Source organism: Amblyomma americanum, chromosome 8 (assembly GCF_052857255.1).
Source record: "Amblyomma americanum isolate KBUSLIRL-KWMA chromosome 8, ASM5285725v1, whole genome shotgun sequence".
Taxonomy (NCBI): domain Eukaryota; kingdom Metazoa; phylum Arthropoda; class Arachnida; order Ixodida; family Ixodidae; genus Amblyomma; species Amblyomma americanum.
This window is the reverse complement of record NC_135504.1, coordinates 58,920,388-59,064,566: the sequence shown is the minus strand read 5'-3', so window position 1 is coordinate 59,064,566 and position 144,179 is coordinate 58,920,388. Positions and strand designations below refer to the sequence as shown.

At 47.1% G+C, this 144,179-nt stretch overlaps 3 protein-coding genes, 1 long non-coding RNA gene and 1 other non-coding gene across 5 annotated transcripts in view; 4 read left to right on the top strand and 1 right to left on the bottom strand.

The window, feature by feature from the left end:
- The first annotated feature begins 12,208 nt into the window (after window positions 1-12,208).
- Window positions 12,209-13,441, top strand: LOC144102415 (uncharacterized). The gene has a single exon (XM_077635695.1). It carries the CDS (start codon window positions 12,209-12,211, stop codon window positions 13,439-13,441), a length of 1,233 nt encoding a protein of 410 aa, XP_077491821.1.
- A 15,912-nt stretch (window positions 13,442-29,353) lies between these two features.
- LOC144100369 (uncharacterized) lies at window positions 29,354-51,517 on the bottom strand. The gene is made up of 4 exons (XM_077633341.1): window positions 51,364-51,517; window positions 37,405-37,700; window positions 33,689-33,811; window positions 29,354-30,442 (listed from the first exon to the last, which is right to left on the bottom strand). The coding sequence occupies exons 1-4, from the start codon at window positions 51,434-51,436 to the stop codon at window positions 30,329-30,331; spliced, it is 606 nt and encodes a 201-aa protein (XP_077489467.1). The 5' UTR covers window positions 51,437-51,517; the 3' UTR covers window positions 29,354-30,328.
- A 2,715-nt stretch (window positions 51,518-54,232) lies between these two features.
- On the top strand, window positions 54,233-105,986 carry LOC144100368 (uncharacterized). Its single transcript, XM_077633340.1, has 6 exons — window positions 54,233-54,403; window positions 71,815-71,930; window positions 77,781-77,901; window positions 94,166-94,377; window positions 103,804-103,954; window positions 105,631-105,986. Exons 1-6 carry the CDS (start codon window positions 54,334-54,336, stop codon window positions 105,876-105,878), a joined length of 918 nt encoding a protein of 305 aa, XP_077489466.1. The 5' UTR covers window positions 54,233-54,333; the 3' UTR covers window positions 105,879-105,986.
- On the top strand, window positions 95,452-95,525 carry TRNAS-CGA (transfer RNA serine (anticodon CGA)). Its single transcript has one exon. It is a non-coding gene; the product is annotated as a tRNA-Ser (tRNA).
- Window positions 105,987-134,474: 28,488 nt separating the features above from the next.
- The window catches only part of LOC144100367 (uncharacterized), a 14,563-nt gene continuing 4,858 nt past the window's right edge, over window positions 134,475-144,179 (top strand). The window contains exons 1-3 of the long non-coding RNA XR_013307631.1: window positions 134,475-134,547; window positions 136,988-137,026; window positions 138,666-138,712. This is a non-coding gene — a long non-coding RNA (uncharacterized LOC144100367). The remainder of the gene's footprint in view (window positions 134,548-136,987; window positions 137,027-138,665; window positions 138,713-144,179) is intronic.

Below are 144,179 nucleotides of genomic sequence, written 5' to 3'. Positions count from 1 at the left end.
TCAGCCTGCGCGCACAGTATACTACTAAAGGCCCGTTCCTTTGGTCAAATTTCACACACAAAATTGTGCCGAAGTTTCAGGTTTCAAGCACGAATGTCCTTGAATCGGAAGTTCGTTCAGATCATGCCAGTATCATCCATACTGTTCTTTAAAGCGCCGAATGGAGTCTTCGCTGGACCACGCAACTTCACGAAGGCCACACTAACCGCTATATTGCCTCATACGTCTCTAGTATTATGCTGCAGTGCCATTTGCCATAACAGTGTACCTTGACAGAATTTGCGAAAAAGTAATTAGCTTTGACTGAGCTATATATATACCACATTCACAATATGGTCTAGTATATAGTAAAGAATTACAAATTAAGAGAAAACGACAAACTGTACACAACACTCCAAACCGCAGCCTCAAATTCCCGCTGAAAAAGAAAATGATTTTTGCAACCAGTTGAATGATATAACTGTCATATTGCACTACATGACGTCACATGCGGATTATACCAAATCAAATCACTCGACTTTTTATTTTGATTGTGATGTTTAATTTGTATGGTTTATTGAGCAGTCAGAGGCAACGCCAAGAATGAAAAACTGTTGTTTCACCGCCCTCACATACGCAACAATTCTGGACAAAAACACTTTTGAGCAGGAAGCCGTTTTTTGATGCAATTTTTTTTCCCATAGTGTAAGATTTCACTGTAACAACCAATACATCCACAGATCACACGACGGAATTCTTGTTTCTTTTTTCTATTAACATTTTTGCTATCGTCAAAAGCGTCCCTCGTTGATTTTCTATGGCAGTCCTAACTGTTCGAGACGACGAATGGAAACACTTTAAAACAAAAATTTTGTGACATATCAGAAAAACGGACCGTTACCTTCAATACTTTCATAAAAGTGTCTTACAATTTTCCAATTTAAAAAAAAATTTGTCCGAGAATGTTGGGTATGTAGCGCTGCCCTCTTTCGCTACGAAGCGCAAAGTCCTTGTACCACAACGTTCATGACATCACACCGTTTGTGCTATGAATGCATGCTTGCATGCGATAAACGGGTTTGATATTTCCTGCCATTCGGACGGTAGCATGGAGCGGCAGCAGCGTCATTTCAGGGCAGAAAGAGGTCTCGACTCTTGGTTCCCCTACTGGGAACAATGAACTGGCGTCGCTTGCAAAGCCTTACGTTCGCATCCCTGGCACAGTCGGTGACCGTAAGCAATTTCTCTTTTTTTTTTCAGCAGCTTTCCGGCGGTTAGGAGGATTGTCGCTTATTTCGTCCCAGTTCTGGTCGCCGTCGTCCTCGGACTTGTAAAGGCTGAAAGGCTGGGCTCCCTGCGGCTCTATCCTCCATACCCGCTTTCCCGCCGCTCACACAAAGGGAGTCGGGGAGATTGGTTTCCTTTTCGGGAACATCATTCGCACATTACGGAATGTATCCCCGACCGCTGTTCCCTATTCCCTACTCCTCCCCCGCCCCGCCCCCCTCACTATCCCTTCATTATCCCAGTCTGATCCCGTCCCTGCTTCCGTGGTGTTTCATTTTGGCTTGTGCTCCTTTCATTGAGCTCAGTTCCCGCTGCTGTGCAGGTCAACCTCCCGCAAGCTTTTTACCATAAACGAAATGACATTAAAGCCTCTGCGGTGAGATGACTCGGCGGAAATTACCTTTGTTCGGCGGCGCTTAAATTGCTATCGTCCGTCGGGTAAACGGTTTTCGTGCCTCTATTTTGTCCCGCGATAGCAATTACGCATGCAGGTCGAAGAAATAAGAAAAAAAAAGAGCAGTTGATTAGCCATTAGTGAGCGACTGCTCCCCAAGTGGGACTGAAGTGCACAATTTTTTTTTCTCACTTTAAGTGAATTTTTAAAGAACATGCTTTCAAATTATGTGCAGCTTCGATGTCAGGGTCAAATTAAACGTGAACGAGGGGGTTCAAACGGAAACATATGAGTCAGAGGGTAATTTAGTAAGGGGGGGGGGGGGGCGGTACGATTACGAGCGCAGCTGAGTTTTACTTCGAAAGTGGTAATTGACCTCGCGCATATTTCTTCACTAGCCGCTAATATATTCGCGTTGTTGTGTTCGTGCTTCAGTTCTGCTGTACACGTTTCACCTGAAGGTGAAATTTCTTAGTACATCACTTTCTTACCCGCGGATGCTTTCGGGTATACGTAACTGCCTCCATACCTCGTCACCCTCGCTGGAACTTCAATATGCAAAAAATATGCTCGCTTCTGCCGCGTTTTGGCGCTAATCGTTTTGGCGCTAATCGTCTGTACTAAAGAACAGCGAAGCAAAATCACGTGTCATAGATGCTATAACAGGGCAAAGCACAAAGCAATCAAAAGACAGCATTGTCACAAGCGCTGGTTTCTTGTATCTAGGTCATTGTATGTTTTGCGCTGCGGAACTTTTCATGAATGGATCACAACGAAGTAACCAGTTCTGCTTAGAACGGTTAACCTGGAGTAGAATCGTGGGAACCTTCCGCACGTAATGATTTTTCCGTATGCCTCTCCAATCAATATTCAATCTCATCACTAAACTTGTTGTATATTACTGCGCTATTCAAAAGTCGGGGTTCCGGTTGGTCCCTAATAAAGACGTAAGCGATCGTCACTCCTCTTGCGGCTTTCTTATGAACTTCTGAGACTTGCTCAACGAACGCAGTAAAAGCAAAATTTGCACGGCACACCGCCGATAGATGGCCGCACAGCTCATATGCGGCGGAGACTCTGATAATCTCCAGGCCCTGACCGGACTAGGTACTCTGGTTAGGATTCGGATCATTCTAACTGTGATTACTACAGAGCCCTGGTTAGCACCATAACTCGGCACTAATTCGTTGATGCCGCTGTCTATACTTTCGCGTGCCTTTAGATAGAAAACAGGTGTTGTTAGCTGATGTGCGAAATTACTCACTGCCGAAGCAAAGCGAACTTCGTATAATCTGCCCCAGTGCAGTGTAATTAGTTATTCGTACCAATTAAGCCAGTTGCGAGAAGCGGTCATTTCTGCAGGCGGCGTACATGAAAGAGCGGCGACCGGGATACACACACTGCTCAGATGGTGGTTTGAAGCTCTCGGACGTTCCATGAAAAGTTCTGGCGCAAAAATTATAAAGCGTAACTCTGAGTGGTTGGAGAATTTAAACATTTTAAAGAAAGTTATTAGTTACACGAGTGGTGTTGTAGTGTGTTTTTTTCGCTGGAGTGTGCTCTTGCCTCAGCACGGTTCTTTCCTATTGCAACCTCATCAGCTTATTAAATTTAACTCTAACTCGCGTGCCATTCTTAGTGCTAATTCCTGCGAATATACCCTTCTACAACACCTCCTCAAGGCCTTTCGAGAAATTAAATTTCGAACTGAGAAAATGAGTCAGGAGCTTGGGCCTAAAGCCATACGGAAACCCCAGTATCTGTTCATAGGAACCGGCGCACTGGGTGTTGCAGAGACACTTGTTTTTTTTTTAACTGAATATAACCGTTTATTTATCTGATAGTTTAGGCAAGACGCGTTTAGCGAGTTTCAGGGAGACTATTTTAACTCCTCCTATTACACATGCTTGAGCACCAGACCGTGGACAAACTGTGGGCGTTTTTTGTTGTTGCCAACTAAAGTACCACGCGGATTTGTTCCATATACTGCGAACTTAGCCTTCATTCTCTCGCTCTCCATTAACTCCTCTTCATGTGCAGGGTAATTCACTGAGCATTGCTTGCCTAACCTCCCCGCCTCTTTCCTTTCTTCTGTCTCTCTCTCTCTCTACAAAGTCTTAGCCAGACTGCAATCCGCCACAGCGTCTCATGTTATTAATAATAATTGGTTTTTGGAGGAAGGAAATGGCGCAGTATCTGTCTCATATATCGTTGGACACCTGAACCGCGCCGTAAGGGAAGGAACAAAGGAGGGGGTGAAAGAAGAAAGGAAGAAAGAGGTGCCGTAGTGGAGGGCTCCGGAATAATTTGGATAACCTCGGGATGTTTAACGTGCACTGACATCGCACAGCACACGGGCGCCTTAAGGGCGGTTCACATGCAAGCGAACTGGCGAACAGAGCGAACAGCGGCGCGGCGCTGCGAAGCGGTTCGCGAGCTTTCGTTTCACATGCATCGCCGCTGCGCGTCTCCCACCGCTGCGAAAACCAACGTTGCTGGCAAAAGATATGCGCCTGCAACCGGTTTTGGTGGCCTGCAAACACAAAAAAAGCGTGCTTTATAAGCATTATTTTGTCATTTCTTTCTTTTCACAGTTTATTTAAATCAATATAATTATTGCGTATTAAGCATTAAACAGCACTTTATACAATTTCTTTCCTAAAGAAAAGTTCGTACGTGCGGCGTACAAACTCGCGTGGCAACGCCGGGCCGTCATTGGTTGAGATGCGGTGCTGCCGCGTCGCCGCTGCGAAAATTTCCAACTTGCCCGAACCTCGCCGCTCCAGCCGCTGGGGCTTCCTCCGCCGCTTGAGAGAGGGTGTATGGCGCCGCGGCGGCGGAGTTCGCGAGCGGTTCGCTTGCATGTGAAACAGGCATTAGCGTTTTGCCTCCCTAAAAACGCAGCCGCCGCGGTCGGGTTCGAACCCGGGAACTCCGGATCAGTAGCCGAGCGCCCTAACCACTGGGCCACCGCGGCGGATGCGTCTCATGTTGCGATTTGGGAATGTATGTTGCGATTCTGAAATGTGTGTAGCGCGACAGACATGACAAAGGACAGCAGACGGACGCGGCGTCTCTGTCGTGCTACATGTGCCGCGTCAACCAGTCCGAGTCCGCGGAACGAGGGAAGCAATGGCCGATTTATTGGCAATAGTGCTGGGGAAGGATAGGTTGCCTTAAGCCAGCCAGAACAAACTAGCTCGAGGGACTCTATATTTATGTATTTATTTATTTAATTTTCTATTTATTTATACTGTCAGCTTATGCCAACAAAGGAGTTGTGATTGTTGAACAATACAAAACGCAATACAAAGCTACAATGTACAACCAGACATGCGAGAATTCAGTACATAGCATTTAGAGTAAAAAGCGCAACTTATCAGAAACTGGTCGAAATTGGTTTCCTTCAAGCCATTCAAAAACGAAAGCCACAAATGTAGCGGAAATTCGGTCCTTTAGGCTGCTAGAGATAGCAGGGACATGCAATGATATTCTTATTCGCCTATTTAGACGGTATTGGTGTTTTAGACAAACTCTAATTTGCCCGAACGATTGATCACCCCGCTGTACATGCACAGAATTCGACTTCGGTCTCGTGCAAGGAAGCCATCATGCAGTGAACTATTGCGTTACGAACCTCTTCAATGGGCGCACTCTTTTCTAACACCCTTCTTCCATCTTTACTCCCCAATTCCCTCTCCTATGCTGTGTAGCATGTCAGCGAATAATCACGCAGGCTGAAATCTCTGTTTTTCATTAAAGAGCTCATTCTCTCTCTCTCTTTCTCACTAGCGCGAGGTACCGGCTCGAGTCACGAGCCCAACTCGGATGCATTTCGGTGCCGTCGTTCTTCGCCCGCCGCGGTGGCTCAGTTGTCAGGGCGCTCGGCTACTCATCCGGAGTTCCCGGGTTCGAACCCGACCGTGGCGGCTGCGTTTTTATGGAGGAAAAACGCTAAGGCGCCCGTGTGCTGTGCGATGTCAGTGCACGTTAAAGATCCCCAGGTGGTCGAAATTATTCCGGAGCCCTCCACTACGGCACCTCTTTCTTCTTTCACTCCCTCCTTTATCCCTTCCCTTACGGCGCGGTTCAGATGTCCAACGATATATGAGGCAGATACTGCGCCATTTCCTTTCCCCAAAAACCAATTATATATCGTCGTTCTTCGACGGCCGGTACCGCCTGTGCTGCTTGCCAAGACTAGTACAGCTACTACGCATGTCCCGACATGACCTGCATGATGAAGTGCGGGACCACGCAGTGGCACAGGCACCCAGCAGGGTCTCAAACTCACTTGCAGAAATAAAGTTTTCTGTCTGTCTGTCTCGCTGTCCCCCAACAGCAGCATGAACCAACTCGCCCATCAGAAAGTTTTACTGAAGTGGCTCATGTGTTACGTTTTTCTGCGTTTCGGCACGCGCTCACGAGTCCAGGGTGTATAAGCGGGTTCTACAAGGCTATTTGACTTCATGCGATAACACTTTAAACACGTTAACGTGGCTATTTCGAACCAGAAAATTACTCTGACATCTCCTGGTAGCGTTTTCGCCATCTTTAGGCAGTGCGGAGATTGTTTAAGTAAGAGAGAGCTACCTGCCCAAAACACGCTGCGTCTAGACTTGGGGTCCGAAATTTGATTAGAGCACCTATGTTCTGAGTACTGTCCGTGGACAAAGAAGGGCTTGGTTTCGTACAGCCGAGCCGCTTCCGACGTAGTAAAAAGAAAATGGCAAGGTGTGTCCTTGTGAGGAGTCGGCGTTCCGAAAAATCATGTGTTCATGTCCAGATTTATAAGGGCCAAAAATTGAAAACGGGAATATTGTAAGGCCAATGTTATAGAAATATTGAAGGTAATGGTCGTTTATTCTTATATGTAGCAAAATCTTTCTTTTAAAGTGTTTCCAGCGATTGCATCGAACAGTTAAGACTGCCATAAAAAACCACTGGAGAACTTTTTTGACACTAGAAAAACGTGAATAGAAAAAAAGATGCAAGACTGCCTCCAGGTGAGCTGCGGATATATTATTGATATAGCGAAATCTTACATTACATGAAAAATTTGCGTTCATAAATTGTTTCCCACCCAAAAATGCTTTTGTCCACAATTGCTGTATACAACATCATGCGAGTTTCTCTTGGCAGTCACTGGCATGCTCTGAACTCAGCAGGTCTCTCTGAGTAGACCATGAAGTCAGTGGCGGAGAACCTTCTGGAAAGCGTCAAACGCTCAACGAGAGCACCTATAGTGGGGATAACCCCAAGAGTAATTAAGACCTGAAGTGGCGACATGTAATCACAGATTCTATCACTACTTGTAACAACGCGATCAGGGAGTACGCGTTTTCTGGACCCTCGTAAACGTGTCTCAACTCTATCGACCTGCGTCTGGTTTATAATTTATTGGGGTTTAACATCCCAAAGCGACTCAGGCTATGAGGGACACCGTAGTGAAGGGATCCGGAAATTTGGACCACCTGGAGTTTCTTAACGTACACTGACATCGCACAGTACACAGGCCTCTAAAACTTCGCCTCCATCGAAATTAAACCGCCGCGGCCAGGATCGAACCCGCGTCTTTCGGGTCAGCAGCAGAGCGCCACAACCACTGAGCCCCCGCCGCAGCCGTCTGTTCAGGCTGTGTACTGACAGGCTGATGATGCGGAGGAAAGCACCCCAGTTCTTATGTGGTGTGTGTTGTGACGGTAGCTTGCGAAGTTTCCATGACATGCGGGAAGTTCGAGATTGAAGTGACAGGGCTTTGCTTGGAGACAGCCGAGATGGGGCACATGACTTAGATATACAGAAAGTGGCGGCAGCAAACTTGCCTGCACACTGCAAGGGTTGCTCATGTGAAACACGTTCTCTGATGACGGTTCGGGGCGAAAGAAAAAGCCGGACCCCACTTGAACTTCTGGAAATCAGCTACTGAAAACAAATTAAGGAACTGCATGAATGGCCGGTTGATTTCGCCATACGCGCAGAGATGAGTTTCTTTGTAACTCTTGTGCCTAGTTCAGTCTTCTCCATTGCACAGCGTAGAATAATTATACCGATACGGGAGAGTTGATCTCAGATGGAAGCTATTTGTGGCCTTGGTTTAATGGGATGGGTGCATCCCTCGTCACATACACCCGTACAACATGATACATATAGGTATCACGGACGGTGAAACCGTTGACAGCAGAGAATTGAACCCTTCAATGAGTTTGGAAAATCCTTCAAGGAGGAGTAGATTTGAAATAATTAAAAAATTACTAATCGCATCTACCCAACCGCAGCAATGCGGCTGCAAGGAAAAGCTGCACTGCTTTCACAGAAACTTTGCAGTTCAATAAAAAATAGTCCTGACTCCAGGATTGGTCCGGGGACCACCGCCTTTCGGGGATTGCCGCTTTACAAACTAAGTTAACTAGAACGGTAGGAAGACACATACTACTGACCAGTGTTTCGACAAAAGAACCTATCTTGCCCGGATAATTAGTTGCAGTGACGGCTGTTTCATTAGAAAAAGTAAAAAGAAATTTTTGCGACCAGCGTAATTGGCTCACTGAACTGCGGACGCCTGAAGCATCCCTTCGACGAAAAAGTAGATGAGACGTCTTGTCGGAAGTGCTGGAGAGCTGTGTTTGTCTTCACTTTCACCGCTTGCTCAGGTTTCTGGTGCGCAAAGCGTCGCAACCACCAAGGAAGGTAGCAAGAGGGGACTCCGATGAACTCTTCTAATTTCTTTTTTCCCTGAACTCTTGCAGCTCGATGTACACCTTCAAGACTTTAAAGGAACAGCACCTGCGCCTACAAGATAAACAGCACACATATCGAGCCCTTAACAGCCCAAGTCTTATTACTCCGTCCACCGATACCATCGTGTAAACAAACGGCCCAAATGATACACGTTCTCGGCCGGTTCTTCAGCGCTTGTCGCCGTCGTCATCTTGATAGCTCTTCATATTGAACGAATCCACTCTTCCCCAGGTATCTGCCTCATTCTTCGTCACCACTCCTCCTCTTTTCTGCGCTTAAGTGTGATGGCTGGAGTGCTAACGGGGCGACGTTCCGTTGTCGTCTATCGGCGCAAGCGGCAGCGGCTGGTAAAAATAGCAGCCGCAACGATTGCCCAGCCCCCTCTTTCTCTTCTCGCTAACGCACCATCGCTTTTTTACCCTTGTTTTCGTTGCGGACGCTTTCCCCCCTCCGTCAACGAAGAGAACGGCCTGCCTAACAAGCAGCTGGGGGAAGAGGGGCGATTCGCCGCCGCCCCAAATGACAGCGAGTCCCTCCTCTGCGCGGGTAATGGAGTAATTGCGCTCCGAGGTATGGTAGGGCCGGTCTTCTTCCGTCGGCCCAGCCGGATAAGCAATCACGCCGCTGGGTGCGCTGCTGCTGCTGCCGCTTCTCGCGGTCGTCCCCCTGGCGTCGAGCCAGCGCGCGAGAGGATACTCTCGCGGCCGCCGCGAGGGGGCGTTAGCACGAGCGCGGTTTCCGGGGCAGAAGAGTGGCTTAAAATGGGCGGCCTTGTGGGAAGCACCACTAGCTTCGGAGGGTGCAGGCGCTTCTGTCCGCATACGATGCGTGCGCGATGCGTGGAATAAAAGACGCGTCTTTCTGCGGTGAGGTCTCAAGGGAAACGCTGTGTTTTTGAGGGATGTTTTGAGAGAAAGCCGGAACACGAGGCCATACTGGAGGTAGTGTACAGGATATGTCCTTGCTAAGTTCCCGAGTAAAAGCTTTAAGCTGATTACAGTCGACTATCCGTTTTTCGAACTGAAAGGAGAACAAAAAGTTGTTCTAATTATGCAAACTTCGAACTAAGGGGGGCCGTTTCTAACAAACTTGATGCGGCCGGCACCGAAGCGCCAGTTCTCTCGCTTTCTGTCGCATAAACAGAAAGTTTGAGTTAAGCGGGTTTGAGTTAACAAGAGTCGTAAGTACAACATTTGTATTTTTATTCATTAAGCGCGACTAGTACACTAATACACGAGCATGTAAGGAGAGAAATCTGCAACACTAGAAAACAAATGGAACGTTACCGTTAACGCACCTTGGGTATCGCAGTGCGAGAATGCTTGCCAAGCCGCTGCTCAAACAGAGCATTCAGTAGAGGTACTCAGGGGGCGCAGCTCTCATGCGATTTGTTTTTTAACCACGAATTCAGGTCCTACAGTTGAGTCGTGAGGCAATGGTACTGACCGCGTTTCATATAGGGGTCAGCGTGACGCTAACTGCTCAGCTGGCTGGAGGTCTTTGAGTGCTGCTTCTGTCGACCTTATAGTTGATGGTTGTGGTTAATGGGTGTTTAACGTCCCAAAGCGACTCAGGCTATGAGGGACGCCGTTGTAAAGGGCTTCGGAAATTTCGACCACCTGGCGTTCTTTAACGCGCACTGACATGGCATAGAACACGGGCCTCTAGAATTTCGCCTCCATCGAAATTCGACCGCCGCGGCCGGGATCGAACCCGCGTCTTTCGGGTCAGAAGCCGAGCGCCATAACCACTGAGCCCCCGCGGCGGCTCTGTCGACCTGGGTGGTTGCTTACGCCATAATTGCAGGGTTGCTTTCTCCGGTGAAAACTCTGCCTTCACATGTCGCAACGAAAAACTTCCGCGTCGTTTTTTTTTTTCGGGGGGCGGGCACAATCTAAATGGCCCAAGAGTAGCTTGGCAAAAAAAGGGACGTGGCTAACATCTCAGCGACAGCTCTTTTGGCAATGCTTTCCAGTTCTGCGGCGTTGGCTTCGGCGTATCACTGCGACCTATTGATTGGTGAAAATGGAGTACCGCCAATCCTGACATCACTGCAACACGACACGGGCACGGCAGATATAATGAGCGAACAATATTATGACGTGTCGATGTCGCTACTTCCCTGTAATGAAGGGTGAGAGGTGCGAGTATATTGAGGGAGTAGTGTTCCTTTTTGCAGGTTGCCTGTAGAGTTGTCTTTGAGTTAAGAAAGCGTACTTCGGTGCTGTCAGAGCAGATCAGGTTTAATATAAGGAAATTTGTAAATATAGGAGCCTTTCTTTCTTGGGTTAATGAAGTTGTAACGTCAACGTCGAATGAAACGCGAACACAAATATGCAAAAAAATATTAGCTGCCGTAAGGGAAACACGGGAAATCTTTGTTGCCACTTTCAAAGAGCGCTCATCGCACCTTCGATGTGAAAATAAAATGGTCCAGTATTCACTCCCTCTAGAGACTAATATCTTATTGTCTGGCATGACGTTAGTGTTTAATTTGGCTCTGATAGTTCGTCGCGATCTCATAAATAATCTCATCGCCGCCTCTGGTGTAACCGTAAGCGAATTCACTTCCAACATTACAGCTTTCAAATAAAAATGAAGTAGCTAAAACTGCTAATTTATCGCCCCATTTAGCACTGTTCAGCGATAACAAGTCGTGGAGCAGCGATTCTTGTACAAAATTTGTTTTGAACTCGCGTCCCTTCCACGTAAAAAAAAAAAACGGCTCAAAGGCCCAAAGCATTGAGGAAGCAGTAGTCGCAACGTTTACGGCCTATAGATTGTTTTCACGGCCCCGTGCCGCCAGAGTGCGCCAGCGCGCCTCAAACCGGATGCTCCCCTAGAAAACTTCCGGTCTCTCGGTCTCGCCTTGTTTTGGATGCTTCCGTGCCTGCTGTGTTCGCTCTTCGACACGCGATGTTTTCTACCAAGAAATTATCTCCCGTGAAGCGGACAAGACGTGGAAGTTGCTGTGCTGTGCCAGGCTGCAGTTTACGGTCCGGAACAAATCTTCTTTCCGAAGCAGAAGACGAACGAAGGGAGGCCTGGATCGCTGCGGTTAGACGGGACAAATGGCAGTCTACAAAAAGCTCGCTGATTTGTTCGGCGCACTTCGTTCAAGACAAGTATCTTTTTGGACTTATGACGCCGTTGTAAAACGCAATTCTGCAGCTGTAAAATTTTCGCTGCTTGAGCGAGCCTGTAACTATTGGCAAGTGTGTGTGGCGTTCGAGCGACTTCTTGCTGCGCATGCAATGGCCACGCCAATGCGGCCGAAATGAAATCGGCCGGTGCGCGTGATTAGGTTTCGTTTGCGGGGTTTAACGTCCCAAAGTGACTGCGGCTATGAGACATCGTAGTGGTGGTCTCCGGGAATTTCGACCAGCGCGTGATTAGCTTCCGCCTACACGCGTACGCGACCGCCTGCAAAAGCATGCAGGACTTGCCAGTTAATTGAAGGCAGCGTATAAGTCACTTCTGCGCTAACGCCGAGCGAAGTTTTATTACTTTTTTGCGATTTTGTCTCCACGCCAAGGAGGGTACCTTGTGAAAGATTACGAATGGTGCGACACGCTCCCTGCAAGTTTTAGCTGTAGCTCAATGGAACCTCGAGCAGAGCCTTCGTTGCGCGCAGTTTGTTTTTCAGAACAAGTACCGCTGTGCATGGACTAGCAGACGGAGACTGTACCAGCGCCCCTTGTCTGCGTTTTTGACTTAGAGTGCACATCATGCTTGGGCATGTTTCGTCCAATTTTTTTTTTAGGCAAGCCTGCGTCTGACCCGAATCATCCGGACTTCATTCCAACGATGTTTTCGTACCAAGTGCAAAGTAATTCGCAGCAGAAGCTGGCAAGATACGAGCGTGCTCAAAAGAAGCGGGATTTAAAGGCAGCTGTGTCTGCAGCAGCTGATCCTGGCCTCTCCATCGCTGCAAGTGAAGCTGTCACGGATGAGGACACTGCTCACAGAACATGCGACACCAATACCGAGACATTACTCTCCATGCAGGACAATGTATATCTCGTCGATGAAAACAGGTCCCTTAAGGACCGGATAGCCTCTTTAGAGCTGGAAGTTGCAACAGCCAAACAAAAAATTTCCGAACTGGAAAGCCATGGAAAACCAAACATTTCGAATATGACAATGGATGTAGTCATGCAATCGGATGAGAATGTGAAATTTCATACAGGTCTTGTTTCAATAGAGATGTTGAAAGCATTTCTTCAGCTGGCGCTGTCCGTCTGGACGCCAACCCACAGGACTTCACTTGATGCCGAACAGCAGCTCATTCGTGTGCTGATGCGTCTACGGCTCGGTCTTGTGACTAAAGACCTGTCTTCTCGGTTTGGAATTTCTGTCAGCAGTGTAAGTGTCATTTTTCACTCATGGATCGATGTGCTGGCAGCAAGCATGCATAAATTTGTCATTTGTCCATCTCGACGTGCACTTGAATCACACCGGCCTAGAGCGTTCAAAGACAAATTATTTGATCACCTGAGAGGGATAATTGATTGCACAGAGTTGTTTATTCAGAGGCCCACATACATGGATGCCAGAAGCAAGACTTATTCGAACTATAAGCACCACAACACTGTGAAAGTGCTTGTCGCTATCACACCTTCAGGAGCCATATCTTTTGTTTCGAGAGCATGGGGAGGTAGAGTTTCTGACAACGAGTTGACCTTGAAAAGTGTACTTAACAAGGTCGAAGAAGGAGACTTGTTTTTAGTAGACAGGGGGTTCCGATGTGAAGAAATGTTTGCTGCACGTGGTGCCGCAATTCTGATGCCTTCCCTGACTAAGCAAAGGACACAGGTACCAGGGGCTGAAGTTACTGCATCGAGAAAGCTTTCCAGTGTACGAATACATGTGGAACGGGCCATACAGCGGCATAAAGTCTTCAGGGTCTTCCAGACAGTACTTCCAATAAGCTTTGTGAAGAGAGCTGGAGATGGTGATCAAGCAACCATTGACAAAATCCTCATTGTATGTAGTGCACTCGTCAACCTTCAAACTCGGGAGGAAGAAGACGGCGATTAGTGGGCCGGCTGTCTGACACCGGTCCGTAATTTTCGGCTTTATTTTCTCACTTCAGAGGTTTTCCAGTCTTTTTGGCGTGTGTCCTCGACGTGCGACGACCTGGGGGTCCCTGGCCGCCGGCACAAGCACGTCAAGCGACCTCCTCGGCGCTGTACGCCGTATCAACGCCGACACGGAACATCACCGCCAGCTGAACTCCATGCTGCACTGATGGCAGCAGCGCCAGCGGCGGGTCCAGCGGCCCCTGTAGTTGCTGCTACAGACCAGGCCACGCCAAACAAGAGTCTGCGCGACGACCAAGCCAGCAACGAGCCTCTGACCGACCATCCAGAGGACATGGACCAAGCATCATTTACAGTTGTGTCGTACAAGAAAAAGAGAGCTACCGGTGTTCCTGTAGTTTTCAGGCCCACTGAGGAAGGAGGAAGCCTATGGAAAGCCAACCCCAACATTGTGGCTTCGGCGGTTGTAGCATCGGCTCAAGAAAAAGTCCTCAGCCATCGCATTCACAAGGATGGGAGCCTGATGGTTACAGTATCGACGCTGCCCGCCGCCAACCGTCTGCTCACGGTAACTAAGCTGGCTGGAGTGGCTGTAGAGGCCAGAGTCCCATACTCTTACATGGCAAGCTATGGCAAAATGCAAGATGTACCTGTCACCTACACAGACGAAGATCTGCAGGAATATCTACGCGACCAAGGTGTCCTCTCAGCAAGGAGGCTAATCGCCTACACAGCTGAGGATGGTGGAAAGATAAAAGCGGTACGCCGTCGCACAGTTGTATTGGAATTCGCAAAAGATGCGCCGCTACCAAAACGAGTAACGCTGGGGTTCTGTAGTTACCCTGTAACTGAATACGTCGGAGCAGCAACTCAGTGCTATATATGTCAGAGGCATGGCCACATATCAAGACACTGTAACGGCCCCGTGCGCTGCAAAGTGTGTGCTGGCCCCCACTCGCACAAAGAATGCACTTCGAGAGCGCAACCTAAATGCGCTAACTGCGGTGGCCCACACCCTGCTTTCTATGGAGGGTGTTATAAAAAGGAAGCAGCCACAGTTGCTCGCACTGCAGAGCAAACACATGGGAAACCCCCTAAGCGCCATGAACCACCACCTAACCCCGACGTGGTTTTCACGACTACGGCAGCTCTTTCCGAGAATCAGTCAACACAGGGTGGCAGAGCAGCTGACAAGACCTACGCAGATGCGGTAAAAAAGAAGCGTGGGAAGTCCGTTGGTTCTTCTCCTTCATCAAAGCTAATGCAACGCACTACACAAGACCCGACAAACAGCGTCGCTTGCTCTGACCCTAGGGCGCCACAACATGACAAGAAGATCAGCGGCAGGCAGCAAACCGGAAGCTCTGAACAAGATGTCACATGCCTACTGATTCCGATGCTGTTTGCAGCCATCAAGGCTCTTATCCGTGCAAACCCCTCGTCAGGAAGACTCCCAGAAGTAGAAGCTGTCCTTGCAATGGAGCCGTTGGTGTCGGTCTCCTACGCTCCGCAGGGGCGTAATACCACTCTTCAGTAATCATGGCTTCCACAGCGAGAACTTCACCGCAGCTGACAATCCACAACATCTTTCGTACATGCACCATTTTCCAGTGGAACGCTCGCGGGCTACGCTCTAAACTCTCAGATTTCCGACAGCTCGTGCGAGCGTACCGCTTCCCCTTCATAGTCATCTGTGAATCACGCGTCGAGGAAACTTTCCGACTCAATGGATACTATTTCCATCATTCACAACGACCAGATAACGTCAGCAGATTGCTGATAGGCTTTCGCAAGGAAATCCCGGCCTCACCGTTTGATGTCCCGCCTCACAGCGGCAATGAATACGTATGCGCTGTCACAGTTATTGCCGGACAACAGTACACTCTGATTGGAGTATATCTTGAGCCAGGCACGCCATTTGATGCTTTGAGACTTGAAGACTTGATAGCAAGGACGCCCTCTCCGCATATTAATTGCGGAGACTTCAATGCTCATAATGAAATTTGGGGCAGCTCACATACATGTGCCCGAGGTGCCAAGCTTGCAAAACTTCTCTCCAAGCATTCAGTTCAGCCATTAAATGACGGCAGCATCACCTACCTCCGAGGCCCGACGACTACCAGCAGCATCGACGTGACATTTGTCACAAGTTCATTCGCCCACAACTTTGGCTGGTGCACTGATTTGGAGACACGTGGAAGCGACCATTACCCAATCCTCATATCGGCTTTCCATGCGCAGAGGAACCCAAAGAAATTCCTTATAAAATCTACAGACTGGGAAGCATACAAGGACGCTGTAAGCAGATGAGTTACTGCGGCAACTCGCAATGAGGAATTAGCATCGACAATTGCGTATTGCCTGAGGGCGAGTACACAACTTGCAGCTAAAAATGATAACCTACCTTCAAATGATGACACATTCCAAAGGCTTTGCGCTATACGCAGGCGAGCTGAAAGGAAAGCTCTGCGCACAAAAAGCCTCGATGACCTACGTGCATGCCGACGGGCACAACGTCACATTCGACGCTACATGGATAAACTCAGTCGGCAAAAGTGGCGTGACTTTTGTTCTACGCTGAATGTGTGCAAACCAGTAACCGATATTTGGCGGATAGTTAGAGGTATGCGCACGCCACTTCAACAACTCCACCCCTTCGCTGCACTCTCCCTTCACGAACAAAAATCTATAAAAGAAGTCTCAGAAGAATACTGCAAGCTGCTGTCGGCAGGGTCAGGGCATTCGACACTCTCCGCAGATGGTCAAACAGGCATCCCAAAGGCGGCAGTGCCAGCGTTAGACCTGCCTTTCACAATGGAAGAACTATCCACAGCTATCGCGGAGACAAACAGGCACACGTCTCCGGGTCATGATGAGGTGACCTATGACGCCATTGCAAAGCTACCCCACACCTCCCGTCTTCGACTCCTGGAGTATTACAATTCTTCCTGGATGGCTGGTGAGGTCCCCACGGAATGGAAGCTGGCGAAAATCGTGCCCGTTTTGAAACCCTGTAAGCAACCAACAAGCTACGCATCATTCCGGCCCATTGCCCTACTGAGCTGCGTAGGTAAGCTCATGGAGCGCATGATCTGCAAGCGCATAACTTGGTTCCTAGAAAGCCGAAATGAGTTCCCCCAGGAAATGAACGGGTTCCGTCAAAACAGGTCTGCGACTGACAATATCATCGCCCTCGTCTCATCAATTGAGGAGTACCTTCATGCTGGGTACATCCCAACAGCCGTTTTCCTAGACATCAAGGCCGCTTTTGACTCCGTCTTTCACCATGCAATTCTCGCAGCCTTTGGCAGTCTTGGCCTTGGAGGAAGGCTATACAAGTGGATTGGGCATTATTTAAAAGAACGACAAATTTTTATTACCACTCCAAACGGTCCAACACGCTTTCACGCAGTGGAGAGGGGCGTACCACAGGGAGCGGTGCTCAGCCCTCTCCTATTCAATATTGTCCTTATTCACATAAGAAGACACCTTCCGCGAGGGGTCCGCATAACAATTTATGCTGGTGATATCTGCATCTGGACCGCGTCACGTTCGCGCTATATTACCCAGCAACGTCTTCATAGAGCACTATTGCACATTTCGATGTACCTGGCTTCCAGAGGTCTTCGTCTCTCGCCAGAAAAGAGTGTTGCAATGGCGTTTACAAGAAAAACGATGACCCGATATCCGCTGCTCCTAGGCGGACGATCGCTGCCATATGTACGATCTCAGCGATTCCTGGGTGTTGTAATCGACTATAATCTATCATGGTCACCTCAGATCAAAAAACTCCGTGCGAGGATTACTGCAGCATCGCAAGTTTTCAGGTTCATGGCGAGAACAAGGTGGGGTAGCAACTGCCGATCAATGCTTCTGCTTGAAAAAGCCTACGTTGAAGGAACCTTGCGCTACTGTCTACCAGTGCTTCAAAGATTATCTACATCAAGCAATAAGACTCTCAATGCCGCACGGAACAACTGCCTGCGAATATGTCTTGGCCTCCCAAAGGGTTCCTCTGCATCAGGAACAGTAGCGGAGGCAGGATGTCTCCCACTAGAGGTAATTGCCGCCCAGGAAACTATGCGTACCCATCTCCGCCATGTCCTGCAAGGGAAGAAGCACTTCCTACACCGTGTCCACCTAACTCACAGCAACTCTAGCTTTGGCCAGGCAGTGCAGCTCCTGCCCCTTCCTACTATTAATCAGCCTCAGAAACTACTACCTCTGGCTTTTCCTCCATGGACACTCTCTCCTCTAAAGGTGAAGAAGTCTGTTCCAGGTGTGAATGCAAAGAGCCGCATGCCACAGGCAGCACTTCTGCAAGCTACTCTCGCCTACTTAATCGAAGAATATACGCAGCACACCCATATCTTCACCGATGGTTCAACTACTAAAGAAACTTCTTCTTGTGGCCTTTATGTGCCCTCAACAGGCCACGCCCCTTCTTACCGGCTGCAGCGGAGGACCTCCTCTACAACAGCTGAGCTTCACGGCATTAAGGAAGCTGTTTCTTACATCCTGCGCCGAACTGCCGGCCGTTGGGTCATCTTCACCGATTCAAAAGCATCTCTGCAGATCCTGGCCAACCTGCTGAAGAAAACGAATCACCAGCCAGTTTCCATGGACATTGGGTATATCCATCATTTAGCTATTGCCGCAGGCCACTGCATAACATTTCAGTGGGTACCTGCTCACTGTGGAATTATGGCTAATGAAAAAGCAGATGAAGCGGCCCGTAAGGGCCATCAACATCAGAGATACATTCGAAGTTTTCTCACGAAATCTGATGCGTCCCAAATAGCTAAAAGTTTTGCGTACGAAGAAACGTATCGGCTTTGGAGTTTGCCGACACATCAGTACCAATTTCTTCACTCAATCGACCCACATCTTAGATCAAGACTCTCACCCAGAATTCCTCGACAACTCGAAACACTTTATCACCGACTTCGTCTGAATGCTGCATATACAAATGGCCTGCGATACCGTTTTGGACAAATGAACAGTCCGCATTGTGACAACTGTGCTTCGATAGAAACTGTGGAACATATCCTGCTTGAGTGCCCTGCGTATGCTAACGAGCGTGCGTACTATGAACATCGCATGCAGAAGCTCTGCCCGGTGCCCCTAACAATGGACAAAGTTTTAGGCCCCTTAGCCTGCTTCTGGCAACAGAGACTTGCAATGAACTTTCTTTTTACATATTTAAAAGACATTGGACATCTCGATAAGCTCTAAATTCACTTGCAGGTTACCTTCATGCATTCTTCTTGCAGTGAACTTCGTCAGCCCATTCGTCGGACTATGCACTCCATCATTCCATAGGTTACATCAATACTCGCCACTGCATCCTTAGTACCCATTTCATGGCTGCATTTTATCTTCGTTTCTTTTCTTTTTCTTTTTTACACCTCTTCCACGCTGCTCTCCTTCAGTCTTTATCTCCCAAATTCACCTCCCTACGCAGAGTAGCATGCCAGCGATATTGAAACGCCGGCTAAATTCTCTGTTTCTTCATTAAAGAGTCTCTCTCTCTCTCTCTCCTTCAAACTCCTATAGTTAAGAACCAGCATGAGTAATCGAGTCCTTCTTAATCGCAAGGAATGAGGACAATTGTGTGAGCACACCGTCCATTCTGCTTTCGAATAAAGAAATCTCGTTTTTAGAAAGCAACACTTTAAAATGTCCTTTTTAACCCTGCACTTTTACTGCTGTTTCTTGTTGTTTCCATCCTTCATAGATTTTAGCCTGGTTTTAGCCTTTGTCATCCTCGCGTCGCCTTTACCTTTGTTTATAGTTGCTTCCATTTTCCACTCTTGGTCTCATGGTTTTATAATTGTTGTTAGTCTTGTTTAGTATCATTCATATGGGTTCGCTTTTATTGCTTAGTCTTTTTAGTGCTTGCACCGTCATCAGTTGTCACCGTTCGTTCCATGTCTCATCCTTGTTGCTTAGTAAGTTTCGCTCGTAAACATGGTTCGGCCATTTCCATGCTTCATTCTATTTGAGATTTTTTTTCACCCTCAGGTTTTTAACCTTCCTCTCTCCTTGTATCTAGTTGTCCAGGGTGTTTAGGCATGCACACACTTCGGGGGTTTTAGATTGGTTCTCCAGATTTCCTGTACTCAGCTGTTAAACTTATCTGCTATGTTGGAACCCGGCCTGTGTCATGGAGTGATGTGGTGCTTATAAAAGGAATGCTCGAAGCGTTTTCGAATAAAAGTTGTAAGTCTGCGCTCTGTGTATGCGTGTTTCTTTTCTGTGTCCCGGTTTCTTTCGCGCAGTTTAATCATGAACTAGAAGCACCAACTAGCCCGCCAGAAAACTCTTCATGAGTAACTGTGTTATGGCTTTTTTGCATGCATAAGCACTGCACAGTTGAATGCGAAGTGATACCATTCGTTGTATGGAATGAGACCATGCTACCATGTAAACAAAAATTTTATTAGCATATGCCTTTGGTTATATCTGTACTGTGCTTCTTAATGTCTGCAAGCATGCTATTTTTGGTTGCTTATTTTAATGCTTGTAAAGGTACACAAGAATTTGGTACACATGTGTCGTCAGATGATATCTGTCTACAACAGATAAATCACTCATAATTCAGTTTGAGCAGCCATACAATAACTAACATCAAAAGTCAGTTTTGGTACTGATGCTTCATTTAATTTTATTACAACACTAAAGCGGGTTTTCTCAAGAGCCGCAATGACAGCTATTAAAAATGGCTACTATAGTGTAGTTCCTCCTTGCTTCACATGACCTAAGCTGAGCAATGTCACAGATGTTTGGTGGTTCAAACCAAAGCAGCACAAGAGAAAAATAAGGTTCTGTAGAAGGATAGTACACAGTGATCCATGTCTTACAAATTTTAACAAAGGACAGATGCAACCAAGCAAATAAGTAGTTTTGTATGTAGCAGAGTTTGTTCATAGCTAATTATAAGTTTTTAACTGTAATTCAGTTATTTCCCCTCATTGACAATAAAATATTTTGCTTTCCATTTTGTCAGATTGTCTGTCTATGACTGGATATGCACTTCAACTCAGTTGCTAGGAGAATGATTGTTGGTTTCGCATTTCATGCAAACCCTGGATGCAGGAGTGCGTTTCAGTTTTGCACATTTGAGGTGAAAAGTGTCGTTGCACTGTGAGCAGTCCACAACGCGGCCAGAATTGGCACCTCGGCAGGTGCATGTTGTCATGGCGTGTTGCATTTGTTTCAGGATGCTCATGTTTTCCAGCTCAGGAAAAATGTGTTAAAAAAAAGCTTTCTGCTTCTGATTTCAAAACAGACTAGAAGCTCTCATCGAATGAAATAACTTCAAAAGTTGGAGCACAGCCTGTAAATACCACAAAGTACGCTCGAGAGAGCTGCGTTGCTGCCATTTGGGCCTGCACTTGATAGTAGTAGGCATGCTCCTTCCTTAGCTGCATACATTCGTTTAAATAAGGAAACTTTTTTAAAGCAGATTTCAGTGGTTGTCCTTTCACAGAGGCAGGACACTTCACCTCCAGTACAGCTTTTCCACAGCATGTACAAGATACAATGCCGTCAGGAGATGCAGCCAGGTATGGCTGTTTCCCAATGATGCACAAACCACACTCGTGGATCTGGAAGTCTTGATGTGCTGCTGACTCGTGAGCCAAGAATGCTTGTTTAGCTTTTGGCTCCATGTTACAGCCCCAGCGAAGGTTAAAAGTATGTGGTGCTTTTACGTACCCCATAATCTCAGCGACGAGTCCATCTGCACCGCTCCTGCATGATACCGCACGATGCATTAATGATGCTGTTATGCGTCCCTTTCGTTCTTGCACCCACGTCAATGATATTGACTGCCCACGTGTTGCTTTTTCAATATCACTGCAACATGCATCGGTTAGTGGCACTTTTATAGCTGCTTGTACATCCATGCCTTCATACATGGAATGAAGCGGAAACTGTGGCACTTGTTCACTCGAGTGGGACTCGTTGAACTGCTCTTCTTGGACAGCTGCTTCTGGTGAAGAATCTGTGTCTTCGCTGTCTATTACTGATGATAGCAGCAGAGTGTTTGGTGCGAATGCCTGTTGACATGGAAGCAAGATAAATATTAAAGCATATTCATGGCACGGAGTGTAAACTAGGTAACACAGTAACACAAACATCATTTAGCATTTATTTATAATAGTACCTGAAAAAAATGAACCGCAGGAGTGTATAAATGCATTCTCCTTGTATTACAAGTGGCAAAGTGAACACACAAGCCCCTATTTGCTTGTACCTTTATCAAGGTACAACTCATAGGCAAATGTGTGCAAGCTGCCCGTAAGTGCTTCAGTAAGACTTTTTTATTTTTACCTTGACTTGCTGCAAGAAGCTTTGAACTTGCTGATCAGTCCAGGTTGGGGCGTTATTTTGGGCTCTACGGACAGGTTGGGGCATTGGCTGACCTGTCTTTGGCTTGAAAAATATCATGTCGCTGACTAGTGCCGCCTGCACCAGTTTTGACAGCTCAGTTTACGATGAGGACTTACATGGCATGACAGGATGGCAGAAGAAAAAAATTAAACTGTTCTTGCTTACTGTGCTCTTCCTTGACACCTCGATCCACTTGCATGCAACATCAGTTGGCGATGGATTGTGCAGGCCATATTTGACATTTGCCTCCACACTGAACAGCAGTGTAGCAACGTGAGTGCAGCATTCTCCTAGTCTGAAATTTGCAAGAGTGCAGTCACAACAACTTAACAGTACAACCAAAAAAAACATTGTAAGGAAGACATTAAACAAAGCAAAGAATGAGTACCAACATCCTTCAATCGTTGAAACTATGTTTATGTACACAGACACTCAATGCTCACATTTACGCTGTAAACACATTAATGAAGTTGCCAGCGGTGTGGTGTAACAGCACGACTGTTCTAATCCATAATTCAAGTAGCCATTGCAAAGTTTGTCAAGTGCAGTGCTGCATTAGAAATGGGCAAATATTAACGCCCGTGCTCTGCTAATGGCCACAATACTGGGCTTTGCACCACTGTTATGCCTAAGCCATTTGGTAGAGTTTGAAGTATTATCCTTGAAAGTGAAAACCAAAGAAACAAATCTGATGCCATGGATGACAAAGGGGTTTTTCTGTTAATGCGGGAAACTAATTGATGTCGCATGTTTATTAGCTGGAAATTAACTATAAAAAATACAACAAGAACCATTTCACGAACAGCTCATTACCAGCTTCTAAACATGTGAGGGCAGTTGTTTCCTCAAAAACAACGGCAGTTTAAAAATTTGCATTGGCTTCGGGCTTTCTGCGGCATCTTTCAGAGTCCCTCAACTCCCTTGTTTTTTATGCGCATTGCCCTGAAAGCAGCTGCAACCGTTCTCTCTCTGTAGCGGTCATTTATTTTTCGCAACACATACGAAAGGAAATGACTGCCGGCAGCCGCGGTAGGGTGGCTAGAACCTTTTCAGGTGTGAAAAACGCGGCGCGTTTCTCCTGCCGGAAGTGGCACCGCTGCTCACCGATGCCGCCAGGGGCGCTGATAATAGAGGCGCCGTCGCGCGGTCGCTGATCATGCATGCTGGAAAGCGCGCGGACCGCGTTTAATTGCGTGATTTGCGCGCTGTGCTTTGCTTTTGGGATGCCGCGGATGGTGAAAAATGGCTCCGCGATGGTGGTTTGTCCACACGATGCAGTTATGAGCTCCGAGTTCTGCAGAATTATTCACCAAGCAGAAACGCTTTCTTGGGCAGCAGGCGACAAGCAGTTGCTGGAATCATCTCGCTTTGTTTCTTCAGCAGGGCATTTGCGAAGGTTTGATTTAAAGGTAACTGGAGAACTTATCAGGTCCGATTTGTGTGCTGGCGTGAAAGGCTGCTGCGCATACGTCCACACGTTTTTCAAGAACGCTCTCGAATGGCGCGCTCGACTGTTCTTTTGTAACATAAAAAAAAGTGCCAAAATTTTTCTCCTCCCCCTCCCTTCTTTTTCCGCGCCGCTAGAGCGATTCGCTCGCGCTGCTTGTAGCCTTTCAGTTTTAGGAAATTCTTTTGCTTCCAGATGGGCTTCCTCAATAATGTGTGGTATTTTTGTTTTGCGTCAGCAGCCGCCGTGGTGGCTGAGCTGTTATTAATTCACAGACGGCGACATATTACTAGCGTTAATAAACACAAAGGACAGAGAGCAGAAACACACAGGACAGACGCTAGTAATATGTCGCCGTCTGTGAATCAAAAGCACCAACTAGCCCAACTTAATTCTTTAATAAGATGTTATTATTACCCTCAGCTGCTGACGCGAAAGACGTGGTTTCGATCCCGGCCGCGGCGGCCGAACTTCGATGGAGGCGAAATTTTAGAGGCCCCCTGTACTGTGCGATGTCAGTACACGTTAAAAACCCCAGGTGGTCGAAATTTTCGGAGCCCTTCACTACGGCGTCCCTCATATGGCCTGAGTCCCTTTGGGACGTTAAAATGTATGAAGTGGGAAGTGAGTGTCTTGCGTCAGCACCTTCTCTTGCCTCCTGCGATGGGGTTCGCTAAGATACACACGTCGAGCAGCAAAGGATAACAACAGAGCAACTAGATCTGTTTTCAAGAGCTTTGATTTGAAGCCCAAATGCTCTAAACAAAGCATGGAGATTTGCGCTGCTACTGTGTTGAAAATTTTAACATATTCGGAAAGCGTTGCATGCTTTTCTTCTGCTCCTTAGACCATTATATGTCAAGACTACATTGTGTCGCATACGCGTCTCTACTGTGAGAAATTAAGTGGCTTTTTACTTGCCGAAGCCGAAAATAAACAGTAAAAATGTAGTAGAAGGCTCCGGACTAATTTTCTACCGCGTGGAGTTTTTTACATGCGTTGCAATCTCAGCAAACGAGAATTCCCTTTTCAAAGAAACGCTCCCAAGAAGTGCAGCTCATGAAGCATAGAAGTGTGACAAGGGCACTTCCCCAGCAAAACAGCACAGTAAGAAAAAGACGCGTTTCTGGAAGAACGCTTATTTTCAGTTGTTCATCCACGTAGTACACAACAGCATGATAAGCCCGCTAAAGAACGCATGGTTTCACGGTTTTTTCGTTCTTTTCGTCTTCCTTTTGATTTACTCCTTTAAAAAAAAAGTGAACCCGTGTTATAAGTAGTAAAACTTGGCTTGTGGGCACGAAACACCAGCGCTGGGTCTTTTTTTTTTCTTTTGCTGTTGGTGGCATTCTCAAAGCTCGCGGCAGAAATGACGCATCTAGTGGTCCATGCACCTTAACTTCATCTGCTTCAGTAAGCAAAAATCAGCGCAAGCGATGCTTTCTTGCTGCGAGCAATGCTCCGGTGGCTCACTCCGGGCTGCTCGCTCTGACGGCGCCGCTGTTTTCAGCGCCCCCGCGCGGCATCGGTGCGTTTTGGGGGGCAGCTTCCGGCGGCCGCTTTACACACCTCAAAAAGTTCTAGCCACCCTAGCCGCGGTAATTCCCATCTGCACTTGCGACACGCGAGCTATGGCTGACGGAAAACGGGGACAACAAGAGTACAGAAGGAAATAATGGTGAGAGCGACAGGAAGGAAAGACAGGAGGTTAATTCCTAGAACAGTTCCGATTATTTAGCTTCACAGTAAATCGCACGAGCGCTCTACAAAGGTTAACACATGCAAGCAGTTAAGGTTGCCTTTGCGATTATCGTTTACTTACCCAGCCATGCAGGTGCAGTGAGCGCTGACTACGGTTCCGTCGTCGTTAACAATGCACCATGGGCGATATGTTTTCGACAAAGCTTGGCTAGCTTCTACAGTTGCCACTACGACGACGATGCCTTCCCCACGCTTGCCTGACTTGAATGATGCAAGAGACTTCACTTTCCCGGTGACAAATGCATTGTAAGCTTCGGTGATCTTGTAATTTTTAAACTGCTCTCTTGTGTAAAAACACACACCTTCCACAAGATAAACAAAAATGTCCCCGGCAGTGACTGGCGGAAGGTTTTTGGAGCCGGACGAAAACGAGAAGCGCACCACATCATCGTCCAGCGGGTCGGGCAGCTCTGCGCTTCTAGAGACAAGCTTCTGGAGATACCGATCCCTCGCTTCGGTGTTGAGTGCCTTAAAGTAGCCGCTCGACATGTCGATAATTATATTCAGCATTCAGAATCAGCCCAAAGCAGCACACAGAATCACCGACACACTGGTCTCGCGTCGCACACTCCTTGAAAAGGCACAGCCGGAAGTTGCCGGAGGGCAACCAATCAGCGTCGAGCGCGGTTTGTTTGCAAACACTGAAACCGTCTATAGGTGGCGCGACTTAATCCAAGATGGCTGCCTGGAAGAGGGTAACCCTGTCTAGCCTATATGCACCGTAGCATAATAGTGGCGCTGCACCTGCGCGGAACATACCGAGAACCGATATTTTAGTGATGGCAGAAAGTTGTTGATTGATCGCACATGATACCATTTACTGCGTTGGGAAGGCTTTCACAGCGCTAGACTGGTTGCATGCGAACTTCGCAGGTGCACATAGGAGGAGGAGGAAATGCAGGGAGGTTAACCGGAAGGATAGCCGGTTTGCTACTCTGCACGGGGGGAAAAGGGTGAGTGGATAAAAAGATGAAGGAAAAAAGAGAGTAGCAGGAATTTGAAGTCAATATGCAAAGTCACAGCGTTCAGTGAAGTCATAGCCTATCATGCAAGCCAGAAGTCTTCAAAAAGCAAAGCAGTGCCTTGGAGGCCTTCACCGCCGACGATCGCCGCGGCCAGTGGCCGAGAATCTTCATTTCCGTCAGTGGGCGAGGATCTAGACGCTCCAGCGCACGGCAGAGAGACTGCCTTTCGGAGCACTAGGCAGGGCACTCACAAAGAATGTGGGCTATAGTCTCATCATACCCGCAGATGTCACATGCAGGGCTGTCAGCCATACTTATTAAGAAGGAGTAGTGCTTGGTGAAAGCTACACCAAGCCACAGGCGACACAGCAATGTTGCTTCATGTCATGGTAGACCGGATGGAAGCCGCCGCTTCAGATCTTGGTTCAGTTTTTTAAGAGCGTTAGCTCTTACTCATGTTTTGATATTTCGTGGGGTCTGCTAACACCCTAAGATCACAGCGCCATCTGTGGCAGCAACGACTCATCTCGTTTCGAGATTTCGTGGCATCTGCTACCACCCGGAGATCACAGCGCCACCTGCGGCAGCAACTAGAAAACAGCACTCCTTCTCGCGTTTAGACTTTTCGTGCCATCTACAATAACATTGTAGAAACAACCACGTGCCGCGTGCCAGTGACGACGTGGAAATAAGCGAGGGGACAAATTTTCGGCATAGTTTCGGTTTCTCGAGTTCGAGATGGCGGCCATTAAAATCGGCTGTGCTCTCCCATCCCCCCAGTATGACGTCTGGGGGCGAAATGGCGGCATAGTTTTGGTTTCTCGAATCCAAGATAGCGGCCATTAAAATTAAATTGGTTGTGCCCTCCCATTCGTTGTGCCCGAAGAAGATCTGGGAAATAAGTCCAAGAGATCAGACATACGCGGATACTTCCGAGAACGCCGGGCGGCCGAAACCTCCCTTTAATCTCATTCATATCAATTCTGTTAAACCAAACAGCTAACGCTCGTTACTTCAACGTCTTCCAGACGGTTGTGGCCTTTTTAAAGGCGAATTTGAAAATTAGCCTGAATTCCACGCGGCAGTGGTCTAAGCCTACCCGCTGCACCACACCGCCATCAATAAAGGGCATGATATTGTTTACCAGTTGCTGCCAGGACACAACGGCATCGCAGGCAACCACCGCGCGAACTGCTCACCATGAGGGAGATTGTGTGTCCATTCCCATCTCGAGAGCAGGTGCACATACATTGTGCCTAAAGGTATTAGAGCTTGACGTGTTTGAATTAGCGCACATGGCCGGTATGGTCCATGCACATCGGGGGCTCACGGGATAAAACACGTGTGCCAAGCATATAGCGCATGGAGAGTGTCGAAGAAAGCAGTTCATCATTTATCGGTGCGTCACAGTACTATTGTGTAGATAATTCGCTTCATAAAAAGGTGCCAGGAGCCGTATTCTATAAGCTGTCCATTTTGCATCGTCCATTTCAAGTTTCATGAAGTTTTATTCGATGACAACAAGGAAATAGGAACACAGATATTTGGGCTGACAGCCAATGATTCTAGACAGTGGTCCAATACAAATAACGATATGTAGGTGAGCCATTAAAGACGCATTGAAGATAACCAACCTTGTAGCCTTGCTTCGATTCCGAGAAAATATCGCTGGCACGTACATTTAAAACTACCAGCTTGTTTTATTTCAAATGGCAACGAGTTCCTATTCGTCACAACATGTGCGGAGAAACATGAATAGAATTTACAATTTACACGCGCGAAAATTTTGAAGATTGAAATTACCATTACTAGCTTGCCTAGTGTTGTGAACGGGTATACTGAATGTACAAACGGTAAAGAATAGTTGGTATTTATAATATTTTAAACAATAAGGAATATTCTGTAGTCGCGTAAGGTGTAAACGACATGATTTGCAACGCGTCAAAAATGTTATACTACTCGAAAAAGGTCCCTCAGTCTGTCACTGAGTGACCGATGACATGTCATTGACCCCTCAGATATACCTGCGGCTGTCAAGCGCCTGTGGGAAGCGACCCGACGATTGGGTAGCTGGCGGCAGGACCTCAGCATTGGCTGAGATACGCAGCGAATGGTGAGGTCCACGGTTGCCAACCGCCCATTGGCCGGGTCACTTTCCACAGGCGCTTGACAGCCGCAGGTATATCTGAGTGTGATCAATGACAGATGACCAAATGGACGCGAAAGGGACGACGGAAAATAGACGGCTATAGCATACGGCCCCAGCGGAGCTTTTAACATGAAAATATAAAAAAACCTTATCGCATGCAGCTAAGAAGCTAATGTGCATTTCCCGAGGCGACCTGCGTACAGCACTTATCGGTGCAGTCCGCGCCTCAAGACAGAAAAAAAAAACTTTCCATTGCTTCCGTGTTTCACAAACTTCTGAGTGAATGTGTAGATTCAGTCGGACCCAAGAGTGCTAATCCGGCGGATCGACTTTAGTACAAAAGGCCTCAAAAACCCGCGTAGTCGCATGAAGGTCGGCCGCGTTTGAAAGCGGATTTTCATCAATATAGCCTTAGTTTGATGCTCGCAGTATATAGAAGCTAAATGAGAAGGTTACTTGCGTAATTCCTCACCCCCAGCACCTCCTCAGCATCAGCGTGCGAGGTCTCCGTAGTGGTCCACACTTAAACCTGCCCCTCCCTTTCTGTAGCCTCGTTTACATGAACCCGACAGCGGCGAGTCGAGTCACTCATGGGATCGAGTTGAGCAAGGTCAGCCCACCGCGACTACTGCGCGTTTACATGAACAGACCGGTTCAGCTGCTGCGACACCAAGCATGTAGCAGGCAACGAAAGAAAGCACTGGCCGCCCCCCCCCTCCCCCCCCGCCCCCCCAAATGATCGCGGAAACCGCTGTCTCGGAGGCGCGATGGCGCAAGCGAAAAACAGGTTCACATTAATCATCTCCCCTCCCACTAACCCGGCTCTTCGACTCGATCCGGTTTTCATGCTATCTGCCATCGGGGTCGAGCGAGTCAACACACCCTCTGCAGTGGAGTTGACTGGACTCGCTCCCTCGACTCCCGGACCCGACTCTGTGGTGTTTACATGAACCAGGTAACAGGTTTTCAATCCGACTCCTGAACTCAACCCCGTCATGTAAACGTCGGATGCATTTTTATTTAAATTCTTTTCGCTCACCCCACCATGTGTAGTATCCGTTCACTCCCGCTAGGCGCTGCCACGGAGAACAAACAACGAGAAATCTAGTTCCCCGTATGGGAAGTGCCTGGACAGTGGACAACAGACTGTGATAAATACACAGCACACAGCACACTAGCGTGACTGGGCAGAAAATTTTATTTCGTCATGTTTCGTCAGGGGGATCAAGGGGGGACATGAAACAGAACATGAACATGTATGATGAATAAAATTTGAGAAAAAACTAAAGACGCAATGAGGAACAACGAAATTTATGATTGCCTTCTTTTTGCTTGCCATTTTAGACGATTGCCTTCAAATGTGCTTTTTTTATGTATTTCCCCTCATCCAACACGAAACTGCTTGCAACGACTCCACGGAGAAGGCAGTGATATCCGTTTTCCAGCGAGATTTTTATCCCCCTGCAAAAGAAAGCAGTTATTCCTTCACGACATTTATCAAATGGTGTTACCAAAAGCTACGCGATATTCGGATACACAATGACCCGTGTCATATTTTCCTCACTTCAATCTGGGCACATTTGGGAATCACCCATTATAGAAGTGTTGTACTTGCAGTGCATATCAGACTTGTCGAGCTATTTTTTTGTTATTTAGCGCACATTAAACGCTCAACTCCACGGTGTGCACTTTGTTTCCTTGCACTAAATCACCTTAGTGCTGTAGTGCCCATATATAGGCATACCTGTTAAAATATCTTGCTTTCTGGCTCCGCCTGTCCATGATCCTCTTGCATCTTGTTTGGTGCGTACATTTCATTCCCAGAGTTCTCTGTAACCGTATGGCTGTGATTACCTAGATGCTAATGAGTAATTGCAGGCTCTATCTCCTCAGCCCCACGACCGCGAAAGAGCCTGAAACTCATCTATGAGCCCGTCATCGCCCACTAATAGCCAGCCCTTCTTGAATAAAAACGTACCCATTCATTCATGAGGCTCTTAACATCGTGAAGTGGCATCCGTGAACAGTTACGCTCCATGCCATGAACCTCTCCACATGTAGCCCCAGCCTAACCATACCCTTCCCCAAAGCGCACCTAGAAGGTTTCGTGCATATTCGACGGCCCACCGTCGACGTCACAGTCAGGTCTTCCAGAGACGTGGGTGACTAGTACACAAGTAGGCGACGTTCCAGCACCAGTGGTGATTGCGGCGCCAGCGAGACCAACAGCAGCCGGGGTAGCTGCTCGCGGATGCTGCGTTGAGCAACGCGGGCGGTCACCTGTAAGAAGCAACCAGGACACACTGTCAGTGCCAGGATGGCGCTATGAGCTGCTTTCAGCCGCCACCGATGGGGCGATATAAGTTTTTACTGAGTGAAATGGTGTCGTGTCTTTTTGTGTTAGATACAATAATAACGTAAAATAAAATATCACCAGCGACGCAATTTGTGCCTTCTTGCTGCGAACGAAGAGAACGATTGTTATAACATGTTCGTGAAACGGAGGGGCCTGCGCTAATAGACACCTGCGCTAATAGACACCTTTAGCATACCGTGTACCGTGTTACCGTTACCGGAGTACCGGGAGCCTGCCCAGCGCCAGTGTACACGCACGCGCTGGTTGGTTCCGATGCTTCAAGCACGTGTGCAGCTGCTGGGCACCTGGCGCCATCTGGCGCCGTCAGGGCGATTTGCGCATGCGCATTGGCGGCATGCGGGCTCCCGGAACTCCGGTACCCATAAGGGTAACACGGTACAAGGTATATGCTAAAGGTGTCTACTATCGACTCCCCCACCGGCCGATGGACGCTGAAGGGGCTGGTCAGGGCTTTAACCATGCTGTTCTTTGCCTGTCAAGTCGCCGTTCGTTTCATTATACTGCCATCGCCAGTCTGGTTCAACAAAAGACAGAGTGGTGACATACTCTCAAGCCTTATTTTGTGGCAGCGCTATTTATAATTCCTATTGTCGTTGTTAAAAGATTTTCATTATGACAGCAGATATTTGCGGTAAAGTAAAACACGAGGAAAATGTCTACAAAGATGTGTGGGGAGCGCCTGCTAGAGGAATGACTACGCGTCGGCACGCTACGGCACGCTTGGGAGAGGGTGAACGTCCAAGTACCAGTCATACTACTCTCATGGCAGGCACTGAAGGAACTAAAGGAGATATTGGTCTATTATCGTGCTTATAACCCTGCAAATGGTGAAGCAAAATGCGTTCCTTGAAATACGTCACGGCCGGAAATGTCCCATGATTGCCTTTTCTCAATTTCGCCCCCGAGGTCGTATGCGGTGGTGTGCTAGCTCCATTAGGAAACATTAGGGAAAACATTAGGGAAATCAGGATGGATGTACGGTCGATAGCGATCTCTGAAACAAAGCTACTGTGGAGAACGGACCGCCGGATTTAGATAGCTGTTCGGATGCGTAAGGTCGATCTTTGATTGGCCGGCACTAGGCTGTTATAGCCAGTCACGAAAGCCATAATACGAGCCAATCAGAAATCGATCATGTTAATTTGGAAAGCATCGTTAATACGACCTTGTAATATGCACGTGAAAGCAATCAAACTTGAAGACATTTTCTTGTTGAGCGGCATAGGTTCACTATTGATCGTCCGCGGAAGAAACTTTCATAACCGAGTAGCGAACAATGTAGAAGTGTGGCGCTACAGAATTATCAGGCGTCAGCAAGGCTGGTGCCTGATAAGAAGAAAAGGTTTGTTCCAGAATGGGAAAAACGAATTGGGAATGTCAGGCGTGCTAGTTGCTGAGTAAATGCTGCGACAATACTGAACTACACAACCCAAAATAACAAGGATGAAGACAATTAAGGCTTTCATTTCTATGCTTAGTTTCTTCTTTTTTTGCTTTTTTTACATTTACTTTCGAGCTGTTTGGGGCGCTGCAGTCTCAAATTCATGAAGGTAAACATTTTTGGCACAAATATGCCCGGCTAGGAAAACAAACAAAAAAACTACAAGACAATCATGAAGCGTGACGCATGTGAGCTGCGATAGCACCTTAATTTGCCCTCGATGACTACGTTTATGGTTTAACTCGACTGAACGCTTTTACCCTAAGCTGAAGCTTCATCCATGATGTACTGAATAGGTGTCACTAGTCAGTACATCACTGCGGGTGGTACAGCGGAAAACGGACGAAAGACGAAGTAGAAGACGACACGGACGAGCGCTTACTAACAAGTGAAAATTTATTGAAAAAGACGTGAATAATACACACTCACTCTACAACTATAGGAGCCTATGCGCTTCCCCAAAGATACAGATTTCGTAACTGATGGGAATCCAGATACATAATTTCGCAGACATGCATAATTAGAGAAGGAGTGCTCACGAACGTGTCGCTTTTCTTTTGAATATGATACGCCACGCAGATTTCTCTTGGTGACTGATCTTTATGGTTTTACAGAACTTTGGTTTTATTAAAACGAGGAGTGCACGCATTTTCGCTCGAAGAACTAGGATTGTTAATACAACGATGTCTTTATGTACTCGAGGAGCTGTAATTGTTAAGACAACAATCTAATGTAAAGGAGCCGGAGTTCTCGGGTTTGATCCCGGCCACAGCGGCCGCGTTTCGATGAAGGCGAAACGCAGACGCGCCCATGTGCTGTGCGTTGTCAGTGCACGTTAAAGATCCCCAGGTGGTCGAAATTAATCCGAGCCCTGCACTACCGCACCTCTTTCTTCATTTCTTCTTTCAGTCCATCCTTCCTCCCTCCCTTAACAGCGCGGTTCGAGTGTCCCCCGAAATGTGAGACAATTACAGCGCCATTTCCTTCCCCTCCCCCCCCCCCCCCCCCTAAAGAAAAGCCAAAGCCAATGTAATAACAGATTAGGAGGAGGAGCAAGGGACAGATTAGAAGGTTTTCTCGTGTATAAGGCTTTGGTATGTACCATTGGTATCATGAATCGTTGCGCATTGAAACTACGCCTATAACTACCAGCAGGTCGTGGGAGGCACCATCATATCTTTATATATATATATGACCTACGTCATGGGACTGACCGCAACGTTGAACCGCCACGTTTAAAACTCGCAGCTCCAGACCGTTTAGTAACCCACAAAGTAAATACCGAACATAAGTAAAAAGGAGGGAGCCCTTTTCTTGAATAGTTTCGCAAGAAGCTCTTTCGCTGCTTCCACATTTGATTTCAGGGCTGACCCTTTGTGACGATGCGTCTCGCGATTCGTTATATTCATTCTTCACAATTCGCCATCTTCCGCCGCCTTCGGCACCGGTCAGTGCCACTGCTTGCTTAGTTGCTGTCCATGACTTCACAAGCCCTAACCATCAATACGGAGGGAAGACGATCAATCTATAACAAGAACTGGCTGAAACTTTGTCTAGTTACGCGCAGGGGAAAAGGGTCGGTGCAAAAAAGACCAAGGAAGTGCTGGTTAAATAATCGCGACATGATTCAGCCTTGGGGTCGTATATAGGACGTCCCCTTTGCCGGGGGTCAGTCCTGCAGGAGGGTTAGAAGTGCGACTCCACGTACCTGAGAGAGAAACTCAGCCGCCCTGTCTCCCTCCTTGGGCGTGCCGCTCTTGGCTCGGCTCACCTCGGTCATCGTCAGCTCGTCCACGGAGAGACCCGTCACTCGCGGCCCGGGCCACGTCAGCTGCGAGGGGAATAGCGGAACCATGAGCGAAGTCCGATGCGGGCGGCAGAGCAGGGCGAACCAAACCACCATCACAATGAAGAACGCTTTGTGCACCTTGTATTGAGAGGAGATAAAAACTTCCAGAATGCACACGCGGAACGCAGCGTGAAACTTCTGAAAATATAAATTTCTCAGCGATTGCCCCCACAATGTCTTGCATTCTATTTAGACTATCTTGTTTGACAGCGATAGCTGTTAGACACCAGTCCCTCGCTTTTTCGTCGCCGTTGCTCTCGTCGCCGTTACTCTCGTCGCCGTCGGCGTAAACGGTGGGTGCGTTAATGTCACGGTCATGTGACCTTAATTGTGCCATGGTCAACCTGGGTCCCATAAGCCTACGGGTGGCTCTGTTTGGGACAACGCAGCCTGCCAGTGCAGGGGTGCATCACGTGACCACTACACCGGTGCGCCAGGAATGTATCCCCTAAACTAAACGCCTAAATAGCTATCGCTGACCACAGTGCTACACAGTCGTAACCCTCCTGCGAGTTCTTTTTTTTTTCTTCGACTACCACCTTTGCTCTTCGTCCCCCAGATCACGAGGACAACATAGATAACCTATACCCAAGCAGCTGAGTATACAGTGTACGCTTACAACGACATGGGTGTCCTTTATTATTATTATGCAGGTTATTATGAACCGGGATTATTACCGCGGAGTGACGGCCCCAAAATATGGCGTGCAGGCCTTATATGGTGCATTTATACATTAATGAACAACATAAAGTATTCTGTTTTCCTACACATGATTACGGCAGATTCAGCGCCAGTATTTTATATGTCGGCTTCATGCCACTGCACAGAGACGATTTCCTCCCTTGTTTGTTTGCACCTCAGAAATAACGTTCGCTGACACACTGCAGAGACACTGCTTTTTGTTAGAATTAAGGTAAGCATTACTAGCGTGACCAGAATTGTTGTTGTTGCGACTGCAGGAAGAATGTAGAAGAAAGTGCACGGGCATGCCCACTGGCTCAAGCTAAGCCACAATCGCTACCACGTGCTACCAGCAGGACAATCGCTACCAGTAGGACAGTTAAAAGAGATATGAGAGGAAAGATTGAAAGAAAGGACGAGCGTCGCAACAACCACGTCATCTGAAGCGATGACGGCGGTTTAGCAACAGATACCCAGGAGCCCTCGCCACATGTTCGAGAGCCCCAAGATCCCAGCCTCGTGAGGCCAGAAAGCCACCACCTGCCCCGCGTGACCGGAGTTTTCGATGCGCTCATTTATATTAGTCTCGCCCAAACCACACTGCGACGTCATTGGTGGCGCTATTAAGAAGACTGCGTGGGAGAAATTTCAAGCGTACACATCGTGATACCATCAGTGTCCTTGTGTTGGCAATGCTGGTTTACCTCTAATTGCATGGGCAACTCAAAAAATTCTGAGGGCACTTAAGTCTGCTTACGTGGAGGAATGCGAAAGCATGTGTTTTGATGAAAGGAAAGAACGCAGTAGCTTCCAGATCTCGACATCTTGATGGACACCTCAACCGCGCCTTAAAGCATGCATCTGAAGGTGCATATGTCATTTGTCCAAACCCCTGTCGCAAGTCCAAGAAAGCATGCAATACAAGGGTGCATATGCCATTGGGCCGAACCTCTGTCGCAAGCTATCCTCCAACTTGACTACAACATGTAAGCTATATGCAAGGAGAAATGCTATGACACCACCCAGAATGACGTACGATTGCTCAAAATTCAAGGGTCAACTGGTGTGACACCACGGTGTACAACGTATGGTAAGGCCTACAGCCACACTTGCCCTATGGCTCACTTGAAGGTCAACCGGCAATGCACGGCGGAATCGGCTTTACCTAGCGTAGTGAAGCTTTCGCTTCAAGAGCTCTAAACTCGACTGAAGGTGCCCGAGATGGCATGCGAGACACTGTTACTACAATTTGGATATTTCTGGTGACCGCTGGCAGAGTCGGCGAGGGTTTGCTCCATGCCTTCGTCTTGAATCATAATGCTAACATGGACCACCGCTGGCGGTCAACCGGTGGTATCATACAGCAGCGACCAAAACTAACACTGATGTCTTTGTTCCCGTGGACCCATAGTTTAAAAACGTGAGCCAGATGGATCTTTCCAGCTGTAACCGTTCATACGTGGCAGAAATGCTAGGAAGTGTCAACGTTACATTTGACTCCCCAATACTTAATTCGCTGAAGACGCGCACTCGGTTGTAGAAATACGGCAATTTCCTGAAGCGAACCACGAAAAACGCTTTGTACATTTAAAAACAAATCTTATACCAAGTATACTTGTGTCAACTATAAAAAACGAGGGAAAAGTGTAGGCTCTGGACGCAGCATATGTTTCGTTGCCTCTTGTGAACTCAAAAACCTTAAATAATACTACAGATGCTTTGCGACAGTAAAAACACTTGCTTTTTTAATTTATGGTTCTTTCACATACTTAACTGTAATTGCAACGAACGCATTATTCCGCATCCACATCCGCCTTTTAAGCCAAGTCCTAGTAGAAGTTTATACTTCCAAACATTCCTTTGGTGCAGAAAGAGATGCTCCGGAAACTAGCATAGAGGGTGGCGTTTCCTTTTTTTCTCTAGGCAACCTGGTTCCTTTCCGGGATCCCAGTGGCGTCTTGTGCACAACCCCTTCCCCCTCGCGCGATGAGGAGCTCCTACAGTTCGATGACGACCTTAACACGTATCAGGAAATCCTAAACCATTACAAATTAGGCCGAGCGGTACTTCCAAAAGCAAGTAAGCAGCGAACCAAAAACAAAGAGGCTGTGTGGCGCAAGCTCCAAAGCGGAGTATTCCCTAACCCTCAGCTTTATAGCAAGTGGCACCCTGAGATTTTCAGCCCCAGGTGCAAACGTTGCGACGGCATAGCGGACATGATCCATATGGAATGGACATGTCCGAGCTTTGGACAACTTGACCGAACAGATGAGTCCTGGGAGGCACTGCTTCACAACGAGGACGAAACTAAACAACGTGAAGTCATCCGTCTCGCCCTTGCCGCTGCTGAGATCCAAGAGATCCCTGTCGACAGCTGAGGGGGAGGACATGGCTGGGACAGAGCGGCGCCTCGGATACCCATCATCCTTTTGACGGGTGCTAATAAATGTTATTTCTCTCTCTCTCTCTCTCTCTCTCTCTGGGCAATGCTGAGAACATCTTGGACCTAGCAGGATTGTTATCCTGCACCGTGTCCTCCAGACAGTCATCCACAGCCGTCTAGAGCCTTGCTCATTCGTCCACCGTCAACAATCATAAAAATGGTCTATAGACTTATGGACTTCTTATGGACTCTATTGACTTCCTATAGATTTTTCCTTTTCTCTATTTATAGCCCATAGGATGTCTATAGACACGCGTCTACCAAAAGTGTACGGTCGTAAATTTAACATTATGTATAGAATAACTACAGGATTTGTATTGTCTTTAAAATGTTGTATACGATTTGTCCATAGCAATTCTTTAGACTTTATAGACAAAAGTCTAGGGTTTTGTAAATATTTTCAAGGGAATGCGCCAACTAGCACAACAGCAAACTTGAACAGAGTCCTCACATTCGCCGTAGCCTTGACGTTGGCTTCGAAGAACACCGGCGACGTGGCGAAGGGCAGAGCCAGCCGCGCCATGCCGTCCAGCGGAAGCTTGAGGCGCAACTGGGATCCGCAGGTGCCGGCGCTCTCGGCGTGCGCGCGTGAGAGCCCGGACACCAGGCCCCAGCACAGCAGGGATCCCTTGTTCCTGCGGCCGGAGGACTGGGCCTGCAGCAGCCACGGGTCCGGCAACAGGGTGCCCAGTCGCTGGCTGACCTCCGCCAACTGCTGCATCACTGCCTCGCTGCAGACCGGTTCATCTGAAAGGTGGTACAAGCGGACGTAGGAGCAGTGCTATGCGGTCGGTGCTCATACGCCTTTTCAACGTTTGCAACTTGAACGAACGCATTTGTGGTCTGGCCCCTGCCGCATATATACCCACCAATTCTGGACAAAAGTATTTTTGAGCGGGAAGGCATTTATAAACGCAATTTTTTAATATGTAAGATTTCACTATAACAATCAAGATATCCGCAGATAACCAGATGGCAGCCTTGTGTATTTTTTTGCTGTTAACGTTCTTGCTTTTGTCAAAAGAGTTCCCCATTGCTTTTCTGTGGCAGTCTTAACAGTTGGATGCGATCGATGGCAACGCTTCAAAAGAATAATTTTGCTACATAGAAAAATGGGCTATTACCTTCAATATTTCCATAACAGTCTTTGACAATTTTCAAATTTTCAAAATTTTTGTCCGAGAATGTTGGACATGTGCACTTAAAGCTGAAGCTGTAGTATTTCCGTATATGAGATTTAATGCTCCAAAGCTGTCCATGCGCTGCGAGATACGCCGTAGTGGAGGCTTCGGATTAATTCCCACCCCCTGCTGTTCTTCAACACTGTAACTCCCAGGCATTGAAAACGTCAGATAAATGTTATGAATTTGCAGGTTCCTCCATCGCAGAAGTGTAACGAACTGCAAGATTTCTCAAGAAAGAAATGACTATAGCATAATTATTTTATGCCCTTTTGATAATTTCCGAATGCCGAAAGTCGATAAAACTGCGCGCAAATACCCAGACGCATACAGTAAATCGGGGGCGAAATTTAAAACTTCTCCATACTCGGCAAATTCACCATTACCAACACAAATTTCGGACTGCTCTGCCACATTGGTCCGTTTTCGGGCGAATTTATCTTTCAGCAGATATCCTCTATCTCTGGCAGCTTACAGATTGCCCTGGCGCTGGCATATATGTTGGAGAAGAGCGTTACTTCAAACACGTATACCAGCAGTCCACGCTCTGATGAAAAATATTCTGAATTTAATGTGAAAGCATTTCTTGTTTCATGAGTGGCGTGTGCAGGACTTGTCGGCAGAGCGCGTCCGCACATCATTCATCCATTATAGGGGCAATGAATAGAATAGTTGATTAAATAATTATGTAGTTAGCAGGAATTAATGATTCAGTAATGGATATGATTATCACTGTAATTAGTTGAATGGCTGGATTAATTAGTTAAATAGTGATTTATTTCACACATTAGTCCTCACCAATATAATCGAATTGATGAATAATTTAGTTACTGAATTAGTTTATTAACGAATTGAGTTCATATTTTTTCTATTGCGGGAATGTGCCATTCGGCACAAGAGAGTCATATGTACAAGTACAGATGTACAGTACAGGCCGGTGTCAGCTATAAGTGCCAACAAGGCCCAGTGTTGGAGCCCATGGGTCCAGGTTCGTGTGTTTGGCGGTCGGCTAGGGTACATGGTAACCCTGACTGCCGACGTATCACTGGCCTGCCTCCAGAAGTCTGGGGCAGGTTAGCATAAACTTAGGTAACGTCGCCTCTGTATCAGAAGCGGGGTAGGATGGGCAGTTCAGAAGCGGGGGAGGAGGGGGGGGGGGGGGGGGGGGGGCAGAGTACTTTCGTGTGCTTACTAGACGCTCTAGCAACGGGACCCACGTCTTCGAATGTCGTAGAACCGAAGTCAGAGAGAAAACATGACGAGTTAGGAACGGTAAAGGCATAAAGAAACGAACACGCAACATCCTAATCGGCAGCAGCGAGAGAAATGCTTTCGCATTACTGCACCTAAGCAGGCTTAAGTGCACCAGCGGAGTTTTTAAAGCTCTCCATCACATTTGATGCGACGGGCGCTACGGGGTTAAGGTATTCATGGTCACAAATTCGCCTTTGACTGCATGCAGGACAAGCATCAATGTGGCTGCAGAAACAGCCATAGAATATATTTTGACAAAAACCAATAATTGTATGCACTTTTTCGCAGCACCCGGCCCTTTTACTAAGCTCGACAAATAAACGGGCAAAAACGTGGAGGCTAACGAAAAGAGTTCAGCTCAAGTTAAGGACAACGCAGCGAGCCATGCAAAGAAAAATGATAGGTGTAACGTCAAGAGACCGGATGCGAACAGAGTGGGCGAGGGAACAAACGTGGGTTAATGACATCCTAGTCGAAATCAAGAGGAAGAAATAGGCTTGGGTAGGGCATGCAATGCGAAGGCAAGATAACCGCTCGTCCTTAAGGGTAACGGAGTGGATTCCAAGGGAAAGTAAGCGTAGCAGGGGGCGGCAGAAGGTTAGGTTGGCGGATGAGATTAAGAAGTTTGCAGGTATAGGGTGGACGCAACTGGCAAAGGAGGGGGTTAATTGGAGAGACGAGACATGGGAGAGGCCTTTGCCCTGCAGTGGGCGCAGTCAGGCTGATGATGATGATGATGATCATCATCATCATCATCATGAATGTATATACGTGTGAAAAGTCTTTGTCCAGAGTCGTCTGCGCTGCAGGGCGCTTCATGGCCTCGCGCGCATCACTAACTTGTTAGCGTGATACGGAAGCTCACAGAAAGAATAAATGTGGAATTAAAGAAAGCAAAAGCAAGCTGGAACTAACAACGCGAAACGAGACCCACGCCTGCCTTTTAAATTGTTTGTGCTCATGAAGCGCAGAAAGATAATTACAAATAAAGGAAAGAAAAGAGACAGAACTGTTTCTCATCTGCAAGGACAGCACAGAAAAGATAGAAGCGATATTCAAGGTCCGCTGCTCCGCAGCTGACAATGAAGCGGCTCTGTCGGGCCGAGCGTTGAAAGCAGAATCAAAGCCTGCAGAAGAAGAAAACATATTAACTGAAGAGTAGATGGCGTTGTGATAGACCATGTATCCAGAGTCTTTGTGCCTCAAGCTTTAGCTGTTGTGTTTTTCGTGATACCTTTTTTTTTTATCCGCATGATCGCATTTAGCGGGCGCAGCGCAGCAGAAACGACAGAGAGGGCCCTCTTTCTCCTTAGTGCCTATCGCGCCGACGGTGTAGAATAAACAATTTATTTTTTTTTCCCCGCGTGCCACATTGCCTATTTGCTGACGACAGTTCCTTTGTGAAGCATTAAACAGGAACAGGATTATCTGTAGAGTCGTGTGTCGCAGTTTCCTTGAGGCACATGCGAAAATGTGCTGTGTGCGCGCCCATTTTTCTTTTTTAATCTGTTTGAACCGCCTTCTACTTTTTTACTTCGAAGTCAGTTCACAGAGGGGTTGCAGTCTGTATTCCGGAAATCAGGCGTGTGATTTTTGGCGAGGTGTACTGCAATGGGAAGAGAATACAATATTAGCAGCCACAAGCTGTGTCCAAAGATTGATTTGCGAGAAAACATGGCTACCAGGGCGATTAAAAAAAAAACTAAAAGGGACACTTAAGATTCGCATTAATAATAAAACGTGATAACGGTAGTTAGTTAATGTCCATATATGCCGAATTGGTCATTCTAGACTTTGCATTCATAGATTGTTAAAGGATGTAGCCTCGGCGCCGCAGTGAGGCGCAGGATCTCTTGGACTATGACCACCGAGCCGCTGTTATCAAGCAGGCGTCGAGGTTCAGCAATAAGCGAGTTGATCTAATCTACAACGCGCCGGCTCCCCTCCGAACAATCTCGACCAGCTTCACTTTGACATCCTTGCCCCCCCCCCCCCCCCCCCCCCCCTCTTTTTTCCCAATCGCTTTTTGCCTAATTTCCACCACCACCTGATGAGCAAGTCACACAGAATGGCGGGAGATTTAAACCATCATATCAGGACAACAAGTTACTTAAAACGTCTTTGGCGCGAATGAATTCAGTTCTTCCGTGAAAAGCGCCCACGAAATATGAGCACACATGTTAACGCATTCCCCACTCATCAACGCTGGTGACTGTCCGTGAATTCTTTATTCAGGGCGTCCGTGCCTGCGCAATAGGCTATTTAATTCCACTTATCGTCTCCCTAATATTCCCCCAGTTCAGGGTAGAACACCGGTACCTTCTTCTAGTTAGCCTCCTCGCCTAAATTCCTTTTTCCTCTGGCTCCCTCTCTCTCAAACGATTTGCGACACATTCTCAGAGAGAACGCCCACCTCGCACACAAATACTACATGGGAGGATACGAACCCGACCGCGGCGGCGGCCGTTTTTATGGAGGCAAAACGCTAAGGCGCCCTGTGTGCTGTGCGATGTCAGTGCACGTTAAAGATCCCCAGGTGGTCGAAATTATTCCGGAGCCCTCCACTACGGCACCTATTCCTTCCTTTCTGCTTTCACTCCCTCCTTTATCCCTTCCCTTACGGCGCGGTTCAGGTGTCCAACGATATATGAGACAGATACTGCGCCATTTCCTTTCCCCCCAAAACCAATTATTATTATTATTATTATTATTATTATTAGAAAACGAATTCGTAAGGAACCCCTGTTATATTACGTTTCGATATGTTACGGCCATCTACGTTCGGGCTGCAAACGAGTGCCGCAGCTTTCTTGGACAGCCTAGGCGACAGCCGGATGAGTACCAGTATAGGCAGCTGAAAGAGGAGCTGATAATGGCATCGCGTGTCACCGTTGCGTGGGATCAAATAGACAAAGCTGTAATTCCAAGCTCCTTTCCTTACACTGGTAATCTTATATGCCTCCGTTTCCGGAGCCTCCGTAGATGCCTTGCCCCTTTGAAAGCTGGGAAGAACTCGGCTTTGCAACAGTTGTGCGATACCTTCCACTACCCGCGGAGTTGAGAGATCATCAAAGGCACAGTCGGCGAAAAGAAATCAGGTGAAGGCAGTCTTACAGTGATGAATGAACTATCGTTGTCATAATTGCTTCAGAACACATGTTCGGCATCATGCAACGTGTAGATAGCCCTGAAAGCGTTAGTGCTGCTATAACGTAGATTTTGAACATTCTACAGCACTCTACTCGACCAAATCGAATGAGATCACGTTTAAATAGGCGCCGAGGACTTCTCTGACAATGGACAGGGAACTATGCAATTGCGTTTTTTTGTACTTCCGTATTCACTGTGTACGGTTCGTTACAAACCATCCGAATTTCGGAGGCTGATTATTTCTGATTAGTGTCCGGAAATTCACATCATTGATGTTTCACTGGTTGTAAGCATACGTACAGGGCGCGTCAGAAGTTTCCATGCTGTAAAGTATTCTTTTGAGCAGTATATTCTGGTACCTAAGATGCGTATTAAGCTACGAAGGCGAAAATGATACATTTAATACCCCTACAGAGACTGTGTTTGAGGGATGTCGCTATATAACTATATACCCTATAGCCTCGGACTTGTGATACATCCTGCACATACTTAGACACCCAAAAGGGCTGGCCGAGAATCGTTCGCTGCCCCAGCGTTTGTAACAGCTCATGTTCTATTATCCTTTTACGTCTGTTACTTAGCTTGCTTGATCCACTGATAGCGCGCGAGCATAACAGCGAGGGATGCTTTCGGTATGTGACCTTCCATTTACTATACAGACTATTGGCATATAGGAGCCGCCGCAGTGGCTCAGTGCTTTATGGCGCTCGGCTGCGGACCCAAAAGACGCTGGGTCGATCGCGGTCGCGGCGGTCGAATTTCGATGGAGTCCGTGAAGAAGTTTAGTGCTAAACTATTGTTGTCCAACAACAGAACTAAATTGTGATCTCTATAAATCTAAACATGGGGCGAGCCACTAGGCCACAACTCTTCCTGCTTTGCATCATTCCACGGAAGAGTTGAGAACTGACAAAATGTCGCTGCCACTAGTGGCTTGCATTCGGGAGCTGTATTGGCTAGGATTTTTAAAGAGGTGGTAAGAGAGCCTGTAGGTCAAAGCGTGTTTTCTGACGGCGCATTGGCAGCAGGAGGAAAGGGGGGGGGGGGGCTCAACGAAAGGCGACGATTATTCCTGGAAGACGGAGAGGCACCTAGTTATTTAGCTAATTTAAGCTATTAATGCGATATCGTTAAGGGTCCCGTTGACGAGGATTGCGAATAAATTCAAGGCAAGTGCTGCCTGTCCCCTGTGGCGCTGCGCATAAGCTCATAGGTCGAGGGATCGAAAACCTTCTGAAGAACTACCTGCACTGCCTCACTGCACTGCGCTACCTGAACTACCTCCGAGAAGAGCAACCCGGGTTTCAGAAGCCACACCGGTGGCTGTTTGAAACAGCCACCTGCTCGGGACTGTGGCGCATGGATCAAGCCCTTCACGACTACGCCAGTAGTGGCGTGAGGACTCCTCGTGATCCGTGAGTCCATGAGTCTGTGAAAGAGAGGGGGGTACTTGCGTGGGGAGGATCTGTAATTCTGTCGCATTGTATCCGTGCGGGCAGGTTAAGCTGCGTCCAAGTCTCTATTTAGCTACTGTGTGAACGTCATCGAACCATAGGGCGCGGACGCAGGCCAGTGCGTTGATACGTGTGATAGTGCTCAAACAGAACAGTGAGTAAAGTTGAGAGTACAAAACTACTTTTCAACCCGTTGTACGTTCTTCGTTCATGCAATAATGAAATACGGGACACGCTTTTATGATCTACAAAGGCAAACAACAAGTGCGACAGGATAAACAGCGTAGGCAGGAAGCCTTTCGCTCTGTCTACTCCCTTCATACTGTCTTAGCTGCACTGTGTCCTCTGCGTTCAACGCGTAATGACTACCTCAACAAAGTACACCTTCGCATTTAGGACTTATGGTCAAAGTCTATTTTCTGGGTGCATTGGTGCATTAAACGGCGCATGTATCGATCGCATCATGGAATACTTCGACCGGTAATCATGGCAGGATTCGGGAAGCCCTTTTCTCTGTCTCCTCTGTTTTTTTTTCTCCCCTCATTTTGTCTTAGCTGCACTGTGTCTTTAGCGGGCAACATAAGCTGACTAGCTCAACAAAGTACACTTTTGCGTTATGGATCTATGGTCAAAGTGTAATTTTCGGGTACAGTGAAAACAACAATCAATTAAACGGCGCATGCATTGTGCAACTGGCAAAAGTCAAGCTTAATTGGAGAGACATGAAAAAGGCATTTGCCCTGAAGTGGGCGTGGAAAGGCTGATGACGATGATTGATCGTATCATGAGACACTTCGGCTCTTAATCACGGCAGGATTCTGGAGACAAAGATGTGTAATTATGATCAAAGGGCTCAAAACTATTGAAACGTCGTTTGCAACCGCTGCTTGTGGCAATGTAGACCTACTAGAGCCTTTCATCTTCGCGAGACACTGCCATGTAGCCTGTGGTTCAAAAGGGGAATGACATAATACAGCGCAGCCGGTCGTTTGTACCCAAAGGCTACCAATCAGCAGCTCGTTTATGTGGGGAGTTAAGGATGCGCCACAGGCGGGTATGCGTTGTGCCCACGCGAAAGGGAGGAGAGCAGAAAAAGGCTGCTACACTGGTTTCCTGCATCGATTGTGCTGAGCCGTCGGCTCGTGACCACGGCACGTCTCTCCAGCCGCCCAATCCTTTGTTTACCTTCCGGGATACTTCCGGTTTATTTGCTTCCGCCCGCAATGCGGGTAATTTGACCCCAGCATAACCAGAAAATCCCCCCCTTTACGAACACATGCACAAAACAAAAATATAGATAGATAAAGAGGAGGAGGAAAAGGCAGGGATGTTAACCAGAAAGGGGTTCCGATTGGCTACCCTGCACTGGGGAAGAAGAATTAGGGGACTAAAAGGAGGAAGAGAGAAGGGGAAAAAGGCATTACACACACACGCGCACAACGCTGTCACAATTTGTCACTCAATCGAGTCGCTCTCAAGTAGGCAAAGAGTGCCTTGTATGCCTTGAGGACAGTCGACTGCTGTGGCCACAAAAAAAAAAACAAACCTCGTCGCTGCTATAGCTCCCGGCACAGTTAGAGTAGCGAACGTTGCCTACGCAACGACTAGGTGACGAGCATGAATCTGTAACCTGCATATTCTCAGTTGGAGTGTTCGTAGATACATTCTGTATAGGAAGGTGTAAAAAAGGCGTAAGCTGCCTTCAAGTTTACTCTCTTTTAACACTAGAGGACAGCTTACTCCCTTTTTACTCCCTTATAGGGGACTATTAGTGTTTATAGTGTATGTACCGAATTTTCCTTTGTACAAGCTGCACTTGTTTTCTTAGGATATCTCCGCCCATGATTCGCCGAATTGAGCAGCTTACATACAGCTAGTTACAACTTCTAGCACTGCAGTTTACTACGCGACACACAAGTATTGCTGCCGACGCTATACAGCGGGCAAGGAAGAAAGACCGACGTTATACTTGCACTGCCAAAGCGTTACCGGCGATATGGACTTTAACAGCAAGGAGGACGAAGGTGGTGAATTTGGAGTGGCACTTAGATTTGAAACGGCTAACGCTTGTTTATATTGTCTCGTGGAATCATACATATAATGAAGGGCTGTAAAGGACCTTCCTTGAGCGATAAATTCCCGGTTCCTGCGATTTCTGAGTGACAACTATTCCTCTCACCTCGACCACCGAATGTGTCAGGCTTGTCCTGAAATTTTGGACACAACCTTAAATTGTTCCGCGCGGATGACACCTTGCGGCAGGCATTGTTATTAGGCGCTAAAAACTCACCAGCCTCTGCCAGCTGCATGCGTTACTTGTTTACTACTTAAGCGCTATTTATTTACTACCCTGTTCAACCTTCTGTGTTCAGGGTTTATGAAGTTGCACGCATATTCATGAAAATTTATGTTCATGAAGTTGGAGCTGAAGACTTGCGCGCGAACCATTCTTTCTTTACCCAGTTGTTTAGTGCAAGGTAGTAGAAGGTTTGGCCAGTTTTAGACTAAATTAAATCTCAGCAAAACAAGGTATTAGAAAGAAGCAAACGATTGTAGCCGTAAGAGAAGGACGGAGAGAATGAAGGATTTGAAATGCCGTCACAAAACTTTCGGAGCTTTAACGCCCTACTTGTTTCGAAAGCTACGTTTTACTGATTATCGCTACTTACAACATTGTTCATCCTGTTGGGCAAATGATAAACCCGGAGCCGTACTTCGTGCAAACTTTGACAACCCTGCTGAGGTGTTATGCGTTGGAATGAGGGGAACTGCAGCATCGTCGTGGAGGTATCAATATTCGGAAATATTTCCCACTGAATTCCTCGACAGCTTATTCTTATTAGCGAAAAGAAAGACAGCATTAATGGACGATATTTGAAAAATTTCGGTGCGGTGGTTCAATAATTCTAGCGTTATTTTGGTTTTATGCATACAGGAGCACTTGTTTTGACATCATAATTAGATGCATGTTATGAATTTTTTAATGCGGCGAGTTGCGACACGCAACGGCCGTTTAGGAAACTACGTTTATCGCATCGTTCCTGCACGAAAGGCTTAAGGCACACACCAAAGTAGGCTTAGAGTATTTGCGAAATTTATGTGCGAAATTCTTGCGCAAAAATGCATCTTCATACAAGGATCTTTTTATTCGTTTGTGAGGCATTCAAAGGGGTATATCAGATGTGCCCGTTATATCAGGCAGCGCCCTCGCGCCATGCTTGTACTGCACGCTTCTACGTCCAGGAGGTATAACGGAGCCATTGAGATTCTCGAAATTACCTGGACAGAAAAGAGGCACCACCGTCTATGCGAATTTCTTAAATAGCACTGCATTCACCATGGGAATACCTGGACGGGGAAATTTGTATATGCATGGGTTGGTTAGTGTCCGGCCGGAAACGAAGGTTCTGCGGCGGAATCATACCCGCTTCGCAATGATCTCCGCTGTGCGGTGATTGCATTCTTTGTAATAGCGCTTTAAACAAACAAACAACGCAAGTGAATGTTGGTCGTTGCGCTTGTATGGAACTACCAAAGCACTTTTAGGAAGTCTGCCTCGAGATGAGTCGTATGGTTATTACTGAAACCACGTTTAATGCCAAAATATAACCAAGCCTAATACGAAGTGCGCACACTTCCCTGTATCCAATGGTGCATTAACGGGCGCAGTGCCCCTTTTTTCTTATAAGTATTTTGAGAAAATAAAAACCTCGCATTCGTTGGAGTTGAGGAGTCTCGACGAACCTCGGTGCCCGGTAGAACTTAGTCCGTTGCTGCTAGCACGGCACTGCGGTTCGATGGCCTCAAAAGGCTCTACACAACCCCAAGCGCAAATCATATCCAAAAGGTCTGGACAAGAGCATTTTTGAGCGTGAAACCCTTGATGAACGAAATTTTCCTTATAATGCAAGATTTCACAATCAATATATCCGCAGATCACGCGACAGCAGTATTGTTTTTTTTTTCTATTCACGTTTTCGTTATTGTCAAAACCGTTCGCCATTAGTTTTCTGTGGCAGTCTTAACTACTCGATGCGATCGATGGAAACATTTAAAAAAAAAGTTTTTGCTATGTATCAGAAGAATGGATCATTACCTTCAATATTTCCGCAAGAGTACTTTACAATTTTTCAATTTTAGAAATCTTTGTCCCGGAATGTTGAACATAAAACGCAAGGGAAGGCATTCGGATCGACCAATGCATGGCGCCGAATTATTGGCCTCAGAACGTGTTTTAAATAAAGTGAGCCTGATGGTAGCCCAGGAGTGAGCGAATGTTGCTCTTGACAGCTCAGTGTTCAGAATACAAGGCTCTATCATATGTCATGGATCTCTCCGGTGAACACTCGGACTGAAAGAATGGACTAGGCGACGGGTGTACCCACACAAACGCACATTTAATGCACCCTACGTGGCACACACACTAGAACACAAAACTAACAAAAAGCACAAAGACTATAAATACACACGACCCGGGCACACTGCTACTAGCGTCTACTAATAGTGTTCTACTATTAGCAGTCGGCGTTCGTGCTCACGGTTGGTTCGCAGTGGCTACGGCGTTGTATGGATCCAGTAGGCGGCGTCGAGGCGGCGTTCGGCGTGCTTGGGCTGGCGTCGCTGGCTGCATCGTACAGGCTCCAGGTCCAAGCGCCCGTGGGGATGATGCCGGTGTTGTTGGCGTCGGGGGCACCACCCGGATGGGTGGCAACAGCGCTGGAGACACCCCTGGCCGTAGCAGGTGGTAGCGTCCTCTGTTGACTCCCCGGAACGGGCTCAGGCACGGCAGGAAGTCCACGATGCGATGTACAACGCGAGCTCACCGGAGCAGTAGCCGGCGTCACTCTCTTACAGTCGATGTGTCCCTGACCCGCCGGAGCCTCCGCTTCTCTGCTGTTCCCCCCTGGTGTCTCGCTCTCACTCGCCCTTTTATAACCTCAGTGTTAGTCCACGTAAGCCTTGTCGTCGTCTTCTTCTCTTCTCCACCAATCATCTCTCTCCACCTCACCGAATGCTTCTCCACCAATCATCTCCCTCCACCTCACCGAATGCTTCTTCTTCCTCTTCTTTATTCTTCGGTTAATTCGCGTCGTCTTCTTCACACCTTTTTCCTTCAAAATTTTATTTAGGCTCCTTAATATATGTGACACATAACAAATTGGACATCTGCAGTGTCGTCGGTCGTTTGAAAGGAACTATGGAATGTTTACTCAGCGGTGAGATAACAAAAAAACAATAAATCTGTGTGTCGAGGAGTGCGAAGCAGCTTTTTGCGCAGGAATAACAACAAACTCTCTTGACATTATCAAACGTAGCAGAAAAAGGTTATCCAGACTGACATCAGCCTTCTTTTTGGGTGCTCATATGGCGCGTAATGTACTTCTTCCGAGATTTGGAGCCATGCCGGCCTCCATGTCGAACATACTCAGACAAAAATTTGAAAACTTGAAAATTGTAAGACGCCGTTATGGAAATATCGAAGGTAATGGTCTCTTCTTATTATATGTAGCAATATCTTTTAGGGTGTTTCCATCGATCGCATCGAACAGTTAGTCTGCCATAGAAAACCAGTATGGAATGCTTTTGATGGTAGCAAAAATGCTAATAAAAAAAACTGCCAAACTGCCGTCTGGTTATAATGAAATCTTAACTTTTTATGGAGGAAAAACGCTAAGGCGCCCGTGTGCTGTGCGATGTCAGTGAATGTTAAAGATCCCCAGGTGGTCGAAATTATTCCGGAGCCCTCCACTACGGCACCTCTTCTTCCTTTCTTCTTTCACTCCCTCCTTTATCCCTTCCCTTGCGGCGCGGTTCAGGTGCCCAACTATATATGAGACAGACACTGCGTCATTTCCTTTCCCCCAAAACCAATTATTATTATTAACTTATTTGAAAAAAAATGAGTTAATAAATGGTTTCCTGCTCAAAAATGTTTTTGTCCGGAATTATTTGATATGATCGCCCCCCCACCCCCCCCCCCCCCAAACCGAAACCTTAGCTAAAAATTCTTGCACGGACGCGACGCTCTTGCTAACAAAACTTTCATTCTTATAATGTAATGGGCGCCAGAAAATGCTACACATGAGGTTCTGCACCCGAGACGACTCGGAAATCATACGAAGTAAGTCAGAATATTCAGTCGTACCGAATTTGCACGGCTTTTTAAACCACTTAGCGCATTGCAGATACGTGTTCTGCGGTGCACCAGTCAACGATTTCAGTTTAGTCTATACACCGGGCAGCTTTCAGGATGTACAAAGTGCACCAAGGCTGCGTGGTTCCACACAATTTTTTTTTGCATTTCCAACCTTGAGTGAGCAGTCGGGTTGATTATGAACTTTTGGTAAGGAAATGGAATGACTAATTTTCATTATTGCAGTAAAACAAGGCTTTCTGTCCAACAACCTGGAGGCAGCGCATCGGTCGACGAAATAGGCATTTCAGAGTACAACCCTTTCTGTTGTCGTTGGCTTTTTTCTTGAAAATTTTTGTTTAATTGCGGCGCATTGATTAGGTTACTTCTTTTTTATTCGAAAAATATCTTGGAAAACAATTATAATTACGTGGAAAAAATGTGAAGGATATAGAGAAAATGAGAAAAACTAGTGCGTTCTTGAGATGTGAGGAAAATCTTAATCTATGCTTAAGAAAACCTACCTGCGCCAGGCCATACATCTTTAAGAAACTTATTCACAGTAAACAGGTCCGCTAAGGAATCACTCTTCAATCTGACCGTTTACTTCCCTTTCAATTTCCGCGCTTTGTCATAATAATAATCATCCTCATCATAATAATCCTGACTAAACCCACTGCGGGGCAAAGGCCTCTCCCAGATATCTCCAATTAACCCTGTCTTGTGCCAGCTGCGGGCACCCTATCTGAGCAAACTACTTAATCTCATCCGGCCACCTAACCTTCTGCGCCCCCTACTACGCTTGCCTTCTCTTGGAATCCATTCCGTTAGACTTAAAGGACCAGCGGTTATTGTGCCATCGCATTACGTGCCCTGCCAAAGCCCATTTCTGCCTCTTGGTTTCGACTAAAGTATCATTAACCGGCATTTGTTCCCACACCCACCCTGCCCGGTTCCTGTCTCTTAACATTAAACGTATCATTTTTCCTTCCATGGCTCGCTGCGTTGTCCTTAACTTAAGCTGAACTCATCTCATTAGCCTCCCCGCTTTTGCGCTTGACATCATACTTTGTTGTTTTTTTCTCTTCACAGTATAATATTTACTGCCAAAACATTAGGCGCAAGCTTTCGTATCAGTGTCCAACAAAGTCGCCCTTAAGAAATCATTTCGAAACTAAAGGATGCACAGAGAATAGCAAAGGTTGCGTTAGGAAGCTGCCATGTTTGGACGCACTCACCAGCTCTCGAAGTAGCCGACAGCAGCAGCGCGACCGCAGAAAGGCTCACAGCGAGGGCCGAGGATGATCCCATGGTGACGCGTAGACGACGGAAGTCCGCAGTCGGGTGCAAGTGCTCCGGAGCTTCCTATATATCCCAGCAGGGACGGCCACAGCGTGCTCCTACCTGCAGCAGCGATCCGCATTCGTTTTTTTCCACTCGGTGGCAACAAAAAAACTGGTTCCTCAAGTGACCGCGGTGGGGGCGCGTGATACAAGATCGACTCGGTGACCGCAGGTGCCTCCGGAAACATCGCGTATCTTTTGGTCCTTTCTGATCTGCTTATGGTGCCACCACGCGTGCGGAGAAAATATGTCTCTCCCGTGTGGTTTGGGAAAGGAAACGTCGACTATTGAACCTCTCGGCCGCACTGGTTATCGATAGCAGCCGGTAATAATAAATTCTAAGCTCAGTGTCGGTAAAGGATAGAGAACAGAATGCTGAGACCGAATGCATTAACGATCAAAGAGTACGAAAAGTAGCTTTCTCACGGAATCGGTGGTAAGATGGAGGGGGTCATTGTGTTTCATTTTTATTACTTTCGTGTGCGAGCCACCATTATCACCATGATCCAAGTCGAGCTCACCAAAGGTCAAATCAGGGTGCCCAAGGTAATTTCTTCTAGGGAAGGGTGGGGGAAGGGGGTATGCTGGCAGCTGGCTGAGCACTGCCAAGGCCAATACAGCAGGGGGGGAGGGAGGGAGGGAGGGAGGGGGGCTGATTTTAAATACGTGCTTGGGTCAAATACATTACTGAATAATCTGAAATTATTACTTTTCGCGCTAGCCGTTACTGCAGTTTGTCAAGCTGCCCACTCTCTTTGACTGTTCACAAGAAAATTTAAGCTATTAGGTGGTTTAGACCTTGAGCTAAGAAAAGTTTCGTACGTTTTACTCTCTTCAGGTAAATTTTCACGATATATATATAACGCCGGAGTTATTGTTTTCAAATTTTGTATTTCAGAAATGAAACTGCGCATTTCTCTTTGAAAGGCGCATTAGAAGTTAGCGCATGAATTTAACTGAATTTGTCTTTGTGGCGTGATAGTACAATTAGTTTATTCGCTACAATAAGAATAGAATAAAACAAACGCCCCATTCTCCCTCATATAAAGGACGAGGTTGAGTTGTGCTCCTTAACAGCACCCCCCTCATTCTCCTTTCCATAGCTTGTTGTGCTGCACCCAATTTAGTTTCAAGCCTTTCCTTTAGACCTTAGTTCGACCCATTGGAATTACTACTGGTACGCTTTATTCCCGCTTGGAAGGACAATGGTAAACTGTTACTCGTATAGTTTTCATTCATAACGATCCGGAGACCTGCAGGCGACTTGGCGAAAAAGGTTCAACAACTCTGGGTAGATATGCTTGGTTCGACAGGACACCTTGAACCGAATTTAACTTTTCCAAGAACGTTTGCCAGGATGGTGGCACCTGCTATGAGACGAACAGGGCTGTTGGCGCCGGACAGTGCAAATTTGGGGCAATAAAATCCACCTGTGGCGCTACTGCCTGTGGCCTAGGACACCGCTGGGCACTAAAGCCATTAACGCTTGTACATACTAGACTGCATCCTATGGGAAGAATCTACAAGAGCGCCGAACAAATAAAGGATTCAATGGTGGAGGCAGGTCTCATTGTTTACACAGCACCAATGGCAGATTTAGCTTGCTCTGCTTTCTACTAGGGGATCCCAGTGCAGCTGATACACGAACGTACTGATTCATCAGTAAAGGTATCCCGACGATGCGGTGCACGAACACTCCTGTTTTCGAGGCCGTATATGCCTTATGCCTTCTTTCCAGCTTTTGTGCAGTTCAACAAGACAAGCTAAACAACCAAGTACTCAACATAGCCTCATTGAAAGTCTGGATGACTATAAGAGTTCCACGCGCCATTCAGCGCAGTCACATACGCCTTCTATAATGTCCCTAGATTAATATCTATATACCTTTAGTATCATTAGACTATAATATCTCATATTATTCTACAATATCCTTAAAACATCCCTGGGAGTCTGCATACAACTCCTGGCGCAGTGGTGCAGCGGTTAAGCGATGCGGCGCTGCTTTTGCAATGGTAGGTGCTGCCACCGGCTGGCTTTTGAGACCGAGTTTTCTTTTCCCGGGCAACCTCTCGCGACAAAGCATTGACTGCCACCTGCCATGATCGGCAGTTTGCTCACAATCCGCATCCAGTGGGCAGGGCTTCACTCCTATAGGGCTTCACCTAGGGCTTCACTCTTTCCCCGGGAGATGTACCGTCTAATGCTGACGCATTGAAAGAAGTACGATAATGTTTTGCGCGAAAAACAATGGCACCGCCACTGCCTTACTCTATAGGTGGGCGCCTGAACTGTGCCGTCAGGGAATGGATGAAAGAGGGGTTGCATGGATTCCAAAAGAAATGGGGACCATACTAGAGGGCTATGCCTTAAATTGATGACGTTGATGATTATGGATTTTCGTGGCGCAAAGGCATCTATGGCCAAAGAGCGCCATGGCACAAGGTATTTTTTACTTCTCAATGTACCTCTGCCTCAAATTCGACCATATGATTCTAAAAACCGCGCTGATCGCAATGCACACAAATTTGCTTTCTCTTTAGGCTTCATCGAAGCGCTGCCGACGGGGCCGGGATCCGTTCTCGTTACTTTGCGCTCAGAAGCAGAACGCCGTGACCGCCGTAATTCCACTTAGCCGTCTCAGTGGCTGCACAGAACGTTGAACAAGAAATCGAGCGTAGACGCATCCTTTCGGTGCAAGCCGCGAGCAGGCGACTCACCCGCGCCACGATCGGCGGGAGAGAAGGCAGTCGTGCCAGGTCGGGGCGCGACGGAGGCGGGGTCAAACGGCCAAGGACTCGCGAAAGGCCGTCGTACCGAGAAGACGACGGAGACCACGCTTCCGGAGGCACTGCTCCGCTACTCGAGATGCGATCCCCAACGATGATGCAGGCGCTGGCCTTCTGGTGCAGCTACGGTCTTCTCCTCCTGACCGCCGGTGAGTGTCACGGGCACCAGGCATCGCCCCATCTTGTCTACACTATCTTCTACTTTTTCGGCCGCGCGATAGTTGAGGTCACCCGCCGTTCAGTGAGGCAGTTACGGGGGCCACGAGCCATCTATTTTCCCGTCTTGGTCGTAAAACGACCAATTCTGCGAATACTTTTGCTTTTAACGTTGCCAACTGCTCCTTCTGCAATCGCAACCCTCCAGAGAAACTGGAATCTGGGGGAAGATAGCATGCGCCGAGAAGCGAAGCGCTTACTTCACGTGCTGCGCCCTCGCGTATACGGAGCCAGCTAGTTCTGTGTTTCGTTTCTGGTACCGATTTAGGGTTTACTTGATGCGGCACTTGTTACGCCACTCAGGGGGCTTACACCACCGGCAAGAGGTCGCTCCTGACGTTTTTAGCGCGGCTGAACTTGAAAGTGAGGACAAACTATAGTCGGATACAACTCAAGAACGCAGCGACTTTTTCCCGTCGAAGGACCCTCTTCCAGCCAATGGCGTCGGCCGATTCTCATGACCCTTCTAGCGTGAGAGTGCAGGGAGTGGTAGATGAAAGAGGGTAATCCGTTCCCTTTATGGTCGGGGATATACCCCTCTCACTATTGTGGCACGACTCCCTGCATTGTCATGTTAGCAGAGTCATGAGAATCGGTTGACGTCATTGGCTGGATGGGGGTCCTTTGACGAGGAAGAGCCGCTGCGTTCTTGAGCTGCATTCGACAATAGTGCTGTCGTGTAGTAGCACTGCCTGGAAGCTTGCTTCGCCTTAGTAGAGGCTCTGCCGTGAAGTAAACCTCCAGCGTGGGAAAGCCTTACTGCAGTACCCTGGCGTGGGCTTGTGAGCAAAAGATTATAACACGCGCACTGTTTGGCAATTTGCTGGAACACAAATTTGAGACGTCGCATCAAGATTTTGTTCCTTCGAAAAAACAGCCAGAACAGCGAGAAAAAAAAACGGCATGTTAATTTTTGCGCTGTTTTTGTTCAAGAGTAATATCGCACTTTTCGCTTTCACTCCTCGTCGCTTCATCTCAACAATTTCTTTTTTTTTTAGGACTATGGATTGTGAGAAACCTTGGAAGTGAGCTGGCGGTTTCTTTTCATTGATTTAAGCGCAACAGGTTGTCAGTACGCGGAAACGAAAACGTTGCACGCACTTTTTGACATTGGCACACTAATAATAATAATAATAATTGGTAAGCGGAGTAAACGTCGCCTGAGGATGATTATGTAACGAATGTCAGTGCACTTATTGGTCATGTGCAGTTCTTTTCGCACACACGTCTTTTGTAGCACATGTTCTGATGGGAGTATTACCTAACTAGTACTCCCGGCTCAGTCTCCGGCCTGCGTTGAGTTACATTGAAAAACGTTCAGAAGACATCCTGTTCTCTATTTCAAAGGCAACGAAAACATCCGATAACACTACAGAACTTATATTATGTCGTCATTGCTGGCTCCTATACATTGCAAAACTTAAAAAAAAAACTCGTAGGAATTGCACCTAACTACTGCATAATTGAGATTAATTAATTGCGATAATTTCAGCGTGGCTAAGAGCAATAAAACTGCCAATCAGGAGCATACAATAAATTAATACCAAACTTAAAAGTTGTTCCATCATCTTCTAGTGCTGCAGTAGGACCGTGGGAGCTTTAGGCTGGCTTGCAGTTAGAGATAGCATTTCCAGTGAATTATCTTCCAGAAGGACTCGGGCGTCCTTTGCGGCTAACTGTTTCACTTTCCTCGATAACTTATAAGTTGGAAAACGCCATTCGTCCCCTAATTTGAGGAAGTATAAATCCACAACCACAAATTAAATCTGTTCTCATTTTTCGCGGTCTTTATTGTTTTGGGATAAGGGCGGGAATTTCAAGGTTAGCATGCCTAAGCAAAGAGAAGATGTTCTCGCGAGTCGAGCCGTTTCAACCACGTGAAAAACGCGTCGACGCATTCGCTACGTCACACTAACCAGCCTGGAACCAAGCTGGGATGACGTACAATAAATTTGTTCGTCTAACATCGCCCTGGAACTTCTCACTTCCTTGTCGCTCGTTCCTCGCTTTTTATGTTTTAACCTTTATTCTCTATTTACTGATTTCGTTGTATTCAAGAGGTAATAAAGACCTGTAGAAAAGATATTATTTTAAACTCATTAGTTTATAAGGCACGTCGGCTTCGGAGTATACCTTAACCGAGAACTACAACTGGTTTCGATTGCTGCGAAAGACAGCGTTGGCCAGCTAGGCCTAAGCTATAAGGAATTGGCAGCGCAACAGGCGGCCAGCTGAGTTTCGTTATGTTTTTAGGTGCTTCGCGGCTCTGCGCTTTGCGTGGCCACGTGGTTTCTTTACGCGCCTCGATTCACAATGGCGGAGTAGCAGAGTGCCTCCATGTGCTTCTCTAAGTGCTCCTGAGACGAAATTCGTGCAACAGCACGCAAATGCGACAATTGGAATGAGAGCTGTGTATAACTAATGTTCCACGTACCTCCATGTTAACAAGCGCACAGCTCGGCGTGTTCGCGCCGTCAACATACCAACACCCTGCGCTGCATAACCAGCCCTACGAGGACTATTACAGAATTTAAATATGCCCGCACATACCAGTCTCTACACATCAGTCTGGACGGTGGCTCGGCGGTGACAGCGACGCTGCCGACACATCGGCGCTCTGACTTTCTAGCCAGACCCGTCGCCCCAGCCCTTGAAATCATCGTCCGCTATGTGGGGTTGAGGTCGCTGAAGTGCAGGCCGCAGTTCTTTGCGAGAACTTCGTTGCCGGAATCGGGAGCGGGATCCATAATAAGTTCGGCGCAAACGTAAACGAAGTGGCGACGGCTGACAGAGGCCTTCAGTGTCCGGCCTGCAGTACTTTTCATTTCGGCTGCAGCTAGGCGGGAGCGCAGCGCTCGCCGCCAGCAATCACGGAGTCCTCATTTCCGTTTCCGCCGCTTTACGTCACTGTTCCCCTATTTCCTCATAAGAGAGTCCCGAGTGTGCAACGTAGCGGCGGGAAAAGTTTTTCAACTTCGAATCCAAATCTCTTAGCAACAAATGCACCTTTCACTGCCGGACAAGGGGCTACAAAGCCACAAAATGTCGAACTATCGGATTTCAAACAAACAAAACATTTTACAGCGTTGTCCTCAGTGTCCCTTTCATCTGGACCTACTCCCTTAGTAACACTCTTGGATGTTATAGCGCAATGAAAAATATGTGAAGAAGAAGGACATTACCCTGGACGCACATGCCATCGCTCAGAGCGAGAGACTGCTGACCTGGACAGACCAGAGACTCTGGTCCAGAGACTTCATTCGAAGTACCATGGCCCCTACCGCGTCGTGGAGCGCACATTCTCAGTCAACTACATTACTGAGCCTGCCTCTCACACCATCTTCCGATCTCCACCGACGTGGCCGCGAGACTGTGCATGTCCAACGACTCAATCCGTACTACGACCCGGTTGAGTTGTCGGTACCATGAGCCATCAGGATGGCTCCTTTTCTGCCGGAAGCCTTGTGAAGAAGAAGTACATTAGCCTAGCCGCAATGCGATCGCTCAGAGCGAGAGCCTGTTTTCCTGGCCAGAGCAGTGTGTGTGTCGCCGCCGTGGTTTCGCCGCCGTCTGAGTGCTGACGTAAACCCCCGCTAGAAATAAAACAAATTGATTTTGTTCTTAAATTAAAGAAACAGCTTTAACGATGTTCTAGATCCGCTGGGCGCCAAGATGATGCAGCTCCTAACGAATATCGCGTTTATTACGATACAGGCTGAGATCAAAGTTATATCTACCAGCGAGTTACAAGCCTCATGAGGGAGGAAAAGTTTTTTTTTTCTTTTCTACACTAGATGCAGTCTCCCTCCTATCTACCTCTCCCCTCTACATTTTTTTAACCGAAAAACAAGAACATTTGATGAGCAATTTTTATCTTTGGTCGCTTTCGGCACAACTTGGCTGCCATGAGTGCGTGCCACCACTTTCGCCCTTCGTTCAGCAGACTCACGCGAGGCAAAGTTAGCAGCTATCCAGAAATTACGGCCATGAAAATTCCGGGGAGGGGTGGAGAGTAACGCTGGCAGCCGAAGCAGGCTTAATTAGATCGCTAGTACAAGTGAGCCTAGTTTCTTCGCGATTATAGGATACAGCCCTTTTAGTTTTGAATGATTTTTTTCGTTCAAAAAGAGACACAAGGCTGACCGTTGTTTGAGTTAACAGTGAGGTTATGGCCACTTTTCCTGCAATCCGTCACTACCATGTCTAATTACCTGCGTGGTCAATTGTCTCTGGAGTCATAGCACTCAATCTCAGCTTCTATTTCACGAAGAGCACCTGCACGGCTAAGCTGTTCGTGACGTCGAAAGACGTAACGCATAAACGTGCAAAATGAATGGGGTAACAAGTACATAAGAACAAGATCATACTGTTATTGATCCCCGACTAGAGCTCAAGACGGTCATCATCCAGTGATGAACGGTGTTTGGGGGATACGCACATCACTCCTCCTCCTCCTCCTTCTGCGAGCACATTTCGCCAGAGGAGCAATAACCGCCCGAAGCGGCCACCGGTGACCTCTGAGACACGTTCCCTTCCGGTGTCGCCGTTCCTGGTTACACAGAAGCGACGCAGGAAAGGATTAGCAGGGGCAGCTACCGAGGAGATTGCGGCGACGGCCGTGTCTAATCCGGGCAATGCGTTCCATGCATCGTCCCTCCACAAGCCGATTAGTCACGCCGAGGAAGCGATCAGCAGCGCGGAGTCTACTGGGACTCCGGATTGTTCTCCTTCACCGTTTGCGGTAGCGCCCACGGGACGCGAAGAGAAGAACACAGTGAACACTGCTTCTTAAACAGTGCCTGTGATGCTCTCCAGAAGTGGACAACAAAAGTGGACAACACTAGTAAGTGTTGGGTAAACTAGCGCTGGATGGGTCCCTGCAGGGAAAAAAATAAAGCTGGTGGCGTGAAGCGTATGCCCGGAGAGTAGTCACGGCGGCAGGCTTGAGTTGAGTTGAGTTGAGGTGTTGAATGCCACAGGTGGGATTGGACTTGCTTATTCTACCGGCAATTGCTCCACCGTGGCGTCACTTCTATGTTAGTAATGTCCTAAAACCTGTCGGACCTACCCCACTATGCGCACAGTCACTTATAATAACACATATTCCCCTCCCGCAGTCACCATTTATGTACACGTTCACTCCACACAGTCCAAACCACAGTCCACTCCAGAAGCCACCATCAATGCACATATTCAGACAAAGTAGAAACACAGTCCATTGCAGTGCCACAATCCATACACACATTCACATACTGCCTTGAGTCAAGCAGGTAGTAATCTGGTGTAGTCAGCGTGCTTAAATTGGTGCGGAGCAAAGGCGAAAGCATTCTTCTCGGTCTTCTCTTCTTTAGTACTACCATTAAACAGCCTACTACCGATACTTGTAACTTCACTAAGCCACTATCATCAAAAGAGCTCAACCATTATCACTTGTCATTTACGATTCTTTAGCACATTGCTATCGCCCGTGTTGCATTATAGAAGTACTTGCCGCATTTTGCATTATAGCCAGTGTTTTACTACACCCAATGTTTTATTATAGCCGGTGTTTCATTTAAGCTGGTGTTATAGACCGTCGGTCCACGGCCTGCCCATCACGTGTTCATACGTCACTATAAACTGGTCTGCGGTTCGATGCTGGAAAGCGGACGCGGCGGACCAAAAAAGCAGACTATACGCACTCGGCGAACCAAAGCTGTCAGACTGTTTTAAAGTGATTGGCAACGCTGGGAAGCAGGAAAGAGAACGAGACGACCTTTCGTGCGAGCTGTGGGCTCCCTCAGCCCTACCGATTCCGTCTCCAACTTCCCCCCACCCACCGCCCCCATAGCCACAACAATGAACGTACTGTAGTCGCATACAACTCAAGATTGAATCGGCAAATGCCACCATCTAGTAGCCCTTCCAGCCAATGGTGTCTACTGATTCTCACCCTTGACCGATTCTCTCCATCTCCTCGTTGATCGGCCCCCTTGGGCAGGCTAACGTGAAATGACAAAGGATGGCAGATGAATGCGGAATAACTACGGCTTAATCGGATTAGCCACGGCGCCATGGAAATCGGTCACAGTCAGATAGACATTAGAGGTTGGTTGATGGTAGATGAGGGTTTAAAGTCTCAAAGCGACTCAGGCTATCAGGGACGCCGTAGCGGAGGGCTCCGAAATAATTTTGACCACCTGGGCATCTTTAACGTGCACTGACATCGCACAGCACACGGGCCTCTAGAATTTTCCCTCCATCGAAATTTGACCGCCGCGGCCGGAATCGAACCCGCGTCTTACGCGTCAGCAGCCGAGCGCCATAGCCACTGAGCCACCGCGGTGGATCAGAGACAGTTTTAGCCGCACCGTACGGTAAACACGGCAATTACAGCAACAGCTACCATACGGAAAATGGCTCTAGGCAAGCCTGATAGCGGTAGTGGCTGCAACGCGTTGCCGTATTTGCCGCACCTCTATCCGGCTGCGCTAAAACTGTCTATTACAGCAGTCGAAACGTTGGGAAGAGTGGGCTGGTTGCCAGACGTAGTGTTCACAGCTTTATGGCCTGCCACTAAATCCTGCTAGGCAAAACTCACTTGAAATTTCTCTCTTGTGAACACGTAACGTGTGAAAACGTGTGAAGTAACGTGTGAACACGTGATGCGCAAGCCGCGAACGGGCTGCGGCCCGACGGTCCGTCATGCGAATTGACCTTAACGCCCCTTGCAACCTGCCACACTCTAAACAGGAGTAAACCAAATGGGAATACAAAACGAGTAAGCTGTCCCGTACCGCACTTCATTTTAGAGGCACGGTGTGCTGCCCAAGGTAGAGTATATTTCGATCGCTAAATATATGGAATGATTTCTTTGGCAACGGAAGAATATCCCCACTGCAAAGCATAAATCATAGCAACTCGATGCAGTTAGCAAATGGAGGATGCTTTTAAACGTTGCGCTGGAGGTCTTGAGGTTAGCATTTAGAGGAGATTGGAACCTCGGCTATTGAAATCTTCCTAACTGCTAGAACTTCGCATGCTTTTTAAGAGGGAGTTCGTTTCCGTTTGCAACCGTGAGTATTCCGCGTTTTTATTGTTGGAAATCTACCGCAGGGCTTCGCCAGCATACTCCGCCCTTTAAAAGTAGTGTGCAAGATTACAGCTTACTTTCTTTTTACTCCATTCGTGTTTAGAGTGCACGGCTGGCAGATGAAAGCCTCACGCAGATGCCGACGCAGTACGCCGGGCAGTTTTCACCGTCAGGGTCCTCCTCAAGAAGATCTGGCAGTTCAAAGAAAGGCGTGCCATGCCAGCCGCTGGCTACCGTCGTGTTGGAGACGGACATGGACGAACAAGCGGGATGATTCGCATTTTGTCCTTTTATACGCGCACTTCGAGCACGTGCGAGGAGAACCGATGAGGGTGCCCCTTGGCAAGAAGAGATGTCGAAGCCACTGTAAAGAAACAAAGAAAGAAAGAAAAAATGAAGAAAGAAAGGAAAGAAGGAAGGAAGAAAGAAGGAAAGAAGGAGAGAAAGAAAGAAAGAAAGAAGGAAAAATAAAGGAAGAGAGAAAGAAAAAGGAAGAAAAAACAAAGAAATGAAGGAAGGAAGGAAGAATGAAAGAATGAATGAATGAAAGAATCAAAGAAAGAAAGAGAGAGAGAGAAAGAGAGAAAGGAAGAAAACAGCTTTTGAGGAAGTATGGCTACTTTTGGGCAACGCATATGAAAGGAAAAAATGCAACCCAACATGACATTGGTACAGTGTTTTTTTTTGGTGGGGCCTCTCCCAAGGGTAGGACCTAAACTGTATACACTCCGTGTGATTGCTTCTCCATTGCACTTCGCATTTCATTTCAAAAGTATAAAAGGTTTACAGCAGTAAATAAGGTTATTTTAGAGTTCGGCGGCCAACAGGAAGGAATGGAAATTTGATCAGATACGGAAGCATTTGAGCAAACGGTGCAGCTGATCAAGGCAACGTAGTCAATCTGTAATACCCCCCCTCCTGATCTCCTGAATTACTCTGCCTCCCGAGAAGGGCGACAACTAAAACTAGACCGACATTTACACAAAATGCGAGCCGAAGCTCAAGCAGGTAATCCCGTTCAAGCCACCAGTTTTCAACCGCCGAAGAGCGAATAAGCTGTCTCTCAAAAGCGTTCAACAAGCATAATGTGTTGCTTACCTTTGCTGGTTCATTCACCCTTCTGTATCGCGACTCCTGCTCTGTGTTTCTTCAGAGTCCAGCACGCCTTTCCTGCTATCCTTAAAGCCGGTTAGGATCAATCGCGCTCACCGAGGCTACGAGCGTACGGCACCAATCTAGGGCAGGTTAGATTGTGTTTACACCGAGGGTACGACGGATTACCAACAACTGCTGGTTCGTGGAATGCTTAAAGGAATAACGACGCCAGGAGTAACGGCACCATGACTGGACTTCTGTATGCGATGGGATCCTTATAATGAATGCTGCATTGCCTAAACGGTATGGGCACAAATTTGCGGATCATATCGGGCAGCGCGTTCGCAGACAACGTTCAAAACGCGTGCTCACTGTGGTCCACCCGTTGCACGTTCAATGCTGACAGAAGTGGAGCTCAAGAAAAGGAATTGATTGATCGATAAGGAGAGGGGGAAAAGGCAGGGATGTTAACCAGAGAGGCTTCCGGTTGGCTACCCTGCACTGGGGATGTGAATGAGGGGATTAAGGAGGGAAGATAGAAGGAACGGGAAACACTGTCACACTCTGTCAATCAAGGCAGCTGTTCGTTAAAAATAAAACAGTGTTTTGTAAGCCTTATATCCAGGTTGTGTTGTGCAAAGCCAACGTGACAAAAACATAAAAAGACAGAATCGACGACCTGTCCAAAGTAAAGAAATATGTTCACTGAAACAAAAATCGATTACTTCAAATCGCTAGTTGACAAGAAAAGGACGCGAATCATAACTTGACTAAGCTTCACTGACCCAATTTTGCTTCACACAGTAAGCACGCGGGGGTTTGGACACTAGGAGAACATACAAACGGCTGCTATCCGACACAAACCGACACAAACACGAAACTTGGTTATGAAGAGAAGATGGGAAAAACTTGTTAACAGGAACGAAAATTATTAAAAGCATGCGTCCAGGCGAGCGACTCTAAAACATTCTGGAAGCTGCCCCGACTTACAATGGGAACTAATTTCGTAATGGTTCATTTTTTTATATATAGCACGAAGGGACAAACTTTGACTATATCTTGAAACCGTCCAGTTTCTCATTATCAAAGGAAGCGTTACAGCCTACCAGTTAAGCATCAAGCGACAGTCATGCAAAAATGAAATAAGTGCAAGCGGTGCATATGCTTCGTTACGTAAAACCAATAATTCACATGTTCAAGAAGCAATAGTGAAGTACGGTAAACGAGTGTTTAGTTTATTAGCGCTAGGTGTAGGACATTACCAATTACTTTACTTCAGCCCAGTGCTTGTTTTAGCAGGTAATTGTACCCTGCATTTTTCATGCGATACACCTTACTCACCACCGCAGCAGCTTTACAAGGGAAACTAGGGAAGCTTGGAAAGTTGGAAACTGCATTAACTTCGTGCATGCGTAACATCGATCCAGTGCTTCACATAACTAGTATACGCGGTGTTCATCTTCGACAGCCCAGAAGGCAGATGGAATTTGATGCCAACACTAGCGTTACTTCATAAAGGAGATCTCCTTTATGAAGTAACGCTAGTGCTGGCATCAAATTTTTATTGACGGCTCGAGCCGTCAGTAAAAAAAACAAAGCGATGAGGCCCACAGACCACAACTACTCATCTGATAAGAATAAGAAAGGAAGGGACATAATCAACGCTGGACAGAGCTGCTCCAGCTGGTAAACATTCTGATAAACTGACAAAAGTTGGACGCTAAACCTAAAGTAGGGAATTGAATTTATTGTAGCAATTCTTTTAGGTTTGGTTAGTCTGTGACTTTTCTTCATTATGAGCGACTGTCATTTCCTAATCGGTAAATTGTAATACTTTTCAGGGCTGTGCGAATACTACTTTTTCTAAACCGGATCAAATACGAACAATACAGGTAAAAACCGAAACAAATACGAATAGAGGCCGCCGCCGTGGCTGACTGGTTATGGCGTTCGGCTGCTGACCCGAAAGACGCGGGTTCGATCCCGGCCGTGGCGGTCGAATTTCGATGGAGGCGAAATCCAAGAGGCCCGTGTACTGTGCGATGTCAGCGCACGTTAAAGAACCCCAGGTGGTCGAAATTTCTGGAGCCCTTCACTACGGCGTCTCCTCATAGCCTGAGTCGCTTTGGGGGCGTTAAACATCCACAAACGAAACCAAATACGAATAGAACTGTGACAGAACCGAATCGAATAGGAATGGAATACTTGTGTGATTATTCGATACGTCTACAAGTGATCGTATAAAAGGAATATTCATGCGTAACAACGAAGCAGTAGTGATGGATCGAAACACGCAACACCGAGTTCTGCCAGGGCACACTCAACACGAAGTGAGGCTACTAAACCTGTGACTGTCATACGCATAGGAAGATTACCTTTTGCTACAACAATGAACAATCCACACTCTAAATAGAAAGGAGTAAAAAAAGAGTAAGCTCTCGTCCAGCGCATTCGCTTTTATAAAAGGCAGTGCGCTATAGAGGAGTTTACTCTCTTTTTACTCCTAGATAGGCGTATTTGTGTTTGGAGTGTAGCGCATGATATCACTAGATGAGGGGTATACGAGAGTTTGAGCTATGGCCATTAAGGTCGGGCATGAGGGCTGCGTTTGTTTAAAATGGCTGAACTCTGTAGAATTCATGAACACCGCCAAACGAATGGACCTCAGCGGCTCGCTGAACCCTTCTTCCCGCACAGGCCGGTCACGGCTGCATGCTGTGAGGCGCTGGAGTGAGTCCTTTGTTTGAAACAGACGCCGAAGAAAACCAATAATGTGGAACAGCCGATCTCCTTCTGTCTACGCTATTGCCAATTACTAAAACCAATACTACATGCAAGTAGCGTAAGCAGGTGGGAATGGCCGATCTTTTGAAGCAGCGTATTCTGCTGCAGCGATATTCTGGATGTTTCAGTGAAGAAACGACGCCGCTCCGAAATCACACTCGTTTAAGGCTCCTTCACCAGAGTTCATTTAAATTTATCCTATAGGCTCTTCACCGGGATGACTTATTTCTGGACTGTCATAAATTGCCCTGGTTTTGAAGTTCACTTAATCACATTACCGCCGCTCCTCGCTTCTGCTGGTACGTCAGCACACGCACCACCAAGCAACGTTTCTTAGCGAAATTTAGTGAAAAGGCGGAAGTTTGGGTGTTGGTACTACGGCGCCGAGCTCTTAATGAAGCGAATTGATTGGCCGACACAGAATGCGGAAACTCATTGCTTTCCGGGTTTGTTTGCTCCATAATTAAGCGCGAGTGTGTACTAGCGAACAATTAGTAAATCAGGATCAATGCGGGACGGCCACGTGGTGTCCGCAATGCGGACGCCCCGTGGATGTCGGGAGTACATTGCACGCTCTGCATAGTTTCACAAGAAGAGTATCGCCAGGAAAGACTTAAAGACTTAAAAGACTGTTAAAACTTTGGCAAACGTCGTTTTGCCACTCTTGTGGGTCGGAGGAACACCGCACGAGTTATTTATTGTTCACAGCGCGAAATATGACAAGTGGAAAAAATAACAAACAGAACTCGAAGAGTGGATTAAGCGGCGTTATTGAAAGAAACGCATTTCGAATCGATATCAGTGAAGAACGTGAATAAGCGCGGATTCTCAGAAGCTTACTAATGGTCTAATGAAGCCAGCTACAAAGTCTGTGGTCGTAGGTGCAAAAAATGCTTCCCTGGGGCCATATTCTACAAGCTATCCATTTTCCATTTCACGTCCAATCGGTCCTCTGTCATCGGTCACCCCACATATGCTTGCTGCTTTCAAGCGTCCGTGGGAAGCGACCCGAACATCGGGTACTTGGCGACCGGACCTCACCATCGACTACCATTGGCTGCAATATGCAGCCAATGGTGAGGTCTGGTCGCCAACCACCCAATGGTCGGGTCGCTTCCCACAGAAGCTTGAAAGCCGCTGGTATGCATAGGCAAAGAATGCAGGTGGACCGAATTGAATGGACAATGCAAAATGGATAGCTTATAGAATACGGCTCCTCGTTTTGTGACGCAGAATGCAGTTAGAACAGCTGGCGGGCAGAGCTTGGGCCGTCGCCAAGTTGTAAACGCAAGTAGTCAGGCCCCTGGCAGAGTGACTTCGCCGCGTTTTTTGGCAATGTCGTAAGGAGATTGGCACGCCTGCATAATGTACTTCACCAAATAACCTAAATCTCTCGTGGTAAAATGGCCTCACTGCAGTATTTTAATGTAGTTAGGTGAACAGGCAAGAAAGACTAACTACCAAAACTTTCAGGCGGGCCAGCACAGCTATTGCAAATTGTCCAGTGCAATAGAGTGTACAACCCATATCAAATGAAGAGCAACCTTGGGGCGTCATGGCAAATATATATCATGAGAAGGCACACTCACAACAAGCAAAATAGTAGGTGTAAGAAAAAAAAGCGCGCAAAAATTACATCTTCCATAAAACTATCGCATCATATAACGGAATTTTTAAAAAGTGTAATTGCGCCATGCGGTTGCTTGAAAAAAAAATGGTGGTGGTTTAGCTCTGGATAAACCTGGAGTGACGCAATAGCTACAGCTGGCCTAGTCGAACTTGGTCACGTGACCAACCACGTGACGAACCACCTGATCAGCCATGGCGCCGCGCCGCCGGCAGCTGCTCTGCACCACGTGACAAACCACTTGACAGCGCTGCGGCGCAGCCACAGCGTGGCGGCGTCGCCACCACCACGGCGTAGCCACGCTGAAGGCTCGAAATGCTACCGTAATGTAGCTATCGCTACAAAAACACATCTTCCGCAATCCTGGTCAACAAAGCGACCATAGCCATAAGCCACGACAGGATAACTGAAACGGACATAGAGCATGTGATCATAGCAATTATTCCACAGAAACAGAGGAAAAGGAGCAGCATTTTCATCGTTAATACCTACAGCCCGCCGAAACTGAGGAAAGCCAAATTCCAAGAGCTTTTTCAAGGCGCCAGCAAACTGGCAAAGGGCAACACGCTAGTCTTGTTAGGCGATTTTAATGCCCGGGATAAAAGCTGGGGATACAAGAATTTCAATGTTAAAGGAAAGACAGTAGCGGAAGCGGCAGAAACTGCAGGCTATAATTTACTCACAGACCCAGAGACTCCGACCAGAATAGGCTACAGTGTCAGTACCGACACCTGCCCGGACCTCACCTTCATTAAGGGTCCGGGACAGGCGCTATGGGAAAACCTGATGGAAAATCTGGCGAGTGACCACTATATAATTAAAACCCAAGTGGCCTCCGACCGACTCAAGCGGCCACTAGGCACGGCTAATATCGCAGACTGGAACGCCTTCAGAGAAGCATGCGACGAACACCTCATCAAAGGAGGGATTCAGTCGATTGAAGAATGGGGAAACATACTCAAGCAAAGGCAAAATGAGCACAAAAAAGAGATCAAGAGAACAACACAGACCCCCGAAGTAGACGCCAGGCTCCTTAGGCTATGGGAAGCCTGACGTGGTCTAATCAAGAGGTGGAAGAAACAGAAACACAGCAGGAAGCTCAAACTTAAAATAGCAGAAATTACAACGAAAGCAGAGGAGTACGCAGTACAGTTGGCGAAAACAAACTGGCAGCAATTCAGTGACTCCCTCAACGGAACTCTGAGCGCAGCTAGGACCTGGCATATCCTGAAAGCGCTCATCGGTCCGACCAAAACCAAAGCAGAAAGCAATAAAGCAATATATCGATTAATCCACCAGTTTGAAGGAACCGATGAGGAACTCCTGGACAAAGTGCACATCAAGTGCTTCGGGGACACAAACCCGAGAACCTATGCAAGAGGTTATCGGGGGAAAGAAAATCCAAACCTAGATAGACCCATCACACGAGAAGAAGTCTATGCAGCAATTCGAAGCACAACTAGGAATACGGCAGCGGGTGCGGACAAAGTCAACAACGCACTCATCCCCAACCTCAGTGACGAGCTAGTCGCAGAATTAACCGATTTCTCAACAAGCACTGGGCAGCGGAGACCGTTCCCGAGGATTGGAAGCATGCAGAGGTGGTTATGATTCCAAAACCGGGTAAAAAGCTACAAATCGAAAACCTAAGACCCATCTATTTCACATCGTGCCTCGGCAAGCTGTACGAGAGAGTGGTAACATTAAGGCTACAACACTACATGGAGGATCACGAACTCTATCCCCACAGTATGTTCGGATTCAGAGCGAAGCTGTCGACCCAAGACGTACTTCTACAAATCAAAGAAGGAGTTCTAAGGAACGTCCCTAGAGACGGAGAGAACGTAATAATGGTACTGGATATCAAGGGAGCTTTTGACAACGTAAGCCACGAAGCCATCCTCACAGGCCTGGACGACCTGAACTGCGGCGGGAGGGTCTTCGGTTACGTCAAAGCTTTCCTCGCAGATAGAACAGCGACGATAGGGCTGGGAGAACTCCGTTCGGAGAAGTTCCACACCCCTAACAAGGGAACTCCCCAGGGCTCGGTCATTTCACCTACGCTTTCTAACGTTGCAATGATCAGCCTTGCAAAACAACTTAAAGAAGTCGAAGGAATGCACCATGCCATGTATGCCGACGACATCACCATCTGGACAAATACGGGCTCACTAAAAGAAAAGGAAGAAAGACTACAGGAGGTCGCGACCTGCGTAGAGAACTACGTAAAAGCGAGAGGGCTAGCATGCTCCACCGAAAAATCAGAACTGCTCAGAGTCTGGAGAGGGAAAAAAAACCGCATATTCCCGAACAGCAACAAGCTTAGGCTCAACGTGTACCTAGAGGGAAAACCCATACCAGAGAAAACACTCATAAGAATCTTGGGCATGTGGATACAATCAAACCAACGGTGTACACATGCACTTGCTCTACTCAAAGCTTCCACCCTACAAGTTCTCCGCATGATCGCGCGCGTCTCCCATAAACGCTCGGGCATGCGAGAAGAAGACACGCTAAAGCTGGTCAGGAGCCTGGTGATCAGCCGAGTCACCTACAGTCTTCCATACTACAACCCAATCAAAAGCGAAATCCAACAGATTGATGCGATTATACGCAAAGCATACAAAACAGCACTCCATCTACCACAATGCACATCCACAGAGAAGCTTTCAGCACTAGGACTTCATAACAAATTTGAAGAACTGAGAGAGGCACAACACGTCGCCCAGTTGCAGAGACTACTGCAGACTCGGTCTGGCAGGGAGGTTCTGCAGAAGTTGGGATGCAACGAACAAATACAAGAAATCCAGCGAACCGCGACTATTCCGGACGGCATACGGGGCACAAATAGAGTGACCCCCCCCCCCCCCCCAAGAACATGGACCCCAACCTACACGAAGAACGCAGAAAGGCGAGAGCCGAGTACATCCAAAAATCACTAGCCCGCCAGACAACAACGGTGTATGTGAACGCAGCCACATACTCCAGAAGGACGGGACAAAACAACCCCAACGCGGTAGCGGCTGTGATAAACTCGGACATGCGGGAAATCATCAGCGCGTCGCTTCGGAACTGCACGGAAGTCGAGGCTGAAGAAATGGCCGTCGCTCTAGCGGCAGCGGAGGGCTACCGGACTAAGCGATCCTTAACAATACTAACCGACTCTCAAACGGCATGCCGAAACTTCATGTTAGGCAGAATAGGTCACAGAGCGCTCCGCACACTCCGCTCTGGCGACCGACCCAAACAAAGCACAGAAGAAGAACCAATAAAACATACGATAGTATGAACGCCGGGACACGCGGGAGTGGAAGGCAACCAAGCGGTCGACAGGGTAGCTCGAAGGTACACTTTTTACCGAGCTCCCCCCACAAGCGACCTCGAGTAAGCCGAACCTGTCCCTAAATATTACTCGGCAATCTTAAACCACTACAAGGGCTGCAGGAAACGGGACTCCCCACCGCATAAATCTCTCTCCAGGGAAGACGCCGTCGCCTGGAGGCTGCTACAGACGGGCTCATACCCGAATCTAAATACACTCAACAAAATACAACCCACACAATACACAGACAAATGCCCATGGTGCCATGAAACACCCACGCTCTATCCCATAACGTGGGCCTGCCAGAAAATAGAGGTGGCACAAAAAATACCAAACCCGAGTGCGGAGCAATGGGAAGGAATGCTCTCCAGCGACCGTCAGGACGTCCAACTTGGGCTGATCCGGCGAGCACAGCTGGCAGCGGCATCCAGCGGAGCCCTGGACTAGGGGCAGACGACCATTCCTAAGAAGACGGAAGACACATCTGACTCCGCCAAATTCCTCACCTACTCTCTAGAGTTCAATAAACGTTTTTTTCCTTCCTTCTACCGCATGCGTTCCTTGGCCTGGAAGGAGAAGAATTATAATGGTATAAAAACTCCGAAAATCTTTTAGTGTTGTATTTTCTTCAAATTCATCCAAGACGTAAAACAAGTGAGACATTTCTACGGAGAGCATGCGTTGTCAAGTCCAGGAAACAGAGCCACGATAGTACGGGAGTAAAGCTTACAACGTGGCCATAGAAGCCGCCAAATTAGTGTTTAAGAGGACCTGAAGGCGGCGTGACATTTTGAAAAACATCTACCCAACGGCCTCGGCAAAAGCCAGCTTTCGTCCTATTCACCTGAACTGTCATCATGCCCGGCGTCACCATGGCCCTGGTGAAATGGCGCAAAGATGCATGTAGCGAAGCAGTTTTTTTTAATTTTCATAACAACGGTTCTGCAATACTTTTCTAAGCAAACAAATTCGTTTGATGGCCCTGCAGTGGGCGTAGTCATGCATGCTGATGATGATGACGAGAGAGCAGCGATTTTTAAAAATAAACTAAATTGCCCTGCCACGTTAGTTTGATTGGAAAACTTGTTTAGAAAAGTACATCTTCCGCTTTAAGTATTAGCAGCCCGCCTTCTGATGCGCCGCCGCCCCATTGCCATTACGAATGCTCTAAGTGGAGGAAAACATTCACGGATTACTGCATGTGTAACTGGCTTATGTAACTGATCGTGTGTAACTGTGTAACTGATTCTGGCAACATTTGAAGCAAAGGATCGGCCTCTTCGACGGATAAGCAACTTGGCTCCTACGCCCGCAAAATCAGTCTTCGAATGCCTCCTCCGTTGCAGTTCCGCGAGTGCTTACCGGGGGACCTAATATCCCCCGCTCATTGCTCGTTGGTTTCTGTGTGCAACAAAAACACATTCTCTGCAATTCTTGCCGGCAGGCTTGTCCGCGACTGCCCAGGAAACCACTCTGTCGCCAGACAGCCCTGACAGTTTCCTGACGACAATTGCCCTCGCCGAACAAACAACTCAGCCCGCACCATCCACCACATTAAAGGTAAGACCTTTCTGACATGCGGAAAGGCACGGCATAGGCCCTGAATACTCTTGGAAGTGGCCCAACCTAGTGGAGCCCGCCCCTTATTCTGCCTCTCCTAGACTCGATCGGGAGCACACCTTGAGTGACAAAGTTCGCAGAAAACACGGCTGGAAAACGCTTCGCGCAGAGACAGACACACTGTTTCATTCCACAAGCGGGACAAAAACATGAATGTGATAAGAGAAGAAAAATAACCACTTAGTTGGAGCTAAGGAAAACAAGAAAAACAAGACAAACAGTCCCAAGGACAGAAGAAGCCACATTAAAGACACACGTGGCGTATATTGGATACATTAAACGGATAAATTAGATTTCCCCAATTATATTTTCTGGTGTTATTGTTTCTTTTTTACACTCGCCTCTCGGGTGCATTTTCTTTTAGTAACTATCCTTATTTTTTTTCTCTCATATAGTTAATATTTGAGTCTTTCTCGAATTCCGCTCATGGTCTATTTATACTGCGTCCTGCTTGTGCAGTAAGTTCATTCGATTTGGAAGCACTCAGCCTGTTTCTACGTGGTGTGTTTTCCTGGCCGGAGTTGAGCGAGTTTTTCTGCTGAGGGAATCAACCCACTTCAATTAAATCAAATCAAAATTTACACGTCTTAACTTCGTACATGAGATTTCTTTTTCTGTCCAACCTAAGCACAGCGTAGTAGTGATTCACCGCACAGCGCGGTGAATCACCGAATGCGTACAAAAAAAAACAATCGCCCCAAAACAGCGAAGCAGGAAACGACAGTACAAAGCGAACTTTAGGACAGCACACTAGGAAGTTCATAATTGGGATGTCCAGCTCTTACCTTTCGCAAGCTCTCGTTACTAAATAAGTTTTCGCTGTGTTTTCACAGCTTTTACACGGAAGTTTTACCGGAAACCAGCTGAAAACTTTCGTGATCTAACAGCACGACCAGTGGTCCATTATTGAAATACTCTACTTATAGCTGTAATCATGCTTTAATTTTTTGTTACTTCTCTTTGTACATTACTGTACTTAGTGGCATTATGAGCGAAATGGTTCACTGCAGTGTAATTTTGTGTGCTACAGCTTAACACCGTACGAGCCGAGAAAATTCAGTGCGGCAAAGAATGGTTCCAAAATTTGGTCGCAGGTATTTTGCTCGTGTTTCACCTGTTTGCATGTTTGAACTCGTTTCACAAAGTTGTGTTATAAATTTCGTCTATTCAAACCCGAACAGCAGTGTTTCTTACGATGTCCCAGTGTATGGCCGTGGAAAAGGGCACTGACTCGACCTTTGCACAGAGGGTGTTGGCGGCCATGGTCCCGCTTAAATAGTTAAACTGAGACTACCGACCTTAGGTGCACTTCTTAGCCGTTACGGACTCAACGGCGGTGATCTGCAGCGTTAAACCACCTGCCTGGTTGGTTTAGTAAACGACCGTTGAAAACGGCCGTGTAACAGCCGGGGGTAAAAGCCGTCATCAATTACTAGCCTCGTCACCTTTTGGGAGCTTCGTCCTAACCTCCTCATTGTCAGTTCGTTCCATTTCCCTCAAAAAAATGCACATTATTATTATTCCCTTCTGCCCCCCACCCCCCCGTCCGCGCCTAATTTGAGATGTGTCCGACGCAGTAATTTTATTTGCTAAGTAATGTAAATCACCCCTTCCTGACGCGCACCTTGCTTGAGTTTGTTTATAATGCTATCAGGTTACGAATACGGTATCAAGTGGAGGGTCAGAAACAGCAGCAAACGCTTATCACACAACTACTAAGTTATTAAACATTAATTTCATAAAAGAATATCTGCCATATTTAGACACGAAGTGGCATAAAATCAGTCCACCTGGCTTGCTCTTAAATAAAGAAGAATGCAGATAGCATACATAAGAAAAAGTCCACTTGTTATGAATTAGAACAGAGAACGCCTAAAAAAGAACCCCGAAAGAAAATTAATACGACGACAGGAGACATGAGTTCAAATGTTTTCGACGCAGCTGGAGCTTGTATTTCCTATAAATGCGGGAAAGCTAAGGTTACCTCCGGATAGGAGTGTGTGTAGGTGCGTAAGAAAATTACGGTGGGGTGCCTTAAACCCTGTGATCTGAACTTGACTGCATGACTGTCTTTCACGGATACATCTCCAGCATTCTTGTAAAAATTTTTGAATATTGGAATATTCTCAGACACTGTCATGGAAATAATGAAGGTAACGGTCCATCCTTCCGATATGCAGCAAAATCTTTCTTTTAAAGTGTTTCCATCGCTCTAATCGAGCAGTTAAGACTGCCATAGAAAACGAATAGGGAACGCTTTTGATGATAGCAAAAAAGTTAATAGCAATATGCTGTAAGCCTGCCGAGGGAAAATCAGCGGATTTATTTATTGCTAGAGTGAAATCTTAAAATAAACGAAAAAAAATTGCGTTCATAAACTCTTTCCCGTTTAAAAATACTTTTCTCCAGAATTGCTGGGTCGGACTAAATCTGATGCCGCCCCCTTTATAGGAAGGCACAAAGTAATTCCCTCACAAATACTCACTTCTTATGTTGAGTGGAAACACCGAAATTTTCAAGTACGGTCGCTGCGGTGCCCAGCAGTATATCGTCGTGATGGAATGTGTCTGTAGAAGCCCACGAAGCAATCAGACTACTCCGCATCGTCAAAATCCCGAAACCTTGGGTGAATAGTGGGTGGATTCCTGGCTGGAACCAGCGTCCTGTGGGCTATCTCCGTAGAATGCATTAATACATCGCGCAGGAGGCTTAATGCCGATGCCATGCCGCCGGTAAAGACGTATTATCTTGCTTTGACGCATTGCAGGCAATTATCATTCCAGTATATTCTTCCTTGATCAACGATCAGCCTCCTCCAACGTCTCGCGATCGACCAGAAATACCGACACCAGGGAGCTCAGCACCCCCGCGGATACATAAGAAGTATAAAAATAAAAAAGCATGGAGCTTGTTTGGCGATAAGGTTGGCTGTCGAGAGCTCTTCGGCAGGGTGCGCCTTTGACCAAGAGCGCCTAGACTCATTAATGATTCGAAGCATCGCTGATGAGATTTTCGCCGAAGGAATACGGGCGCGGATAACTAGACCGCTCCGCTAGCAGGCACAAACAAACCGGACCGAACCGATACTGCGTCGCGAATAGTAGACGGGTGCGTTGAAGGCTGTAAATATATGCAGGAGGAGAGCGATAGAGGCGCATTAATTGTTGAGTAACGCTACCTGTTTCCAAATTCTGCGGCATGGGTAGTCGATGAAGTCGGTGTATTTGGGCTTTGAGCGATAATGGCGAAGCTGTAATGCTATCCTCTTATTCCTTTGCCTTCCAAACTGTTCTGGCAAAAAAGAAAAAAAAATAGATGTTTTCTATTCCTCTATTTCATTCTACAAGAAACATAAAGGACAAAAACAACGAAAAACGTAACCTGATTTAGGCACGAAACAATAAAACAAAAGACTGAAAATGCAACGAAAAGTTCGACTTCACAGCAATACATTTGCGACAGATGGGGTGTTGTGCACAACTCTCGCGGTAGTTTGTTGTTATGCTGAAAGTGTTCGCTCGGAATTGTCACTTTTACAGCCAGACTGGTAGCTAAAGGGATGCATTATTATGACAGCATAATCTTCGCGCCCCGTCCAGGTTTCTCTTAAGGTAATTTTGTAGCAATAACTACATTACGGTAGCATTTCGAGCCTTCAGGGTGGCGGCGCCGCCACCCTGTGGCTCCACCGCCACCCGGTGGCTGCACCGTCAACCCGTGGCTGCGCCACCACCCTGTGGCTGCACCGCCACGCTGTCACGTGGTTGGTCACGTGGTGCGGAACAGCTTCCGGCGGCACTTTGCAATTCAACTGAGCGAGTTCCATTCGGCCACCTGTAGCTATCGCGTTACTCCAGGTTTAACCAGAGCTAAACCACCGCCAATTTTTGTTTCGTCGCCCTCTGACCGCTGGGTTGAAACAAACAAATCAGCTACGTGTAGGTACAGTGGAAAATGATACCCAAATTAATTACCTGAAGTGAAATCGTTGGACACACTTGCTTTCTTATTTAGTTTCCGAGGCTGAATGCTTCCTGCAATCTGAATCTCCTCTACGTTCAGCCTGAAATCCAGATGTGTTTCCTTCCCACCTGTAAATGAAAAAAAAAACATGGAGGCCAAGGCGGGGGATCGTCGACGCTCTCCCTCGTCCACTTCCGGCACGCCGAAACGTCGTGGTATTCATAATCCGTCGACTCCGTAGTGAAACACAACAGCTCGCTGGCATCACTCTTGCAAACATAAGACGGACTGATTTCGACTTATTTCCGGCCCGTATTTCTAGGCAGAATCATTCGCACTGGAACTGCCCCACTGCAGGCCGCCATATCTACACCCTAAACGGAAAGGAGTAATAAAGGGAGTAAACCGTCCTCTGGAAAACTACCCTTTATAGAAGAGTGCGCTAGGGGACTCTTCACTCCACTTTACTCCTGTGTGGCCGCCATGTCCAGTTGACTGTTAATAGCAGGCTCATCAAGCTTGCTTCCTTTTTCTGTAGCGCCATCTGTTGCTGACAAAGGGCACTAGAAGTATCGGGACATTCAAACTCGTCTCCGCTAGGGGATGGCAACCTGCTCGAGCGACGATGTGGCTATCCCGCCTTCGGGGGCAGCGGTACGAACTGTGAGGATGAAGCCAACACGTTGAAGAAAAATTGCCAGGCTCGTTAGGCTTACGCAGGCCGGAGAGGTCCTGTTATTTTTTCAGACTACCTCCAAATTAAGGTCTCCTCGAAGAGGCTATCGCATGGGGAAGGAAAAAGAGGGAAAACAAGCAAACCACAGAAATCAAACAAAGAAAGGAGCGCAGCTAAACTTGACTAAGAAACAGACATGCGATACTGATCTAGTGCTGTGCACGCAAGGAACAAAATTTTGGGTGGGCACAGGCACGCGAAAAGATATTGCTGTGTTGTTTTGCAACATTGACAGCTTGTTGTGTGTCCAGCGCTGGGAACATGCATGTTTCATGCTGTCCAGGATTTTCAATGAGCCAATTCACCTGGCCACGGAGAAAATTTCATTTAGAAGAGGGTGGTTGATACGGGCTGGTCGGTATATATTGATGGAAAAGTTGTAACAGACCTAAGACGAGACATAGAAAAGCAGACAAACAGTTTGTCCCGTCTTGATGCTGTAACATCAATTTTGCCAAAATTTATTTTCTTCGCCACGCATCTACATCCCATAAAACATTGTCGCCGACTGGACACACAGGCGGAAATGTATGAGCCCTTTACAACGGTGGAGAAACAGCACACAAAGTAAGTAAAAAGGGAAAAACTTTAGCCGGTTTTACTTGATGACATTGTTGTGCGGAAGCTGCTGAACCTTGCTGTGATTTGGTGAAGGAACGAGGTAAGTAGCTACTATATTCGGCAATAGCACGTAGTGTGAAGAAGAGCGCATAAAGCAGTCAGCGACAGTCATATGAGCAATGCCAGACGAAAAAATGACAGAGTCGTGTCAAAAATACAAAATGTTTTGTAGTTTTATCGTAAATATTTTTCTGTTTTGTAGTATCCTTTAGTATTACAGCTTTTTCTGTAGTACGTACTTTTCTGTAATTTCTAGTTCTGTTTAAAGTGCACAAAATACTGTTGTTGTTCAAAAATGCCCGTTGTTAACAAAAAGATTTTTGGTGCGAAACATTACAGAGATTCTGTTGTGACGACAGAGACTTTTCTGATGTGTTGCTCGACTGGGTGTCGTCTTTTGTTGGCATTCGCAGATCGCGCAGTCATTCACGTGGCTTGTAACCTAATTAAGTAACTTTTCATTTGCACAGGCACCTTCCCCGGTACTTTCAGTTTTGAAGAATGAAACGAACACGCCAGAGCCTCCGGAAACAACTACACCTGTTTCGAAGAACGAAACGACTACGGTAGAGATTCCGGATAAAGCCACAGGTGAGTCTGATTCCCTGCACGAAATCGTGGTTGCTCTTGATGCGCGTTCCACGGCTTTCGGGAACTCATCACAGTTCAGCATAAAATAACAATGAAATACGAATGATCTTCTGTCTTGTTAAAATAGCATATCCATCAACGTAAAACTCTGATAAAGAATTTCCTTAGACTGCCCATAGTCTCTCCATGACCTTTTGTCAGTAGAGCCTATAGGCATTCTATAGACGAATCCTAAGAGTAGTCACGGACAATGCGTTCATTTATGGTCATATAATTTTAGTGGAATGTCGATAGACAGTAAGTAGACTATGAATAGACAATCTTAAATATCTATAGGATGGAAGGAGTGTAGAAAAAGTCTACTGAGACTGTGTAAGCCATTTCTTTAAGGCCAAGTTTCACGGGGAAAGCTGTTCTGGGAGGGTTAAAATGTTGTACACGAGGAGCAGAATAAATGGCTACTGGCGTGGTCTAAACTATACAGTGTACCTGTTTTAGTTACAAATAAGGCATTTTAAAAGAGAATTCTTCATGCGACAGTTTGACTAACCCACCGTGTTGGTCAGAGGAAGAATTTCGAATGCTTGTGCAGTCAGGCGCGCGTTTATAAAAGAAATACGAACCCAGAAAAGAACTACCGAAACAAAAGTTACACACAACTTTTGTGTACACAAGTGTCTCTTCCAACTATGTTCAGGAAAACAGCGCAACGTTTACTATTTTGCAGTGCTAAAACAAAGCAGAACAAAAAGTGTCACTGACAAAAACAGAGTTGTACATTTTCATATGTCTCAACCTAATCAGTCATAAATCAATGCTGACGTTCTGAAATCTGTTGCATTAATGCGCCAAATGGCTACGAGAGAACCGCATTACATCTGGTTGTTCGCAAGCAAAGGCTGCAACACCTTCAGCTCTAATGCAGCAGTATAGTGCAGAAACGGCAGAAGATTTTAATTATCACTTTCGCTGAAATTTAATCACGAACTAGCCCCACCACCTTTCATAAGTGAACTTGGTACTTGGAATGTGTGTTCATGTCTGCTCAATATAGCACGCATGTTAATTGAAAATTGGCTCCAAATGAGCCACGCCTCTAACATTAGTAAAAAAACACACGCATGCAAGCGATTCACTTATTATATGTGCCACTACCGTGCAATCACAATTGTATTTATTCGATTGTGCTGCGACATTGCAGCAGAAAACGTGCATCACCGTGAGAGCAGTTGTTGTTTGGTGTAGTGGTTCTCACTGCAAAAAAAAAAAAATCAAGATCGCTAAAAATTTTTTTTGACTACGGCCTGCAATGCGAATATCAATGTCAAAGTGCATCAGTGTATTCTTCTCGTCGTGTCTTAATTGCCACTGAGAAAGCATGCGAGCCGAGTCCGGTGCTGAGCGATGCCTGAGTGGCGTCGCTTGGTTGCAGGGGTGCGCCAGAACCAATTCCAGATCCAGGTGTGCGTCTTATACTTTATCTGTGTAGAAACCGCTACCGAGGATCCGCTGCGGAAAAGAGGTAACCAGTTCCCACTTTCATACGCTTCCGGACCGCCGTGCTCATGCTGTGGGATCAATAGGCATTGGCGTATTGACCCTGCAAAAACTGTCCATGACCTACCACGCATTTCTTGTAGCAGTCTCTGCCAAACTGTCAGTCAATTCTGCTAAGCACCGTTCCTGTCATGTGCATAAAGAGTTAACCTTGAAGCTACAAATGTCATACTGTTTGGCTTGAGGCAGGAGTTATGAACTTTTACAAATATTTCTCCTACGACAATGGTACGTGTGAATCGTGGTAATCTTTTTTTCATCAAACATATTGTTACGGGGAAATACTATTTACATTTATTTGCAAGCGTTGGAGGTTAGAATAAAGAGTTCCTAGCAGGGAGCACCAACACGAACAGGGAGCTGCATTAACCTCCTCTTCTTCCTCCGTCCTTTCACGCGAGAGGCCACTTCGTGTTCCACTGTCACTTCGTCGTAACAATATTTTCTGGAAAAACTTTCTCCGTCCTCCGTGACTCTTCGGTTAAAGAAACAGGCTGTCTTCACACTAAACACCTCTCACCTCATCAATCGCGATGGTGCCTCCCAGTTTCAGAGAAGTGATGTGAAGGCTCATGAATTGTAGAGTCTGTTGGAAAAACAAATGTTGGACTAAATCTCACCGAACAGATCAAAGCAGAAAGCAATGACTCCATTCGGACGATGACAGCGTTGAACAGTTTCCAATCCCTCAGTTCAGGGTTCTCTAGAAGAAAGGCTTAGCTGTAGATGTCGGGTAAAGCGTACGGGCAGTGCTAACACAGATTTGCCTGTCTGGTTGGGTTTGAAGACCGCCCGTCTCCAACCAAAATTTTAACTTTAACCCAACGTTTCGAAGCCGACTCGGCTCCTTCATCGGGGGTGACTGAGGGCAGTAGCTAGCGTCTTTTAAGTATAGAGGGAGGGGGGGGTGAAAAGAACGACAGCTGTGTCGCGAAAGGCGCGGGGGAGGGGGAGGGGGGTTTAGGCTGTTAGTCACGCTGGCGCACTGCAGGGAGCTGCTGAATGGCGACTTTTTTTCGTTGAGTTGAAGAGCGAAGTCCCTGGGCATATACTGGGGGCAGGTTTCCTTTTGTGCGGTTGATATTGTTCGGGGTGGTTTGGATGTGCCAGGATTCCAGAAGGAGCCTCTTGTGGTAATTTGTTCCGGTTCCGAGGATGCGGGTCCCTTCAAAGTTGATTCTATGCTCGGAGTCCTCGGATTGTTCGGCTACTGGATTGCGCTCTCTTGCGAATTTGCGGACGTCGTTTTTATGTTGCCGAATTCTTTCTTTGAAACTTTTGGTTTCGCCGATGTAGCTTGCGTCGCAGTCGGCGCATGGAATTTGGTAGACAATGCCTTGGGCTCTTTCTCTCGGCGGCCGCTCTTTGGGAACAGGTAGGCAAAGCGCAACAGTGCTTGTGGGCTTGTGCGCAACCTGGAGACCCGATTTTTAAAGGGTTAATGATGAAATTTTGGTTGGAGATGTGCAGTGTATTATAAGTGCTAACACTGCACTCTCAATTGAGGGCCCTTCGTTTAAACGAGTAAAGACACAAAATTTCCTTTGAGTGTCTTCCTTTTTCAGGGCGGTGCTTACGAATTTAGCATGCATGGATAATCATGTGGAATCCACTTACGCCGGCTAAATAAGTTATAATACAATTTCTTCCCTCGTTTCACGTCAAGGTCAGTTTTAACAGCGGTACACTGGAGATGGGACGTCACCGACAAGATTGCAGTGCTTGCGCGTGCCAGCGCCGGCACGACAAAATATTTGCATTGGTGTTTTTATATGCCTCATGTAATCTCAGCGTTGCCTTAACTTGTCTGTGATTGTCCCAGCCATCGTTCGGCAGCCGAAATCGAAACTGCAGCAACATTGATCAAAACCTGACTAAAAGTTATTGGCCCTGTTCAAGTGAATTCCACTTGGCGATCCTTGTTCATTGATGTCTTACACATGTTGCAACTTCTTATATACCTTCTTCTCCGTCGGCCGTCGTTTTTTTGCGCCTTTTAGTAATAATGTCGAAGCGACTTCCCCACCATAAGTGCTTAGTAAAAAAGAACGATCAAAATTAGGTGTCTCTACTTCTTAAAGGAACGCAAGCTCCAAATATAGGCATGCATGCACCATGCATGACTGGGTACTATAAGGACGCCAGGGTGCAAACTTTGGCCGATTGCTTTTCACATGCCAGCGGTGAAAGAACAACGCCTGGCGCTTGTGTATGTTTTGTATGAAATCATGAGATTTCCCGGGTTCGAACCCGACCGCGGCGGCTGCGTTTTTATGGAGGCAAAACGCTAAGGCGCCCGTGTGCTGTGCGATGTCAATGCACGTTAAAGATCCCCAGGTGGTCGAAATTATTCCGGAGCCCTCCACTACGGCACCTCTTTCTTCCATTCTTCTTTCACTCCCTCTATCCCTTCCCTTACGGCGCAGTTCCGGTGTCCGCCGATATATGAGACAGATACTGCGCCATTTCCTTTCCCCAAAGACCAGTTATTATTATTATTATTATTATTATTATTATTATTATTATTATTATTATTATTATTATTACTATTACTATTATTATTATTATTATTATCATTAGTAGTAGTAGTAGTAGTAGTAGTATTCGATCGAAAGTTCAACGGGCGTTCCGTCCACTATAAATGCGTACGCGTGTGTGATCGACTAGAGGTCTTACCTTTAATGTGCCAACTCGCACAGGTCTAAGCGTAGTCCTATACACTTGCATTTTCCAAAGTGTTTTGGCCGACCACCGAGCAAGTAGCTAGGATGAAGCAGTGAAGATCCCAGTTGAAGATGATAGGATTTTATGACGCGAGTGTGCACCTTTCACAAGGATACAAATTGACGGGGCCCATGTAACCATTTTTTTAAGGGCTGGAGCAGACGCCAAGCCCCGCTACCAAAAATTGCATGCTCCATCCTCCCGTGTTTGGGGCCGTGACGTAATGCACAGAGTACAGAGAAGTTTGAAATACGCCGAAATTAACGAAGATGAAAGTAACGACAGTGCACGGGTACCGGAAGTAACTTACCCTACACCTCAAATACAAAACAGACATTCCTCATGATATTCCCCGCCGCGGTGGCTCAGTGGTTAGGGCGCTCGACTACTGAGCCGGAGTTCCCGGGTTCGAACCCGACCGCGGCGGCTGCGTTTTTATGGAGGCGAAACGCTAAGGCGGCCGTGTGCTGTGCGATGTCAGTGCACGTTAAATATCCCCAGGTGGTCGAAATTATTCCACAGCCCTCCACTACAGCACCTCTCTCTTCCTTTCTTCTTTCACTCCCTCCTTTACCCTTCCCTTACGGCGCGGTTCAGGTGTCCAACGATATATGAGACAGATACTGCGCCATTTCCTTTCCCCGAACAAAACCAATTATTATTATTTTTATTATCATATTCCCCTACTTATTCTCCCTCACGCAATATTTGCAATGTACAGTAGATGCAACATGAATACATTGCCTAGAATGATTACAATCACTGGAACATTTGTTAGTTTAAGGCTGAACAGGATCGAGCTGCTTTATGAGATGTTATCAGAAAACAAGAATAAACGTGCAAATATCGATTAAAAAGAACATGATTTTACACTACAAGTAGCTTAAATAATACGACTCGAGCTAAATGGGTTATACATCGAAGACACAGCGCAGAAACTGAACGGCCGAAGGGAAATCACATAGCACACATACCCAACAATTAAGAACAAAAGCATTTTTGAGTGGTAAACCATTTATGAACGCAATTTTTTCATATAATGTAATATTTTACTATAACAATCAATATACCCGCAGATCACCCGACGGCAGTATTAAATTTTTTTTTCTGTTCACGTTTTTGCTATCGTCAAAAGCGTTCCACATTGGCTTTCTATGGCAGTCTTAACTGTTCGATGCAATAGATGGAAACACTTTAAAAGAAATATTTCGCTGATTATCAGAAGAATTAACCCTTACCTTGAATATTTCCGAAAAAGTATCTTGCAATTTTGCAATTTTTCAAAATTTTTTTCCGAAATTGTTGGACATCAAAGCGCCCATGAGTTGTTTTACTTCCCTTTGTTTTTGCGCAATGTGCTGGATGTACAATTAATTAGCATTCGAAACAATAGAGTTATTGCATAGTTATCTGCTATATTTACCTGACCCCGTGGTCAAGCAAAACTGTACCATTTTATCACAACTTGTTCGCTCCACAGAAGAATATGCGGCTTGCACCAATGAAACTGTACGTGGGGCACCAAACATCCCTCATAAAATAACGACTGCTCCACTTCCGCAAGTTCCGCAATTGTGATAGCGCGGCATACGGCAGCGAGAACCGCAGTCAATCTACCTTTCGTAACGCGCGGACTGCTCCCAGCATTGATGCCCCGATTTTCTAGTACCAGCTGTACAGCGTCTATCTCAGCGCTAATGAACTTCGAGAAACTCTGCAGCAGTGCTTCCCTGTCTGCAACATCGACAGCAATTCTCTCGTTCGCATCGCCGTATGATATACAATGATCACGGATGTCTGCACTCATTGACGCAAACAAGGCCCAGTGTGCTTTATCTACGAGAACCTGCGTTGATGTCAGCTCCGCCTCTGAATCGGAAGGCGGCTGCGTTCAATCGCTCTGTGCCTAAAGGAAGGACGTTGGTTCGTTCCACCATGCTCTTTCCCTGATTGCTGCCGTCTTATTTAATTTCCTGCGTCTCTTTCTTTTTTGTTTTTAGTCTATAGGGAGAGATTGGGATTTAATGTGCCTGCCAGATCCCGTTCCCAACATCTCTTACTCCGCTTTGTGCAATCACCGCCGCACTTGTACACATCAGAAGAGCGCCTTCAGCGTCGAGCTCTGTGATCAGCGATTCCATTTCCGCTCCGTGTAGGTTTGGGGAAGGGGCTAAAAACTCCACAAATAACTGCGAGAGATGAAAGGCCTTGCTCTGCTCGATGTTAACGCGCACAACCTGGAGCGTAAACGCAGTCTGTTTTAACCTAATGGATGGATCTGCGCAGGACCCTTACCGGAGAGAAAGTAAATCTTTCATCACGGCAAATGGTCTGAGACTTGTATAGGACTTGCTTCTAATATGTGACGATGAAAGGGAAGACCGAGAAACGTAGAATTGATCACTGAAATGTTATGACGTCCATTTAAATGGCTGGTACAACCTGAAGCTCAAGCGCAAGCTATTTTAACCTAATGGAAGGACGTAGGGCTCCAACCAGAGAGCGAATCAATCTTTGATGATGTCAAAGAGCCGGCGACCTAAGCGGAGACTGAGAACACTTTGGATACAAAATAACGAACGGAAAAATTGAGACACGTGTAGAACCATGTTTATGGCCCGTATTTGAATATTGGAGTAGCGACGTACTGAATTAAAGCCTGGAGAATACTTGAAACCTAACGTCTACTTCTACGCTAAAAGGGTTCTAATTGCAGTCAAAACTAAGCCTTGTCGTAAATAGGCACGTGCCTTGAGTTTCTGAAGTGATGTCTCCTCATACCTGCTTTGATGTAAAGGAAGGTAACTCGTATGAAATCGGTGACGTTGAAACAGCAGTCGACAAAACGTTGGAGTACTCAGAGTTTTGAGATCTTCTGGAAGCTACAGATAACAGCTAGCATGTCCTCAATGTTATGTTATTCAACTACCTAGCGGCCCAATACTGTGCAGTTGGGCAAATCAGTGCGAGATCACGTTACGAAAACGACTTGGACACAGGGCGCAAGAAGAGTTAGAGAACATTGTCTTTTCTATAGGTCCTTTGTTCGCATGGTTTACTTAACACACGAGCCTGGGAAACAGATACTGCATTTGTGCGCACGTAAGTTATGACAAGTGCATTGTAGCTTCCTCCTTCCGTCTCACAAGCGCCACCATTTTCGTGACACGTTCAGCAGGAGACCAAAGGTATAGTTATAAACATAAGTCGTCGTGAGAAGAAGAGGGATGGCTTTACTGCGAGAAAACAAGTATATTATTCGCCCTTAGAGTCATACTATTTGTATTGCAGGGTACATAGCTTGCTCGACGCGGCATATACGCGCCCAAAGGTGTCAAGTTGTCACTACTCTATTGCACACCACAGTTGTCACATCTTCTAAAGCTAGCGGCGCACCTCGCTGAAGTCATTTTGTTGTCTCCTGCCGGCGCCCAAGACTTTCCTCGCGAAGGCCAAGTAGTCCAAGCCTCGCAAATGTTCCTTCCAAGCGGGAGCGCTGTAAGGGTACTGAGCAGACGGGCATCTAGAGAGCTGTACTTACAGTATTTGCTTTGTAGGGCGACGAGCCATGTATCGCGTACCGTGAAGTATTGCCTTCAGCTATATGGTTCGTAACTGGAGGTTTTTTTTTTTTTTTTAGAGAGCGGCTTGTGATCTCGAAATTTACTCTTGTGAGTCAAGGAACGCAATTAGATTACCGACTTGTTGAATGATTGCTGAGCCAATATGACAAAATGAAGGACGCTAAAATAGCGACGGTAAATTAAAGGACATGTTGCCACCATTCACGATAACAAAGGAAGACACTTGCTTCCGCCTTAATTCCCCGCCCCTGCCCCTTAAAAAGAATGCGGATGTTTTAGCCATCAGTACTCAAAGTCTTAAGTTTCCAGGTACCGTAATGCAATCTTGAGTAATTGGGGCGTTTATGTACAAATAATTCATTCCTTAGACTGCAGGTTTCAGAGTAACAATATCCGCCAGTCGGTTACAAAAATAGTCGTGATAGTTTAAAAAGGTAACCAGAGCTTTACATTGCCTCGAAAACAAAAGAAAAAAGTGCCTTCCGTTCGCGGCATTCCGTACCACCTCTAACTTGCGCGAATAACTAGGCCCATTAGCCGACGTTCTCCACAGGCTTCGGTCCAAAGCTAACGCCTCCTGGAATTTAATATGCGAAGCGCGTATTAGTGAATTCCCGCTTCGTACCTTCTACTCTCTGCTCCAGCTTTTTTGTTTACTTTACTCTTTTGAAGCGAAATTAAAAACACGTTATATTTGGGTCCGTGGTAAATTTGGGCGAAGTTACGAGCCTGACCGCGTTGCAATACACACCAAGGAAACTTAACTAGCGGCGCACACATGAAAACGTTCTTAGCCACTCCTCCTGAATAAACGAACTCCAGACGGTTAATTTCACTGTTAGTCAAGAAACAAACTTTCAGACAGTTACGCGAAGCGAGGTTTCTATAATTTCGTTGCAAACCGTACTCCTAACTGCGATGTAATGGCGCCCACATTTGGTGCAACAGTTAACTGCACGTCTACTTTCTTCGTAATCTTCTCTCTTTAACCCGCATCTTTAATTCTCGTTCTAATGCATTTACTCTAAAACAATTCACAGCATTGCAAGCCCATTTTACAGCCGTGTCATATTCATTTAGGAGCTCACTTTGCTGGTGAAGTAGTGTGTCCCGGCATCTATTAAAGAACACAAGTGTGTCGAATATGCTGTAAGAAGCAAAATTATATCCACACAGACACAATCAGAAAATTCAATGAGGAAGCCCGCAACAGAATACACCGGGGGCTTTTTTTTTTGCGATTATAGATTGTTTTAACAAAAACTATATCAGTCTCATCGATGCGGTTTATGCAGGTGGATTGTGTAGCAAGGCAGACATTATGTACGTGGTAGCCCTCAATAATTGGATGATTAACTATTTAAAATTAACTAACAAACTCATTTAATTTTTTTTATTTTAAGGGGCAAGATTATATTCAGGAATTTAAGGCCGCCAACGTCGAAGGTGTTTCAGAGTTCGTAAATTCTTGTTATCTAGAATGGCGCTCGAAATATCGATTGCCGAAAATGCCCATTTGAAAGCTGCAGGGTTGAGCTGGTTTGCCCGCTCAGCATATATATATATATATATATATATATATATATATATATATATATATATATATATATATATATATATATATATATATATATATATATATATATATATATATATATATATATATATATATATATATATATATATATATATATATATAACGGTGTCGCTCGCATTTCCAGTGCAGCAAATACAGACGCTGTTTGTGTACTTTAAACCATGGAAGTAGCTAACGGTATTTCGGCGACAGTGCTAAGCGCACCGACACCATTTCACAAATTTCTGCGGCGATAACCGTTACGTACGGAGCGGCGGTTTGTAAGCCCAATATTGATGTATAAGGTGCATGGCAAACGGTAATAGCGTGACATAACGGCAACAGATCACCTTTTCTTATTTTCGTGATGTCATCGTTTAAATTGCAACAAGATCGACAAGCTCGGCTACGGGTTTGAGGCAGTATAAGGCGGCTGTATTCCAAAAAGTGACAGGACTACAAAATAGGATCTTCTGGGGTGTTACTTTACTCCCATCGGCGACTGCTTTGATAGGGTCAAGAACTAATGGAAGATAACTTTTTCGTTTTAACACTACATCCTGCGCGAATCACATTCAGCGTATGTAAAAACTCTGTGGCTAGAATTTGCCTTTAAACTCAGTTGACCCTCGCGCGGCAAAATTTGTTGCTACGTAGCTTGTATTACGGTCAATATGCCGCACCGGTGCTATTGCGTGGGGCGGGCGAATTAACAAGAATGTGAGCCGACCTAAACATACGTGGAACGCAGTTCCTTATAAACTGAATCGAATGTTTAATGTAAATTGTGCTTGGTCATGAAGTATGTGACAACAACAGACTGTTCTAGAGAGGATCACGGCATGCTCATATGCCTTCGTAAAGAGTCTAGCACGTATAGATAATGGCCCTGCGAGGTCAGTGCACTAAGCCCATGTACCACCACCTAACCGTAAGGTTTCATGGCGATGCATATGATACCACAGGCGTTCAGTGCCTCTATACCTTGTTATTTATTTTATTTATTTATCTCACAATGCTGCAGGCCGGAATGGCCCAAGGAGGAGACGTATGAAACGCAAATCACAACACCACGTGAAAACAAGCACTACATCGCACGCGAAACGCAACAAAAGGAAACTGAAAAGATGACATAGCAAATCAGAATACCAGTAGAATACTGAACCTCGGAGGCATAGAAAAGTAAATGTCTTTCCAACGTAGCAAAAATCTTTTGCAGCGTCTGTTCTACGTCAGGAGAATGAAAAATAGGTTCTCGAAGCCAGTCTCGACCGCATATTGTCTGCGGCGAGAAACTAACCTTAAATACCTTTGTTCAAGCAAAAATAGCCTGTAAATGTAAATATCGTTCCCTATAATGTGAAGGGCATTTGGTGGAGTGCGTTTGGAATGGAGGGGGAGAAATGCTGTTTACCTGACAAAATTTTTGAAAGAGTGAAATGCTGTAAATTTTCAATACAGACATGAAACAACGGTAGGTTATTGTCTTTCATGAGTTCTGCTGCCCCGTCAGACATTCTATATTTATGAAAAATGAAACGAAGTGCTTTTCTATGAATCTACCTTAGTTCATAGATATCTTGATATGTGGGCGGGCCAAAATTAAAGAAGAATATTGTGTCCGGTCTTTATGAAAGTATTGGGAGCCAAGGGCTTAGAATTGCTAGGAGAATTTTAATTTGCGTCTCAAGAAACAAAACCTTGAGAACGCAGCAAAAAAGGTACAAAAGATATGAGCGTCCCAGGTTATTCAGTTGGTGACAGTGATTCCCAGATATATACTACGTTGTCAAACTTCGCTAATTGAGCATTGAATCCCGGTCTTTCATGCTTCAAATTGCGCAATACGCATTATACTTATATCCTGATGATATATTGGGCTGACGAAAGCAATTTAATAGGGCCTCGCTAGGCCCCATTTTTCTTATTTCTCCCCCCTTTCCTCTGTTACCTTCCCCGCATAAATGATGACTCAGCCAAGATTGAAGAGTAACCTGAACAAATATGTAATTCTCCTCCAGTAATGGAGCGCGGTCACGCGAGAACTAAATAAACAAACCTTCATATTTGCGCATACCGCGTCTGGTCTCCATGCAGTTACCTTCAGTTTGGAATAAAAAAATGATCAAGTATTTAACTTTCACGTCTGCTTTATGTTGCATAGGGTTAGGCATTTGCATGGAATATACCGAGATGCTATGCGTGCAGAAGACGACAGCGTTGCCTGCGCTAGTTCAAAGGGAATGATTGTGTTCACGCAAGACTAGGAAACGGCCTTTTTGAGCTACTCCATATTTCACATCCTGTCAAGCCCGAAGCACGCACTTTCAGCGGGCAGCAGAAATTAGGTTTCTGTGAAGCGTAATATACAACAGCGGAACTCATTGGAAGCGAGCGGGCGGCTTCGTTTGATGCGTGATCTGCGCAAAACGGCCTCGTTCCGCAGGTAGGAGGTTTTAAGAGCCTACAAGAGAATTAGGTCTTGATTGGTCGCCGCATCGTTTCCTTCCGGGGGGAGTGGGGGGGGGGGGGGGGGGGGGGGAGCACGCGCGGGTCGATACCGCTGTCGAGATTGAGCCGGGAGGGGGGGGGGGGCGGATCCGACACAATTCGGTAGACGGCGCGGCCTCTCAGAGCATGACGTCACCAGGATCTGACGTCAACGAAGCGTCTTCTCTCCTCCTCAAGCCAAGTTGCCCTCTCACACCGAGTGCCAAGTGGCGTCGTCCTAAAACAAAGCGTCGAAATAGGTGGAGTTTGCCGTGCTGACCGCGCCCTCCATTGTACGCGGGAGAAAATGTCAGCACCGTTAATTCAACAGTTGATGACGTTTCTGGCAGTGTGCAACAGATGGCAGCACTGTCCACAAGGTTGCATATCAGTAAATTTTGATTCAAACTGAACATGGTGTGGCGGTTCAGTGTTTGAAATTTTGTTCTGAAAGAAGCGCTTATTGCTGCAAATGCGACCTACACCTGGCTCGATTAAAGATCTGCCTCTTGTAAGTTGGCCGCCAAATTTCCCAGGCCAGAACCCAGGAGCGGGAGCGTTCAAACCGCACTGATCATACCGCTCGCAGGATCTGAGCTTAAATGTCTCGAGGAGAAATTGCACTATCGCTATCGAGCTCTCGCGAACGCAGCAGTCTTGATGCTGCCGTTCGTGTCGTGCATATCCTTGACCTGCAAAGTTGCCTGACACGCAAAGCAAACAGCGTAAACAGTAAGGGAACGTCTTATTGGGGTTGGCTTATGCCGGCCGAGCAAGCGGTCCGCTCCCCATCGTTGAAACCTACGACAGGCTGTGACTCTGCCGAAGCCTTTTCGCCTTCTGCTTTTTCTTATCACTCCCTTTTCTCCCTCTCCTTTATATCCCCTCGTCCCTTTCCTCCCGTGCAGGGTAGAAAACTAGTTTCATATACCGCCTAGCCTTCCTGCCTTTCCTCCTCGCCTGCCTGCCTGCCTGCCTGCCTGCCTGCCTGCCTGCCTGCCTGCCTTCCTTCCTTCCTTCCTTCCTTCCTTCCTTCCTTCCTTCCTTCCTTCCTTCCTTCCTTCCTTCCTTCCTTCCGTACGTCACCGCGCCGCTCCTCAAAGGTGACAAGATTCCTTCACGTGATGCACGCTATAGCAGCTACTGTGAAGGAATATATCATCCTTGTAAATAGCGGTTTACACTGTTTCACAAGGAAATTTTCAATGTTCACTGAAATTTGCCATTGAAATACCACCGGAGATTGGAGGGCCATCGGCATATGCCCCTTAGACATGGCAAATCTTTATGGTGATTAACAACTAGTAAACTTTTGTGAGTCCGGTTCTCTGCAAAGAATTCTGTCAACAGAAAGCTGTCGTTCCCAACTTGCGTATTCCCCGTTCAGCACACAAAACAGGGCAGCACGAGGAATTGAAGTCATCCATTATTGCGCTCTCTTCGAAAGTCATGAAGCGAGAATAGCCTCTAATTCACTTTTTTATTATTTATGGTGATAAGCGAGAGTCAGGTACTAGTTAGCGGGAGGAGCCATTCCGCCTTTCCGACAAGCGCCCCCTACTCGCGGTCTCGTAAGCGGGTGGCAGCCGTCCGGGTTCAGATTAACACAGATTAACACCCGTGCCACGCGAACAAATTTTATGTCATTTACTGCTTACGGCCTCAAGTTTCGCGTGGCGCCAAACGCACAAATTTATTGGAAATTACATACTGAGTTCGCCAAAACACACTCTCCCGAGAAATTCATGTCCGCGTTAAAATCACTTAAAGGGACACTGAGGAGAAATTGAAGTTGGCTTGTATCGATAGAATAGCAGCTCCTGATCACAAAAACGCCACTCTTGCTGAAAACAAAGCTCTTGTAATGTAGAAAATAGCAAGAACCAAAATACAGGTATCGCCGCCACAGGCCAATCTCGCAAGTACAAGCGTGATGACTTCCTAGGACAAGAGGCGCCACCTTGGAGGAGTTCTCCTTACTTCATGGATGTCGCGAATCTCTGAGGCTGGCAAAAAAAGGTTGCGCACCGAACCGCTAGCCGTCAGAAATCACGGAGTCTGCGTTTACGTCACGTGTCCCGTCACTCCGTTCTGAGACGTCATAAGAGTTGCCGTGTCGTCATAAGAGTTCCCTGAGTTTGAATCAGAGCGGCGGGAAAAACTTTTTCATCTTCGAATCCAAATTTCTTTGCAATAAATGCATCTTTCGCGCCCGGACAAGCGGCAACGAAGCCATGAAATGCCGAACTATCAGATTTTGGTAAGAATAAAAAATTGATAGAGTTCTCCTCAGTGTCTCTTTAAGCAGAAACGCATGGAACTTTGATAGAATCAAAACTCCTCTTCCTGTTAAGTAGGATATGTTTTATTCAGAACTTTCAATTTGGTGACGTACAGTCTCGGTCAAAAGTCTTAAGGCCAAAGCCGCATAACAGAGCCATTACTGCGCTATTTAAGACCGAATGTACCTGAAATGCTGGCAGGTGGATTTTTCTTGCTGTAAAGAAGCTTCCTGATTGACTAAAGTGTTTTGAGTTATCCGCTACACGGAGCATTCTAGGAACATTCATTTCGCTGCAGCTGAACGCTGTGGCCTTAAGTCTTTTGAGCTAGAGTGCACCGCTACTACATTTTCATTGCGAATGGCGCTATCTTTACCGACACGTCTGACTAACACACGTACCTATCAGTACTTTTTAAAATTCTCAACGAAGAACACCGGCATTTCACGGAAGATAATATTAACAATACATTTGGACAAAATTATCAAGATTTTTCACTAACCAACACTTATTTACTATTAGTTCCAATTTCTCGCTGACTTGTGAGCGTTATCATGGCCGCCCCGTGCGTATAATGAGATTAAATCAGGACGTCTAGCGACAACTGTAAAAATAATGGAAAGGACCGAAACGCGGAAAAGACCGAAATACAGTACGACGGCGCACACAGAAACGTGTTCCTCATTGTTAGACAAAATCTTGGATATTTAAACATTCTAAGCTATTGTTATGGAAACATTGAACCTAATTATTGATTGTACCGATGTGCGCCAAAATATTTCTTTTCCATCGCTCGCATTAGTTAAGATGCCATGCAAACCAATCGGTAATATTTTTACGATAACAAAAACATATTAACAAACGAATGGAAGCCTGCCGACGGGAATTATGGATATATAGATTTTTATAGTGAAACCTTAAAAGAAATGAAATTCCGTTCATGAGCCCTTTCCCGTTGAAAAACGCTTTTGTCTAGAATTCCAGGGCATGACTGCGCCCGTCTGTATCTGAACAATGATTTTCTGTGCAGAAGAAAAAATAAATTTCGAATAAACTAGGAGAGTCTACAGTTATTAACATAAGCAACAATTAGGTTTCTATATATTTGTTTTGGGTTTATGCGAATCATCGGACCCAGTAAGTGTGGGCCTGCTACCAAAAGAAATCTAGCCATCCGCGAACCTCCGCTGAATCGATATTCATCCAATTGAGTGGTCATTGTAAAGCACTGTTTGAAACCAACCGACATCATTGAGTACCATGGCTATTAATTAAATGTGAATCTGTTTACTGGCCGAATGACGAGGTTAGTAGACAACCTCTAGTAAAGAGACGCGGATAAAGTAATGGCCTGAGCGTGCTTTCAGTGTATCTATGGGGAATCACAGGCGTCATTACATTAGGCTGGCCATGCCATCTCCCACTATGTACGGCATGCCCTTTCTTAAAGGGGCTCTGAAACGCCTTCCGAGGAGAGCACGTTAACTCACTTAACCACTGCACTGTGTTACCACGAAAATCGGAGCGAAATAATGGTCTTCTACACGCAGCAGACGACCCACAATTGCGCGTCAAAGTTGGCGAGCCCTTCCCGGCGACTTTGTCACGCTCGCACCCTCCTCCGTCCCCCGCATCTGCGTAGACAAGGTGAGAGGTGGCCATTGGTTAGATTCTTTCAGACGTCAGGCAGCTACCGTGGCCGCGGCCAATAAGTCGCTTAGCTCCTGCGGGTCGGGAAGCTCCACCCCCAGAGGGGGGTCGGCGAAGGAGCGCCTACCTTCCAGCGTGCAAAAAGTGACGAGAGGAGAGGGAAAGGCGCGAAGACGCTGAAATTCGAACTTTAACTACAGATAACTCAGCTTCTACAAAGCGAATTTGAAAAATCCTTGCTGGACACTATTGGTGCAGCGGCGTGCTTCAATATCCCAGGCATGCCGCAGCTTTATTAGAGCCCCTTTCAGAGCCCCTTTAAGAGTGCTCCACTCGTCGGAGGCGCGTGTCCCGGACATGGGAAAGCGCTCAGCGACAGCGCAGCGTGTGGCTCTGCGCAGTTGCCACGGCGGCGCCCACCACCACCACCGTGGCGACCCCCAAGCTGGCCAACGTGTCGGCGCCATGCTCCGAGCGGCTGGGCACCCTGATGAAGCGGGTGCTGCGGGGATTCCCCTCGCGGCTGCCCGAGCTGTGGGAGTTCCGGAGGAGGCGGTTCCTGCGCGCAGCGGTGGTCGGAGGCCTGCCGCAGCTGGGCGTCGAGCGCATGCAGGTCAGTCGGGGTGGCACGGGCAACAATTATAATACTAGTAACTTAACCAACTACAGCACAATCCGGCATGGCGCACGAAGAAGATGGAGGCGATATATACAGGACGGACTAAAAACGTCGTGCTAGGAAAGCAGCACAAGGAACTGGCCTGTATATATATATATATATATATATATATATATATATATATATATATATATATATATATATATATATATATATATATATATATATATATATATATATATATATATATATATATATATATATATATATATATATATATATATATATATATATATATATATATATGAAATGAGGGGCTCGCTTGACAAACATATTAAGGAAGCCAACAGTCACCGAAACCAAGATGCATAGGGGAATATTTTTTTTATATTTTTTTAATTTGCAGTGCCAATCAACCGGTTTAAAGAAAATTACTTATAAAGCAGCAGAAAAAACAACCATGCCGTCGGTGGGATCCGAACCCACGACCTCCGAATATCGCGTCCGGTGCTCTTACCAACTGAGCTACGGCGACGGCTGTCCAATCTGCTGCTTTCGTGGGTATTTGTGTTTACTGGGTGTAAGCGAACCTTGAGAGTGTTCACCAGCGCCATCGACCATAGCGGCGAACGTAGCACGTCCTGTAATACCGCGAGTGTGACGTAGAACGTCATCTAATGGCGAGGGCGGAAACTGTGCGAGAGCCCTCTTATGCTACCTATGGCAACAAGACTGCCAGAACCGAGACCCCGTTAAGCTATTAGCAGACAAGGTAAATGAAATGAGGGGCCCATTTGACAAACATATTAAGGAAGCCAACAGTCACCGACACCAAGGAGCATAGGGGAATGTTTATTTTATTTTTTTTAATTTGTAGTGCCAATCAATCGGTTTAAAGAAAATTAATTTTCCGCCCTCGCCGTTAGATGACGTTCTACGTCACACTCGCGGTATTGCAGGACGTGCTACGTCCAACGCTATGGTCGAGGATGGCGCTGGTGAACACTCTCAAGGTTCGCTTACACCCAGTAAACATAAATACCCACGAAAGCAGCAGATTGGACAGCCGCCACCGTAGCTCAGTTGGTAAGAGCACCGGACGCGAGATTCGGAGGTCGTGGGTTCGGATCCCACCGGCGGCATGGTTGTTTTTTCTGCTGCTTTGTAATTTTCTTTAAACCGATTGATTGGCACTACAAATTAAAAAAAAATAAAAAAAACATTCCCCTATGCACCTTGGTTTCGGTGACTGTTGGCTTCCTTAATATGTTTGTCAAACGAGCCCGTCATTTCATTTACCTTGTTTGCTAATAGCTTAACGGGGTCTCGGTTCTGGCAGTCTTGTTGTCATAGGTAGCATAAGAGGGCTCTCGCACAGTTTCCGCCCTCGCCGTTAGATGACGTTCTACGTCACACTCGCGGTATTACAGAACGTGCTACGTCCACCGCTATGGTCGAGGATGGCACTGGTGAACACTCTCAAAGTTCGCTTACAGCCAGTAAACATAAATACCCACGAAAGCAGCAGATTGGACAGCCGTCACAGTAGCTCAGTTGGTAAGAGCACCGGAAGCGATATTCGGAGGTCGTGGGTTCGGATCCCACCGGCGGCATGGTTGTTTTTTCTGCTGCTTTATAAGCAACTTTCTTTAAACCGATTGATTGGCACTACAAATTAAAAAAAAATATAAAAACAACATTCCCCTATGCACCTTGGTTTCGGTGACTGTTGGCTTCCTTAATATATATATATATATATATATATATATATATATATATATATATATATTGTAGTGTGGTAATCTTCATCGATATAACCACTGACATGCGTCGCGTGCTGCCGCTCTCAAGGACGAAGAAGTTGTTCGCTGCCTTGCTCTTTCGCCACGCCTGACGCTTCGCTGCGAGTCTCCCCTGAGCGGCTGGAATCATCTGGGTTCACCGAATAAACACACCCCTACAATTGGTGCAGGTGCTGCTGGGTACGTTCCCGTCCACCCTGGAACTAAGAAGCCGCACGTTACCCTCTGCTTCCAGCATGCCGGATGACACTGCCACGACATCGTCGCCCCTCCCAACCACCGTGCTGTGTTCTGGAGCTCTACGGCAGCGTGATCCGTGCTTCTTCAGTGGCACAGCCGACCAGGACGTCGACGATTGGTTGGCGGCATATGAGCGCGTCAGTAGCTACAACAGATGGGACGACGCTATCAAGCTAAGCAATGTAATCTTTTATCTGACTGACGTGGCGAACCTCTGGTTTCGCAACCATGAGGCAGACCTGCCATCTTGGTCTGCATTTAAAAAGAATTTTGCAGAAGTGTTCGGCCGCCCTGCAGTTCGCAAGCTCCGGGCAGAACAACGCTTGCGTGAGCGCACTCAGCAAGTCGATGAGTCGTTCACTAGTTATATAGAGGACATCGTGGACCTATGCAAGCGTGTCGATCCGCTAATGACTGAAGCGGATAAGATCGAGAACATCATGAAAGGCATCTCTGACGACGCGTGCCAAATGCTCTGGGTAAAAAATCCTGCCACGGTGAGTGACGTGATCAAGCTTTGCCAGAGCTACGACGTGCTTCGTAAGAAGCGCGCTTCTACCCGGCGGTCCGGTGTTAGAGACGACGCCATCTCTACACTTGCGCTGGGCGGTTCTACCCCATCAGAGGACAGCCCTTTACTTCAGCAAATCAAAGCCTTCGTTCGAGAAGAGGTCGCCCGCCAGCTATCGCTGGTCCCTCAGTTACAGGATAGTGGCCGCCTTGTTCCTGACATGGCTCCGTCTTTGGCCCCTACCATACGGCGTGCCGTTCAAGATCACATCGCTGACGTTCTTCCTCCCAGCTCCATGCTCCCGCCCAGCCCTGTGCTGCCGCCCAGCCCCGTGCCAGCGCAAGTAACGGCACCACTGACTTACGCCCAAGTTGCGGCCAGGCCGCTCATGCCATCAGCATCTCTTTCCTACCAGGCCGCTCCTTCCAACCTTCCTTCGCCTTTGCCTGGGTCTGCATTCCATGTCCCTATTCCAAGGGTACGCCAACGCCCTACGAACCCTTGGCGTACCGCGGACAACCGACCAATCTGCTACTCTTGCGGGCTGCCGGGCCATGTCGCACGCCTTTGCCGCCAACGCCTTCCACCTTCTCGACCTGAACTATGGAACTACTCCTACAATACAGACCAGCCCTCGCCGAGAAATCCGCCCAGTTCCGAATTTGTATCTCGTGACAATCAAATGTACACAGCTCGCCGATCACCTTCCCCTCGTCGCCGTTCCCCGTCCCCACTCCGACGTTCTACCGGCACCGTTGAGGGAAACTAACAGTCGCAGTTCCCGGGGCAAGAACTGCGCTTGGTTCGAACTCTTCAAGTCCTCGGTGTTCTCCCACTAACGTAATTCAAGTGTTTGTCGACGGCGTCGCAGTACTCGCTCTAGTCGACACGGGCGCTGCCGTATCAGTCATCAGTGAAGCTCTTTGCCGTCGTCTTCGTAAGGTGACCACCGCACTTTCCGACTTTTCGCTTCGCACCGCCTCATCACAGCGCATTCATCCCTCAGCGGCGTGCACGGCCCGTGTTCTCATCGAAGACGTCTTATACACCATCGAGTTTATTGTACTGTCTCGCTGCTCACACGACATCATCCTGGGCTACGATTTCCTTTCCACTCATCATGCCGTTATTGACTGCGCCCGCGCGGAAGTTTCCTTTTTACCTCTTTGTGATACCGTCTTGTGTGACGTCCCTACCCGGCCTGCAAAACTCCTCGTCGCCAGTGACACAGACATTCCTCCATTTTCTGCTGCCCTCGTTCCACTCTCCTGTGAAAGCGTTATTAGTTCGACTGTCTTCTTCACACCTTCCGACGCCGCTTCACGCCATCCCTGCCTCCTGCTTCCATTTGCGGTCCTCAAGATCGAAGATGGCCTTAGTGCCATGTACGTCTCAAATCCATTTTCGTGCCCGTCCGTCCTCCTACGCGGCGAGTGTCTCGGTCGTATTGAAGAACTTGATCCCGCGCTTGTAAATACTCTTCCTGCAACGCCTACTTCATTAGACGTTAATGTGCTCAGCTCTTGCGATACAGCGACCGCTTCGACGCCACCCGATGTTCTTCAACAAGCTATTGACGCAGATCTCCCACCCGCACAACGCGATCAACTCGCTGCTCTTCTACAGAACTTCACTTCTGCCTTTGACCTTCCTCACACTGCTCTGGGTCGCACGTCTGTCGTTACGCACGCAATCGACACTGGTACAAACGCACCTTTACGACAGCGTCCTTATCGCGTGTCGGCCTCTGAGCGCCAAGTCATTGCTGACAACGTGGACGACATGCTTCGCCGGGGCGTCATACAGCCATCTAACAGTCCATGGGCTTCTCCGGTTGTTTTGGTCACCAAGAAAGATGGTTCCATCCGGTTTTGCGTCGATTACCGTAGGCTTAACAAAATCACGCGCAAAGATGTCTATCCTTTGCCGCGAATCGACGACGCCTTGGACTGTTTACAGGGAGCCGAGTATTTCTCCTCTTTGGATTTGCGCTCCGGCTACTGGCAGGTACCGATGGCTGATAATGACCGCTCGAAAACTGCCTTTATAACACCGGATGGATTATACGAGTTCAACGTTATGCCCTTTGGCCTCTGCAATGCCCCGGCTACTTTCGAGCGCCTGATGGACACTGTTCTTCGTGGACTCAAGTGGCAGACCTGTCTTTGTTATCTGGACGACATCGTAGTTTTTTCTGCCGACTTTTCTTCTCACCTTCTCCGCCTAAAGGATGTCCTCACGTGTCTCGCCGGCGCTGGGCTTCAGTTGAATTTGAAGAAGTGCCACTTTGCCGCTCGAAAACTCACAATTTTAGGCCACGTAGTTTCTAAGGACGGCATTCTTCCCGACCCCACCAAACTTCGCGCAGTTGCAGAGTTCCCGAAGCCAACCTCCCTGAAGCAGCTTCGGAGCTTTATCGGCCTCTGCTCCTACTTTCGACGTTTCATCTTGAACTTCGCCTCTATCATCGCTCCTCTGACCCAGCTCCTTGCCGGCAGCTCCGACCTTTCCGCCTGGACTCCAGCCTGCGATAAAGCCTTTGACACTTTACGCCGCCTTTTGGTTTCGCCGCCCATTCTACGCCACTTTGATCCGGCTGCGCCTACGGAGATCCACACTGATGCCAGCGGTATTGGGCTTGGTGCCGTCCTTACCCAACGTAAGCCTGGTTACAGCGAGTATGTTGTGGCATACGCCAGCCGAACATTGACAAAGGCAGAATCTAATTATTCAGTCACAGAAAGGGAATGTTTGGCCATTATTTGGGCTATCGGAAAATTTCGTCCTTATGTGTATGGTCGACCGTTTTACGTTGTGACCGATCACCACGCTTTGTGCTGGCTTGCCTCTCTGAAAGACCCATCCGGTCGCCTTGCTCGCTGGGCTCTTCGTCTCCAGGAGTTTGACATTCATGTCATTTATCGATCAGGGCTGAAGCATACGGACGCAGATGCTCTTTCCCGCTCGCCATTGCCTAGAGATAATTCGTCTGACCACGTCTGTGCCTACGATATGTCGACTCTTACAACTATCGACATGGCTACCGAGCAGCGGAATGACCCCTGGATCAAGGCACTTTTGAATTTTCTCTCAAGTCCTACTCCCGGTCATTCCTCCAAAGCGCTCGTCCGCCAAGCACACCACTTCTCCATTCGTGACGGTCTTCTCTATCGCCGCAATTATTTGCTTGATGGACGGAAGTGGCTTCTAGTCATCCCGCGTCATCTCCGCGCCGACATTTGTGCTGCGTACCATGGTGACCCACAATGTGCTCACGGTGGCGTATTGAAAACCTACACACGCCTACGTCTGCGATTTTACTGGCGTGGAATGTACCGCTTCGTAAGACATTTCGTGCGCGCTTGCGAATCTTGTCAACGCCGAAAAACTCCTCAGAAGTCCTCTGTTTCGTTGCAGCCGTTACCCTGCCCTGCTCGTCCGTTTGACCGCGTTGGCATAGATCTCTATGGCCCTCTTCCGACTACTCCTGCTGGAAACCGGTGGATTATTGTGGCAGTAGACCATCTGACTCGCTACACTGAAACATCACCGTTACCCTCTGCCTCTGCAAGAGACGTTGCTTTGTTCATTCTCAACAACTTGATTCTTCGCCACGGGACTCCGAAGGAACTGCTCAGTGACCGCGGACGCGTTTTCTTGTGCGACGCTCTCGAGGCCCTACTGAAAGAATGTCGCATCATTCATCGCACCGCTACTTCTTACCACCCTCAGACGAATGGCCTGACAGAACGCTTCAACCGTACTCTGAGTGACATGCTGGCCATGTACGTCAACGACGCTCATTCCAACTGGGACCACGTTCTTCCCTTCGTAACCTACGCGTACAACACTGCGATACAGACCACCACTGGATTCTCTCCTTTTTTTCTTCTTTACGGGCGCGAGCCAACCTGCACAATGGACACGCTTTTTCCCTACCGCCCTGATGTTTCTGAATCGACGCCACTCTCGGACGCCGCCCAGTATGCAGAAGAATGCCGTCAGCTCGCTCGTTCGCTCACAAAGGAAAATCAATGGCAACAAAAACACCATCGTGACACTGGTGAGGCGCCTTCATATGCGCCCAACTCCCTGGTGTGGCTCTGGGTTCCTGCCACAACCGCCGGCCTGTCAAAGAAGCTTCTTGCTCGGTATCACGGTCCATACCGAGTGCTTCAAAAAACATCTCCTGTGAACTACGTAGTTGAGCCCGTTACGCCATCTGCGGACTTGCGTCGCCGTGGACGCGAAATAGTTCATGTGGACCGAATCAAGCCCTACTACGATCCGTCTGTCCTTTCGGCACCATGAGTCGCCAGGATGGCTCCTTCTCTGCCCGGGGGGAAACTGTAGTGTGGTAATCTTCATCGATATAACCACTGACATGCGTCGCGTGCTGCCGCTCTCAAGGACGAAGAAGTTGTTCGCTGCCTTGCTCTTTCGCCACGCCTGACGCTTCGCTGCGAGTCTCCCCTGAGCGGCTGGAATCATCTGGGTTCACCGAATAAACACACCCCTACAATATATATATATATATAAAATCTCTCACAGTTTGAAAAAATATGGAAAAGATCAGTAGTAAAACGATTAATTAAATACATTTCACTTGTAAACTTTATATATATATATATATATATATATATATATATATATATATATATATATATATATATATATATATATATATATATATATATATATATATATGTGTGTGTGTGTGTGTGTGTGTGTGTGTGTGTGTGTGTGTGTGTGTGTGTGTGTGTGTGTGTGTGTGTGTGTGTGTGTGTGCAAAGTTTATAAGTGAAATGTATTTAATTAATCGTTTTACTACTGATCTTTTCCATAGTTTTTCAAACTGTGAGAGATTTTTAAAGTATCTCTCACAGTTTTTTAAATTAAAATCTCTAAAGGGCAAAAAAAAATGCCCTGCATATACACAGGGTGTTCAACCTAAGACTTTAGACAATTTTTAAAATGAGGCTTGTTGAGTTAGACAGCACTTTTTTCCAGCATAGCATTGGCAGTACATCAGATATTATAGCTAAGACGTGCGAACTGACAGGTTGGTTAACTAATACCGAATAGTTAACTCTAAATATTAGAGTTAGGCTCCTTAATTATTGAGAGGCCTGATAGCCCACTGTAAGTAATATCCATATCAGTTTTTAGAATTTCGAAAGCGCGATTACCCTCGGCGCTCTGGCCGAACAAATTTTGGCTACACCGCGTCAAAATGCGTGCTGTTTCAAGAAGCTTGCAGGCAAAGCAACCTTTCTAGTGCACGTAAATAATAAAAAAGTCAAATTTTGTTGGGCCACAGCGCCCTTCGAAACTAAAAACGGTTATGGATATTACTTATGGTGGGCTACACGCCTTAAGGAGTCTAGCAGTAAAATTTAAAAAGTTAAGTATTCAATATTAGCTTAACAGCGTTCTAGTTATTCATATTAGCTGTATTCTTTTGTACTACACTGCTGACAATGCTATGCCTAAAAAAAGCCTCTTCTAACTCAAAAAGCCTGCTTTTAATACTTTTGTAAAGTGTTTGGTGAAACACCCTGTATTTATATGAAATGTCACGGATGAAGTGGGACGGTGGTGCTACTTAAAGTACACATTCATTGATCTGTCTCATCAAAAAATATCAAGGGCCCTAGAAGTTGCCGAGTGAAAAATTTCACTCCTGCCTCCACCTCCTTCTTTCCCCTTTGTTTCAATCCGCTCCTGAAAGAAACAGATGTACGGCAAGTTCGAAGCTGTCGATGGTACGATAAATTAAATTCCAATTAGTTCTCTTGTAGTGCCGTTCTACGCCTACGGTCCGTCGTCTCTGCACTGTTTGTTGCACACATCACATCACACCTACTAGTAAATATGTAAACTGCTGTCAAGTATTGTGAACGTTTCAGACTTTTCGACAGTCTGATGACCTAAACTTACTTTAATTACTACGGTCATCGGCTACATGACCCTTACGACAGGCCAAATTTTGCCACTAAAGATCTCTAATCACCCTTGCCGAGTTCCAACCGCGTTTAGTTCCCATACCTCTGTATTCTGTAATCACATATATTGCATTTAAATAATCTCTGCCAGCGCTGCTTTTAATGTTACAGGATTGTTTCTCGTCGCATGCGCTGCCCTGCGTAGTAAAGTTCTCATCTTACTGGGGGCTTTAATTCGAGTCGTGTACTTTCTGTTGTAGTCTGAAATAGATATCTCAGCAGATTGATGGTATATACTTGAAGTCGTTATGGTGGGCTCCTCCAGATAGTGGGTGGCGGGTTGGGGAATCCGCCACCCACTTGTCCTGCCATGACTTGTCCTGCGTCATAAGTTTTACGAGGTGGCTCGTTTTAAAGCACAAAGTTACTGAAAGACTTGTCCTTGTGTATACTATCGACAGAGAAACAGAAAACGAAGGCATAGTTAATAGTGGACTTGTTTATTTCACGAAGAATAAGTTGCGAAAGGTAAAAGGCAAATACGACCAGAATGAAAGAGCAGAATTAATGGATGTTATCGAGCGGGGGGAACAGATGTGATGAATCATAGGAATTCGAAGCAATCAAGACACAACAGTTCATGCAGGTGTAAAAGACAAGGGCGAGAAATAAAATCACAGATTTCCATACCTGGCCGGCTTATTTCAGATGACGCGTTTCTGTTCGCACTGCTTGGTAGTAATGAAACTGTGCACTTCCTGCTTGTAGTAATCACTAAAAGAAACTTCTCTACTACTCGCTTTCCCTCTGGGTAGCAGACGAACAGTGGTCTTTGTACGCTACACCTGCTTCTCTTCTTTGTGATGAGTAGAAGAGGTGCAAAGCGGCATCTGTGAATTTATTCGATACATCGAACCCGCAGGTGAACTGCAACCTGAGCTCTGCGCACACCACGTGGGACGTGCGGCTGCGCGCCCAGCTGGACGGCATCTGCAACCTGGGCATCACGGGCCTGCCACGCATGTACCTGCGCTTCACGGGACCCGTGGTCGCCAGGGCGCGCTTCGGGGCGCGTGAGTCATCATCATTAGTTGCCGCTATACAAAATGGGGAGTGTTGCTCACGCGCAACCGCAACACAGAGTCGTGTTGTGTTGTCAAAGAAGCGGAAGCTGAGGTTGTTTTCTCACAGTGCCTCATACGAGGTAGCTTACGAGAGAGGGGTTAAGGTTAAATGCCAGAAGAGTAAAGAGGTCAGTTTAAAGGATGTACCTCTGCTGGCCTGCTATTCCACGCTGGATAAGGGTGTCAATTAGGAGAAAGCTAAAGCGGGAGTTGGCGGTGTTGTAAAAAAATTCACAGGTACACCTAATTATATTATGTGCGGGCTGTGCGGTACCATTAGAAGCTGTTGGTGTCTACCAAAAATGACGTCACTTTCCTTCAATCAATGGGCAAATTTTATGAATGATGACGTACTTTTGCCTCATGAGCCTTCTAGGGCTATCGCAAGATAATGCATGCGTCCACGCACACACAAGCTAGCACACGTCATGGCACGGATCTCGGAGACAAGGGACTAAGGCATGATATGTAAGTCTTCGTATGCCCGAGTGGGAAAAATATCATGCAAAAGACTTGAGATTTGCCTCAAGGAAATTGGCGTTTCCATAGAATTCGAATTAGTTCTGTACACGTCGGTTTCATTCCCCGGCTATATGGCGTTCTGCTATTTAAAGCAGATCACGGGTTCGAACCAAGCCAGAAAGGCAGCGCTTCTGTATAGATAAATTAAAAATGCTGGTGTACTAAGAGATGTTTACTTTAAAAAAGCCCATGTGGTCGAGGCTATCCCAGAGATCATCATGGAGCATCTCACCGAGCAAAGTGTTTCTTTTGCTCATGTCTATCAATTAACTGTAATATTTTATTAATAACCACAAAAAATAGCTCTGGAAAAATTACTCTCAGCCACCTCGTGTTAGTGCAAAGACCTTGTTTTCGCGCAGCAGGGGAAATCTTGACGAACGGGATAAAGACGTCGTTCTAGTGGCATGCAAGGTATGCAGTTACAGCTGTTGTTTTGTAGCACGAGCTAATCAGAAGGTTCCGAATAGTTGAAGTTTGTATACGTCTCTTTTCTTGCCTGCACATGAAGCGATATACCGCGGAAATCGTAGTGAAATTTGATACATATGTATAATTTGAAGGCGCCAAAAAACATTACACGAGGGCAAGGGCGTACTCCGGATGACCACATTTTTTATATAATTGTACGACAGTCATGCCAAGCATTTAATCTGCTACGGGCTCCTTTTGTTCGCTAAGCTATTATTAAATCATTCTTTTGTACTCAGAGTGGTCGACAAGACTACGTACAATCTTGAATTAAGAATACATAATGCGGGTGTCCTTAAAAAATAAAAAATTCTGGGCGGTCAGGCAAAGCACGCCACTGAAAAGCCTGGATGCATGTGGGGCCATTCATGCCCCATCCGTGGAAATGAATTGAGGTAACTTGTTTGCGAGGTGGTGCAGGAATATTTTTTTTCGTCAACCCGTATCCCGTAATGGTTTATTCATGTTCGTAGGGAAATTATTATTTAATCTCATTTTCTTTTCTTAAATTCAGAGATTCCAGAAAAATTTCCTATGCATACACCGAGCCTTTATCACAGAGACTATTCTTGGTCTGGCCCCAAGTACCAGCCGTACACCACAGCCCTCTGTCTTCCTGTGATTTGACGCAGCGCTGTCGGACGACTCAAAGCCTCAGCTGGACGACATACAGATCTTGTCTGCCGACGTGCACGAGATCCACTACCAGAGCGTGCTGGGCTTCGAGCAGCCGTTCGTGGAACGAGCCTCCAAGTACCTGCTGCAGAGGGCGCTGAGGGAGGAGGTGCTCGGACCGCTGCGAGAAGCCATCAACGCCGAGATCGAGAAACCGAGCCCAGAGCCGCCATCCACCACGGAAGAGGAGATCACTCTGCCCTGACGGCTGCACTCATACGTCCGCGCATCGTTAGTCAAGCCGGAATTATTTATTGTCTCATTTGCCGCAGCAGCCCCGCACGACAACGCCGAACAGGCAAGACGTGTGACGTTTTCGAGAATTTTAAGAGGCTGCTGATTCTCCACAATAAAGAGGCACCGACGTTAGCTTCCGCACCAGAATGTTTTCTGTATTGTCATTCTGCGCAGTTGTAAAAAAGAAATAGAAAACTATCCTTAAGAGACTATCACGCTTTTTTTTTTTTGCTGCGATAAATGACGTCGGCAGAAGTGCCGCACCCAAATCTGCCATCTACCGGCGGCTGTGACACAGTGCCAGTGGCGTTCGACTGCAGAATCTATGTTCGCGCAATCAAATAGCGGCTGCGGCTGGCGCAGTCGTATGGAGGCGAAGTCCAAAAACACTTAGTCCCACACTAAGCGCCTGTACCTGAAAGCGATGGTTTGCCGGTTGGAAAAAGAAATGCCGTCAAACAATTTCATTGATCAACAAGTGGAAAAGGCCTCCTCCACCAAGCTGCAGAAGGAGGAACAAATTAAATGCAGTAGATTCCTGGGCTAGTTGGTTCATGGTACACAGATGGTGGAACCAGCGAAATTGACGCAGGACAAGAACAAGGAGGCACACAAACAACACCGCCGGACTAACAACTTCAGAGTTGTAAGTCCAGCGGTGTTTTGTGTGTGTCTCCTTGTTCTTGTCCAGCGTCAGTTTCGCTGGTACCACCATCTGTGCGTGAGGCAAAAATTTTCACCTCATAGGCTTCCTTGAGGGCACCGCACAAATGTCTCAAAAACTCTATGCTGAGATTGCTCCTCATTTCTCGCACAATGCAGCACTTGTAAGAGGTAGATAAGCTTCGCAAACTTGAACCCCAGCAAGAACAGAGAGCTCCCGACAAGAGGTGCACATCTGACCTAACAAAACCTCGACCGCCCCTCAATCTCGGATAAACCCTGGTGACCTCTCCCACCCTCAACCTCATCTTTTGGCCCAACAGAGCTAGCCCATCAGCATTTTTTTTCTGACTTCCATATGGAGGAACCATCGTCTCCTGCGGTTAGTCGAAGTTTATGTATACCGGGTGCATTTTCTTTTTTTTAGCGCGAAATCCTTATATGTCCCATTAGCGCAAAAGCCGGCACCAGCCGTCCGTCGGAGTCCATGGCACGAAATTGCGCAGTGACGTCACCATGCTCTCGCACGACGTCAGCTGCAGCCCAAAATATGGTGACGTCTACAGCAAAGAAGCAAAAATAAAATTTCTTCCGAAGGTGCACACATGTCCAGCACGTTCGGACAACATTTTTGAATATTGAAGTATTGTGAGACACTGTTACATAAATATCGAAGATAATGGCCGGTTCTTGCAATGAGTAGCAAAATCTTTCTTTTATAGTTTATCCATCGCTCCCATAGATCAGTTAGGACTGCCATAGAAAACCAATGAGGAACATTTTGACGATAGCAAAAAACGTTAATAGCCAAAAAATGCAAGCCTGCCGACGGGAGATCCGAGGATAAATTAACTGTTACAGATTTCGCCTCCATCGAAACGCGGCCGCCGCTGTCGGGCTCGAACCCGGGCACTCCGGATCAGTAGTCGAGCACCCTAACCACTGAGCCACCGTGGCGGGTAAACAATCATTTGGCAGAAATGAGATTTCGTCGAAACAACTGACTCACAGTGCCGGCCCATCATTCTAGTTTTTCATGTACTGTGCATAGCTCAATCAGAAAAAAAAAGCTTACCATTAGGATCATAAACACATTGCACTCCAGTGAAGTATCGTACGGTACAAGTAGTCAAATAAATTTGCTTTTTCAAGGTTCGTTCCAACACATCTCAGAAAAGAACTGCATCCTCACAATTGATGAAGCAATGTTCAATTGTCAAAGGAGCATCAGAGAGGCGGCAGCTCATAGATGACATAAAAATGCCCTTTTTCTGAAGCCAAGTCTTCGCGGGAAATGTTGCCGTTTGTAGGCTGCATATAAGAAAGTCTTGGTGCTCGGTGAAAGTCACATTTTTCGCACCTGCGTAAGGACATCCTGTCCTGGCAACCAAAAGTACATTCAGCGGTACATAGAAGGAAAAAGCATCGAAATGCAGTCTTCGTATACAAGCGTTTTCGCGGCACTGGAAATAAGAACTCTGCTGAAAAACAGACTGCCACAAAACACCCAGCAAAATATACCTCATGCATAACCACCCCCCCCCCCCCCCCCCCGAAAAAAAAGAACGGTTAGAGAAGTGAGAGGACACAATAAATGTGGGCAAAGCATTAAATGAATTTGTCGGCAAAGATGCTCGATGTATGTATGGGGTGGAAAGTGTCGCGAAAAAACATAAAGCAGGCCGCACATAAAGATGGACAAAACCAAGCCCTGCGCTGGCAGGTCGGAAAAGATAATCACGTCGCATTGGTTCTATGGAAGAACCCCAAACAAATGTTTGAAAAACCCTGCGGAAGAGGTTAATGTAAGTCCTGGCGCAGTGAATAATTTTCAACACATAATAAATTGCATAATAATAATTTGCAATACAGCCATAACCACAGACCACAACTCTCGGCAATGTTCATCTGGGCACCCGAAACTGGGCCTAACTGCTCATTTAAGCTCACAACTTGATCCAGCTAGCCTTGTCTACGCAGAAAACCATCTGGTCATATGCAAAAGCTAATAATCTGACTCACTATCTAGAATCGGGAAACTTCGAATGACACTACTCTGCAGAATGCTCATACGTATCGGCTCTTAAGTAGAGTGTAAACAGAAGTGGCTGTAACGGACACCCCTGCTTGGCATACGAAAAAAAATGGACATGCGTTTTGAATGAGAACCATTCATTGGCGGACTCTGATTTCATGTGTAACCATAATAATCGCTCTGGATCCAGCAGGAATAGCGATGCAAGTTCTACATTGCTTTCCAGCAGCACTGAAAACGCAGGCCTACTAGGCCACAAAATCACGTTGTTTCTTGACGAATAAAGGTGAACTTAGTATAAGCGTTTCCTTACAACTATATGCTAATGAGTAGGCGTGTCATTAGAAAGGGAGTCTTTAACGAAGCTCGCCACAGAGTTCACGGTGAGACAAAGCTTTCGCATTTAAAGAAGTATATAAACACTTAACTTTTCAGTGCGTGTTTCCTTCGTGGCTCCGCTCTCCGCCAGCGGGGCGAGGAAGCGGCGGAGAGACTGGCTCCCGTATCTCGTCCCGTCCGAGCTTCGGAGTATCCCTTGCGCGGGCGAACATTCCCTCGTAACCTTGCTGGTGAGTCGGACGACCTCTTTTCATTAACGCATTTTGTTGCTAGCTGGCTTTATTGTTGCTGTAGCAATAAATGCCAGTTTGTGTCAGCCAATGTGTCGTTTCTTTGTTCTCTCAGAGCAAGGCCCGCCGTGATCGAGGTGCGCTCGGTAGCGTACGCGATCACGGGGTGGGGTCTGGCGGCTTTGAACTGTGTGTCAGCCGCGGTTAAGCAGGGAGAACGTATTTACGCTCCCAATTAAACCCCACAAAGTAGGTCACCGTTACTCTTGAACATGCGATTCGTCATGATTTGATACGTCCGTTAGCCACAAGTGGCGCCACCGATGTCACGTACTTTTCTCTGAACCCTGTTATCCCTCGGACTGCTACTTCGCGACAAATACGTACCGACCGATGCTGCTACTTCCTGTCGCACTCATCGCTGATCTCCGCTTGAGCTGCACTAAGCGCAAACTCACCACCACCTATCATCAGACCAATGGCCTTTCTGAGGAGCTCAACTGCACACTGACCGGTATAGCTCTCTATGAGCGTATAGGCCAACCACGGTGATTGGGACAATGCAGTACATTGCAACCGCTCCTAATTATTGGCTCCAGGGCACTACCGGAGTTCCCCCGTTTTGTCTTTTGTCCGGCCTGCACCCTTGCCTTAGTCCGATATGGCGCCAAATTGCCGACGGCTGCCTCTTTCCTTCGCAAGCCAATCGGAAGTTGGTATAAGGCCATCGCCATCACTGCGCCCACATCACTCGTTTGGCTGTGGGTACCACTCGCCGAGTCGGACTCTGAAATATTCTTCTTCCCGTAAACTGGACCGTGCCGCGGGCTGTGGCAAGTCGCGGTAGTGACATACGAAACGCCCCCTTCCACTCAAATGTTACCGTTCTACTGCTCCTGATTCGCACAAGGAAGCAAAACCTTTCCCATGTCGGCTGTACAACAGCCTAGCTGCAGCGCTTGTACCAGCTATACGGCTGCAAATACATATTTATAATAATTAATCATAATTGGTTTTTTGGGGAAAGGAAATGGCGCAGTATCTGTCTCATACATCGTTGGACACCTGAACCGCGCCGTAAGGGAAGGGATAAAGGAGGGAGTGAAAGATAGAAAGGAAGAAGACGTGCCGTAGTGGAGGTCTCCGGTATGATTTCGACCACCTGGGGATATTTAACGTGCACTCACATCGCACAGCACACGGGCGCCTTAGCGTTTTTCCTCCATAAAAACGCAGCCGCCGCGGTCGGGTTCGAACCCGGGAACTCCGGATCAGTAGTCGAGCGCCCTAACCACTGAGCCACCGCGGCGGGTCAAATGCACATGTCGAACACGAATTCGTGAGAAAGCAAACTTGGTGATATCGCGGCATTAGTCTAGATTTAAATTATGTATATTGTAGCTTTAGGTTTTACACTTACTTTTAGCGCTTTTCTACTGAAAATGCGGCAGTTGTTCTTAGAGAAAATCATCGTACACATGTGTTCGCCGCATTTTTTGCACAGAAAGCAACAGCTCGTGGTGTTCAACGCTCAGAACTAGTTTTTATGTGCTCTTAAGAATCGTAAGAAGTTCCAAATAACTTCACTACCTTTCCAGATTTCAACACATTCGTTTGTTGTGATCGCAACGCGTTTATGGCCGTCGTTCCGCTCATAAATTGCAGTTACAGCTCAGATCTACTGGGGGCACTTAAATTGCATATAGAACCTTGCCTAGCTTTTAAGTAAGCATAGAATAACAACGGGCGTACAATTATTTGCTAAAATTGCAGAAATAGGCATGCCAGTTGCATATAAATGTTTCATGCAGGCTCTTTCGTCTATAGCAAAAGGTACAAAAAATGCTGTGAAGTACTAAGTTAGGGTAAAGTGCACTTTACCCTAACTTAGTACTTCACAGCCACTCAAAGTACGAACACGTCCACTCAAAGTACGAACACGGCGCAGCGTGGCCGCCTCGGGCGCGGTGGCCATCGAAGCTTTGCGGCGCAGGCGCACACGGGCCTGGAGGCGGGGCTTCTTGTCCTCTCCACAGCGCGGGTGCGCACAGTGCTTGTTCTGCGGTGAAGCACATCTAACATTCTGAATGGTTACAGCACTCGTGTGCAGCGAGACAACACTCCGGGAAAGCGCACTAACTACAGCGCGTTGTCGCTGGTTGCGCGTACAACTCAGCGGCCTCTCGTCTCAGTGTCACGATCTCGGTGAAATGCAAGTATTGCTGCAAACTTTTAACCTCAGGTTTGAATTGATTTGGTTTGCGGTGTTTAACGCCCCAAAGCGACATAGGCTACGAGAGACGTTATAGTCGAGGACTCCAGGTTATTGTCGACCACACGGGGGTTTTTAACGTGCACTGACATCCCACAGTACACGGGCGCCTTGCGTTTCACCTCCATTGAAACGGGGCCACCGCAATCAAGGTCAGACCCGCGACTTCCGTTTCGAACACTTTGGCTTCTGTCACACACACACACACACACACACACACACACACACACACACACACACACACACACACACACACACACACACACACACACACACACACACACACACACACACACACACACACACACACACACACACACACACACACACACACACGCACACGCACACGCACACACACACACACACACACACACACACACACACACACACACACACACACACACACACATATATATATATATATATATATATATATATATATATATATATATATATATATATATATTCAAAGGAGGTTTCTTGGCAGCTGAATATTAATATAAAAGAAGTCACTAAGAAATGTAAAAAATAAGATTTAATGCACGACGTTTCGGCTGGTTGACCAGCCTTTTTCGGAGGCTGGTCCACCAGCCGGAGCATCGTGCATTATATTTTCCATTTTTTCCTTGCGCAACTCGTCATAGCCCTGGCAGAGGTCTTAAATGAAGGTAACGGTTGTTGGAATTTTCGCCACCAGCATGTGGAAAGCGTCGTCATCAATCCCCTTCATAATATGCTTCGTCTTGTCGGCCTCAGGCATAGACGGATTGACACGTTTGGAGAGGTCGACGACATCTTCGATGCAGGCGTCGAAGCTCTCACCCGCAGTCTGAGCCTAAACGCGCAAACATTGCTCAGCGTGAAGTACCCGTACTGCGGGACGGCCAGGAACTTCTGCAAACATCATCTTGAAGTTAGCCCAGGTTGGAATATCAGCCTCGTGGTTCCGGAACCAGAGGTTGGAGACGTCACTCAGATAGAAGAGGACGTTGTTGAGCTTCGTGCGATCGTCCCAGTTATGGCGGCTCACCCGCTCGTACGAGACCAGCCAGTCTTCAAAATCCTTATCGCAGTGCCTGTTGAAGACGGCGGGGTCTCGCTGCCGGACGGCACCGGAGCAGATGACGGGGGAGCCCACCTGCACGGCTTGGTGGTTGGCTTCGGGCTGAGCGGGCATAGCGGGGGTCAATAGCGTGCCGTTGCGGAGGTCCAGGGCGGTACGACGATGGGAAACTGAACCTCCACCTAGTGAAGAGCGGTTTATTCTAACGGTGAAAAGGCTGGCGGCTTAACCGTGGCACAGACTGACCCAGCAGCGGCGGCACCAATACGGACTTCCATAGCAAGCTCGAGCTCTCCAACGCGCGCGGCCGCCGGTCGCCGAGACCGGCCAAGCCTCTTTGTCGTTGGTGGTGGCGCACTGTCGTCTTCTTCATTTCGACGGAAACAAAAACAAGAAAGCACACACTCACCATGCGTACAACACTGCAGAATAAAGGAAATAGTTCACCAGGTACTGAGCGTTCCAAGTGAAGCGAGGATGCCTTGCAGACAGGGCGGACGCGGGTGGTGTAGTGTGACGCGTCGCAGGCGTTGCGTCGAAGTAAGCGGCGGAAGGGAGCCAGGTGGTAGTAGGAGCGGAGAGGAACATAGGGAGACGCCGATGGTCTCTCGTCAAGAGCCCGAAGGGCTTGGCAGCAACAGGAAAAGCGTAGCCAGGTCCCAACGACGGCTTAAAGCAGGCTATCCAAGGGTGCCTTATGGCTGCACGGACCCTTAATCCATCGGCTGCCACCTCCACGCTTGCAAGGAACGCAGGAGGCTTGCGTCGGTGATCTAAGGGAGGTCCATGGCAGCACGGACCCAACGTTCGACGGCTGCCACCTCCACGCTTGAATGACACGAACTCTGCTGCGCTGTCTCCCTTCACACCTATTGACACCTCAGCTCTCCGCTCCTCGTGTTCGCCACGCTCTTTATCGCCGTCGCCTCGCACACATCCTTCGCACGCGCACACGAGCAACGCTGGGCTGGCACGCGCAGCACTCCGCTGTCCGACGCACCACTATCATGCACCGCGTTCGAAAATCCCCATTGATTTCGTGTGCACCTCACACGCGTCCTACCTTTTAAGGCGGAGCTTAAGTATCTCCCAAATTTTACTTTTCCCATCTTCGCTACGTCAGACGCCCATCACTAGCTTTTCGACTGGTTATGAAAGCACCTCCGGCTTGATGCGTCACCATTTAAATTGGAAGTTCCACCCCTATCCTGTAGTTTACACGTTGTCTCTTCCGTGGCACAGAATGTATTCACACATATTCCATAGTCTTGAACCAACGGTGGTATTAAGAGCTGCTCGGTGATAATTAATTTTGCCTTCAGCAGAAGCAATGCTGTACATCTAAATGTCATATTAAGAGCATGCAGTACAGCACTAGTACAAGTGCGACTTCCGTCATTTGCAAGGTGTACCGGCTGTCGGTCCATGCTTGGCTGAGCATTCCAATCTTTCTTCAGCAGACGAGGCTGATACACTGCATGAAATGACTGCGTGGCTAGGTGGCTAGGTGGCTGGTCTGCCCGAGCGAACAATTCTCGAATGATGTGCGAAAGTTCGAGCCACCAGACGTTCCTGGCTCAGCGTATTTTTATCGGCTGACGTAACGCATTTTCAGTTTCCCGCACGGAATGTTCGCCATGTCTCGTGTACAGGAATGCGAAAGAAGACGCGTTGAGATTTAAGCCTGCAAGCATACTCTCAGAGAAAATATCCGTGTTGACAAATCGGCCACTCTCGGCCGTCAATCGGATAGTCAAAACATACAGGGAAGATAAACGAATTAAGGATGCTCCGCGGAAAGCCCACCCAAGAGTCACCACAGAGGAGGACGACATGGCCGTTATGGCAGCGGCCGACAAGCCTACTGCGAGTTTGGGCGAGATTAGGTTGGTTTAATAAGAACGGAAAACTGGGCGAGTTGGTAGGCAATCATGTTTAACTGCGCAAAGAAACGAAGACAGAGAAGAAGAAGAAGGCACGACACGAGCGCAGACTATCAAGTGATTTTTTTTTCAAGGAAAAAGCCTATATATGTATCTTCATCCCGCGGAAAAACATGCTAAAAAACCCGAAAGCGCAAACCCTATCACACACCATCTTGGCACATGTAACGTGATGCCACTGATCACAACCTAAAAGCAATCTCCGCATCGTCAGACACAAGATACAAAACAAACAAACAGCAATTTCACGGGCACCCTCTTGTCAAGCTAACACACCATACCGCCTGCTTGCGCTAAAAAAACTGCGCAAAAAAGGTATCTCTTTATCAATCAGGCCTACAGATGGTGATGCTACAAAGTCATCTGATTCTTTCTTGATCAGGTACGCTTCCACCAACTCCCTGCAAACCTGATCCCTGTGTTTAAACAAGACGCTGGTCTTTTCAATCGTGGAAAACAATCTCTGCACCCTTTGCAGTGCAAGGCGAGATTAGAGGAAGCTCTTCTCGCTCTTCTCGGAATCATCTTCTCGCTTCATATGCCAAGAAACGTTTTGGCCACAGACTTTTTTCGGATTTGAAACAATTGTGTGCGCCGATCCTGAGTACGGCTGAGCTCTCTTTGACTTCGGTTCTATCCGGCTTGTCCTCGGATGGGTCTTCATACTTTCTCTTCCGTTCCTATAGTGTCTGCCAACGCGGGGCCTCTGGCGCTAGGTATTGAGCTCCTTCTCACTAGGCTGACTATAGGACAACTCGGACCTAGAAAAGCAAGCCCGACGCAGCCTCTGTCCCATTGGTTAGCAGCTACTGCTGTAAAACATCCCATCAGCCTTAACCAGTGCGCGCAGAAAACAAAACTTTGGTCCATTACGCACGCGATTTTCAGAGTGCGTTCAAGACCTCAAAGTGCCTCGCCGAGCTGAATCAGTAGAGATCGCCCGACTACAGAGCCGAGGGACCAGAGTTCGATCCCGGCCCCGGCGGCCCCCTTTCAATGAAGGCGAAATTCAAGGCGCCCGTGTACTGTGGGATGTCGGCGCACGTTAAAAACCCCCATGTGGTCGACAATAATCTGGGGTCCTCGACTATAACGTCTCTCGTAGTCTATGTCGTTTTGGGAAGTTAAACCCCATAAACCAAACAAATCCAAACCTCAGGTGAGAAGTTTGCAGCAGCATTTGCATATCACCGAGATCGTGGCAGTGAGAAGAGAGGCCGCTGAGTTGTACGCGCAACCAGCGACAACACGCGGTAGTTAGTGCGCTTTCCCGCCGTGCAGTCTCGGTGCACACGAGCGCTGTAATCATGCAGAAAGTTAAATGCGCTTCACCGCAGAGCAAGCCCTGTGCGCACCCGCGCCTCAGCAGAGGACACGAAGCCCCGCCTCTAGGCACGTGTGCGTTAGCGCCGTAGAGCTTCGATGCGCGACCGCGCCGGATGCGGCCACGCTGAGCTGTGTTCGGGCTTAGAGTGGACGACCCTGTACATTTAACCTTTTAGATTCTGAAAAAAGCCGGCAGGCGAAGACGCAAACGAATTCCTTAACCATTGAAGTATGGCAGATGTTTCACAGGCAGGGCGGCATTCCATGTTAGTTTCGCGACCACTCAGAACTGCTTTGAAATAAAGTGCTCTATCAAGCAAGGAGAGAACATGCAGAGCTGAACGGGAATCCTTATGCAATACCCGCTCATCATTGTGACATTCACGCGGAGAGGAGAAAATAACAAAGTGACATTGTGCATTCTTCCCACATGCATGAAGCTCTAAATCGTTTCAAGTTGCAAGTTCTTAGATTCCCGAAAACCCTAGGAGGTCTTCGGAGGTAGTGGTTTTGGACCCAACCGCCGGCATGGTTGTTTCTTCTTCTGTTTTTAATTAATTGCCTTTAAGCGATAGATTCTTCGCAGTGCTATTCTCCCACAGATCAACACCACGAATTGAAAAAAAATGGCAGTGGTTTAACTTGGCTACCCCTGGAATTCAGCGAAAAGCAAGCACGCTTGCTAAGCGTCAGAGGCTCGTCCATGGCACCTCCGCTACACGCTCGCGACTGCCGTTCTATATATAGGCACAATTACGTGGCTATAACCTGGTATCACATGGTCTCACGACACCCCCATCGGATGTCACCACTTGCCTTCACATCACTCCATCGAATATTTTAAGGTCAAAGGTCAGCCCAAAGGTCATCCAATGTCAAAGGTCAACTAGAGGCCATGGGTCAATGTCTCGGGTCCAGGGTTCGACACCATAACTGCACCACATATGGTCATACATGGCTAACGTGGTTGGGCTGAAGGTCTTTCAAGGGCATTCCCCGGCCTACGCGATGAGTGCTTTACGTAGCGTAGTGAATCTTTTCGCCTCACAATTACTAACATTCGCTTATGCACCGCGGTTTCGGTGGCTGTTGACTGCTTTCATGCATATGTCAAATGAGCCCCTCATATCCCTTCCCTTGACTCCTCGAGGGCTCCAGGTATAGCTTTCATCTCGGCTCGGGGAGAAGGTGGGTTCGACTCCCTGTGCCGGCCGAGTAGTGTGCGGATTCCTCACAAGGCTACCCACTGAAAAACCGCTGGTGATCCAAACCGCTGGTTGGCACTGTAGACCCAAGCCAGCATCCCCCGCATGTGAAGCGCATGCCCAAAGCACTATGCCACCACTATGGTATCGAGGGTGTTACCCATAGGGCATTACACAATCTCTAGCTCCCGCGGTAGCAGAGTGGTTACGGCGCTCAGCTGCTGGCCCAAAAGACGAGGGTTCGATCCTGCCTGCGGCGATCGAATTTCGATGGAGGCGAAATTCTAGAGGCCCCTGCACTGTGCGATGTCAGTGCACATTAAAAAACCACGGGTGGTCGAAATTCCCGGATCCCTTCACTACGTCGTCTCTGATAGCCTGAGTCGCTTTGGCACGTTAAACCGCCATAAACCAAACTATTACACAGTCTTTAAAAATGGACTTTTTGGGTTTGAAGAGCGGTTTTTTCGACAGAGCGTTGTCAGCTGTGTAGATGAGAAAACAGCAAAGACGTGCTAACTAGGAGGCTGATTAAATAATATTGAATAGTCAAGTTTTTAACTATTTTAACTAACCCCGTCCCAAAACGTCGGAGGCTTAAAGCAGGCTATCCAAGGGTGCCTTTCGGCAGCACGGACCCTCAGTTTATCGGCTGCCACCTCCACGTAGGCAAGCAACGCAGGAGTCTCGCGTCGGTGATCCAAAGGAGGTCCACGGCAGCACACACCCAACGTCCGACGGCTTCCACCTCCACGCATGAATGACGCGACCTCCGCTGCGCTGTCTCCCTTCACACCTCGGTTTTCTGGCACGTCAGCTCTCCGCTCCGCTCCTCGTGCTCGCCACGCTCCCTGTCGCCGTCGCCTCGCACACACCATTCGCACGCGCACACGCGCAACGCTGGGCTGGCACGCGCAGCGCTCCGCTGTCGGCGCACGTACCGAACTCAAAAATCCCCTGAGAATTTTGTGTGCACATCACATATGCCCCGCCTTCGAAAAAGTTCTTTCGCAGAAAAAAACTGCCGTTGTGTACACAACACTAATGTTCACGTGTAAACGGACAAGTTAGACGCTGTTGAAGTCACCAGAGGCACTTTACACAGTGACACAGGAAGCACATAGAAATGCGCACAGGGGGAACATGGGGTCAAACTTTATACATTTGGAAAAAAGGAAACCAACTGCTTAAATCATCGCACACACCCTTTGCACACAACGAAGAGAAATAGAAACAACTCGCAAACACTTGTAGGCTACATTTGCAGAGGCAACCATTGCAAACACACCTGCTATTAGCACGGTACATTGAGTATCAACTTCCGGCAACTTACGAATGACTCCTGGAAACAGCGCCAACGTTTTCCGAGCCTGAGTAACCTTTCTCGATTACAACGAAATATGACGCCTGCACGGTCGCTTGGGACGCACGCTCTTCGTAACGTTTGAGCATATTGATGTGCAATAGCTTCTTAGTGTGGCCCAAGTCGATCCAATAATCCACGTCGTTATTTTTGCCAACAACCACGAATGGACCTTTCCACTGCACCAGGAGTTTATTGTGGCTACTCGGCAAAAGAATGAGGGCACGATCTCCAACCCTTAACTGCCGCTTCCTGCTGTTCTTGTCATAGTATCTTTCCTGAGACTGTTGGGCATGCAACAAATTTTGATGTGCCGCTCTCCCGATTTGGTCGAGATGTTCTCTTAGATCGAGAACGCAACCATAGGTCGTCTTCGTGTTTTCTCCCAGCTCTTCGCTTGTCCAGAGCTCTCTGAGTACTGCTAGCGTCCCTCTCACATGTCGTCCAAATATCGATTCAAACAGAGAGAACCCCAAACTCGCCTCTGGTACCTCTCTATATGCGAACAGAAGCGGAGTGATAAAATGATCCTACGTTTTGGACTGCTCCTAACAGCTTCCACAGCATCTGCTTGAGTGTGCCGTTAAATTTCTCCACAATCCCATTGCACATTGGATGGTAAGGCGTCGTGCTGAGATCACCTATATACATCACACCTGTATAACATTTGCAAGCTATAATCTGTAAGTTTTTGAAAGCGTACAGAAATTGGCGGAACAAGCAGGGCCACTTTTCGACCTTTTTCTTTCTTGCATCGCAAAGGGTAGTTCGTTACTATTCCCATCCCGCTGCGCATGTCCTGTCTCTGTGTTATCGAACTTTATTTCATAGCTATCCATAACTCTCAGCGGTCTGAAAATGAACAAACAATGCCATCCTGCACATGAAAACATTTGTCATACTGCTATGGATATAAAAATTTATTCATGTTGTGTTCGGCTGTTAGTTAAATCTAAAGTGTAATGTAGATTTTGGCCACGCTGAGTAGTTTGCATATTTTTTTTGTACGTGCCTCTCAGCTTGAAAGGGCTGGCATGAAACTTAATTACCACCACTTAGCACGCTTGTGAAGCACAACGCGTATTTCTGGATTTTTAATAAAAAATTATACGTCGTTTGCCATCCTATGCCTGTTTCTAAAATAGGCGAGGTTCTATGCGCAGTTGGCGTGGTCTCCTGTAGATTTGAGCTGTAACTATGATTTCTGGACAAAACAGTCGTCAATAAATCTGTTGCCATCATAAGAAACTGATGTGTTGTTGTGTTGTGTTGGGCTTTATGGCACTTAGGCAGCTAAGGCCATCATGCACCAAGCTAAGAGACTGATGTGTTGACATATCGAAATGTAGCGGAGGAACTTTTTTTGCAGCTTATTTTGATTTAAATCTGCCCCTCAATATCCTGGCCTGAGCGTTAAGCACCACCAGCCGTTGCTTCCTGCGCATGAAATGCAATGAAAACATGTACGCTGATTTTCTGTGACCGGAGCTTTAGTCTTCTAATTGGTAAATAACTTGCTCTGAAAAGATCTAACAGTAAAAGCCAAGCCTAAAGTAACAAAGTGCGTAATTTTCTGTTAGACAAATATAACGATAGCCATTTTTTTTGCAAACCAATATTGGACCCATGACCCCTATCTACAACTGTTAATAATTTCAGTGATAGTGCCGTTCTCACAGTGTCCATATTATGATGCATCCTTTTTGTGGGTTTCCCCTTCGAACATTTCGTTGTTTAATTTTTTAACTCGATAGCGGTAAGCCTCTCATTCTGCTGAAAATGCGGAGTCGTCGGTGTTGTAAACGAAAAATCCGCACAGGCGGCCACCCTATCAAAAAAGGTTGGCCACTGTGAAGATCGGTGACCTTTCCGGGGCGCCAGTTGTTCCCGTGTTCGCGAGGAATGCCACACAAGTGGTGTCGGAAGCGGTTATAGTGTGATCAGCGCGTCGCCAACTAACGGACCCGTCCCGTCCCTGCCTCCCCTTCTTGCAAGTGGACGTCCTTGTTTTCTCTGCACCGTCACGGGCATAACCCGTCTTGAAGAAGCCTAACCATGTACAGCTGTCGACATGTGTGCGGCGTCAAGGGGTTGCCGAGGCTTCGGGAATGCAGGAGATAGGGTGGGTAGGATCGAGTGACCATGAAGGAAGGAAGGAAGGCCTCAGACTTTGCTGGCACATACCACCGCCTGTGTGACAATGAAGCACATTGTTCCCTTAACGGCTGTCTTCTTTTTTTTCTGTAAAGATCCTGAGTGATCATCTCTTCGGCACATGTTTGTCTGGCATGCACGTGTGCGAAAGAGAAAACAGATCGCAATGTTAGGAAAGTAGTAACAGCTGTGCCGTGGGCGCCGTGGGAAATGGTGGTCGCATTTGTGCTGCTTGTGTGTTTGATTGCAAGCTCTCCTTTCGCAAATGTTTGGCTGGCCGAGAGAATTGCAGTTTTGGCTTTCCTTTCCCCGACCATTGTTTAATCAGTACTTTTTCCCCAATCTGTGGCGGGAACCTTATTTTCCTTTCCCTAACCACTGATTGGTGAGGTGGGTCGCTTGTTACCTTATTGGTTGCCTTCCCCGCTAAGGGCGGAGACAGAGAGGTTAAAAGTAAGCGCTGTGGGATGAACCAGGGCTGAATTCGTCTGATCAACGGTTTAGTCATGTAAATAGTTTTCTCCTTGCTCGTTTCTTCTCGTTTTATTTATTTTGTAAATAAATAGTTAACCTTCTCCTTTCCTCGAGTAACGTGAATGTTTGCGAGATAGAACCACCAGGTCATCAAGAAATCTCGATTTCATCATCAACAAGGTGTTTCCTCTCATCGCCACCTGAAGAGGGGAAACTCGACTACCACCCTATGGCCAACCTAGGCCACAAGATTCTGCTCGGCCTCGAGCAGCCCATCATGGTCGAAAAATAGCCCGGTCCATGCCACCTCATCCTAGGTCACGTGACCTTCTGGCGTCATCACAACCTGCCTACTGGATATTGAGCAGACTGCCCATCGTAGCAAATAGCAGTTAATTTAATAATTTGCCGCCAAATGATGCTAGCGAAGAGCAACCTGGGTCTCACAAGATCGACCAATGACAGCGCTCGACCAGTGGCGAGCGAAGCTGATCTGCTATCGTCGTCGCAGAGCACTAGTCAACAATGCCTTTTGCGTCCGCACATTCTAAGATTGTGAAATGACGAATTTCTATGAATAGTTTTCGCAATGCACTGGAAAAAAGCTGCCACCCCGCTACGAAGAGCAGCTTTGAGAAGCAGCTCCCACGTTTGGAAGCAACGCGGTTTCCAACAGTCCTGCTAAAAGCGGTTGCTGAATTCCTACTTCAGAGGATTAAGAAGAACAAAGGAATGCGAGACCGGCTGATGTTGCCGCTGAACAAAAAAGATTTGAAGTTATGACCTATGTGCACGGGCATGCGCACATTTTTTTTCAAGAGCATTGCGAAAACTATTCATAGCAATTGCTATTTTCCAATCTGTTGCACAGCGACCATTGAACCTGATTTGTTTGCCCTCCCGCGGGTTCGACTCCCAGTTGCGGCTATTGATATGATTTCTATTTTAACTAACGTGGCGTCGCTGTTGGTAGCAAACGGCACCAGATCCAAAGATGACGCGATATAAAGATGATAAGATTCTTGGTCGGTGTTGGTCAACGTGTAATTTTTTTTCGCATTAATATTGCTGGAGGAGCCCTTGTACCATCTTGGGCTTAGTTTGAGCAGCCCGCTCTTGCAATCATTTGGCGCCACCACACTTGGGTTCAGCCACAGATCTGTTTGTACAGCTGTTCAAAATTTCTTGCTGGCATCTCATCGACTGCCTTGCTAAGTGCTAAAATATTTTCTTTTCTATGCATTGTTAAATTTTGACTTAATTATTCCTTTTTTATCCCTCTCTATTTAATTACTATGTTATTATTTTTTTAAATCAAAAGTTTTATCCCTTTTCTGTTCATGCCCGTCTAGAACCGGCCGATGTTGCTTTCCCACGTGTTTTTATTTTTTTTCCTTTACTGAGTACAGGTGAATAGCAACCTCTGCCTCCCGATTCTTGGCCGATCCCCCAGTGCGAGTATGTGCCCTCTTTTGAAAGGCTAACAACAACAACAACAACAACATTAAGAAAGTTGAAGTTTAGCAGGGCGTTAACGCTATATTCTCCGGTCCCTGCAAGCTCTCGGGCCTGTGCTCGCGTATATCACGAGGCAAATCGAGAATTCCCAGTTGTACGACGAAGTATGAAAATGTTTTCACGAAATGTTACACACGACAAATGTATAAGTTTCCCCTCACATGCCAAAAGGTTTACACTGGCCAAACAGGCCGGTTTCTCAGTGACCGGCTGCGCGAACACCATAACCCTTTCGGTTCTGCCGATGGACAATACTTGCCCCGCCATTGTCGACAGTGTGGCTGCTACCCGCTGTTTGGCAACGCATGCGTTCTCGTCAGAGGCAGGGCCAAAGAAGAACGCGAAGTTTTAGAAGCCTACCACATCAGGTTGCACGGTGAAGTTTGCATGAGCACAACTTCGGTACGCCTGCTTCAAACAGAACTTGCTTTCGTGCGATAGTTCTGCTGATTATCTGTCTTATGGTTTTCCTCAAGCGACTCATAAACATAGAGGAATCTGAGAGAAAAAGAAAATCACGAATTTTTAGAGATCTTAAGGAAATCAGAATGAAAATCGAGGAAACAAAGCTTTGAGGATTGAATACCGAAATTTTAAAGCAATAATCAGAAATAAAATAGTTTTGAGAGAAAAGTAAATGCATCGAGAAGTTAACACAAAAATCTTCCTGTTTCAATAATATACCTGTGAAAAAGTTCATACACCTGGCTAAGGGCATGCCCTTTGACAGTTGCACCGAAGGAGAGGAGAACAGGAAGAGTAAGCGGCTGCCCTAACTGAGCGAGAGGATTTTCCAAAAACTGAATTCTCTGCCGTGCAAACCGCCGGCAGTAGAGGATGATGTGATCTATCGTTTCAACGTCCCCGCATGACGCACATAGATTCTATGGCATGAACCCAGAACGGCTTAAATATAGATTAAGGCAAGGAATCCTCCTGCGCAACAGGGTCATGGAAACCTCTCATTCTCTTGATGCGGAAGAGCGTATGTTTCATGGGAATTTTAAGTGTTCGAAATCCGCCGTAGCAAGAATGGGCTCATGGCTCAGGTAATGGTTTATTTGGTAACGTTCATAACGGGACGTGGTAAGCAGGGTGAGGTTCGGAACAACATGGGCAAGGGACCATTGTTGGCTGATTTCGCTAAGAAATCGGCCATCGAATTTGAAGTAATGCTGCAGTGCCCTGGGATCTACTGAAAACGCACCTCTTGAACATGACGTGGCACAAAGTAGATTAGAGATCGGTACAAGAGACAAGTTGCCGAACTTTCTAGTGCTGCCAAGACTGAGTGACAGTCCGAGAGAATGATAACTTGAGAAATATTGCGGGGAAATTTTTGAAGGGCAAAACCAATAGCGAGAAATTCAGTTGCAAAAATTGGAGTATAATCAGGGACCCGGATAGAATAACTCCAATCTAGTGTGCGGGAATAAACACCCACTGCTGCCTTTTCGCCTTGTTGAGAGGCATCTGCGAAAATTACAGCATGGCTCGAATATTGGAACAGATATTCCTCCAGGAGACCGTTTATCACATTGGCAGATAAGTGCTTTGCATATATCGGCAGCGTATGGTCGAAGCAAACAGCTTGTGCAGCCTGCACATTGCTGACGCATTGCACAGAGACCTAAGCGAGACTGCAATTCTAGACAAGAGGTGCTCAGTAAAGACAAATTGAGGCAGTTTGTAGAGCGGCCAATGTTTGTCTAGAAACAAAGCTGGGTTAGTAAAAAAAAATTGGAGGAGCCACTCCAGGCATTGGCCCAAGTCCCCGTAAGAAGGTGCGCACAGTGAGAAGCTGGAAGCAAGAGTTCAAGTTTCGTATGCGAGCTCCCAGAAAGAGGACACAATTTGCCACTGATTTTGGTAAACCCAGGCAAAGCCGTCGAGCGCGCCTTTCCAAAAGTACCAGAGGTTGAATTTTGTATCTAGGACAACCGGAGAACAGAACGCAACCGAACTCCAAAATTGGTCTTACGTAAGTTTTATAGAGAAATAAGATACTGTCTCTGCGCATACAGAATTTCTTATTGCTGATTCGCGTCGGACGACCGAGAGCTCGCTCACCTTTGAGGACTATACTTCTGATATGAGGTCGCCAGTCTAGATGAGCGTCGTATATTACACCTAGGTACTTTAAGGGTTCAACTTGCGGGATTTCGGCGCCACAATACAGTAGACAGATATAAAGAGGGCACGCCGGAGAAAAAACGAGAACGGAAGATTTGTTCACGTTGAGAATTAAATGTAACTTGCCCAGCCATACCTCCAGGGTATTGAGGTAGGCCTGCAAAAGTTGGTAAAGTGAGTTAATGTCTCTAGCAGAAGCAAAAAAAGGCGATGTCGTCCACATACACATACACTTTGACGTCACCCTGATTTCGTATGTCCCGCATAAGTATGTTACAAGGTAAAAGAGACAGCACCGATCCCTGAGGCACACCTCTAGTCTGTGAAAAGGTTTCAGAAGTAAAGAAAGCGTCAGAACAGAAGATACGTCTATTTTTTAGGAATACCTGCACCCTTACAAGAATGTAAAAAGGCGGCCGAATTTCGTCAAGCTTGTTCAGCAGTATTGAATGCTCTACGCTGTCATATGCTTTAGCGATATCTAAAGTGACTAAAGCCGCGACCTCTTTCTTCTCCATTGCAACCCTAATTCTGCTTTCCAAATCTAAATGTGCAGTCCAAATCGAGCACCCCCGACGAAACCCTATCTGAGAAGCACTGAAGGCTTGTATTGCAAGAACGGTATCTGTGAGACGTCTGTGAACAATGCGTTCACAAGAGGAAAATCGGCCGAATGCTATCAGTTACAAACCCCTTCTCTGGATCTTTGAGAAGTGAGATTATTTTCGCAATTTTTCATTCAGGAGGGAGCCAAGCTGTCTCCACGGACACATTAACAATATGCAAAACATCAGGGGTAATTTCTTCCACAAGAGACTTCAACACACCGATAGAGACTCCATCGCATCCGGGAGCTGCAGGTTTGAGGCCAGTAACAATGGAAAATAATTCAGAGGGTGTAACCGCAATGAAGTCTGCGCGTGTAGGGGGTAGGACGAATGGAACCACCAACCGCGCTTGAAAGCGCAGTGCAAGGCCTTGTGCTATCTGGTCAAAATGTTTTTTGCGTCCTGAGGTGGTTATACCACTGACTGTGTAACATGAGCGGACGGCGTATTATGGTTGCGTTCCATGAATCGGTACAAACCTTTGCGGTTATTTGGGCTTGATAGATACGTGTTCAAATTCGCATTGTACTCCTCCTTCGCCTTACCAATCGTCCTTTTAAATGAAGCCGCGAAAATTTTGTAATTTATCCAATTCCGCTGGCAGTGGTTATGAGAGAGGGTTTCCCAGGCAGCTTTTCTAAGTCGATATGCTCTCTCACACTCATCATTCCACCACAGGGAGGGCTGTTTGTTTTTGACCGTAGATTGCACCGTGAACACGAAACGTTCAGAGGCGCCTAACACGGAATAGAGAACATAGTTAACGCGATCCAAGTTATCAGATGATGCAATGGAGGATAAAGAGGATCGCACAAGTTTTTTGAAAATTGTTTTTGTTCCGATTTTCTTCGTTTTTTTCCCCCGGTGTGTCATTTAATGGTCTCGTTCTAAAAAACAACACATCAAATACAAATGATAGATAACACTAAAACAAAACAATCAATAATCGAACCTAATTACAAAAAAGGATGCCTCACGAAGAGCAAGAAATAATTACGAAAGAAGGCGGCAAAATGCAAAAAGAATACAACAAATACTATAGCATTCCCACGAAGCGTGACACCTGTTTATCTTCGTAGCGCCACAATTTATTCCAGGTACTGTATTAAAACAGAGCGTCTTTGGCGACTGTAATGGTTATCTTCTCTTTCTGGATGCGTGATGATTGAATGTCTGCGTCCCGAACCGACTACTGCACACATCGCAGCATCGATCGCCAGAAAAGCGGCCAGTATACGCACGGCACTATTTGTCCCGCACTCCCCGCAGTATCTCGGCGAAAACACGATGCTCGGCGCCCGAGACCAAGGTCGTGGGTTCGATCCCGGCTGAAGCAACGGCTGTATTTCGATGGAGGCGAAATGCAAAAGTTCTTGCGCACTGAGGTTTTGGTGCTTGTGATCTGGTTCGTTACCGTGCCCATTGATTATGGGTCAGCGGTGATCCACATGAAACAACATTCTTGGGCACAAATTTTGAATATTGAAATACTGTAAAATATTGTTCTTTATTTATTCTTTATTCAGTTTTTACCCCCTCTTAGCTCGAAGGCGCTAAAGCAGAGGGGTTAGAATGATGAAAAAAAAAAACATCCTCATTCATACAGCACACTTGCAGACCTGAAAGGCAATTCCACTCACTGATAGAACGTACAAAAAATGAATTTGCATACATATTAGTTCTGGTACGGTATTTCAAAATCTTAAAGCATTGATCAATACGAGAAGAGACATAATGGGACCTCTGTAAATATTTTTCCTTTTGAACGCCGGTTTTATCATGAAATATTTCATACAGCAGTTTAAGGCGCAATTTTCTTCTTTGAGCCGAAAGAGTTTCTCACTCTAATTCATTTTTCGTGTCGGTACAGCTATCACTTCTAAAGTATCGACGTAGGACAAACCTTGCAGCCCTGATTTGTAATTTTTCAAGCTTATTGCTCAGTGTTGTTTGCCATGGGTCCCACACCGCACATGTGTATTCGAGCATGGGTCGAACGTATGTTAGAAAAAGCAGTTTATTTTAGGTGAGGCGGCGCGTGTCACGGATTTCGTTCTAAAAACTTTAGGGTCTTTGCAGCCTTCGCTACCACCGTGTAAATATGAGTATTCCAAGAGCAATCAGCCGAGAATGCCACACCGAAATACTTATACTATGATTTTTGCGTCAGTGAATTGTTGTTGATCGTGTACTGAGATGTTAACTTCGTTTTTTTACGTGTGAAGGTAACATGAACACACTTTATGGCGTTTAACTTCATTCTTCGTCTAGAGCACCATTCAAGAACACATGATAAATCACTTTGTAACTGGGCAACATCACATTCATCTCTAATTCTTCTCTATAAAACCCATTCATCGGCAAACAACCGCATTGCCGCGAATATTTGCAGTGTTTGTTCGTTTTTCAAATCTGCCGCCGCACCACTTTATCGCTTTGTTTGCGACGCAAGACGCGACTAGATTTATCTCGATTGATCGCAGCCAGGCAGAGTTGATCCTATATTGTTCCGGAATGTTCTAGTAACTCAGCACGCTTTATCTCGAAAGTTCGCTATCAGCTTTAAATTGAGCACGGCCGACAGCGGCCAGCATTCTGTTCGACGACCGCCGAGCACGCTTGTCGCTTCGCCGCCGCCGAGTGATTCAGTACATTTTGGGTGCAAGTCAGCCCAATAAACAGTTTTCATTTAGAAGACCCTTTCATCCATCTTCATCGCTGCTTCGACTGCCGTCACTACTACGTGACACTATGATGAAAGTTATCGGAAAGTGATCGCTGGAAGTACCACAATCCACTGTAGACCACGAAGAAACCTGCACCCCGTTAACTGCCAATGTTAAGTCAAAGACAGACCGAGAATCGGAACGCACATAAGTAGTAGTAGTAGTAAAAACATTTATTTTCACAGAAGGAAGAGTAAGGGAGTAGGGTGTTGGGGATAGATAGAAGTGGAGCTGCAGTGGTCGGTATTCCCTAGTCCAGGATCCCGTTGGCCTCCGCCGCTGCCTTGGCCCTCGTCACCAGCATAAGCTGTGTGCTCGGGTCGGAGTCAGCCAGGAGGGCCTCCCACTGCTCTAGACTAGGGCTATTTATCTTTGGTAGTAAAGGGCTTTTTTCACAGCCCCAGGTGGCGTGGTACGTTGTGGCGTAGCCCCCACACCACACGCACTCTTTCGCATATCTGTTCGGCCACATTTTATGATACATGGCTCTGCTTGGGTAGGTGTCTGTTTGTAGTCTTCTGAGCGTGGTGGCCTGCTCTCTGTTGAGGATATCCGCCGGAGCCGAGTACTTCTTGCGCGCTCCCAACAACGCCTTCATTGCCTCCCCGTACGATTCTGGCGTGCTGAAGGGTTCGACCGGCAAACCCGCCCTCCGGTTCGTGAACCCTCGGACAACGGTGTCTGCCATGAGATTTCCCTCAACCCCAGTGTCAGGGACCCAAATGATGGTGTGTTGAATGTGTGTGTTGTTTGATCCATGTCTGTGTTGGTTTTGTGCGAAGAGAATCCTCGCGGCTTTTTGGCCGATCCTGCCATCTCTGTATGCCCTCGCTGCAGCCTGAGAATCCGTCGCTATCCAGTAACTCAGTCCCTGCCGATGGGCTTCAGTCAGGGCTAGAGCTATGGCGATCTCTTCCGCTGCTTGAGTTGTCCTTGTGCGCACTGGTGAAACTATGCTCAGATTTCAACTCGAAAGACTTAAAAGAACAGCCACTGGCCGCGCACTACTGCTAAAGCTAGGATACCCGGCAGAAGGCGAGGGCGAAGACAAGACAGACATTGACAGCCAAATTAGGAGCACTTTCTTGGTTAAACCAGTGCCCAGAAACATGGACCCGAAGAACCACGAAGGAAGACGGGCGGCGAGATCATTGGAGTTGGACAGGTTCCTAAAGAAGAAACAGATGGTTCTGTATGTTGACGCGTCCAAGTACAGAACGAAGGAAAACGCACATAAGTAACTCCTGGACTATTACAGCAACGCACGTTCCTTGCCGACATCCATGACCAAGGAAGCTGCCCACATGCATCGGTACGAAAACCCCAAATTACGTGATTAGAATTGAAATCACCGGCAAACAACCAAACACCACTCTATTGTGAGAACGCAAAAGAGCATTTAAATGATCTGTGCTGTGGACACATAAACGAAAGTGAACATTAGCAACGGTAAGGGGACCCCACTGTGAAATTGCGATATCAACAGCCAACAATTCGCAGTCAGGTCTTTGAATTTGGTGGGACACATGCGCCCGATGAAAAAATTTAGAAGAAATTAATGTTAACAAGCCACAACCCCGGCCACAATTGCGATCGGCTCGTAATGCCCGGAAATATTTTAGAGAGAATGGCCTAATAGGAGTCAGCCAAGCTTCTTGAAGTGAAATTGTCTCAGTCGAATTGTGAGACAATGTTCTGTGAATCGTGAAAAGAAGATGCGACTGAACGGATATTCCACTGTAAAACTTTTAACCCTGCCATTGTTACTGTAAAAGCAGAGATGCTATGACAGCCTCCTTTAACACATCAGTTTTATGCGGATTTCTGGGTGAACCTTTCTTGCTTTTGTTGCTTGGGAGGGCAGACTTCGAAGGAGAGGAAGCAGCACGACGCTTCTGGGAAGGATTCCCCATCTCGATGTCCGTAGTGCAAACGGTAGAGAGGCTGGTATCCCCGGCACCATGTACAGGCACAGACGAGGACGCAGCAAGAATAGGAGCCAGGGGAGAGACACCAGAGATGCAGTGGAATGGACTAGTTGATGGTACGGGAAGACCAACAGTTGAATGAGCAACCTGACTGAAATGACCCGGGATAGAGCTTCACTGAAGGTAGTCAACATACGGTCCACAACACCTGCAAGCGCCTTCTCGACAGCTGACACCACATACTTTGTCAGCAACGCCTCTGTCTCACACCCAGATGACCTAGCAAGACCCGCATAAGAATGCCTCTTCCGGTCTAATTGTGAATAAGCATCAGCTCTAGAGCACCATCTCTGCTGAAAGATGTCCAGAACATTCTGCTCATCTGAACATTTGGGACAGCCGGATGAACGCCGCCACAGAGACTGAAAATGGGTACTTCAGATGCACAGAGGTCAGCGGAATGGTTCTCCCCGCATAGTCGGCAACGCGTGGCAGATTTGCAAGCTTTGTTGCTATGGCCAAAGCGCCAGCAATTCCTGCATTGCAACGGACGAGGATGGAGCTCAGACGGGCAAGAAGACCCTGCAAATGTTGCAATCACAGACTCTGTCGGCACACGTGAGCCATTAGCATCTCTGCTGCAGCGGTAAACTGATAACTCGCCAACACCGGCGTCCTTGAAGTCGTCAAGTAGTTCCCGAGGAGAGGCCGATGGGTCCACGCCACGGGTGATACCTTTTGAACATGCGAGTTGCTCTGGAATGAAAGGCTTAACTAGAAATGATGCGAAGGATGTGCAGTGCAGCAACTCCGACATTCACTGCACATCCGAGGTACGGCACAAAATGCCCCTACGGTCGATAGGGCGCATTTCAGAGATTTCCAGGCGGCGGCTGGTAACAGCCTTCAGCTGCTCCTGAATAATTTCAGAATTTTCCAATTTTAGGGTGCCGTCTCTAATGGGTACAAGCGCCACTGGGATGTCACTGACGCCATTCCGACCGAAAGAATCCAAGGGAAAACTTTGGGCCGGCAGGCTCGCGAACCAGGGAGCCGTAACCCTCCCCCTCCCCCCCCCCCCCCCCCCCCCCCGGGGGAAGCTAAAGACATTGCACGAGGCCTGAGGGGACATTGAACCTAACCATCGGCTCGAGGCCTAAGGGGACATTGATCCTAACTATCGGTACAGCAATAAAAAAACACCTGGCCAAAAGCCCAACACGTGGAACGGCCTCACCGTAGATGGAAGAAGAGGGAGTCCAGAGGAGGCAACAAAATCAATGACAGAAACCGGCAGGCCACAGATCAGCAGAAACAGCAGGCTATCACTGCCAGCTGGACTTTTGTTGTTGTTTTTGTTGTTGTTGTTACTCTCACGCAAAAACAACTTCGTATTCTCAGCGCAATATAGTATTGCTCATCTGGAAATGCAAGATGTCGTGCATACTATTTTTTACAGTCACTGCTGTGTAAGGCAGCCCGTTCTAGTTGTTTTTTTAAGTATTGACACGCGACTTTCTTTTTCCTCCCGTAATATCATTTGGCGGGCAGGAATTAGTCAAAACATTTAAGGCAAGCGCAGTAGGCTGCTTAGCTGTAAGTAAAACAAAGCAGATTAAGTGAGTGTGCCATTCCTGATGAATGCAGCCTTGGTGCCCGGTAAATGTTTTTTATTGGAGAGGTGGTAATATATGTGGGTCACAGCTGCACCGTACAGCGTGAAAGAAATTTTTCAAGAGTTTTGTAAAGGCAGCATTGAAAGGTGTGCCAACCACTTATCATTTTAATAATACTTAGACACAACATATATAGCCATAACACATGTATAGGTTTGGTTTATGGGGGTTTAACGTCCCAAAGCGACTCAGGCTATGAGAGACGCCGTAGTGAAGGGTTCCGGAAATTCGACCACCTTGGGTTCTTTAACGTGCACTGATATCGCACAGCACACGGACCTCTAGAATTTCGCCTCCATCGAAATTCGACCGCCGCGGCCGGGATCGAACCCGCGTCTTTCGGGCCGGCAGCCGAGTGTCATAACCACTCAGTCATCGCGGCGGGTATAACACATGTATAGTCATACCTTATGCAGTGTATTGTGTAAATGGGATGATCAGCACTTTCATTAATTGATCTTAAATCATTTTCAGCAGCATTCGTTGGCGATTGTGGTCATGTTTAGCTGTCTTATTTTTAACCTAGGCACCTACTGTTCACCTTTTTTAATATTCTCATTATTTTTCCTCCTGCCCCGTTTATGCAACCTTCGTTAATGCCAAGAATTTCTTTGTCTTAAATCGGCATGGCATGTTGATTCTGAACCTTGTCTTGGCAACGGATACTGAATATATGACAATGCATGCTACAGTGTTATGTAATTTTTCAGTGATCACAATTTTCTTCACTGCGAAAACGTCTTGGAACGGCAGAATGAATTCTAAATTCTAAGAAAAATACCTCTACACATGAGCTAATGTTGATTAAATAATAAGTGAATTGTCATTCTTCCGTTAGATGTTCTTGGAATCGCTAGCAAGCGGCAGTACGGACGTCAATTGGTATTTCCTGAGCTTCACTGTGCCCGAACTAAGAAACAGACGCATTCCTAAAATAACGATCGCAACGTGACCGCAAAGCATGTTGTGCACTTGCATCATTAAATGATGCAGAACGAGTACCTTTGCACTAGAGCAATGTTTTCGCCATCTGAAAGTGTTTGGAATAACTATACCTTGAAGCCAAACCTGTACAAAGTAGAAGTTAAGATAGACAAAGATGAATTCGCAGTCATGCTATATTAACTTTACGCAGGACGAATACTCAAACGTTTTGGAAAGCAGTCAATCCTATGCCACTTTTCCATAGTCTTATGACGATAGTAAACGATGGTGGTATCCTTCACTTAGCAGAGGTTGCCTGCTGACTGAATCGTACTCATTAATGCGAAAGCATTACATAGTTATGTCACGTCAGCAAAAAATTCCCGCAAATCTTGTCCGCGCGATTATGTCGTTCTGTGGAAATGAATGTGCATAAGTTTGATTGTGTTAGGTAGTGCGTGAGCACATCTTGAAATGGGATAAGTTTGGTACATGAATTCTATTTATTAATTAAACAGAAACAATTAAAATAAATGCTGTGTTAGAAGCAGGTTTTTGTGACTGCTTTGAAGAAAACGATGTAAATGCATGAGAAGGCTTGCTTAGTATAAAATTAAATAATAAGCGAAACAATATAAGGAAATTAAATAACAAAAATTAAGAGATACTAAAATAAATATAAAACCAAACAAAATTTCAAATCATAATTATTAAAAAAAAATAAAATTAAAAATGGAGGGTGAAAGAGAGGAAAGAGAACAGCTTTCGCATTTCCGCTCTGAAGCAGACTTAAAAAAGAAAATTCGTTTATGAGGAAAGGAAATGGCACAGTATCTGTCTCACATATCTCGGTGGACACCCGAACCGCGCCGTAACTGATCCGGAGTTCCCGGGTTCGAACCCGACCGCGGCGGCTGCGTTTTTATGGAGGAAAAACGCTAAGGCGCCCGTGTGCTGTGCGATGTCAGTGCACGTTAAAGATCCCAAGGTGGTCGAAATTATTCCGGAGCCCTCCACTACGGCACCTCTCTTCCTTTCTTCTTTCACTCCCTCCTTTACCCTTCCCTTACGGCGCGGTTCAGGTGTCCAGCGATATATGACACAGATACTGCGCCATTTCCTTTCCCCCCAAAACCAATTATTATTATAGGGAAGGAATAAAGGAGGGAATGAAAGAAGGAAGGAAGAAAGAGGTGCTGTAGTGGAGGTCTCCGGGTAATTTCGATCACCTGGGGATCTTTAACGCGTACTGACATCGCACAGCACACAGGCGCCTTAGCGTTTCGCCTCCATCGAAACGCCGCAATCCTGTAATTTCTGCGTATTTACTAACAAAACGCCATATTCCCTAGGTATTATAGCTGCTATTCTAACGTGGCTATGAACGACGTCTTTGTTACCCAGGAAGGCATCGAACAAGCTATTGATAGTTTACCAAGTATTTCAGCCCCCGGACCTGATGGTCTAGGGCCAGAACAGCTGAAGTGAAGTAATCTAGAGATAGCTTGCATTGTCGTTGCAATTTCTTTAATTTCAGTTTCCTTTTGCTTGAGTTTTGCGCAAAAAGAAATTCGTGCAAAACTCTTCCCGTTTGGAAACTTTAGTTGGTTTTCCTGATGCTTTGCTTATTGTTCATGAGTTCAACTGATCATTCAATGACGATCGACTTTCCCGCTTTAAATCCTTGGATGGAGTTTTTTATATTTTCATTTGTTTTGTTCGGAGTTTGATTAATGTTAGATATAATGGATGGCATCTCTCGGGTGTGAACGTTGTCAACTCATATGGCTCGAGACAGGAAGGCGCCGGCTAAAACCCGTTGGCAACAGCGACCCAGTAGATAAGATTGATGCCGTTATGCACAAAAGCCAAAACAATGGGTGCGTGTTTGAGGTTATCGCATGAATATAAAATGAACAAAATTTGGGTTTCGCATTTGATCTGGGCTCACATATAAGAAGCATGCAGGTTTCCGTTCTTATCGGGTAGTTCCGTGAAGAGAATAACCACGATAATGGCATACGGACGCTTCACTGCATTCATCGCTCTAATAATTAGTGAGTGTTGACTGTCTGATGCGTTTGCTCGGGAACGACAGCAAAGTGGAATGCTTCCGCCAAAAATGTGTAGTTACGAAGCCGTTTTATTCGAGATGTAAAAGTGGGTAACAGCATTGTAACTAGCGATATGTTCGATTTACTAATTCTTGCCCCATTGTGAAAAATATGCCCAGTTTAATAGTGACTTCTTTGGGCGCTTACTAGAAGTTGATTATGAAATGACACTACTCCTGCTACACCTAGGGCCAGCTTTTTATCAACCTGAAGTCAATCAAATGACAAGTTCAGTTTTCAGAACATCAGGTAATCTTTGGGAAAATAATGTGACATTAAAATCTGTCATTTGTTTTAAAAAAGCAGCAGTAATTGTTGTTTTTTTTTGGGGAAAGGAAATGACGCGGTATCTGTCTCATATATCGTTGGACACCCGAACCGCGCCGTAAGGGAAGGGATAAAGGAGGGAGTGAAAGAAGAAATGGAGAAGGAGGTGCCGTAGTGGAGGGCTCCGGAATAATTTCGACCACCTGGGGATCTTTAACGTGCACTGACATCGCACAGCACACGGGCGCCTTACCGTTTTTCCTCCATAAAAACGCAGCCGCCGCGGTCGGGTTCGAACCCGGGAACTCCGGATCAGTAGTCGAGCGCCCTAACCACTGAGCCACCGCGGCGGGTCAGCAGCAATAGACAAATGCGTTTCTCAGCGGCTCGCGCGAGCTCCTCGCAACGTCTTATTCTGTGCGCTACTGCCTAAGTAGAAGGAAGCTCGATCCTTGCCCCCATATTAACATGCTGAGATAATAAAAGTTCGCTGTATGCAACAGCTGCATCAAGAGGACAATTAGTGTGAGAGGAAAGATTAGAATAAGGAAAGGGAAAGATAGAACAACCGTGAATCTTTCTCTTGCTTTATATTGCATTTACCACTGAAGACAAACTTGTTATTATAATAATTGGCTTTGGGGGAAAGGAAATGGCGCAGTATCTGTCTCGTATATCGTTGGTCACCTGAACCGCGCCGTGAGGGAAGGAATAAAGGATGGAGTTAAAGAAGAAATGAAAAGGTGCCGTAGTGGAGGGCTCCGGAATAATTTCGACCACCTGGAGATCTTTAACGTGCACTGACATTGCACAGCACACGGGTTACTTAGAGTTTCGCCTCCATAATAATTATAATTGGTTTTTGGGGGGGAAAGGAAATGGCGCAGTATCTGTCTCATATATCGTTGGACACCTGAACCGCGCCGTAAGGGAAGAGATAAAGGAGGGAGTGAAAGAAGAAAGGAAGAAGAGGTGCCGTAGTGGAGGGCTCCGGAATAATTTCGACCACCTGGGGATCTTTATCGTGCACTGACATCGCACAGCACACGGGCGCCTTAGCGTTTTTCCTCCATAAAAACGCAGCCGCCGCGGTCGGGCAGAAACCTGTTATTTATCTTCATTTTGGGGGCCATATGAACACTCTAAGCGCTGGTGATTCTAGGTAATGAACAAAAGCTTATTTATATTGGAATAGCGCAGATGTCTCCCGCCCACTTTATTGTTAAAGCCAACCTTAATATGAAAGACAAGGAAAATACTCCCTATTGGGAAAGTACTCTTATTATTCAGGAAATTACTGTCTTTTCTGTTAGAGCCTAATCACGGCGCTGGGATTTCGTAAGTGGTTGCAGGTGTTTTTTGGCTGAAAGGCTAAAAATTTCAGGCGTACAAGGACTTAGTAACAATGAAATAAAACTTATCATTTACTTAAGGCTGTTTATGTTTATGTGGGTTAAAAGGCCACTTAAAAGAGAATCAGCCGACACTAAGGCTGCCCATTAGAAATTTATCACCAACAAGCCACAGACAATTTCCGGACTTCGAACGCACCTGAATTAACGAAACAGTATTGTGCGTATACATTAACAGCCATGTAGACATTGTTATCTTGACGTCAAGTGCATCTAATGATAGCGCATAAAAATTTTAGCCACATTTGTACTCCCTAAATTTTTTTGACGCACTGATTGGGGACTGCGAGCTGATTGTGAATTATAATGCTGCTGCCAAGCATACGGCGCTTATAAATGTATGTATAAAGGGAGTAAATTTATGAGATCCTAAGAAGTGTCCATATGACTTCTATCCAAATCACCTCAATGCAGCAGCTAACCGCGTAAGTTTGAAAGAAGTTTCGATTGGCAATTTTTTTAGTAAGCGCCAACATTCAGTTGCGCCGCACCATTATGATCAATAACTCCCTGCTTCAAGATAACAGATTCAGAGCTATCAGCCTCTCCTTAATCAAACTCTTAGCGTGTAGTACATTCTTACATTTTGCATGTTTTTTCGCACGCGTTTTTGCATACGTTTTTTTTTCGTTTTGCACGCGGTGTAGGGGAAATCGAAATGCACGCAAAAGAAAAGAATCCTACAGTGTGTTTTCTCTTTTCAGCTTCAAATCTGTTTTTTTGCGACTTCGTAGGATCGGTTGGTAAGTGATTTGATTTAGTTTGGTTTATGGGGGTTTAACGTCCGAAAGCGACTCAAGCTATGAGGGACGCCGTAGTGAAGGGCTCCGGAAATTTCGACCACCTGGGGTTCTTTAACGTGCACTGACATAGCATACACGTGCACGGGCGGTTGGTAATTGGTGTATATCTCTTTAACTGATATATACGGGCACCGAAAAACGTCACAGCTTTGCTCACATCCCGATGGTTCAGCACGCTACGAATGTGAAACTGCACCACACTTAACGAAACATCGACGAAGACTACGACGGCAGAGCGCGTAGTTGTCGTTTGTGTCAAGTTAACCACAGTGTAGTTTAACAGTGGTACCGCTTTACTAGCGTTTTTGAAGGGAACCTTCCGCCCAGCACTACCACAACCACAAACGAAGGGAAGGCGCATGACCAACTACCAGCTGAGGTGGCTCAATGGTTAGGGCGCTCGGCTACTGATCCGGAGTACCAGGATTCGAACCCGACCGCGGCGGCCGCGTTGATATGGAGGCGAAACGCAAAATGGGACCTTGTGCTGTGCGGTGTTAGTGCACGTTAACGATCCCAGGTGGTCGAAATTATTCCGGAGCCCTTCACTACGACACCTCTGTCTTCATTTCTTCTTTCACTCCTTCCTTTATCCCTTCCCTTACGGCGCGGTTCAGTACTCGGCCGAAATGTGAGACAGATACTGCGCCATTTCCCTTGCCCAAACACCAATTTTCATTTTTTTTTGGGGGGGGGGGGGGGAGGGAGAAGGAAATGGCGCAGTATCTGTCTCGCATTTCGGCCGACTCCTGAACCGAGCCGCAAGGGCACAGATAAAGGAGGTACTGAGAGAAGAAAGGAAGAATTAGAGGTGCCGTAGTGAAGGGCTCCGGAATAATTTCAACCACCTGAAAATCATTGACGTGCACTGACATCGCACAGCACACGGGCGCCTTAGCTTTTCGCCTCCATCGAAACGCACCCGCCGCGGTCGGGTTCGAATCCGGGTACTTCTGATCAGTAGCCGAGCGCTCTAACCACTGAGCCACCACGGCGGTAGTCGTGCGCCGCTGGTTTCAGCGGTCTGTCTGTGTGAAGCCTCTCAGTAGCAAGTGTAGCTGAGTCACCGGATCAGTGGACACCTCAGCAACGCTGTGAAAAGGCGGTGTCGTCCACCTACAAATTAAGGGAGTTATGTGCCTTTCCTATTCTCGAAACCAGCCCAAGGTATAGACTCCGTTGATTCTTGTGGAAAAGAATGGTGCATAACTGGCTCCCTGAGTCACCACACACGTCAATCGCGCTTTGAGCTACAGTCTCCATCAAAAGAAAACCTAAAAGCGCTGGCCACTCCTCCCCGGCTGCGAGTGTAAACTGGCTAACGTAATCCTGCGCCCTCTCTAAGTATGAAAGGAAGCAAGCACTCCTACATGCTAACTTATCATCCAAGGAAGGAGGGCGAGAGCGGGGGCTTACGTCACCCAGTTTACACTGGCAGCCTGGGAGCAGCGGCAAGCTCCGCCGCTCGGCTGAGAGCCCGCAATCGCTGCCGTCGCGGCTGTTCGGTTACTTTTGGCAAAGACGGTGCGTATGTATGCATGTATATGCTTACGTATCGATGTACTTTTTTTTCTTCCAGGCGAAATAAAATGCGAACGGGTTACCCTTGAGACACCAGATGGGCCGGTTAGTCGTGCTTCTGAAGCTCGTAGAATGCATGCTAAGGAGGCCTAGGCTTCAACAGGTTCTAAGCAACCCTCCAGCAGTCTTTTCTTTATATGTGTACTGTATTATGTTTTTCTTTGTTAGCAAGCCAGAAGCTACCGAGTCACGCCCAGATCTACGCACTGAGCAACACCAGTGCAGCACGTCAAATGAACATCGCCGATGGGCCAGTTAGACACCTCAACTTTGCGGGTGTTGGAGCAAAATTCGTGTGCATTGTGCTTGTAAGAGGCACTTTTTTTGTCGGCTAAGAAAACTGGTCACTGATGTATAGGTGTTGTGCAGGCAGAGCCTCCCACATGCTAATGCATTGAAAAAAAAGATACTCGGTAAAAATTATATGAAGATCTCAAAGGAGTTAGTCAAGCGCCACGCTAACAATTTTATAACGCACAAATTCAAACATACAGTGTGTTTCATGCATCTTGAACCAAGGCTTTAAAAAAATTGGAGGGGACACTGAAGCTCCGCTTTGAGGGTATGACGCGATAGCGTGATGGGTTATAAATTCCATACCCAGACCAACTTGCTACTCTTTTATATTTATTAATCCTTCCGGGATTTGTCGCTCACTGCCAATGCCTTCACGCCGTGTGAACCTGATGCTGCTGATGCTACGTACGGTGAAACGGACGCACGGAGCGGTAAACCATGTAGAAGCGCTGCCAGGCGCCTTGCCGAAACACGCGGGACTCAAGTTGCAGTCGTAGTTCGTCGGCACATCGTTCTCGACAAACCCGATGCCACGGACGCCAGCATAGCTTCCGCGCTGAACGAGCGGGCAGCAAGCCGCAAGCTTCGTGGTGAACGCGCCTTGGATGTTCGCTGCATTGTTCGCCGCTCACCGCGCGATTCCTGCGTGCAATGGGCCAGCTTCGTACCACGTCAGCAGCGGGTCCGGACGGGGTTACTAATAAAATGCTGCGGAACCTGGATTTCAAGTCAGTGGGGGCACTCACGAATTTGATGAATAAATATTGGGCGGCCGGGGAGATTCCGCCAGAGTGGAAACATGCTAGGATTACATTTATTCCTAAACCAGGGAAGAAGCTCTGCATTGAGAATCTGCGTCCCATCTCGCTAACGTCGTGCTTGGCCAAATTGATGGAGCATGTGGTCTTGAACAGGCTTCAGGGTTATGTAGAGGACAATGGGTTGATACCTGAAACAATGATTGGCTTCAGGGCTAATATATCAACGCAGGACGTCATGTTACAGCTCAAAAAAGATGTGGTTGATCCTGGGTACGGCACGGGCACCAAGGCTATCTTGGGGCTCGACCTCACTAAGGCCTTTGACAATGTTACCCATGAGGCGATATTGAGGAACCTATCAGACATAGGACCGGGTGTGTAGAACCTTCCGGTACATCAGATCGTTTCTGGAGGGTAGGACTGCGGAGATTGTAGTCGGAGAAATGAAATCGGATCCCTTCCCATTGGGGGGCAGGGGGACACCGCAAGGGTCGGTATTATCGCCCTTCCTATTTAATCTCGCCTTGATCAAGATACCACCCAGGCTGCAAGGGATATCGGGACTTAAACATACATTTTATGCGGATGACATTACTCTATGGGTAACAAGAGGCAGTGACGCACAGTTGGAAGAAACTCTACAACAGGCGGTGGATATTGTGGAGGAGCTAGCAGGGGAAGCAGGACTCTCGTGCTCTCAGCCCAAGTCCGAGCTTTTTGTTCTGAGGGATAAACCAAGAGGGATACATGCGAGGCACTATATGCCGCCACCACCTTTAGAGGTGAAAGTGGGGGGAGTACCGGTCGCTGAGGTCCAAACGATCAGGATCCTGGGTATGTTTCTGCAGACTAACAGGAAGAATAGCGAATCCCTGCAAAGGCTTAAAAATGCGGTCAATGCTACCGTGCGGGTAATCAGGAGAATCGCCAATCGTAAGAGAGGTGTTAAGGAAAAAGACTTGTGTAATCTAGTGCAGGCATTTGTGCTCAGTAGAATAGTGTATGCGACGCCTTATTTGAAGTTGGACGCGGCGGAAAAAGGAAAGGTGGAGGCTATGATTAGGCAGGCGTATAAAGCGGCCCTTGGGTTGCCTCAAAATGCGTCTACCGAAAGGCTGCTGGGATTAGGGGTGCGCAACACCCTAGAAGAACTACGGGAGGCGCACTTGGTGATGCAGCTCGGTAGGCTTTCAAAAACAAAAGCAGGAAGGGACATATTGGAAAGGATCGGCATTGGAGTTGACGTTCCAGCCGGTGACACGAAAATTCAGATGAGGCGGGAAATGCACAAGGGCTTGTACATAAAACCTTTGCCCAAGAACTTGCATCCAATACATCATGAGGACCGCAGGAAGGCAAGAGCCAAAGCTTTACATGCTAAGTACGGGAAGTACAACGGGGCAGTCTATGTAGATGTCGCCGAGTATAAGGACAAGGATGCATTTGCAATTGCGGTGGTGGACGGGCGAGGACGCTTGATCGCCTCTGGATCAGTCAAAACCCGCTCCCCAGAAACTGCAGAGGAAGCGGCGATAGCACTAGCTATGACTAGTAGTAATGCTGACCTGATCTTCAGCGATTCAAAAACAGCCATCCGAAATTTGGCGAGGGGCAGAATATCTGTCACAGCGGCGCGGTTGCTGAATCGGGCCACGGAGCGAGGGATTACGGAGACGGAAATTGTCTGGGTACCTGCACACTCTGGGAACCCTGGGAACGAGACGGCTCACATGAATGCTCGAGGTTTCGTCAGCCGAGTAGGTGAGCTGGACATCCCGGGAAGGTCCACGAGAGATGGGCTGGTATCCTTTCATGACATTACTAATAATTTCAGACTTGAGCGGAGGATTTACCCACCCCCGGACAAGCAATTGGTGAAGGTCGTTAGGACTGATGCTTGGGCGAGTTGGTATGCCATGTTCAAGAAGAACAGCGCGAAAAGACAAGGACCACAGGATGATACCACAGCGCTTGTCTTTGTGTATCATCCTGTGGTCCTTGTCTTTTCGCGCTGTTCTTGAATTGGTGAAGGCGCAGGAATGCGTCTGGCGACGATTGCAGACTAGATGTTTCTTCAACCCATACGTATTGAGCAAAATCTACCCGGACATTCAGCCGGAGTGCAAATGGTGTCACGAATTGGCAACCTATGACCACATATTATGGAGCTGTAGCATAGCACCGCCACCGGCGGACATTATGCGTGATCCTTCCCTCGAGCAGTGGGAGGCCGTGTTGGCCAGCTCAGACCCGGTCGTCCAGACCAGGGCCGTGGAGTGGGCCACCCAGGTCGCCGTCAGCCATGGGTTGATGGCCATCTGACACGGAATCGTCCACACATGCTCTCTGACGAAAATAAAGTTTTTTCCATCCATCCATGCGTGTACGCACGGCCCCACTGCGCCCGAACGAGACGAGCGGGAAGCGCTGGTGGGTGGTGGTTGGTGCTATGAAATATTCAGGGAGGGGGATACAGGCGCTGGCCGTCGCAGGCTATCTGTTGGGGCAGTGGCGTACATTGCGAGGAGGAGGAGAAGGAGGAGGGAGTGGTTTTAGTTGGCGCCGCCTGATGGCGCTACGCGCGCGCCAAAGAAAAGTAGATTTTAAGCGGGTAGAAGTAACCAAGCGAAGGTTATCTGATTGGTGGCTAAAATCAAGACAAGAGCAATATTTCACAAGTCATGGCTAGGTGGCTTGAACCACCGCCCGACTTAAAGGGTTCAGCCTTATCCATCCATCCATCCATCCATCCATCCATCCATCCATCCATCCATCCATCCATCCATCCATCCATCCATCCATCCATCCATCCATCCATCCATCCATCCATCCATCCATCCATCCATCCATCCATCCATGCGAAGAGGAAAAGTAGCGGAAACGCACTTTGCTACTAGCTTAACTGCGACTTCTGTAATTTCCATGCTCATAATTACTAATATGCACCACAGTACATGTCTCTAATTAACCCTTTCAAGACAACACTTTTAGTTGGGCGTACGCAACGCTGTAAATAGTGTAAACACGACACTTTTAGTTGGCCGTTCCTTAGCGCCCCTCAAGGGCGCGCGTAAATGGTAGCGCCGTCTAGTGACAATATGTCAATGCACATCAAAGCTCGATTGAAGAAATTTTCATGCGTGGTTACTGATAACTAGGTTTAGTGCATTGCGAGCCTTTTTTTGTTCCAAGAAGAAAAACTAAGCAAACCGAAGAAAATGTAAGAACTGACTAAAAGCTAGAAAACTGATTCGACGGGTGTCCTTGCTACGAGGAAAACACACTGCATTTAGTTAGGCCTAAGAGCTTGGAAATCTACAAATTATTCAAAAAAGTGTGCGAAACAAAAGCGAACCGCTACCATTTGAGCGATCAATTGCGTCGGAGAATCCAGCGGTGACATGTATTTATTCCGTCCTCTGTCCTCGTCTGTTCAGCGCTGCTTTTCCAGAAAACTATGTACCAACACGCCCAACTCGCCGCATTAACCAGGCGCGCTGGGCCCCGCCATCTTGTCAACGCATCGCGTAACGTGCCCGTTGCGTGCGCACGCTATGGTTTGTAGCCTGCGTACGCCCGTAAGGCGCTGCGAGATACGTAGCGTTCTGCGCATGCGCTGTCGTTGCCCGCAGAGTCACTGCGTACGCCCAACTAGAAGTGTCTAGTGTGCTCGTCTCGCATTCCGGAGGTCCTGGTTTGATTCCCCAACTCGACCGATTTCCTACTGGGTTTTATTTATTAATGCTTCTGGGATTTCTCCCTCACGGCCAACGCCGCCGACGCCGTCGACGACACCGGCTTTTCTGCGACATGGGGCCCTTAACGCTATCGCGTTAAAAGCGGCGCACCGGAGCTGGGCGAGACTAGGACATATTGCTTCCCTTCGTGCGGCACTCCTCAGAGTATTTATAAAATTCAACTTGATTAGTTAATCAGCTTAGGATGATTATGCTTAACTTTCAATATTAGCTTTTCGTGTCGTGCGTTTCGTTAAGTGTTGCAGGGGGTTAAGAAGCAACCAATACAGTTTTTCTACCAAAAGTATCTCCTATATGGTCCTTTCTTTCAGCCCTCCGAAGTGTGAGGCATGTGTCAGTGGTTTGGCCGGTATATGCGCGCCAAACACTAACGCTGGCTGCTTCCTTGAAGAGTTTTAACAGCAGGCCACTCTCTGAGGACTTACTGCTATGCGTTCGGCCGCGGACTTGGCAAGGAGCCCAGGAAATACGGGCGTTTTCGCGCTTTAAGAGCGTTCCACTACGGCAGCTCATTCTTCCTTTCTTCTTTCACTCCCTCCTTTATCCCTTCCCTTACGGTGCGGTTCAAATGTCCGCCGATATATGAAACAGATACTGCGCCATTTCCTTTCCACACAAAAAATTAACAAACCAAGAGCGTTAGCTCTTACTACTCGCATTCGAACGTCTCTTGTCCGTCCGAAATTTCAAGATGGT

What these genes read in the sequence shown, in the direction of transcription:
- LOC144102415 (XM_077635695.1), top strand. Translation starts at nt 12,209, where the DNA reads ATGTTTTCGTACCAAGTGCAAAGTAATTCGCAGCAGAAGCTGGCAAGA.
- LOC144100369 (XM_077633341.1), bottom strand. Translation starts at nt 51,436, where the DNA reads ATGGGATCATCCTCGGCCCTCGCTGTGAGCCTTTCTGCGGTCGCGCTG. An exon ending in ACGTCAAGGCTACGGCGAAT is followed by an intron (nt 33,812 to 37,404) that starts GTGAGGACTCTG and finishes TTCCCCTCGCAG; the next exon opens with CTGACGTGGCCCGGGCCGCG. An exon ending in CGGCTGAGTTTCTCTCTCAG is followed by an intron (nt 30,443 to 33,688) that starts GTACGTGGAGTC and finishes TGCTTCTTACAG; the next exon opens with GTGACCGCCCGCGTTGCTCA.
- LOC144100368 (XM_077633340.1), top strand. Translation starts at nt 54,334, where the DNA reads ATGCGATCCCCAACGATGATGCAGGCGCTGGCCTTCTGGTGCAGCTAC. An exon ending in TCTTCTCCTCCTGACCGCCG is followed by an intron (nt 54,404 to 71,814) that starts GTGAGTGTCACG and finishes TCTTGCCGGCAG; the next exon opens with GCTTGTCCGCGACTGCCCAG. An exon ending in CACCATCCACCACATTAAAG is followed by an intron (nt 71,931 to 77,780) that starts GTAAGACCTTTC and finishes TCATTTGCACAG; the next exon opens with GCACCTTCCCCGGTACTTTC.